Source organism: Peromyscus eremicus, chromosome 9 (assembly GCF_949786415.1).
Source record: "Peromyscus eremicus chromosome 9, PerEre_H2_v1, whole genome shotgun sequence".
NCBI classification, from domain to species: domain Eukaryota; kingdom Metazoa; phylum Chordata; class Mammalia; order Rodentia; family Cricetidae; genus Peromyscus; species Peromyscus eremicus.
Genome location: NC_081425.1, coordinates 20,196,136 through 20,332,400, shown reverse-complemented (window position 1 = coordinate 20,332,400; position 136,265 = coordinate 20,196,136). Strand labels below are relative to the sequence as shown.

At 39.3% G+C, this 136,265-nt stretch overlaps 1 protein-coding gene across 1 annotated transcript; it reads left to right on the top strand.

Moving 5' to 3' along the window:
- Nucleotides 1-34,768: 34,768 nt before the first annotated feature.
- On the top strand, nucleotides 34,769-133,687 carry Scel (sciellin). The gene is made up of 30 exons (XM_059274314.1): nucleotides 34,769-34,829; nucleotides 49,849-49,910; nucleotides 50,603-50,717; nucleotides 53,898-53,957; nucleotides 57,904-57,972; nucleotides 61,690-61,728; nucleotides 62,961-63,038; nucleotides 64,459-64,524; nucleotides 81,534-81,614; nucleotides 83,742-83,807; nucleotides 85,481-85,540; nucleotides 89,404-89,448; nucleotides 90,925-90,984; nucleotides 91,288-91,347; nucleotides 93,335-93,391; nucleotides 95,657-95,716; nucleotides 97,279-97,338; nucleotides 101,545-101,604; nucleotides 102,799-102,858; nucleotides 104,767-104,829; nucleotides 110,325-110,384; nucleotides 110,520-110,579; nucleotides 110,714-110,770; nucleotides 119,076-119,138; nucleotides 121,944-122,036; nucleotides 122,940-123,011; nucleotides 125,137-125,211; nucleotides 128,802-128,910; nucleotides 131,478-131,580; nucleotides 132,773-133,687. The coding sequence occupies exons 2-30, from the start codon at nucleotides 49,868-49,870 to the stop codon at nucleotides 132,787-132,789; spliced, it is 1,911 nt and encodes a 636-aa protein (XP_059130297.1). The 5' UTR covers nucleotides 34,769-34,829; nucleotides 49,849-49,867; the 3' UTR covers nucleotides 132,790-133,687.
- Nucleotides 133,688-136,265: the final 2,578 nt, after the last annotated feature.

The following is a 136,265-nucleotide window of genomic DNA, read 5'->3' as shown; positions in this document are numbered from 1 at the left end:
AGGAGACTTTTAATGACTGCCTCTATTTCCTTAGGGGGTTATAGGTCTATTTAAATTGTTTATCTGGTCTTGATGTAACTTTGGTATGTGATATTTATGCAGAAAACTGCTCATTCATTTCTTTTAGATTTTCCAATTTTGTGGAGTACAGGTTTTTGAAGTATAACCTAATGATTATTTGGATTTCATTATTAGCTGTTGTTATATTCCCCTTTTCAATTCTAATTTTGTTAATTTGGTATTCTCTCTCTGCCTTTTGGTTAGTTTGGTTAGCTTGTCTATCTTGTTGATTTTCTCAAAGAACCAACTCTTTGTTTCATTGATTCTTTGTATTGTTCTCTTTGTTTCTATTTTATTGATTTCAGCCCTCAGTTTGATTATTTCCTGTCATCTACTCCTCCTGGGTGAGTTTTCTTCTTTTTGCTCTAGAGCTTTCAGTTGTGCTGTTAAGTCACTAGTATAAGATTTCTCCAACTTCTTTATGTGGGCACTTGGAGTGCTATGAACTTTCCTCTCAGCACTGCTTTCATAGTGTCCCATAAGTTTGGGTATATTGTGCATTCATTTCCATTGAATTCTAGGAAGTCTTTAATTTATTTCTTTATTTAATTTATTCTTCCTTGACCCAGTGGTGATTCAGTTGAGCATTGTTCAGTTTCCATGAGTTTGTAGACTTTCTGTAATTTGTGTTGTTTGTTGAACTCTAAATTTAAGCCATGATGATCTGATAAGAAAACATTGGGTTATTTTAATTTTTTTGTATTTATTAAGATTTGCCCTGTGGCCGAGTATGTGGTCAGTTTTAGAGAAGGCTCCATGAGGTGCTGAGAAGGTGTATTCTTTTGTGTTTGGATGAAATGTTCTATAGATATCTATTAAGCCCATTTTGGTCATAACATCTGTTAGCTCTCTTATTTCTCTGTTAAGTTTCTGTCTGGCAGACCTGTCCATTGGTGAGAGTGGGGTGTTGAAGTCTGCCACTATTAGTATGTGGGGTTTGATGTGTGGTTTAAGCTTTAGTAATGTTTCTTTAACAAATGTGGGTGCCCTCGTATTTGGAGCATAAATATTCAGATTTCAGACTTCATCTTGATGGATTTTTTCCTGTGATGAATAGGAAATGTTCTTCTCTATCTCTTTTGATTAATTTTAGTTTGAAGTCTATTTTGTTAGATATTAGGATAGCTATACCAGCTTATTTCTTAGGTCCATTTGATTGGAAGTCTTTTCCCAACCCTTTACTCTGAGGTAGTGTCTGTCTTTGAAGTTGAGGTGTGTTTCTTGTATGCAGGAGAAGGATGGATCCTGTTTTTGTATCCATTCTGTTAGGCTGTGTCTCTTTATAGGTGAATTGAGTCCATTGATATTAAGAGATATTAATGACTAGTGGTTGTTAATTCCTGTTACTTTTTGGTTTTGTTATTGGTAGTGTGTGTGTGTGTGTGTGTGTGTGTTTTCTTTTTTTGGGATTTGCTGGTATGAGATTATCTATTGCCTGTGTTTTCCTGGGTGGAACTAACTTCTTTGGGTTGGAGTTTTCCTTTTATTACTTTCTGTAGGGCTCGATTTGTGGATGTTATTGTTTAAATACGGTTTTGTCATGAAATATCTTGTTTTCTCCATCTATGGTAATTGAAAGTTTTGCTGGGTATAGTAGTCTGGGCTGGCATTCGTGGTCCCTTGGTGTCTGCAAAACGTTTGTCTAGGACCTTCTGGCTTTCAGGTCTCCATTGAGAAGTTGGGTGTAATTCTGATAGGTCTGCCTTTATATGTTACTCACCTTTTTCCTTTGCAATTCTTAATATTCTTTTTTTATTCTATATGTTTAGTCTTTTGATTATTATGTGGCAAGGGGATTTTTTTATTTTTTGGTGTTCTGTAAGCTTCTTGTCTCTTCATAGGCATGTCCTTCTTTAGGTTCAAAAATTTTTCTTCTATGATTTTGTTGAATATATTTTCTGTGCCTTTGAGCTGGAATTCTCCTTCTTCTATCCCTATTACTCTCAGGTTTGGTCTTTTCATTGTGTCCCAGATTTCCTGGATGTTTTGTGTTAAGAATTTGTTGGATTTAACATTTTCTTTGACGAATGAACCTATTTCCTCTACCATATCTTTAAAATCTGAGATTCTCTCTTCCATCTCTTGTATTCTGTTGGTTATGTTTGCATCTTTAGTTCCTCTTTGTTTACTCAGATTTTCCATTTCCAGAATTCCCTCAGTTTCTGTTTCTTTATTGCCTTTATTTCAACTTTCAAATCTTGAACTGTTTCCTTCACCTTTTAAATTGTTTTTTTCTTGGCTTTCTTTAAGGGATTTTATTGATTTCTTCCAATTTTTTTGTTTTTCCTAAATTTCTTTTTTTGTTGTTTTTTCTTTTTTTGTTGTTGTTGTTTTTGTTTTTTGAGACAGGGTTTCTCTGTGTAGTTTTGGTGCCTGTCCTGGATCTCGCTCTGTAAACCAGTCTGGCCTCAAACTCACAGAGATCCGCCTGCCTCTGCCTCCGAAGTGCTGGGATTAAAGGCGCGTGCCACCACCACACAGCTTTCCTCAATTTCTTTAAGGGGATTTCTCATTTCCTCTTTAAGGGCCTCTATCATCTTCATAAAGTTATTTTTAAGGTCGTTTTCTTCTGTTTTATCTGCCTTGGGATGTTCAGGTCTTGCTGATGTAGAACTGCTAGGTTCTGGTGGTGCCATGTTGCTCTTTATGTTGTTGAATCTATCCTTACACTGCTGTTTACCCATCTGGGATCAGTACAGGCGTTGATTCTTGTGATGTCTTTGTTAGATGCGTCTTTTGTTCCTTTATTGACTTTGGGCCTGAATGGCCAAGGGTTCTGGTGATTGTCTGGTTGTCAGGTCTAATGTGGTTGTCTCAGCTGAGGTTTGTGGGGGTTTGGGTGTTTAGATCCAGCATATTGTCCAGTTCTTCTGGCTGCTGTGGGCTTTACTTGTGCCTATTTGTTCTGTTCTTCCAACTGGTGTAGGTTTTACCTGTGCCTGTTCTTCTAACTGGTGCAGGTGGCGTTTGTGACTATAGGGTCTGCTGATGTTCCTGGAGAGGGCTATTCATGGGGATGCTGCTCTTCTTCCAATTGGTGCAGCGGGTGCTTGTGCCTCTAGGGGCTGCTGATGTTGCCAGGCTGGTTGGCCAGGGGGAGGATGATGAGTTCGGTGGGTTTGGGTGGCAGAGTGGGTCTTAGAGGTTACAGAGTCTATTGGTGGCAGTGGTGGTGGAGTGGCCTGCCTACAGGACTTTTACCTGCTGGCTAGCTGCTGGGGCTGAGACAGGGAGGATTAACTCCTTTGTGAGGCAGAAAAATGTAGGCTAGGCTTGATGGATCAGTGTGAGGACAACTACAAATTAGGAACTTTACTTAATTTTTTTTAATGTTGACTGTTCTTAATCAAGCTCTTGTTTTGAAGTTCACTGAATAATATTATCAGTACCAAAATTTTCACCATCTGTAGGACAAGTACCATAACTTCTTTACCTAATTCAGGGCACCCCACTTTTTACATTCACTTTCTGACTTGGTGCCCTGTCTGTAAGGTCAAGAGGTTCCTTTTCCACCCACTGCTCATCCATTTTGCCATTCTGGGCTTCTGAACCCTGGCTCTTCCTGGATTGCTTGAACCACTGAGAGGCATTTCTCTTCAGAATGTACATTTTCTTATTCCACCCATTCTAGAAAGCTTCTAATGATATGGCTATGCCTTAACACCACCAAGTGATTCAGAGTACAAAGGAGAGGCTCTGTGTGACACGTTCTAAGCCTTAGCTGTATGATGTAAACAATAATCACATAAGTATGTATTAATAGTCACATACTCATTATCTACAGGCTGCATGAAGAAAGAGTTGGCCACAACTAGGAACTGTGCCTGCAAATTAGATTTGTGGAAGGTAGATGGATGCCTAAAATAAATTGATTCTCTAAAGGACCATACATGCATGCAGGTAAGGTAAATTATTCTCATGTAAATTAAATCAGAAATAGTGTAATTCTTGGTGATCTGGGCCATGTTCCAGACAAGGTAGGACTGCTTCCCATACCAAGCTAGAACTATATTGTTGGCTTAGAAGTATCTTATAGAGGAGATGCTCACATTTTTCTTTCTAAAATAGAATCCAAAATAAAACTTAGAAATTCTTTCTTTTCAGGATGATCACTGGAAGGAACCACGTGGTCAGAGTTCAGGCTCTCATTCAGACTGACTCCATTGCTAGGCTCTCATTCAGACTGACTCCATTGCTGTCAGCTGCTACCTTGGTTTCTTCATCTCCTAAACCCTTATTTTTTTTTTATCATCTTTAAACTAGGGTCAATTGTGGTACTCAACTGGGAAAAACAAAGAGCACAGTTCATTTAAATGCTTAGCATATATTCTGATACATTGTGTGCAACAAAACACCACCTTAAACACAGAAAGAAAATTTGAATGTAGCTTCAACTTCATTGCTGTGTTCAAAGTTGAGAAGGTGAATAATCACACATCAGATTAAAAATATAGAATGACTTTCCCTACTACCCAATGTGAAGTAAAAAAAAAAAAAACACAATAAAACTCGTATCCTCTGTGTTATAATGTACCTTGTTACTGTGATGTTTTCATTTCCATTCTGTATGATGAGACATTGAGGACAGATGCCAGGTTCAATGTGAGAGTCAAAAGGGAGGTGTGCTGGGAAAGTTGCATAATAGTGTTCCACCTAAATGCCATTCTAATCTCCAAAACCTCCTTTTACGTGTGCTGTGATACATATTACTCCTGGTACAGCTGGCTGCGCCATACCTGTTCCAATGTGGTGAAACCTGAAAACTTGGGTGTCAAACTTTCATTTGACCAAAAGATAGAAATCTAAACTGATAGGACAAAGAGGCAACAGGTAAAAATTGCAACTCACCAATCAGTGCACAGACTAGTAGATTGGTATCAACCTGTTAGAAATGCAGACGTGTGGGTCTCACCCCATTCTAGCTGAATCAGGAGATGATTAATGTCAAGACCCTCAGAGATGCACTGAGGTAAGGAATGTTTCACATCATGTGTTTCATTTTCATTTTAGAAATTCTTATGTTGGGGTGATGGACCTCATTGCTTCAACCAATTTAATAAAAATGGTATAGTGGGGAGCAGATGAAGTCCTGAGTGAATGTGTACTATTGACATTAGTACAGCCATGTCAAGGACACATGCCTCAGACCCCTGTGGATAGCAAGGCCTTCCTGTGGTTCTACAGATGTTGGCAGTGTATATTGATCACAGTTTCCTCCTCCTAGATCACTGCAATGAGACTGCTCCTCCACAGAGAGCGCCCTCTATCAGCTACATGTAACAGATGTTTCTGGGGTGCTGGGGAAGCTCACCTTCAGAACACAGTGCCTGCTCAGCCCCAACTTTTCTGTTGTGTTTGTCATTATTCATTTCCTGTTAGGTCAGTCTCAAAGGTGTGCAGTCACGGCATTGTACGTTTCCTAATTCTAGTTATTGATTGTAATCTTTGCCTGTGGCTCAGTGAGAACAAAGACCAGTCCATCACTCTTACCATAGCCAACCCAAGTCTTGCTCCCCACCTGTGACCAATACCCTGGAACTAGAAGAGTTAGCTACAGTCTTTGGGCTCAGAGACAGGGAGGCAAAGTTCCAGTTCTTCCAGTTGCCTCTCTGAAAAGTAAAATAAATTAGTTCAGTCATTTGTAGAACAGGGATAATATTAATAATATTTCCATATTTAATCTTCCAATGGCTCTTCTGACTTACATCACATGTGCTTCTCTGTGTGATCAGTTCATTTTCCAAAGTCCTTTGTGTGGCTAGCTTCAGGCAGCCTTTCACTGAGTCAGAATATTCAGAATAAACGCAACTCAGATTCTCTGGTTGATTTTATGCAGCCTTTATTGGAGATTTATTTTCAGACTGAGGATGCATTTTTCATTTTCTATTCATCAAGCTTGCTGTGCTCAGCTGTATCCTAGTTCAAGAGAGCAAGGAAAAGAAAGATGTTCCTCCATGGAACTGACATTGTAGAGACTATTCCACACACTGTAAATGTGTAGTATACAACAGACTTTACTTTCTGTTTAGGAAAAATATCTATAGGGCATGGGATTGCTGTATTCTACAATTCTTAGTTGAGTAAGACAATGTCAAAACTCAAAGATGGAAAGAAAAGGGCTAGAATCATTTTATTACTACTAATGTTGTAACTCTTATAGACCTTAGGAATTATGGGAACTGCTTCATTTTGAAACTTATAAATAAATAAAACACAGGTGTAACATTTTTCAGTCATTCTGCCACTCAAAGTTATTTTTTCAGAGTCCATTACTGAATGAAAAAATTTAGGAAATTAGTCATCAGTAAATTTGAGCCTGAATTTGTAAAACCTCCGATATTAAAATTTCAGAAAAGACTAAGAGCTAAGTTATACTCAAGTACTCTCATTATTCTTACAAATAAATAAAGGACTTACAGGGTCATTTGACATACAAAAATTTTGACTTTACAAAGACATCATAAGCAAGGCAACAACAATCACATTGTTTTTCCTAATTTGAAGCTGGTTCTTTAAAAACAACACATTGGGCATGGCGGTGTATATCTCTAATCCTATCACTCAGGAGACAGGTAAGTGGATCGCTGCGAGTTTGAGGCCTGGTTACATAGCAAGTTCCAGGACTGCCAGGGCTACACAGAGAAACGCTGTCTCAAAAAAAAAAAAAAAAAAAAACAAACAAACAAACAAAAACAACACATACATACATTTTATAGGTATGTCTTGAACTCAAATATGCCTCACCAAATCTGTCTAATAAATTGCTGAGATACAGTGGGTTTTTCTCTCCTAGTAAGAATGATCTTAGTTTGAAGATTAGTTGATAACGTTCATTATAGGTTCAAGTTCAGGTGTCACCATTATGGCCTTAAACTAATCCTAAAGTTTTCCACGTGTAAAACATGTTTCAACATAGTCACTAGCTTAGCAGAAGAACCCTCTCTCACCTGAAGTTTTGCTTCGTTTTATTTTCCTCAGCTCCTTTGAAGAGAAGAAATAGAAAACAGATGAAGTTTTAACCACTAGGAACTCCCAGAGAGCTTATTATTATAAATAACAAAACTCTTACATCACATTTCCTTGATGGGTGATGAGAATACACGGTCCACACTTCTTTCCATCAATTTCTGAAAACATGGGTGCACTGAAGGAAGAAAAAAGTCAGAAGGGGTTGTTCTTCTGTCCTTAATTATGGCTTCATGTAATTGGGAAAGCAATTTCCTAAACAGAACTTGAATAAGCCTTGAATAACAGGTTTGTGTAACCCAAGCCCTTCGCAACCCTGACTTGGGGCTTGGCTGTTTTTTTTCAGCTGCAGCAGAGTGATGCTTCTTCTGAGACTCATCTGTATGTTTGCTTTTGGAAAGTGAACTTGGTGTTTTGGGGAGTCAAATCCAAACTTTTTGGAACCATTTACATAGCAGAATACACGAGAACAAAAACAATAGTTTTCTTTTAAAAGCACCACAGGCCGATCTTTAATATTTTTCCTACTTTGCTTCCCTCTAGTGTCTCAAAGTGAAATGTGCATGGAAATTTTATACAGGGACATGCCCTGCTCAATGAATTTGTTCATCAGAAAGAAGTGGTGCAGAGTCCTCTTGTCCCTTTAAAGATTTGAATGCCCTCTGTCTCCCTAAACTACCAACAGCACCTCTTCCTGGAACTACTTGGATTTTTAAGGGTGTTTTCTATATAGAATGTCTGGTTCTATTTTTTTTTAATTTAAACTGAGTAATACTAGAGATCATAAAAAGTGTGCAGATTTCAAGCTCAACTTGTATTTTACAGGTGAATAATTAACTATAATGGAGTATTGACTTCATTATACTAACATTTCATAATACAACATTTTTAAAGGAAAGGAGAAATCTATCAACATTTAGATTTCATGTGTATTACACTCCACTCTTATCTTAGAGACAGCATCTTGCCTGTTTCTGTTAATGTTTTTACAACTGTTTTTGTTTGTTTGTTTGTTTTTAGTCTTGTAAAAAAAACCCAAAACAACATTCAAAGCTTGTTCCACAGCAGGAACTGTTACTGTGCAAGTATTGCTACTTGATTAATGGTCTAAATGAGACTCACTGTGCTTTGTGGTCACTGTGGGCTGAGGCTTTGGAACTGTGATTCAGAACCACTCAAAGTCCCCTTTGTTTGAAGGCAGGGAATACATCACCAAACACATTTCCAAGACTTGATATCTCACCTTTCAGGTTGGATGGCTCTCCCTAATGACAGATGCATTAATCAAAGAATCTAGGTGTGATCGCCAGTAAGTGACACTCTGTCTTTTTCTCAAACAAGAAGATGCACTGTGTCTTGAATTGTTTGTGCTCACAGCGATACTACAAGACAACACAGATGCCATATCTTTGCCTGCTCTCCATCAGGGAGTAACCTAGATGACAGCCAAAAAGCGTCATTCTGATTTTAGTCAGTCAATTCTCTAATGTTTTTATTTTTAGGGATTAAAGGTTATTTTCCTTGGAGAATTTCTTACATGTGTGAAATATATTATAAGCATATTCGCCCTTCACTATCTATCTGTAGACCTCTTATATCCTTTTGAGGTGTAAGGGAGAATTGTTAGGCTGTAATTGATAGTCCTGGTATTAAGAAGAGAAGAGGTTCTGGCCTGCAAAGACACATGCAGGCAGAATACTGTATACATAATACATACATGCATACATACATACATACATCCTTAAAAAAAAGAGAAGAGGTAAGGTAGAGATGAAGCAAGCCTGGGTGAGATGCTTTTTTTGGCATTGTTTTAGAGACACTTGGCAGTAATCTTCAAAAGAGGGTGTGTTTATCTTTCTTGGCAAGGTTTTTGTTTACTTGTCTCAGAGCCCCACCTTTTACTTGGGGTAGCATTTTCTTCAATATGCTAGGCAGCTGTGCTGAAACTTCCCAGAGCACCCAACTCTCCAGTAAGTTAGAAACAAATTAAGTTTGGTTGTTTGTTCCATCCAGTAGAAAAATAATATCCAGATGAACGTATTGCAATTCAGTGTTGCTTAATATACAGAGGCAAGCACTAAGAAATTTGACTGCTTCAAAGTTGTGATAATTCATTATCATATATACTTATAAAACTATAAGCCCCAAGGCTATTGGTTGCTCTACATAACTTGATGGTAAAGCCCTGTTGCTGAGGACAACACTTACTTGTCCTCAAACATGGAGAAGTCAAGCTGGTGCCCAACTAGAAACTTCATCCCTACTAACCACCATTCACAGTACTAGAAGGTACTTCATACACTACTGGAGGGGAAAGGTACTCATCAATGTCACCCATCTACAAACCCTGTGCTCTACAAGAGTGATCTGCTGCAAGATACACCAGTGCAATAGTGGCACAAGCATAGGTGTAACCAACCACCTTTCAACTGATTTTAAGGCCCACTCCATGAGATGCCACTCATACCTGATACTGCTAAAGTGGCCAAGAACTTGCGACTAGATAGGTCATGGGCCTAGGGAGAAAATTATTACTATTATTCTTCGAAAGAAACATAGCAATAAAATGACTCCTAATGTCACAGTGCTCGACTCATAGATCAGTTCATCATTCAAAATGCAGCAGATAGCTTCTTTTTTGCAAAGATGGAAACTATTATAGAGATCCACAATTGGACACTGTGCAGAGGGTCAGAAACTTTGGAGCACTCAGTTGTAAATGGGATGTCAGCATCAAACCCCTCCCCTCAAGGCTCAGTGATCCATGTGGAAGAGAAGGCAAAAAGATTGCAAGAACTAGAGGTGGTGGATGACTACAGGGTAACACTGTCTCCAAGACACAACTGGACTGATGCACATATGAACTCACAGAAAGTGTGGTACCATACATAGCACATTGCACAAGTTCACATCAGATAGGGTCCCAGCACTGAGAAGGGAATGTAGACATAAGGTCCCACCCCTAACCAAGAAGCTGTTTCCAATTGATACCTGCTGGCAAAGGGAAAAATCAGTTTTCTCCAATGAAGTGTGATTGGATATATCAACCATAATCCAGGGCAGGCCTCCATGTCCAGGAGTAGTTAGCCAACACAAAACATACTCCATGGTTTTTTTTTTTTTTCTGAGCTTTTAATTTCATTTTAGCATTTTTTGTCTTATTTGTTTTTTGGTTTTGGTTTGGCTTGGTTGTCTTTTTGGGAAAGAGAGAGAACATAAAATTGAGTGGGTAGGGAGGTGGGGATAATTTGGGAGGCGTTTGGGAAGAAGAAAATGTGATGAAATGTATTATATGAAAAAATTTTTAAATAAAATGTTTTTTAAAAAACCATAAAATAAGTTACTGTAGCTAGAGTTTTCCTGCCTGGCCCACAGTCAGGACAAATCTCTCTCACTTGCCAGTCCCACAGCCACTCAGACCCGACCAAGTAAACACAGAGACTTATATTGGTTACAAACTGTATGGCCGTGGCAGGCTTCTTGCTAACTGTTCTTACGTCTTAAATTAATCCATTTCTATAAATCTATACCTTGCCATGTGGCTCATGGCTTACTGGCATCTTCACATGCTGTTTCTCATCATGGCAGCTGGCAGTGTCTCTGACTCAGCCTTCCACTTCCCAGCTTTATTCTCCTCCTTGTTCCGCCTATACTTCCTCCTGCCTGACTACTGGCCAATCAGTGTTTTATTTACCAACCAATCAGAGCAACACATTTGCCATACAGAACATCCCACAGCAAATTACCAATGAACATTTTATTTTACTGGAAGTGTTATTCTACTTTTATTAGTCATTACTAGCAACTTTACCTTGTAATAAAAATCATAACTACTAAAGTTATTTGTATTTGAAGATCTAAATTTTAAGATAGAAATTTGTGAAGGGCTAATTGCTAGTGTAAAAACATAGTGGCCAGATGGATGGGTGATAGGGATAGATTGACATGAAGATCTCCTCGAGCAAGAACTCTCTGGGACCAAAGGCTTCATGAGGACAGGGATCTTTGATTCATGCACTCATGCCTCTGTCTACAAAGTACCTGACATATTGTTAAAATAAAACTGTAAGATTGTTTGTTACTTTTTTTCTTTCTGTGCGTGAATTTTCTTTTTCAGCTAATATTTTCACACAAAAAGAGTGTGATTTCTCTGCCTTTTGAAGAACAGTTGGGTCCTGCAGGCTAATACATGCTTGAAAGAGGAAACATTCTTCAGAACTCTGACATGCTTGGCTTCCTGTTCCCATTATCTTTCTCATAGTTCTCAGTGAAATTACTTATGAAACTATTCTCCTATTTAATGATTAAATGAGATCAGAAATGTATCTAATATTAAATGTTTTAGTATCCAAATAAAGGGATTCTCCATGTGCAGTGTTGAAAAGTGGGAAAGGCTCATTATGTTCTATTATTATTATCGTTATGAATACTATTACAGTGTGTTGGGAGGGTGCTCATGTGCTACCACACACATATGGGGCCAGATGACAATCTTGTGGAGTAGGTTCTTTCTTTTCCCGGGCGCCGGGGATTGAACTCAGGTCATCAGGCTTGGGTGGCAAATGCCTTTACCGTCCTTCTGGCACTAGATTTTATTGTTGCTAAAAATTTCAGTTGATTAATATTTTTCATATTCTATGACCTATAACCATCAATAAATTTCATCAGCCCCAAAATTAAAGTTGTATTTCATAACCAAATTAAGCTTTTGAGAAATAATTTCTCAAGGGCTTTCCATAACTGAAGGGTGTCTGTGCAGAGTGTTCACGGTACTTAACCTGGAACATGTCAGGTGGCTGCCTGTCAATGGATATGAATGGCACCCGATTTCATCTACCTTCATGAGTAATTACAGTGCCATTGGCCCAGAGCCAGCATTAGAGCTTCAAAAATGAGGAGAGATATTTCATATCCAAAACCTATGTGTTACAGTTACAATATTGTTATGGACACAGATAAAATGCAATGAGGTACTGTAACTAAAACAACTGCAAATACCACAACAATAGGTGTGTAGAAATTGATAATTCCAGACCCTATATTAATACTTCTCCTTTCCTGTCTGTGTTTGAATGGGGTTACTGGAAATTGGGCTTAGAGCCCTGAACATGCTAGGCAAGTGCTCTACCACTGAGCTATACACCATGCCCCCCCTTCCACTTTATATTTCAAGACAGGGTGTTGCTAAGTTATCCAGGCTGGATGTAAATTTGTCCTGTAGCTCAGGCAGGCTGTAAGTCTGTGATCCTGCCTGGTGACAGAGGAGACAAAATCCCCAGTTTCATTTTCCATCTTCTATTAAAGTTAGATGTGACCAACAGACTAAATTCTGGCTAACAAGAAGGAAGTGAAAAGTTTGGGGTTGGAAGCCTAGTGAAATCTTTTTAGCAAAGGAGACTTGCTGTCCTGAATGTGGATGTAATAGATGGTGTTCCAGAAGCAAGCTTGGAGGAATAGAATCCCAGAACTCTGGGCCTTTGAGGATGGAGTAGGTGCACAAAGGCGGCAGGACACAAAGACAGGAGCAGCCAGGACACTGATGGCTCACCAGAATCATGATTGACACTCCCTTGACTTGGATGTAGAAATCTGTTTCTGCCTTAAGTTTTTGATACGTCCACTCTGTTACTTCAGTCTAATGTGATTCCAGATGATGCCAAAGGTGCTTTTTGTTTTTGAAAGAAGGATGCTTGGGAAATTATCAAAGAGAGGAATGTCTTGAATGATTATTTTAAAACAGTGGTTCTTGCTAGGTGGTGCTGGCACACGCCTTTACTCCCAGTGCAGAGGCAGAGGCAGACGGATCTCTGTGAGTTTGAGGCTGGCCTGGTACAGAGCGATATCCACAGAAACCCTGTCTTGAAAACAAAACCAAAAAGAAGCAGTGGTTCTCAATCTTCCTAATGCTGCAACCCTTTAATACAGTTCCTTATGTTGTGGTGACCTCCAACCATAAAATTATTTAATTTCTACTTCATAACTGTAGTTTTGCGACTTTTATGAATCATAATGTAAATTTTTTTTAACATAGAGTTTTGCTAGAGGGGTCATGACCCACAGGTTGATAACCACTGTTTAAAGGAGTCCCAGGAGGAACTGCCCTAGTTATAGGAAATAAGGAACCCATGGAATTGTTTATTGCTACCACATGCTTCATTAAATACTATTTTTTATGATTTTTGGTTTTGAAATAATTTCATACTTAAAAATTGACACGAATAGTATTAAGAACACATCTTTACCCTTCCACTGGATCCAACTACTGCCACCATTTTACTCTATAATACTCATCTTTGACAGTTTGTTTTCCTTACCACGTAGCAACCATTATATGAATATGAAGCTGTGCACATCACAGTCATTTCCCCTGTATCACTTGTGCCCTAGACATTTCCTAAGAAAGAAATATTCTCTTTCATAATAAGAATTCGGTCTACAATTAAGTGACGGTAACACGGATGCACTGATGTTTCAGAGCTACTGTTCTTTGCAGTTCTCACCTCCTTACTTTGCTGCGCTTTCCCCTCCAATGTAGGACGCGGCCTGTGCTCAGATATTTCCATAACCTTCAATAATTATCTTCTGTTTCAATGACATTTTGAACATATCATTGTCCTCTTTTTTACTTAAATATTCCTCTTTGGTCTTCCGATTTCTCTTGGTTGGAGTCAAGTATACATTCTACACCAACCCCTTCTCCAGTGACAATGTGCCCTTCTCAAGGTATCCCATGTGGAGTCAGACAAAGGCCGTCTGCTTCTTACTGCTGGTCTTAATAAGGTAGTGAAAGTGTTGCTTAGTTTTCACCCTGTGTAACTGCTTTGTTTTTAACTTGAAATTAATTAGCAACATGTGTGGTAAGACCCTTTAAGTCTGTGCCAAGTTTCTGGTCTTTATCAAAATCTCTTTTTGGATTTAGATCCAATCTTCCTTTTGATACTATGATAGTGTAAAATGATTTTTCAATCTCTTTCACCCCTGACATTTACTTGCCAGCACTCACTCAGCTATTTACCTTAAGCAAGAGAGCTCCATCCCTCTCCTTCCCTCCCCTCTCCTTCCTTCCCTGTAACTAGAGTTTTCCTGCCAGGCCCACAGTCAGGACAAATCTCTCTCACCTGCCAGTCCCACAGCCGCTCAGACCCGACCAAGTAAACACAGAGACTTGTATTGCTTACAAACTGTATGACCGTGGCAGGCTTCTTGCTAACTGTTCTTACAGCTTAAATTAATCCATTTCCATTAATCTATACCTTGCCACATGGCTCCTAGCTTACCGGCATCTTCACATGCTGCTTGTCATGGCGCGGCTGGCAGTGTCTCTGACTCAGCCTTCCACTTCCCAGCTTTATTCTCCTCCTTGTCCCGCTTATACTTCCTGCCTGGCCACCGGCCAATCAGTGATTTATTTATTGACCAATCAGCAACACATTTGCCATACAGAACATCCCACAGCACCTCCCCTCCCCTCCCCTCCTCTTCCCTCCCCTCCCCTCCTCTCCCCTCCCCTCTCCTCTCCTCCCCTCCCCTCTCCTCTCCTCCCCTCCCCTCTCCTCCCCTCTCTTCCCCTCCCCTCCCCTCCCCTCCCCTCCCCACTTCCCTCTAGTTGCAATGCATTCCCTTTTTTAAGCCATGTTTGTGTGACCCTTCTTTCACAGCAAGGTTCTGGCTTTCAGCTATACAAACTCACTAATTCGCTGCTCGATCTTATAACATATCTGAATCGTTTCACCATCATGTCACTTGTATCACTACAATAAGTAAATCTATTTTACATGTGTAAATTGTAAAAATAACAAATTTATAATAAGTGAATCTATTTTAAAAGGCATTTTGGGAGCTGGAGGGATGGCTCAGTGATTAAGAGCACTTGCTACTCTTACCATAAGTTTGGATCTAGGCATCTCCATCAGACCATTGACAAATCTCTGTAACTCCAGCTCCAAGGGATCCAATAGCCTCTTTAGCCTCCATGGGTACCTACACACATATGTGTGCATATACATACACAGAAACACACACACACACACACACACACACACAACTAAAATACAATAAAAATAAATTACTTGTTTTTAGTTGTATACCCACCTCTCTCACTCCATAAATATCATTTTAAGAACAAAACAAGTTTCTAAGTTATCAGTGTGCACTCCTGTCTATTCCATTGGCCTGAAACTATAAACTTAACCTGAGAATGACTAGAAATGGTTTTCACTCCAAAACCCAGGCTTCTTATATTTGGAACATTAATATGGCTGAGTGGTGACTGATATGTGTGCATGTATGTTTACATGAGAGTGCACATGCAAGTGTGCATGTCTACATGTATGCATGCATATGTATAATAGCTATTGGTAAGTAAAAATAGTTGTTTAAAATTGACTTACTATTGTTTTTTAACACCCAGCAAAACAGTGAGTTCTAGCATATTGCTAAGTGTAAAAAGCCAGTCTGGGATGGCTACATGTTGAGTGATTCCAACTTTTGGGAAGAGGTAGAATTACAGGAACAGTAATTATAGGAATGGTAAGATAAATTTGTAGTTTCTAAGGCTTGGGAAAGGAGGCTTCGGGGATGAATAGGTGGAGCAGGATTCTCGGGGCAGTGAAGAATTCTGCATGGCCCTGCATGCCTGAAATGCATCTATAAGAAATGTATATGTAATAATCACCACAAAAGAGTAAAACTCGGGATTAAATCACACATTACCAGCAATTATAAAATCAAAAGATTATTTGGGAGAGAGAAATGAGAAGCTAATATCTGTTCATTTAATTTTTTCTGCCATGATACCAAGAAGCTACATAAAAATTCTCCGAGGGGTTTTTGTGTGTTCCAGGCTCTGTTGTGTTTTAGGTAAACCTGGAGATGGAGATAAAGGCGTGGTGCTCAGACATCCCGGCTGAGTATCTCAGGCTTGTTTTCCAAATGAACATGAAGAGCAGTGGGAGATTCTTTCCCCAGCTCAGACCCAGGCTTTTCAGGCTCACTCCCTGTGTCAGCTTGTTCGACTAGACCTGGAACACAAGCACTCTTTCCTAGTACCTCCCTCTCCGCACTCACCCACCATTTCACTATCTCCCTTTTCAACGCACTTTCCACTTCTCATCTCAACCCCCACTCTCCTTCAGAGTAGTGTCATCTCTTGCCTAAAATCATCTCTTGCTTCACCCTCCGAAACATTCTCACCAAGGTTGGATTTCTGTAACCAGGGTAGTCTTTTGTAAAGAAAAATAAAAGGCTTTAGGTGAAGCAAAACATAAACACACTAAAATGGTCATGCTTTAATTATGTAGTTCAATTCAAATTTATGTTTTTATACACTATAATCACTATTTAAATCACACAGATGTAATGAAGCCTCCGATAACCCAGAAACCTCCTGTGTGGTCCTGTTGCAACATCCTGGCTTTGGCCAATGGGAAGGGAAAGTGCCTGATAAATGTAGGAATCAGTGTCTCAATTTACCTTCTGTGGGAGGGAGGTCAATCACATTAACATATTATGCTAAAGAGGCCTGAGAAATGTCTCATGTAGCAAGGCAGCCATAGGCTCATTCACAATTCTGTTAACATAGAAGAAAGGGAAAATAAATTGTGATGGAAGCCTAGTAGCTTCTGCTACAATATTATCATCATCATATTTTCCTAACTCATAAAATTTTATTTCACAATATATTTAGCATTTTACATTTTTTCAATAAAGTTAATAATCACCCACTCCACGTCCTACATGCTTTTTCTTAGATGTATTTCTTGGAGTTTCATATTCTAAGCACTATCTTCGTTTAATTTTCTGTGTGGTCTATGTTACCGTTCAGACTCACTTCTTGGAATCCTGGCCAATAAGCAGATAATACCCTGGCCTGCCCAGTGTCCTGATGTCATCGTATGTAAAGCCCACTTTAAGAGAAAACTCTCCCTCCTCCCTGCTTTTTCTTTACTCCCACGAGCTGTGCACCCCTTTCTTTCTCCTTCCCTCCACTCTTTCTTCCCCTCCCCCAAAATAAACTTTCCATGTGGACATGTGTCTGCATGGTGTGAGTGGCTTTCCACCACTCCATGCCAAAGCCCCCCGAGTCTGTACAGCTGGCGTGTGTCCCTCACTCACCGGGGCACCTTGGCCCAACCAGCTGAGGCCTCCTGTGCACTGTATCATAACAGTCTATAGAGGGTAATGCAAATTGACTTAGTATGTTTCTTTTATGTATTTATTTATTCTTTTAAACTAACACCATTGCTTGGTATATTTGTGGGTGGTGCCTACATAATCTGTGTAACACAAAACACACAAAACTAGAGTTGTCAAAAGTAAATTGTAACCAGCGTGTTTTTTATGCTGGTGGGAACGTGCACTCAAGCGTGTTTTGGGTAGTAGTTCCTTTGTGCTTGTCTCTCAGCTGTGACGTCTAAGGTGTGATCCCCCTGCCATCTTGTCTGTTCCTCCCTGTCACCATCTGATAGACAGACTCTTCAGAGACAAGTTTCCTCTTCTGTCTTATGCAGGTCCCATGATGTGTAGCTGATGTTTACCTATGAGCCCTTCTCTCTCGAGCATCCTCAGGAGATAGAAATGATGATTAGAGGGTGAAGCTGAGAGGCTAGTCTTCAAAGGCTCTGCACTGGAGTGGGCTGGAGAGTGAGAAGGGCTGTAGACCATTGCTCACCACTATCTTTTGCTCCAGCACACAATCAGAAATGATCACAGTGTCCCTGTGCTAATGTCCCAAAGGTTTTCTATAACTGCTTTCTCCTCTATCTTTCTTGTTTTTCAGCTGGTCATTATGGCTTAGAGGAAGTGGCTGATTTATTTCATTTGCCTCTCCCCATGGATGGCCCACTCCATCTTCCTTGTTACAAACTCAAAATAACAACCATCAAAAAAAAATTCTTTCAGTGCTCCACCTGTTCCATTCTGGCTTCCAGGAGGGTCATGCATGGTTCACAAATGATTCACAGACCATGAGAGCTGACTCCCGTTGAGAGTCAACAAGGCCCAGGATGGTAGCACAACTTATTTCTGCAGGCTACATGATTCATTCACCCGGCATGGGACTCCTCTGTGATGTCAGCAGGGCAGTAGATTGCACAAATAAGCAGACCACATGTTATGACAGACAGGGAGTACCTTCAGCTTGAATCTAGTAGGAATAAAGGTAAAAGATGAGACTGGAACCAAGTTCTTCCTCCCAAGCCCTTGCTTTTTCCAGTGATTGCTATGGCCTGAAGAAGGACAGTGGTATTTCTGGTATTCCACAGAGTGAAGCCTGTGAGGAAAGAGGAAAGCAGGGTTATTCATGTAAAGTAGCCAGTGTTACATCCATGCCTTACCTGGGTTAGTCTAAAATCACTTGCCACTGTAATTTTTTTTTTTAAATCTTACAGGTATCAGTAGCAGGGGAAGTCTATAAAGATTTCAACATAAATATGGATTTCGGGTAAGTACAATTTAATAGTAATTTCCTTTCAAGAAACTCTAGATAATCCTGTGCCTCTGGCTGAGGAACTTGTTCTCTGTGCCACACCTCATGGGGAAGACTCTGCTGCCAAATTCCCTCACACAAATCCCCAAAGAATGCCCATGAGAGTGTGTTTGCTAGGCCCTGTCAAGTTAGTCTGTGGAGGGTGGGTCAGCACACAGGGCAGGCTGCATACCTTTCCGGGGAGACCCAGGAAACTGCCCTGCAAAGCAAAGGGCAAAAGAACTTGGGAACCTCAGGTGTTTACTGGAGTTAGGAATTTGCCTGAAGGTGTCTAGAGTACCAGTTTCTTTCTCTCTCTCTCTCTCTCTCTCTCTCTCTCTCTCTCTCTCTCTCTCTCTCCCTCCTCCCTCCCTCCCTCCCTCCCTCTCTCTCTCTCTCTCTCTCTCTCTCTCTCTCTCTCTCTCTCTCTCTCTCTCTCTCTGTAAATGGCAGTTGTTGGTCATTATTTTAAAATAAGTTCTTTTACCTTCAGAAAATGACCCCCTTGACCAGTCATCTGTCTTACTGATGTTTACTGTGATATCTTTAAATTATCCCATAATAATTTTACACATTTACAGGCATATGGAATGACATCTCAATGTGTCAACCATGTGTGATGATCAGATCAGGGTAATTGGTATAATTTATAACCTCAAATACTTACAATTTCTTTGTGTTGGGATCATTCAAAATCATCTCTACTATTTTGAAATATTGGTCTTGGTATTGAAACATTGTTAATTAAATGTGCCAACCACAGTTACCTCACTGTGCTATGGAATATTAGATGTTACTTTTCCTGTCTAACTTTGTCCCTGGGCCTGTTGACTTTCCTGTCTGACTCACCCTCTAACCCCCATCTTTCCCAGTCCCTGGTAACCAGAATTCTGCTCTTGGATTTTGAAGCTGACATTTTAGTTTTCACACTTGATTGAGAACATGGCAATATTGGTCTTTCTGTGCCTGACTTGCTTCACTTAACAAGACTGACCAGATTTTTAACATTTTGTGATGGGCCTCTACTCTTGACAAGTTACAGTTATGTGAAATGTGATGGTACTCCTTCCTTTTGCTCTCAGGGTACTCCAGGAGTGCCTGTAAAAGCTCACCATTTTCGAAGGTTCTGCTGAGAGGACAAAGGCAAAGGCATGTATCAAGCGCCTCTTTGGATTCCACAATCTTGTTTCATCACCATCAAGTATTGTATTTATTATGAATTGCCTCATCAAAGGGACTCTTCACAGTTTTTTAACTATTGGAAATCATGAGAATGGGGGCCAACCATAGCCTTTTAAGATTGTGGTCAGGGGTAGGATGCCTGACAATTTACAGTCATTCCCATGGGTCCAGGGAACTGTTTACACTGACTGGTTAAGAGAAAACTCACCAATCGAAGCAGCCTGTGTTGTGTGAAGGAAAGTGGGCAGTTGCAGATGAACCAACCTCGGTTCAGGATCCTGGTGCAAGGCACTGGGAGGGCCTGTTTGGTCACGGCACCAGTGCTATATATTTGGTGACATTATTTACCGGGTGCAAGAAAACACAAGTACTGAAAGGACCAAGCAGATGCCATAACAGACTGCTCAGTCTTCTCTCAGAGATCAGGCCTCAATTTCAGTTTCCTGAGACTTGAGCAAGCAATTTCTGGGAGGGCTATGAATACAAGACATAGTCCTTGCAGTAGCTCCCTTTCTGCACATACTCTGACTGCTCAAAGTTCAGCCAGATGTTTACTGTCTGGGACCCCTCACCAACTTAGAGTTATGTGCATGAGTCAAGGACAGAGCCTAGACCACTGAGCCAGCCCCGACAGTCAGTATGTGCTTGGCCAGCCAGCCCCCATGGCAGCTCAAGAGCAAAGCCTGGGACTTGTGCTGGACTGCCCCTCAAAGTGATAATTGTAACCACCAACCAGTAAATTCAAAGGTTACATACCCTCACCCAATTAAAAGAGAACAGAGATAAAAATAAGCCAATCAGAGTTGCACCCATGCAAAATCCCCCCAACCCCCCTGAAGGGCTTGTGGTTTTTGCCTTTAAAAAGCTAGCCTCACAAAGAAAGAGCAACTCCTCCCTGCCTCACTGTATTGAGTGTAGGAATGAGTTCCCTGTCTAGACTTGTATCTACAGAATAAACCTTGCTGTTGCATTCTGGACACCTATGGTCTTCGGTGGTCTCTTTGGGGTCATGATCTGGGCATAACAGTACAATGGAACCCACTATAAGAGTTTTTATTAGGGAACAGAAAGGGTGGAGGTGGGTAGACCTACCGATAAGAAAGAGAGAGGGGTGCGCGGGTAGAGCCTGCTTTTATAGGTCACCTCGAGCATGCATATATGGGCTTACGCGACTATGCCACGAATGTGCATAGATTACGTGATCACGCTTTGTGCAGATTACGTGACCACCCTGTGCACAGATTACATAGGATATAAGGCTCTGGAGCGATTAAGCATTTTGCTTGACTGCTGACAGTGCATACACAGTCGTGTGACTCCAGAAGTGGCTAGGAATAATAACATAGATTACACCCATTTCTGTAAGTAAATGGGTCAGTAGTGGTGGCCTACATTCACACACAGAATGTATGAAGAATAATAATTGATTCTATAACATGGACACAACAACTTAAAAACTCCCCCACCTCCCCGGGTCATGGCTTGCCATTGAGACTTTGATGGCTCTTTCTTTTAATGATGGAGTCTAGTTACAGTACTTATCAAAAGCTCACAAAGAAAACATTAACGGATGAAGAAGCATGCATTGAACGTCTCTTTATTCCTCTGTATGCACCTTCATCTAGTTGATGGTCAGGATTCTGGGAAAACAAGTCGAATGAAGTGGGTGGGTGTTCATGTAATCAATATTGGGGTGCTTCCTATAAGCAACAGACATGTGGCTGTGGATGGGAGGGAATTCAACCTATTTTTCTGGGGCCCTGCTTTGGCTCTCAGTAGCTTTGGACATGGTCTGAGCCATCAAACTTCACCAAGCATCCCACAGTAGAGAAGGAGCATGGAGTCCAGTGACTTCACTTAGCAGGCCCCGTGGTTGTGGTTCCAGGCATCTTCAGATTCATGCTGTTGCATAACAGAGATCAAACATGTACACTCCCCAGCCTTTCTCCGTAGGGTTGGCCATGGGTGTGTGAAGTCAAGACTCACTACCCGTTTCTGTGTTGCAGAATGATAGTTAGGCTGGATAGACAAGTCAGGTGATGTAGCTATGTCAGAGGGGGAGGGAGAGCCAAAGGCTGGTGAGAATTTGAGGACTGACTTTTCAACGCAGAGACTATGACTTGAACACTTCTCCCAGGCATTGTAGAGCACTGTGTGATAGGAAGCAGAACAGTGTGAGCAGCAGTAGAAATGTTGAGAGGCAGCAAGCTCCCCCCTTGGCCATTTGCCTGATGTGAAACTCTAGCTACATTTTAAGGTCTCTGAATCTCAGGGTTTTATTTCATTCCTGTGAGTTGAAAATGATGATAGTATTTTGCAGTGTTGATATGAGATGCCATGAATCTGTAATCTTAGCACCAGGGAGGATGAGGCAGGAGGACAGCCAATTTGAGGCCAGCATGGACTACATAGGGGAATACTGCCAAAGAAAAAAAAAAGAAAGGAAAATAGAAAGGAAGAAAGGAGGGAGGGAGGAAAGAAGGAAAGGAGGAAGGGTTAGAGGGAGTGGGAAGGAGGGAAAAGGGAGGGAGAGAGAAAGGGAGGGAGAGAGGGAAGGAGGGAGAAAAGGAGGGAGGAAGGGAGACAGGGAGGGAGGGAGGGAGGGGAGGAGTGAGTGTAGGAGGAAGGAGAATTAAGAGAGAAAAGAAAGTTGAGAGGGGTGAAATCAGATAAGGCATGAACGGCTAGAAGCTTGCTGACATAGTACCTGGTACAGATGTGACCCACAATTTTGAATGGACAGCGATATCACTTCCACACAAACTAAGTTAGTGAATCTTATTCTAGTCTCCCGGACCACTCAGAGGCTCATTATTATTGTTTATAAAGTGAAATATTTGCTCAATCCTATGCTCCTTTTCTGCTTTAACATTCCCCTCACACAAGAAGGGAGAGAAGCAGGAGACAGTCTTTCAACAGGACTGGTCTGCACAGATCAGCGCTTGGCCAAGTATCGGCAGCTCTGGCTGTGGCAGGGCGTTCGGCCGTACCCACTCTTCCATGTTGCCCGGGGCAGCTTCACAGTACAGTGGCAGAGCTGAGGTGTTTGCATTCGGCCAGCATAGCCCCAGACAAAAAAATTTTCCTGAAAAAGATTTCAGGTCTCTGGCTGAGTTGCACATGAAGAGGCAACACGTTTATTGTCTGGTGCTGTCACATGAACCCATGCCTCATCTATACTGGAAATCAAGTGTGTCACGTTTTATTTCTAATGTTAGATTTGAAGGCTTCTTAAGTTGTTGGGAGGAGTTTCCCCTGATGGGGAGGAAATATTCTGAAAGATTTTTTTAATAACATATTTTAAACTGATGAGCGTTTTAGAATCTCAAGTTGTTATATTGTTTATGTAATGCTTATATATAGATATGTGTACTGAGTCATGTTTTAGCCTGCCTTCACCTCCTCTATATCGGGTATTAGTAGTAGAACTGATAAAAGTTAAATTTTGTTTTTATGAAAGACACAGGAATGTAAACCTAAATAACCTTCCTGGATAAAATGATTATTAAGTAGACACAATGGGAGACAAAATGGACTCAAAGGTGAAAACATTAAAACGTATCAAAACTTTAAAAGAGTACAGGATACACAAAATAAAAAAGCAATTGGGACGGGGGAGATAGTCAGCAGATAACAACACTGATCACATGGTGGGTAGAATTAGATCTCTGGAATCCACATTAAACTCCGGATGTGATGGTTCATAACCACAATCCCAGCACTTCTCTGGTGAGTGGGGAGCCACAGACAGGAGGTGGCCTGGAACCTTGCTAGTGTGGAGCATAAGCCGTAGCAGTAGAAACCCCTCTGCCTCAGTAAGCTAGAAGGTGAGAACTCACAAAGTTGTCTCTGATTTCCATAGACACATGGAGGCAGGTGTGTGCCTGCACACACACATACACACACTCTCACATACACACACACATAACCACCCCCCACATACACACATATACACACACACATGCACACACACGTACACACATACACACACACACACACACATATACACTAACACTACAACTCTCACATTATTGAATCCAACTATTTTCAATAGCCTTTAGTTATAACTACTCCAGTAAGAATAGTTATACTCTTGGTTGGGAGAAATGGTGTAAAATTAAAATGATGACATGGTAAGCTTATGTAAAAACTTCTAAAAACCAACATTTTCTAGGGACACAATTAGAGAATTTAATTAATCACAGATTTGTTATGGTAAAGGATGACTCATTATTTTATAATAATACTTGGGAGATTTGAAAGTTTCAGAACTATCTGGAAGTACAAAACAAAATCAGGTTCATTCATTTGATTATATAAAGCACAGGGACCGGGGGACACTTTGAAGGTGGATTGTGAGGAGGATTGTGAACAAAGGAGCAAGCAGGCAGGAGAGGGGCGGGTGTGGGGAATGGAGGGCTCTCACTGAGTGTGGGAGGCAGGGAGCCAGGTCACAGTTTTGGGTCACTCAGGTGGTTTGAAAGAATGAGTGTGAAGTAAAGGAAAATTGCCACAGAAACACAGCATGAGAGAAGAGGACTATGCGAGCCACGTTTCCCTAGTCAGCCAAGTCTTGGGACTTCAGTTTCCTTCCTAGTGGCTTCTGGGCTTTTTCCTCATTTGTCCTAAGTAATACTAATGCATTCGAACAATAAACTATCTCTGAGACCTGGCTAGGGTGGGTTTGAGAAGGACTCAAGAAAAATAAACTCAGATCCACGTTCAAGTTGCTTACATCCTCATAGCAAAGACAGGTACAGAGAGCACTCTCAGTGTGTGTGTGTGTGTGTGTGTGTGTGTGTGTGTGTGTGTGTGTGTAAGAGAGAGAGAGATGGGGGTAGATATGTGTCATGAATGTGATAAGGATGTATAAATAGAAGTTTTATATATATATATATATATATAAATGGAAGTATGTACATGTATGTGCTTATGTAATATATGCAGTTTATCATGGTTTAGGTAGTATGTTTCTCCAAGATTCCCAAACTACATTTCCAGTCTCTTACATGGTTTTGAGTATAAAGTTTTAGATGTGACCATAATTACACCATCTACTTTAAGTTAAAGGTCATAATAATGTGTTCTATTTTGTATTGATTTACTCACTCAAATTATTATGTGCATTTTGAACTTTTATTTACTAAATGAGATGTTTAGCCCTTTAACTTATGAAAATTGATGAAGTTTTAGAGAGCTTGGAAATACATGAAAACATGATAGGTGCTGTAGGCTGAATAGTGGCCTCCTGAAAGATGTTCACATCTGAATTCCAGATCTGGTAAATGTGCTATTTTGATTGGCAGAAGAGAATTTGCAGATGTGATTAAATTAGTGAGAATGAGACAGGGCAGTCATTCTGGACTGTCATGATAGGCCCAATCTTTTTTTTTTTTTTTTTTTTTTTTTTTTTTGGAGACAAGGTTTCTCTGTGTAGCCCTGGCTGTCCTGGATCTCACGCTGTAGACCTGGCTGGCCTCAAACTCACAGAGATCTAACTGCCTGTGCCTCCCAAGTGCTGAAATTAAAGTCGTCCACCATCACTGCTGGATGATAGGCCCAATCTTATCACAAGCATCCTCATAAGAGGCAGACAAGAGGACCACTGTCGGTAGTAAGAGCTGTGATAACAGAGCTAGAGGGTGGAATGAGATCTGGAAGAGATGCTGACAAAGGGATGGAGATGATCTCCAGAAATGAGAAAAGGCAGAGGAAGAGTCCCCCACCCCCCCTTGGCGCTTTCAGAATAATCTAATCCTGCTAACATCTGAACATAATCCCACTGAAACTAAGTTTTAGACATTTGACCTCCAAAATTGTAAGAGAATGAAGTGTATTGCTATGAATTTGTGGTGATTCATTTATGAGCACAATGGGGAGTCAAAGCAATAGTAAATTATGAGAGGGGAGATAAAGCAGATTTCAAGAAGGCAATGCAACCACTGTTTGCAGTATTGGAATGCTGAAGAAGAGTGGTTCTCAGTACAGAGAAATGCCAAGCTGGTCAAGTAGAAGACAATTTGAAATACCAGTTGTCATCTAAAAGAAATTAACTATGCAGTATGTTAGCGAACGGTGCCCTCTACATGGACTTCTCTTATTGATTTTCTTGCAATCCTCTTTCAGTCAAAGGTCATTATTAGTCATTTGTAATGCTCTCAGTATGCCCCAGGGGCTGACTCTTGAGATGATCTCCATGCACCTTTGAAAATCTGAATTCAGTCATAGCATAAACAAGGGTATTGTCTAAAGAGTGTTCTTACATTCCTGATCTTCTCAGGCACTCTGAGAAGTATTTCTGTGTATTAAGAAATCGAGTGCAATAGTAGTAGTTCATTAAGAGCTAATTTTTAGATGACACCTATTCTGAGTACTTTTACCTTTTCTTCTTTTTATTTATTATTAATATTTTGAGATAGAGTCTCACTATGTAGCTTTGGCTAGCCTGGAACTCACTATGTTGAACAGGCTGGCTTTAAACTCATAGAGATCTGCTCACCTCTGCTTCCTGAGTACTAGGATTGAGTCCTGAGATTAAAGGCTTGTGCCATTATGCCCAGCCTAAGTGTTTTTTCTATGTTAACATAGTTGATACCCAGAATGATTCACATAAGGAAAGCAGTACTTTATTATTACTGTTTCACAGATGAGAACAAGAAGAGGCATTGACTACATAAGTTAATGTAAGTAGTCTTTGTCAGAGGCTGACACTGTTGGCTGATAACTACGTTGACTCCACTACTACGATCTCCTAATGTGGTATGTTATGCTGGGTTTATTACGTAAAATGGTTAAATTCTGTAGCAGAAGAATATAAGGAGTTCCCTTGGCATAGAGAGAAAGGGGCCAGGTTATGTGTTTACTGGCTGGTAAGGATGAATAGGGATCATAAGTTACACAATAAACATATTTCAGGTCACAAGAATGCTGTTAGAAAAGATATTAGAGACCTAAGGTCATAGGATGTGTTGGGACACCAGCAAGAATTTGATATGGCTAGAGCATAGGGTGCATGAGAAATAGCAGAGGCTGATTCTATGATAGAAGGAAAGGCCTTTTAAAAGGCAGAAGACCAGCTTTTATGCATTTCTCACTTTCCCTACTTCTATCTTCTATATTGGCTGAAATGTGGCTGGTCAAGTAAAAAACGAATATTAAGTCTTCCACAATGTAGGCTCCACCTCCTAAAAGCTCCCAATATAGGATCACCAGTTGGGACCAAGCATTTCAAACAGGAACCAGTGAGGGACATTTTAGAGAATACTTCGAACATTTCTATTCTAAATTGTCCTCTATTGCTAATTAGTGACTCGTGTGATGTCCTTGAACAAGACCCATGGGCCTCTAATGTTGGATGGTGGCTGACCCATAGACCCAAGTGGATCTCTCAGAGGAGTTAACGAAGGGACCAGCAACTCTGATGAACTGGTAGCAGGTAGAAAGAAGCAGGTAGAGTATCAGAGTCATGAGCATGGGACATTCATAGAGTTGTTTTTGGGCCCCCAGCATTCTTCTGGATAACTAGTGATGTGTTTTTTACAAAGTGACCAGAAAAACTGTTTTAAATTTTAATAGATATTTTTTGAGAATTTCAAACATGAGCACTGCATTTACATCACTCCTGCCCCTCCCTCCAACTCTTCAGTCCCCTTCCAAGTTCATATCTCATTTTGAATTAATATTGTTACATGAATATGCATGTGTATATACATATGTTCACATATGTACATATGCATATACACACATATATACATACACAACACACACACACACACACACACACACACACACACACACACACACACACACACACGTAAAACCTGCTGAGTCCATTCAGCTTCGCTCACGTCTGCATGTGAAATTTTACTTGTCATTCAAGAAGGCTAAGGAAACTATCTTTTTCTCTATAGTCTTGTGAATCCTCATATAAAATCCTCAGTGCTGAGCAGGTTCATTCAGACAGATCCAGAGTTAGCCTGAATGTTGTGCTAAGAAGAAAGGATTATGAAGAAAGGCAGAGGACAGAGGGATTATAAATAGAGGCAAAGAGTGTGCTATGTGTATGTGTGTGTGTGTGTATATATATATATATATATATATATATGAAAATGTCTATAAATTTCATGTATATATGAAAATGTCATAATCAAGTCCTTCCTTTTGAACAATAAATATGTGCTGATTAAACAATTTAAAAAGTGATGGTATTAGAGAGATGGGTCAGCAGTTAAGAGCACAGTTTCTCTTACAGAGGACCCTGGTCTGATTCCCAGCACCTACATGGTGATTCACAACCATCTGTAACTCCAGTTCCAGAGGATCTGATGCCTCTTTCTGATTTCTGTGGGCACCAGGCTTATTTGTGGTGCACAGATGTACATATAAGCAAAATACTCATAAAATAAAATGAATAAATATAATTTAAAAGTAAAAAAATAACAATTAAAAAATGTTTTTGAAAAGTGAAAGAATTAAGCCTAAACAGTGCTGATCTCAGACAGGGCAATAGATAGTATCTCTGTGTGTGTGTGTGTGTGTGTGTGTGTGTGTGTGTGTGTGTGTGTGTGTATGTCTGTGCCCATGTGTCTGTATATATGTTTACATGCATGTGTGTGTGCACGTGTGCATATGTGTGTGGAAGCCTAAGGCTGACATTAGGTCTCTTTCTCAAGTGTGTTTCACTTTAGTTTTCAAGACAGTATTGCTCATGGCATGAGAGCTCATTACTTCAGCTAGACTGGCTGGTCCAAGCTCTCTAGGGACCTACCTGTCTTCTTTGTCTACCCTCAGTGCTGGAGTTACACGTGCCTCTGCATCTGGGCTGTTCATAAGTGCTGGGGATCAGACTTCAGGTCCTCACACTTATATGACACAGACTTTACTGGTTAAGCCATCTCTCCAGCCCTGACAGTATTGCTTTGTATCCATGCACTGTGAGTTCCAAGATGGTTTGTAACAGTCACCAAGCATTGATGATGGATAAGAATGAGATTATTTTTATCTGGCAAAGTCCCAGAAGGCCTGCTTCTATAGTAGAATGTGCCTGCATGACCATCAGGCTACCAGGTATCCCAACTGAGATTCCAGGTGGGTCTTACGTGTATAAATCAGTAGTTCTTGACTTTATAGAGAAACTGGGTGCTGAGAAGAATCTCAGAGAAGGAAGACACTTGGGGCTCACATATGGTGGCTCTGCTGTTACTATAAGACAGCCTTTACCTATAATGCTCACCTTTACTATAATGTAATAGTCATATCTTTTTCTGTAGTAAACTGTCAGTTCTAAGTATTATCATGTTGGGCTTTGTGGGTCTTCTCTGCAAAGGTGCTATTAGTGTGATTCCAAGAACTGAGGTTTCCAGAGCTTGACTTTGATCCTTACAACCTGAAAGAGTCCTGAGTGAGTCATCGGAAGACGAATTGAAAATGGGAGTAGGCCAGGTAGCAGTTGATTGAAGTAGTTCTCTCAAGACTGGAAAGTCTGAAAGAGGTAGCAACAGTAGCCTAGAAGAAGGGAAGTTCAACCAAATAGAGATGTAGAATTAACAGTGTGGCTCAGTGACCGACTAATTGGATGTGGTTAGAGTATAAGGAGACTATGAGGAAGGAGGCAATGATGATGTGGATTTCAACATTGGACAATAAATATAGCTATGATAATTATTATTTGAGCAATATCTATAAAATACTAAGAAATATTTGTTTGAAGAAAGCAGTGAGGATCAGAGCTAATTTTATATTCTTCCAGGTAGAGATAGAAAAATCCAACAATAAAATCAGAACATAATTTTCAAAAAGATATAATATATATATATATATATATATATATATATATATATATATATTCAACTTCTGTTAGGAAAGAATACCCTTTGTTTGGTATCAATGAAATCACTTACTGTTTATGCTCATTATTCATTCATTCGCCCAGATAACACCAAGTGCTACTATGATCAAGAAGCACTACTGTGGTGTACATGGAGTCCTCTGACCTCAAGGGGCTTATCATGTAATTCCATTGGGTATTTGGCATTAGAGAAATTTGTGTAAAGTAGAAGAGTTTGATAAGAGTTGAGGACAACCATAAAGAAAAAAATAAATTATGAAATAATGATCACAGTTTAAAAATAAGACTGTAATTATATAAATACTTTGCTATTCCATGTTTTACAGTGGAAGGAAAAGTAGTTCATTCTTCTAGTCCCTATGCAGTTTTTTTCTTCACCCTGAAGTCAGGGTGGCTGAGGCATATTTATAGACTAGCACATGACTGTCTACAGAGGTCATGAGACTTGGTCATACACAGATATGCACAGACTGAAAAACTAGGATCTCAGGGACTGCCTTGGAAACATATTTGGAATTTCCATGCCCCTAACCATGGTCCATATGTATTAACCAAATAATTAATGTTTATAAAATTTTAACTAAAGAAGTTATAAGTCAAAATTAGTGTCACGTTGTGCCTGAAGTAACTATGTTCTGTCTAAACAAATACTGCAAGGTTCCTATGAACCTCGTCTAATGTTGATGTAACTGGGGTTTTGCTTTTAAAAATGCTGTACCCCTTGAGGGTGGCACCAAGAGACATTGAGGCATGAGCCTACTCTTGGTCACTGGCAAAAATGAAAGGACTCATATACTCTTAATTTGTTTAATAATATACTCTTAACTGGCTTAATCAACATGGTTGTCTGTATCTTTCTCATGTGAATTTATTACTGGTAGACACAGGAATAGAAGGGGGAAATTAAAACTTTGAAGTAGGGGTTTTCAACTTCAGTACCAAAGAAAGAGAGATTAGCTACAGATCTCCCTTATCCAATTATATCAGTTCCCCTTTCTGCCATTAACTGGACCAGCTCTGCCCTGGATCTCCCAAACCAGAGCTGTGTTCATCATAGAGAAGATATCTGTTACTTGTTTTGAGCTTGAAGAAGACACAGAAAGCAGCAGAAATTAAGGACTAAGTTTTCCTGGTTCCTGCTGATGTTGTCTCTACAACACAGGCTTAGAGTCTGTTCAAGGCAAAAACACCTTGATATGATCCATCCTGTTGGTAAAGAGATAATCATTACAAACCACTATATCAAGAAGAACATGGGCTCAAGGGGTAAATAATTTGCTCACAGTGAATACTGAGTCCACAGGAGATTAAACCCAGGCTCCAATGTGTTGGGTTTTTATTTTATTTTATTTTATTTTATTTTATTTTATTTTATTTTATTTTATTTTATTTTATTTTATTTTATTTTATTTTATTTTTGCTCTTTGGGGGCCCGCCACCCAGCTCCCAAATAAATACATAGACTTATTCTTACTTATGAATGCCCAGCCTTAGCTTGGTTGTTTCTAGCCATCTTTTCTTAAATTATCTCATCTACCTTTTGCCTCTGGGCTTTTACCTTTCTCTATTCTATACACTTCTCTTTCCTTCTTATTCCATGGCTGTCTGGCCCTTGGAGTCCTTCTCTCCTTCTCCTCCTTCTTCTTCTATTTATTCTCTCTGCTTGGCATCCCCACCTGTCCCTCTCCTGCCTAACTATTGGCCGTTCAGCTCCTTATTAGACTAATCAGGTGTTTTAGGCAGACACAGTAACACAGCTTCACAGAGTTAAACAAATGCAACATAAAAGAATGCAACACATCTTTGTATCATTAAACAATATTCCACAGCATGAACAAATGCAACACATCTTAAACTAACATTCCACAACATGCATGGGTCTGTGCTGTGCTCTCCCACTGGCCTATGTCAGGATGGCACATGAAGTGCATTAAGCAATACATCAGCTCTGGCAGTGCTGGCAGCAATCCATTAATTATGGCATCTATCTACTCCTAGGCAGGAGAAATTGACTCTGTAATTACCACCCTAATGATGTCTTTTGTGTTAACAGGCATATAACATTTATTTCGTTCACCTGGAAGAAAATTGAAGAGTCCTCTTTAAAAAAAAATCCCCAAAGTCCAGGAAAAATAGACTAGAGATCATGATTTGTCTTTATCAGTTTTGGAACATCTTTGAGATGAGGAGGTAACAGTAATTTAATAACAATTATTAAAATAATGTGTGAAGGCTTCTTAGAACAATGCTTAGCACATAGAAAGTACAATACATGTGCTTTCTCTTTCCAATATTATGTAGAATAAGTGCTCACCAGAGCTGGTACTTCCTTAGATATAATATAGAGACAAAACAACATGGCATTATGATGTCTGAAAGACATGGTCCAAGGTATACAGTAGACAGGGCTATGGTGCAATCTTGTTGAGTCCAGATTGCCTTATAAACTTCATTCCATTTCTCCAGGCAGCTACCACCAATCATTTGGCATAGCCACCTGACATAAAACCTTTGCCATTGCAGCTTCTGAGCTTACATTCAGAGCCCTCGGGAACTCACCGTGCAATGGGTCTGACCAAGCCCAGTTATTCTAAACATCTTCAAGGCTTTGCAGTTCAGGCTAGAGTGAAACTGAGGTCACGCCTACCAGCCTACCACCACACCCAGACACTTTCATGTTTGACCTCCTTACACTCCTTGGAATTCTCAAGTTTTAGATAGTCACACTGAAGAATGCCTCTTTAGTACGAAAAGGTCTCGGTTTTGCTCAGGTGTTTAGAATGAGTCCTCCTTTGAATCAGAGTTGAAAGACACTGGTTTTGCTTGGTAAACTGGTTGTCCTGCTGCACAAGGGAGATGAACCACTAATTACACAAAGAAGAAATAGTTTGTAAACTGAAATACGTCAACTGTATCTTGGACAGCTATTTTTATTTTAAACTTCAACATGAGGTAAAAATCCCATTTTTGTTTCTTATATTTTATGAGGGACAAAAGCATATATTTAAACATTCTATAATGTAAGTTACTACTTGTCCATACAAAGTAGTTTGGAACTGTTTATTCCCACAATTTTAACTAAGCTCTAATGCTGACTATAGCTTTATTTTATTTTAAAAAGCTTTTCTTTATTTTTGATATTCTCACATGTGTATACAATGAAATATGATCATACCTATCCCTACTGTTTCCCTTTAAGTCTCCTACCATGTCCTCTTCCAATTTTATGTATTTTCTCTTTCATTTTTTGATAACATACTAAGTTCAGCTAGTGCTGTTCATATGTGCATGGGTGTGGGACCATCTGCTGGAGCATGGGAAACCTCCTAGCTGCCCTTTCCTTAATAAACGATTCTCCCTCCCCAGTAAACTGTGATGCCAATAACTCCTCAGTATGGGGTGAGACCTGGAGACCATCTACCCCATCGATGAAGGGGATTTTGAAGGCTTGATCCTGCATTAGATCGGTCACATTTTGTTTTCCAATTTTTTCATGGGGGTTAGCAATATCCAACCTTACTCTAATCAATGTTTATCACTATGACAAAAATTTAAATTTTATTTTAAAAATAGTTTAGGGGGCCGAGGAGATGTCTCAGTTAGCAGAGAACCTGCAGTACAATTGTAAAGACCCGTGTTCCATTACCCAGCATCCATGTAAAACGTGGGTGTAGTGGGGGTGTCTATGACCTTAGTCCTGTGGTAGTAGAAGCAGAGACAGGTGAATCCTTCGAGATCTTTGGCAAGGAACCCTGTCATATAAAATAAGGGGGAGAGCAACTGAGAAAGACACCTGAGATCAACTTCTACCATATGACATGTGTATATGGATGCATGTACACCTGCATGCACATGTGCGAACAGCCTCCACCCTCACATATATATCTAAACGTGTACAAAATCACATATAAATATTTTATGTACATCACAAGTCACAGCTGTATGTGTCACTGTGAAAACTATCTTTGCTTTAGATTTTCAAATCCCTCAGCCTAGAATTAAGGAACGATCAGGAAGTGATCTCCTGCAATCAGGAAGTGATCAGCTGCAAGTCATCCTGCAGTTGCCTCGCCCTCCCACCTGGATGTTTCTACTTCCTGTTATTCTTGTCATAGGCACAGCCAAGCTGGACCGAGGTTTTTAGGAGTAGTCTTAAGGAGGCTAATTGTTGGTGTGCTGACGAAGTAAGATGACCCAGGAAACATAGGTGATCCAGTTCCCTCTAGCAGCGTTCCACAATGCTAAGCTTCCTCAAATCCTCCTCGCTGTTATGAAAGGTACATTTCAGTGTCTGTGAGAGCAACCAACCCCCATCCGGGATGCTCGTCTGTGTCTCATGCCCTCCACAGCAGAATCAGCTTTGATGTAGGAATCTATGCCCCCATCAGCTGTAAGAGAACTTTTAACCATTCTTATCACATTGAAAATTAATTAAAATTGTATTTTGTGTGTGTGTGTGTGTGTGTGTGTGTGTGTGTGTGTGTGTATGCTTGGATATGCATGTTAGAGTCCGCATGTGGTCAGAGGACAGCCCACAGGAATCCGTTTGCTCCCGTCACCGTGTGGGTCCTGAGGATCAAACTCAGGCCATCAGGCATGGCAGCAGGCACCTTTACCCACTGAGCCATCTTGCTGATTCTCCTTTAAATTTCGTTTTTTAAAAATATATTGTGAAATAATATAAGGAAGAAGATTCTTACATTTGGGGTGTGATATTCCTCTGATGTCTCTATAAAAAGTTCCTCGTGTGGAATTTTTATAATGGATTCCTTCTGCATTTTCTGGTCCCAGTGTTCCTGCAGATATTCCTTTCCCAAGTGAGCAGTGCACTCCTCGGACACATGTCTATGACCTCACATCCCAAGTAGTATGGGGAGGGAGGGAGGGATTCCTTCTACCACGAGTTTTTATTTTGATTTTTAAAAGCTTATTCACCAGTGGTGGGCTGGGACACCACCTTGCTAGTATTGCGTGTTGTGGGTACCAGTTAAAGGAGGGATAGCAAGAGCATTTGGGGCAGAGCACCAAAATTATATGAAGAACTCACCAACAGAGACAGTAGGCCTGTGAATGAGACTGTTTTTGTTGAGCTGGTATTTGTACAAGGCGACACCCTCTTTCACACCGCCTACCTCCTCCCTGCGTGACTCAGTGTTGAGAGAGAAGCCTGTAAGCTGTTCATTAACAGAGTCAAGTGGAGGTGGGAACTGCACCTAGGAAACTCCAGGTGCCCATTTGTTTCAGCCAGATCCACTTGGGGAATCACTGTGGGCCAGTTAGCCAAGAGTTTTGGGTTTCTGCACAAGAAAGGTAAGTTGAATTCTACTTGCAAAAATAAACACAGCTGCTTTGCTTTTTGTGCATAACTTTCTCTGCTTTCTCTCCAAACGATTCAGATCAGGGCTGTCTGCATTATCTTTGACTTGTTTCCAGCTAGATTTTGACAGCCTCTGATGAGTATTCTGTACGCCCATAGCTCTGCACTTCCAGTTTCCATGGCTTTTAACTTGGCTATAGTACACATCACCGCGTCACAGAAATGGAGAGCCCTTTGAATTTCCCGTGGGAGCTGGCAGTTTTCGAGCTCTACTTCACATAAAGATAATAAAGCTCTCAATCAGCACTCACTGGTCTGTTTTCTCCAGTGACTATAAAATTGGTTTATAAAAAGATCTTCCTGTTTTCACAGATGATGTTGCTAATGAAATTTTAAACTTTATTGATTTACAAATAGTGTCATTTTTTTTTTCTCAACTGTGACAAACACTGCAAACCCACTCAACCTCATTCTCTTCGGGTAGGAAAATCACCCTTGCTTATGTGAGAGAACTGTGGAATGGTGTGGAGGAAGGATGGGGTGACATGGTGACAGGGGTCTGTGTGCATGTGTGCATGTGTGCATGTGTGCATGTGTGTATGTTAGGTTCTGAATTAGCTTGAGAATGGATTAAAGAATGCAGAGGCAATTTTCAACCTCTCTGCCCATCTTACGCCTAAAAACCCAGCTGGCTTGTCTGCCTCCTCCCTTTTTTCCTTTTATCACTTCTGTTTATGATAGAGTAGTGGGAATAAAGCACAGCTCGTAGTAGCCGCCCCTTCCTCCTGCAAACCCAGCCGTTTAAGAACTAGAGGTTTCATTGCTTTCTTGACTGACTGAGCCACCAAAGTCTCAGTGGCTGAGACGCGTCAACGCTCAATTCTCAAAGGCTTACTGACGAATTTGATGACTTGTTTTTTTAACATGTGTAGGCAGTAGGAAGCCCAAGGATAGCATATATGGAGTGCAGTTTTGTTTTTCATGAAATTGAAAACTGGCTTTCACTTCTGTAGATGACACAGAGATGCCCTTTCTGACACTAGCCATGCTCTAGTAATTACAATATTGGAAAAGCTAAGCAGTTAAGAGTTTACCGAGACATTTTAATTCTAAATGTCAAGACATACAGAGAATGCACGGAAACAGGTCAGAACTTTATAGCAATTTAGGTCTATGTACATCTTAGCATCTCATTGGTATAAATTTTCAACTGGAAGGGAATTATGGGATCATCTAGTCCAGCCTTTGCATTTTCTTTTAAAAACGTATTTATTACTGTTATTATTATTAGTGTGTGTATGCATGTTTGTACATGTGTGATATGTGCATGAGTATGGCAGTGTGCATGCCATAGCATGCATCTGGGATCAGAGGACAATTTTCAGGAACCGTTTCTCTTCTTCCTCCATATTGTGGCAGCATCTCTCTTCTGTTTCTGCTGTGTGGTGTATTGCAGTCTAGCTGGCCCATGAGCTTGGAGGCAATCATCCTGTTGCTGAGTCTTAGTTCACTGCTGAGGTTACACACATGTGGTACCATGTTGGCCTTTTTACTTGGTTTTCAGGGATCAAATCAGGTCTCTAGGCACTGAGCCACCTCACTGGCGTTACCCTTTGAATTTTCTAGATGAAGACAACAAAGAATAAGTATTAGGCAACCTTCCAGGCCCGGAGCAGCAGAACCAGATTGTGAAGTCAGATCTCTGTCATTTGCCTTATTATTAGATTTTCTCAATGATTTTTATAAAAAGTAGTAATAAAATGAACTATGCTCTATCTTTATAAAAGGACTGCAAGTGATATGTAAACAAGTATGCCCAATGCTCTTGCAGTGTATGTGGTGTGATTTTGACATAGAAATACAGTTCTATTTTGTGGTGTTTGGACTTGGTCTTTTTATTTTTTTATACTTGTTGGGTTAAATACTAAGCACCAACAGTCCTTTGGCATGAAGTTGTCTGACAGACATGTGCAGGCCATAGTCTGGCCCTCACAGTCAACGTTCTCCTCACCTCCACTGCCTTTCCATGGGCTCTGTTTCCTGGGCTGTCTTCTCCGACTGTCAGAATTCTGATTGCTCTTCTTCAGAGAGTCCCATTCCTGGGAACTTCGTAAACAAAACAGAAGTGTGCTCTGAGTGACTGACTACATACTGTGGAATGAACTTCGTGTGGTCCCCCAGGCAGTTAACTCAAGAAAACATGATTTCAGATAGCATCTGGTATGGTGGATGCATTAACTCCAAGCATTCCTTAAGAGCAAGAAGATTAAACTCTTTAGTCCAGGAGTCTTAGAGAGAAATCTTAGTTGTTTCCTCCAGTTTTTCTACCGGCAGTATCCCTCTTCTCAGCCATTTGTAGATCCTTTTCTATTTTCTCATCTCAAGAACTTTGAAATCAATAATGGTTGTAGGTATTAGTTCCTATATACCTACCTGTAGCTGCCTAGTGCTCCCCGTTTGCCACAGTGCAAAGCTATTATGATTTCCAGATTTGGGCGAGGCTCTTCCTCAGGTATGTGCTTTGCAAATGGCAGCTTGATTTATTATGCTGGTTTTTTATGTCAGTTGCCAAATTCTTTAAAGATACGGATTGTCCTTTTATTGTGGTTGTTAATTGAAAGAGTGAATTTTATGTTAAAGGGCAATAGGCTCATATCTAGACAAGAAAACCAGTAGTTCTGACTGCTCATTGTAATTGCACACTCAAGAACTCTAAAAATCTAAATAGTTTATCCTTAGTCTCTAAACCCAAGGTTCTTGGCTCTAAAATGTTAGTAAATCTCCTTTATGTGGACATTCCCTTAGAAGACAATGAACTAGTTATTACGTTTGTTGCAGCACAGACATCCTGGGACACTGCAGCAGGCTTCCCAAAGGTACATAAGAATTACACGGTAGCAGAGTATGTCTGCACACAAAACTAACTTCACTTAAAAGATCTGTCCCATGAATCATTAAGGATGCTGTGTGTGAAAACTTAAAAGGCATCTGTACGCAAGAAATTCAAGGGGTTGTCCCCCAGATAGGCTTGACCTTGAATCAACCAGAAGTAGAAATGGTTCATGATAGGACTCAGATGACAGGTAACTTTTATGCGATTGAATGCTTGTTAATGGGTATTCAATCAGTGTCTCTGTAGGATGAAATGGACAGTTGTCCCAGGAATCAGGATGTCACGTGGGTGATATGTCAAATTATCCCGTAGCAAGGATCAGCAGAGTTTCATGTATTAAAACCAAGAACTATCAGAGAGTCAATTTTATGTTAGGGTGTTATAAAGATAGAAAACCAATAACATTCAGAGATCTGGATAGCAAAAGATTTCATTTGTGCTAAATTTTGGATTCCTTTTTTTATCATCAAGATTCCCACTGCTAAGCTTAGGTTCCTGGCCTGTGGGAGAAAGTAAACAGCCCATTCCTAACCATCTTAATAGACTAAGTCCAGGCCAGCTAAAAGTCTGCATTTCTTTCATTGGGTAAAACTCAACAGAGATGTTTACTGTGGTAAAGCCATTTGCAAATTAACCTAAGGGGCTTGTCAAAGTGGAAATATATAACTAAGATACTTAGAACTATCTATTTGTCTTCCCTTTCCTAATGTTTCAAGGTTTTGGGGTAATAATAGCTCTTTGAGGACGTCCTTCTCTTTACAGGTCTGTCATTATTGGGTCTCTCTTCTTCTTTTGAAAATAGTTTTACAGCAGTCGTCCTCTTCCTATTCTTAGGATTCTGCCTGTCACACTGATTTCCAAGGAACAAAGTACCTAGGGCTTCTTTATAAACCAAGGTGTATACCACTCAGGCCAATGCCATTTACACTGTTTTTCTAGATAGATTTGCTGTATTTCTACTTTCCATTCTGCAGATATTTGTCCTAGGCTAGTGTTCTCATTGCTTTCCAAAAAGCCATTTCCATGAATGCATTAGGAGTTCACTAACTAGGAAAAAGCTTCTGGAGTAGTTAACCTATCCAACTGCTACTCTCTGCGGATCCCATAATACTTGGTAAAATGAGTTATGAAAATCTGCTCCAATTCCTGCAGCTCTTGACCCACCACAAGGCTCTGCTGAAAAGGGACTGTTATTCTATTACCATTTCCTTTAGTCCAGTAACTTTCCACTCACTCCCCCGCTTTAGTTTGCTAAGTTTCTAATACAGGAACTTTGGTATTAGGTTGGTCTGAGTTTGAAGCTCCGCTGTGTAATTCACCAGCCCTGTAACCCCAGGCAAACTATTCATCCTGAGATAATGGTTTTTCAATGCCTGTCCTAGCTTTCTATAAAATGACTCTGATGTTACTTTAATCATAGCAATTGCATTAGCTGCCTTTTGTTGCTGTAATAGAGCACCATGGCCAAGGTAGCGTCAAGAAGATAGAGTTTACATTGGCTTATAGTTCCAGGGGATAAGAGTTCCTGATGGCATAGTGGAGGCATGGTGGAGGGAAGGAAGCTGAGAACTCATGTCTTCAATGGTAAGCACGAAGAGAGCAAACTGGAAGTAACAAGGCTTTTTAATCTCAATGCCCATCCCAGAAATGTACTTCCTCCTGAAAGGCTGAACCACCTAAACCTCTACAAATAGCCTGGTAACTGGGGAGCCTGCGGGCAACATTTTCATTCAAATGTCACATTCCACTCCCTGGCCCCCAGAGTGTCATGGCATTCCATGTAGTTATGGGATAAGGATAATCATTGTAAACTACTGACCTAAAAATGTGTGAGTCTTAAATGGGATGATGTGCATAAAACATAAACTTGTTACCCTATGACCAGGTTTTTTTTTTTTTTTTGGCTTGCTTTTTCAGTTTTCTTCCTTTCTCCTCTGCTTTGTTAATCTACTTTCAGCTCTACATTTTTTTCTTTTCTGTTTCACTTTCCATTCATTCCTCTTTGTATCTTTTCCCCCATCCAGTCTAATTTTTTGCTCTCATAATCCTAAGAGAAGCTAACAGAAAGAGACAAAGGCATTGTTACTTCAGCCAAGAGGCATTTTATCCTTGGGTAACGTTTTTTATGTCTATTTTGTTGAGAAGACCCAAAGATGAAAAAAGAAATTGCAGCTGAATTGGGAGGTGGCCTAGGGAATTCCAGAAGCTGAGGGAGTTGGGGATAGGCAAGGGGAACAGTTAATTGATGGACATGAAAGCTGCCCTAGGAAATGTCGTTATTAAAAATATAAAATACTGGGGATGTACCTCAGTGCTGGAGTGTTTGCCTAGCGTTCATGAAGCCCTGGACTCAATTCCCAGACAAACAATGGCAAACTATAACAACACGGACCACCAAAGCAAAATGAGGGTGGACAGAGTGCAGGTTTAAGAAGCAGGCGGCGTGGACGGTTTCTAAGGTATCTGAGAACCGAGACGTTTGATTGGTTTCTTGATTCAAAGCTTAAGAGTGTTTTCATATAAAACCTAAAGACAGATGTCTTTGGGCAGAGCTTGCAAACAGTGAATGCGAAGGACCACCTCCTGGTGTTGAGCCGCACACAGGAAATGAAAGACTGGTTGGTGGCTGACAGTTTTTATATTTGCTTTTCTTTTACTTTGTTTTGTTTTGTTTATTCTACTGTCCTTGAGAATTTTGGCTTCACGGTTAGAATCTCAGCTCAGGCATTCAGTGTTTTGAAGTGAAGGAAGATTTAAACTTGGATGTTGAACTTTGCATATACGGCTCTCTAAACTGTAGGTGGTTACAGGTACATGGCTACTGTGGCAAGAACGCTAGATTTAAATGAGAATTTCTAGTCCAGAACTCTGGTTGGCTGTAACACCCTGGACCCCTTCTCTGGGGTTTTGTCTCCTCAACTATAAACTGTAGTTAACAATACTGACATATCACAACATTCTTGCAAGAACTTTGGGAACAAAACCCAAACCAAAAGATGATTTTTGTAGTTCCAACTTGGAGCACCATTTTTCTATGAATTTCCACATTTAACATATAGTTGCTCTCCTGTAATCCCAAATTTTGGAACGAGAGGCAGCTTCTGGAGTCCAGCCTGGGCTTCATGGTAAGACTTTGCCTCACAAAAAACCAAAACAGAGAGCTCTGCACAGTTGCTGACTAGCCACTGTCCCACGTAGACTCAGGCAGCAGCTTTTTGAGGAGTTTCCTCTTTCTTCCAAGAAGCTATAAACTTTACTGCACTGAGACTGGAAGGTGGCACCTAAGAATAAGCCCATTAGCTGAACCGAGGCTACTAAGTGGCCTGAATTGATTGGATGTTGAGTGGTTTAAAATCCAGGTAATTCTAGTCCTTAAAAAGTAATTGCATCAAAGAATTCCACAAAAATACGATTTTGCTGCAGTTAATTTTGTTTATTTATTTATTTTTTGCAGTTAATTTTTAGCATTAAATTTGAGAGGCTTGTGATTAGCAGACCATTCATTCCCCAAACATCATTTTTAACAAGAATATTCTTCACAATGTATGTTGTGGATCCCTTTTTAATAACTGCTTAAGAAGTATCTGTACATTAAAAGATGTTATTTTCTATCTATCAGAATAGAAGAGTTTCACTGCTGTATAATGTCTGGGGAAGTGGAATTGGATGAGAGGGGCTTGCATTACAGATGCTTTGGAAGCCTCTAGAAATGGCTCGGGCCCACCGAATGGGCTGATCAAAGGAGAAGGCAGACAGATGATGGTCGGCCGAGGAAAGTTATTCAGGAAGGACACTAAAAGAAACAGAAAAAAGTCCACAGAGCAGACCTTGCCCGCCTTGAACCATTGAGCAGGCAATCATTATTTTAGTAATACTTAAATTCAACAAGAAAACAATTCATTTCTGCAATATCCGTCATTTTTATTTCAGAGGGAAAAACAGAATTCTTTTTTTTTTTTTTTTTTTTTTGGTTTTTCGAGACAGGGTTTCTCTGTGTAGCTTTGCGCCTTTCCTGGGACTCACTTGGTAGCCCAGGCTGGCCTCGAACTCACAGAGATCCGCCTGGCTCTGCCTCCCGAGTGCTGGGATTAAAGGCGTGAGCCACCACCGCCCGGCTAAATTTTTCTATTTTTTTTTTTTTTTTTTTTTTTTTGTCAGAGCTGAGGACCGAACCCAGGGCCTTGCGCTTGCTAGGCAAGCGCTCTACCACTGAGCTAAATCCCCAACCCAAAACAGAATTCTTAATGAACTATTATTACCTGAAAATAGCATACAATGCATCTTCCTTTATTATCTAGGTTGTATCAGTGGGCAACATTAGTTTTGGAAATGAATAGGAAGCATTGCTCAGCTGTCTGGCAGCAAGATGGCCCCAGGGAGGCAGTGTGTTATCAGGATTAGTGTTGCCACACTTGGTTTCAGTGTGGTGGGAGCTGAGACGTTCCAGGCTGAGCTGTCTGGAGATGTTGGGGTTGGCCTTCATTACTGTTGCTACCTGCAACCACCCTCCACTGTTGCCCATCTTTTGGTATACAGGAGTGATTCTCTGCATGCCTTCTATTGGCAATATCACAGAGCACTTTGAGTTGTACATAGAACCACTTACTGCATTACCGTCATCCACACTTAATTACAGCTCCATTTCACCACTTACTGTGATCTGTGCAGGTTACATCTTGGGCTCCTGTAATTAGAGATAATAGTACCCACCTGAGAAGACCAAATAAAGATCATGTGCTTGATCACAGGAATTGGCACATGGCCGCAACTCAACAAGTGGCCCCTTCTGCTAAAAGCCTTGATCACAGATATATGTGCTGTTCACTAATAAAAGAATCACGACTCTCTTTTGTTGACCTCTGTCAGATTTTAAACCTATTTGTTCTGTACATCTTAGAAACATGGAGGAAAAGTATCAGGCTTGAGTAATAAAATCAAAAAGCAACTTGATTTATAATAACAGGAGCTTTGTCATTCTTCCTGAAGGAAAAGTTTATTCTTCTAAAAGGAAAAGATAGACAATGGATGATCATTGTGGCAGCTTTGTGACCCTGTCAAGTCCAAGATGGCCACTCCTACCTTCAGAGAAGAGCAGCTAGAAGCAAAAAGGGACTTCTTCTTCAGCATCAATAGCCTGAACTATAAATGTGCCCTCTGTCACTTCAACAGAAGCTGAGAAGTGGGGTTTTATCTATAAGTAAGGGGCAAATAGAGAATGAGTACTAGAGAGGCCACCATTCTGTGTCATGAGTCTCTAAAAACATCCTGATGACCTGTGTCTGGGCTTTTCCTTTTCATCCTTTCCCAAGTGCCCAGGGTTCCTTTGATGGGCCCTGAAATGTAAGAAGGCTCACACAATTAAAAAATATGTAAGTGATATTTTTAATTAAAAAAATAAGAAGCCATGGTATCCGAAGAGTGTTTCTTTTTCTGTTTCATTCTATGCAAGGACTCTACCACTGAGCAGGATCCCCAGCCCTTTTTTGTGTTTTTTTTTCCTTAAAATTTAAGACAATAATCCCAGCACTTGGGAGGCAGAGGCAGGCGGATCTCTGTGAGTTCAAGGCTAGCCTGGTTTACAAAGCGAGTTCCAGGAAAGGTGCAAAGCTACACAGAGAAACCCTGTCTCAAAAGACCAAAAAAAAAAAAAAATTGAGACAAAAATCTCACTCACTTTCCCAGGCTGGCCTTGAACATACTCTGTGGTCCAAACAGGGTCCCCAGTAACTAGAATCACCGGCCTGATTGACATTCTGGTGGCATTCTAAATATGAATTTCAGAGTGATGATTCTTGACCTTTTTGACCATGAAAATTTGTTGAAAAAATTATGGGGTCCAATTATATGAGACCAATTATATATTCAGTCACTTACCAGCAGACAAAGCACATGATGGATATAGTAATTGGCACTCAACTAATAAAAATGTTTGGGTACACACAAAGATGTTTAGACACTGAGTACAGGCACATTTGTAAGCATACTTGGTACAGTAACCAGTGCTTCCATCTTCTATAACTGTATCCTCAGTTCATCAGTTTTGCCACCAGGGTCTGGGTACCATGCTAGGATGGGTAAGATCCTGATACTGTCACATTGTCAAACTTTTACAGAGTGCTACATACAAGACAAAACAAAACAAAACAACAGGAACTGCCTCTTCATTTTACATTTAGGACTAACTCCAACAAGACAGACTTAATATCTTCCTAGAAGGTGTGGCATTCTCATGCTTGGGTAGTGAGGTATTCTTCAGAAGGCTCGATTAAAGGAGATAGGCATCTGATCCAGCTTCCAGTCCTTTACCTCTTCCTCTTTTAATGACCGGGCTTGGATATAGTATAAACACCCAAGGGCTCCACCATAGAACCTCTGGGATGTGTCTAGGAGTAAGTAGTTAAGGGGACCTTGTTCTTGTTCTCTGGATATGCAGTTTCTGTCTTGTTGCATCTTCCAAGGTGTGCAGCTCTCTGGCTCCAAATACACGTAGGGATTGTTCTTTGAATTCTCCTTGTTCTCTCACACATGTCCTATTCAGTGTTTGTATCAACCCAGGCATCTGTTGCCTTTGTAGGCTCTGGTAAGAGAGGGGAGAGTTCAGACAATAATAATAGCTTAGATGATTTATAGTGATTTATAATTTGTAGAACACTATCTTAGTTTTCACAGTAACCTTTTAAGCCTGACCTAAGCCCCACTTTGCAGAGGCAGAGTAATGACTTGGTCCACGTGGCTAATGAGTGTCACAGCTGTGTCTCAGCCTGGGGCTAGATCACAGCTCATCCTTCTTTTTTGAGCTACCACGCAGCCTTAATGTGCTCCTTGCCCAGGAATACTTTACTTCAAGCTAGCTAGTAGTTAGAAAGATTGAAAGACATGGGTAGTCAACTAGATTATGAGAATTCGAGAAAATGTGAAAGTTCTGAGGCCTAACAAGAAGCCAAAGATGAGATACAATAGGGAGAGGAGGCATCACCATCAAAATGGGAGGGAAGTATAAAGTATAAAAGATCCAGTATAATCTATAAAGATGTACACACACACACACACACACACACACACACACACACACACACACACGTATAAAGATCCAGTAGGCATCATTAACTTTCCAATGACAATAAGGCAAATTACAAAATGCAGAAGATATTTGTTTCAAAAGCTAGTAGAAGTGGTATGGATAAAACATGGCAAACATAATATGAGAGTTATGTGTTTTAAATGAACACAAGTATGCCTTCTATACATTGAATTTTAAGTTCAATGATACAGGAATAGCTATTTACATTATTTGTTTTGTAAAACTATATATAGTCTATACTTACCATATATGTACTAAATATTCTATTTATCCAATATATTACTCTAAAAAGGGTATATATGATATGTTGTTATATAGCACACAAATTGAAATATCAGAAAACATAGCACCCAATAGTTAATGTTTATGCAACATGACAAAATGTTGCATTCTCTTATTGTCACACAGTCTGCTGTATCACCTTGTTAATTCACATGGACATAACCTTGAATGAGGTTGACATTTTCCTTTTGACTCCCATTCATGCTTTCCTATAAAAGAGGGTGACTCTTGTTTCCAAACCCAAAATAGAAATTGGCGTCTGGTCAGGAGTCAGAAATCATGAAGCAAGAATGTTTCTCGGTGGTTGGGTGGATATAAGGCCTGGTCAACCTGAAGTAATCCTGTGAAATAAAATCTTACTTCATTTTATTCTGGCAAAACCATGGGGGCAAAATCAGGCTGTCCCTCGAGCTCTCGTGTGTCTTGTGCCTGCTGACAGCTTTTAGTTTGGGGTTTTTTAGTTGGAAGCTTACTTACATACTGTAACATGTATCCAGTTGAAAGTATAAAATTCAATGTTTTCTTTTCAGTTCACCAGTTTGTAATCCATCACCCCTAATTCCAGAACATTGTTGCCCCCAAAGAAGCCTCATTTCCATTAGCAGCATTTTCCTTTTCCTTAGCTTCTAAAACGCACAAGTTAGTTTTTCCCAAGAGCCTTTATTGTTCACATTTCTTTAGTGTCTAGTTCTATTCATTTAGCCTGTTTCAAGTTTCATCCATGTTCCAGCATGAAACAGTACTTCAGTCCTGTGTATTCCTGAGCAATAGTCCATTGTGTGGATATGCCAAACTATGTATGTATTCACTCTTTGATGGGTATTTGGGTTAGTTCCACTGTTTTTTGCTACTACAAAAATGTTGCCAGGACTACTTATGTGCAGGTTTTTGTGTCGACATATGTTTTATGACCCAGATAATGTTCAAAAATACACAAAAAAGATTCTTCTGTGAAGGTTTGTCTGTAGCGATGATTCCTTGAAAGGCTGCCTTCGTTGCCCTGATGCATTGTGGGTAGAACTTGTTGGATTTGTGAGATGTCATGGGTCAGGCAGCCCCCCAAGGAGCACTATGTCCCTGTCACTCTATCTCCAGGGTACCCGTCTAGTCTTTGAGTGACTCATAATGAACATGATTGCTGGGTGCTCAGAAAAGAGTTGGCTTTGTTTGAGAAGTCCGCCTCCTGCCACTTAGCATCTTGGACAAGTGATACTCTTCCTGAACTTTACATATTTTATCTGCGTGTTGGCAATAATAATAGCCACCTCACAGAGTTTATTGGATGGTGAGAGATAATGTCCATGATATACATTATACTCTCAAAGCAGGGGCTCAACTAACATATGTTTATGATATTGGTAATTGCTCTGTGCAGTATGACAGTTGAATAAATTGAGGGCACAGATTAGGGGCAGTGTGGCACAAAGCTCTTTGGAAGACTTCACTACCTTGAAGAAGCTTGGTTATTTCTTTCATAAGCACTGTGTTGGTTTTTTTAGGGATGCCATAATAAAACACCACACAGAGATGTGTGAGATGAGCTAGACAGCAGAAATGTATTGTATTGGTGAAATTATTAAGGCCACTCCACGTAGTTAAAAGGGAGGTTTATTTAGTGGTGTAACTTACAAATGAAGGGATAGGTAGGTTACAGGGTCTGGGGAAGGTGTGTCACAGTCCGGCGGTGTTCTCTGGAGAACTCTGCTCGGTCTACCTCCACCATCCAGGGTCCAGGAACAGAGAGAGCAGGCGCATCCAGATCTCAGGTCTTCAGGGTCCTCTCTTGGCCCCGCCTTGTAGGTGTGACAGTTACCGATGCCTCAATGGGGGTTGGAACTTCCAGATCAAAGCTGGAATGGCTACCCACTACAGTATTGTCTAGCGATTTTGGAGGCTGTGTGTCCAAAATCAAAGTGTCAATGTATTCAGGTTCACTTGAGTTCTTTCTCCTTGGCTTGCAGGTGAATGGTCCTTGCTACCCCAAAGGCCTTATTTTAATTCCCCCCTCTTAAAAGTCACTGTCTCCAAATATCTGATGTAAGGTTAGAGTTCAACAAGTGAATTTGGGGGCAGGATTCAGTGTAGGAAATAGCTAGGCCGTGTCTGCATTATCCTACACTAGGAACAGAGGAGAAAGCCTAAGCCTTGCTCAGTGAAGCCCAGTTTCTCAGGAGAGGCAGCCTACTGAGCAGATAATTATATATTGTCTTTTCTCCACTTAGCCTGTTCCTGGTCTCACAATTGAACTTGCAATCTTTACAAATGTATTATCAAGTATACATTAAATATGTTGACTACCTCAGAATCAGGTCATTTAGCTGAGATGTTCCTTGTCTTTGTCAGCTAAGAAGGAAAAAGAAAAACTTATCAAATTCTATTTGGAAATAGGAAATGGGTAAGCCAGGAATCCCAAGAAGTAGGGCTAAAGTTGAGGCAAAATTAGTGAATAATTGAGATGTGTATTGTCTCATTTGTGTGTACGTGTGTGTGCGCGCGCGCGTGCATGTGTGTGCATGTGCCTGCCACACTTGTCACAGCACACATGTAGAAATCAGAGACAGTCCCTGGAAGTCAGTCTTTCTTCAACCATGTAGATCCTGAGGATTGAACTTGATCATCAGGCATGGTGGTAAGCACCTTTATCCTCTGAGCCATTTCAATAACCCTATGCTTGTTTTTAGGTTTCTCTTTACTCCATTTTCCTAACACATCTTGTCAACCTCCAAATGAGCCAGCCAGGGCCTGTCCCATACTCATCGAATATCCATTTGCCCATGTTCAAGGCTTGTCCTCTCCTTTCCTTATTCTCTCCCGCCCTTTCCTGTTTTTGCTCTGTTTCCCAAAGTGAAAAAATAAAGGCATGAAGTTAAGAATTATTGAGTTCCAATGGAGTTGGGCAGTGATCTGACATTGTACGTGTGTCCTTACTTGATTCCCACAACAGCTTGGCTTTGCCTTATTTGTAGATGAGGGACCTGAGCTGTGAGGTCCCAGGGTGACTCCAAGCTTAGGAAGGCAGTGAACATGGTTGTTGCTGTTAGTCTTTGTCTTGTTTCTGGCTCCCTAGAAGCAGTGCATGAGAGGAAAGTTGGGTGTCTGTGACTTATGGCAGGTATAGTTGCAGGAGCAGGAAGTGAGGGATAGGAAGGAAGAAGAAGTTGAGAAAGGATACACTTTGTGCCAACTGAGCTTCAGCGAGATCCCCTAGTAAACTCCCAAGTACACATTATCCTCACAGAATTGCCTCTGCCTTGAGACATGGGACTGGCATTTTCATCCTGAGTCAGTCATTCCCAGGTTACATGGATGTGTCCTTATGGTTATGACGATACCGATGGAAGTGCTTTTGACTTCAAAAGATGGAGGAAGAGGACTTTAGAATCTCCAGGTTAAGATACAGCTGATAGTACTGTACTAAGCAGCACTTATAGTTTAACAAGGTACTTTTTATGAACATTATTCATTTAATCATCATAATCGTAATAACCTTATGAAGTAAGTGACAAGTTTCATTATAGCCATTTGATGGGGAAAGTTAAGGGCTATGATTGTAGAACTTGAATGTGATAAATTGGACCTAGAATTTACTTCTTAGTTAAGACTGAATGGTCCTTCAAGTTCAGTATGCAAAAGACATGATTACTCATCTAGTGTGACTAGTTGTCCCCATTTGTCTGGGACTTTTCTGAATTTAGAGCTTTAAACCCCACTTTCAAGGTAACCTAGGACTGACTAGGCACAGTGCCTTAGGTCTACGATGCTTCTGAGATTTATGGAAGTGTTCTCATTTTAACTTCTCTTAATAAAGAAGAGGAGAAAATGCAACTGTAATAATGATGAACACAAACACTGCAGCCAGTCTTAATTGTCATGCTAACATAGTCATTCAGGATCTGTTTTCATTTATTTATTTCTTATGCGTGTCTGTGAATGCTTATGCACATGTGTGGAGACCAGAAGATAACTTACAGGGGTCAGTTCTCTCCTTTCACCCATTTGATTGCAGATTATGGGGACTGAATTCAGGTCATCAGGCTTGGTGGCAATTGCTTTTACCTGCTGACCATCAAATATAATTTTTTTTATGTACATGTAAATATAAGAAGGGACTATGAACTAGGGAACGGCATCAGTCACAGAAGAACTGAGGTTGGGGTCATATCAAGCCCTTCGAATCTTAATCATGGTGGCTGGTCATGGCTAGAGACCTTGGGGATTTCCCCTGGGATGGCTGTCTAAAATCTCCAGTGTTTGTCTAGATCTGGAATTTCTGTGCATCTTGCTGCTTCCCCTCCCGTGACACACCAGTTGCCTGGGTTTACTTTGATTTTCCTAGAAGGAATCGGTAAGCCCATCTTAAAGCCCTCTTCTCTTGAGCCATAAGACTAGCACCGAGTCTCTTTCTCTCTGTTTACCATGACCAAACACTGACTCACTGTGCTGGGGCCAGGCACAGTGCAGGAACTCAGTGCACATTTATTGATTGAATAAATGAATCAATTGAAAACTGAATTTAATTAATTGCTTACTTTATAGCCCTGGGAATGTGAAACACTCTGGGCCTCACTTTTCCATGTATAAAATAAATTCCTTGGAACAGATATACCCTCGAATTCTCAGAAGGCAGTTTATGTAACACTTTTATACTTGTAGGCCTTGCCTCTATTGTTGCAAACTATATCTTAGCAATTAAATTGCTCCTTGAAGGTTCTTAATAGCCTCACTATATTTTCTCTCATCCCCTTTTTTAATTTAGATCCTCACTAGAATCCAGCATGTCGAATTTTTCCTCGAGAAAAAAGTCTCCTACTGGAAATGGTAATACAGACAATGTTTACTAAAATATTATAAAAATAAGAAAAGCAACTCATAGATCATACATTTTTCCTATAGATATCTGTTGTTTACAATGGCCTTATTAGCTTTGCTTAAGTTAGGCATATTTTTTTTTTTTAAGTAAGAATGAGAGATTGGGAGGGGAAATGTGATGTAGATGTAGTACTCACATGGGAAATTCTTTAAAATATTAAAATACATTTTTTAAAATGCTGTAGTTTCCACTTAAGTTATTGTAATTTAAAAATTTTAACAATCAATATAAATGACTTTTGGAGGGCGATCTGTGCCCTGGTGCCTGTGAGATTCATGGGTTAGGTCATGTGTAATCAAATGCAGCACCAGAATTTACAGTGTGTTTCTAAGGCCCATTTCTATTGAGCAGAATGGCTGGCCACCAGACCCTGGCTAGGTTTGTCTCAGCTGATGATCCTACATCTCTGGGCCTCAGCTGGGGCCTCCTGAGCTGCCCTGGTGGTTTCAGTTGGCACCTGCGCAGGTTTACTTGTTATCTTTGGTGATGGGGTGTGGGATTTGTTCTTTCTTGCCGGGGCACCCTGTTACTAGACTTGCCAGTGCAGATGAGGCCAACAAGATGCTCCTCTCAAGACCTTCAGGTTAACACCCCACACTCAGCTTCGCTGTCCTACGGCTGTTCATGTTTCTCTCGATAGATATGAAGAGCACCCAGGGGGCCGCCCTGAGACAACAGGGTTTTCATGATGTGAACAGAAGAAGGGCTTTCTTACAGGATAACAGCTGGATAAAGAGGCGCCCTGAGGAGGAAAAGTAAGTGTGGAGATGGGAGGGTGGATGGGTGGATGAGAGGTATCTCTGTTTGAAAGATATGGGCCTCTAAAAAGCAGGCCTTTCCCACTAAAACACTTGGCTACATAGTCTAATTTGTGTAGGATTTGGAAAGCATAAATCAGCTGTACCACATTCTTAAGAAAACCTGCACCTTTAAAAACAAGCATTTACATACAAAAGAATGTGAGCTGGTTACAGAGAGCATGCTTGTCACCTCAAATGGGTGTCTGTGCTTCCTTTTAAACCAAAAAGAAAGCAAGACATCCCAGTTTCCCAAAAGGTGGCAGTTTATCCCCTCTATGATATATTGATCATACCAGGAACTTTTCCAATCTACAACTGTAGAATAATGACTAAAGCTTCTGCATGCATGAGTAAAATCAGTAAACTCCCAACCATTTCGGGCCCATCTGACTATCTACCTCTAGGTGGCTGGAAGAACGTGACCTTATTTAAGGGCAAACACTGACAAAGTTTCCCTGGCTTTGAGCATCACTTCTGCTAGCTATATATTTAAAGATCTGAAACTATAACCATAGGCTTCTAGTAATATTGTCAACATAGATTTATGTAGCAAATCTTTCTCTGTCCTGCCAGCCAGCTCCCAAATCTCTACATGGAGACTTCTTAGTAATTAAGAAAGCTCAGCTGATAGCTTAGGTTGGTTTCTAACTAGCTCTTATAACCTAAATTAACCCATTTCTATTAATTTATGTGCTGCCATGTGGCTCATGGCTTGTTACCTCATCTCCTACATGTCATGTCATATCTTCTCGTGACCCCACCTTTCTTCTTCTTAGCACTCTCTCTGTCCTGAAAGTCCTGCCTAGCTATTGGCCAGTTGGCTTTTTATTAAACCAATCAGAGTGACGTAAATTCACAGTGTACAAAAAGATTATTACACAACAGGTTTATGATAGATATTCATGTAACCCAGATCCATCTTTATCATTAATTAGCTATGAATTATAAATTATGCATAGCTATGGATACATTTTCTGATTTCTTTATGTGTTAAGCTTTGTGTTAGTGTCTGGTTCATGAAGTATCACTAAGTCTTATAAACATATAAGGTAGGTATTATAATCTCAGTTTATAGGAGATTTGCCCCAATGGCACACAGCTATTTTGTGGTTGTATTGATATTTTAACATGATCCATTGTCTTTCCATTATACCAGTGTTTTTTTAATCAGAGGCAATTTTACCTCGGGGGATATTTGACAATGTTGGGAGATATTTTTGGTCATAAAAGTGGGGTATACACCTAACACTTAGTGAGTAGAGATCCAAAGTATTGATAAACATCCTGAAGTGTGCAGGACAGACATCACAGCAGAAAGTTTTCAACACCCCATGTTGGCAGCCCTAACTGAGAAACTGCATTTTCGGATACTTACTCTAACTTTTACACACTATCCCGACATGCTTATTTGAGGAATGTGGCGCACGCCTTTAATCCCAGCACTCGGGAGGCAGAGGCAGGTGGATCTCTGTGAGTTCGAGGCCAGCCTGGGCTACAGAGTGAGTTCCAGGAAAGGCTCAAAGATACACAGAGAAACCCTGTCTCGAAAAACCAAAAAAAAAAAAAAAAAAAAAAGAGGAATGCACTTATAACTGGCACTAAGTAGTGAAAGCATCTGTTGTCTTCTGCTGTTGTACCTTGTTTATTGAAGGACTGACTGTGATGTGCAGAGATGCAATCACTCTTAGACTGAGCACTGTTGGAGCACAATCACTCCCTCCCACAAATCTGCACTTAGGGCTTCTGTAAGAGTACTCTTTTTTTTCTGTAGTGGCCATATGATAGCAAATGTACATAGTAAAATTTGACTTCCAGTTATTTATACAGATGGGTGAAGGTAGAGATGCCTACGATAAGTCGCAGTTGGTAACAATGTTGACTCTATGCCAAGCGAGCCTCCCTAATCAGGCCCAGGGAAGCCAGCTTGGATGGCACGGTAGCTGCTGAGTGAAGGGGAAGTTGGCTCCTCCGGTGCTTTTCTGGCTCCCACTGGCCCAGCTCTGGGCTGTGTGTTATCATTTGTTTTCAGGTAGGAATGTGCCTGGTGCCTGCTGTGCTTTCTTAAGTTTTGCAGAAGGATACTAGGGAAGAGGGAAGCTTTCTCCTGGTGGCCTTCTGAGGGCGTATGCTTTGCTAGATCATTGCAGTTTCTCTGCTCACCTTTCTTTTTAATTGTCTGCTGTAGTTTCTTTTATAGCTTTATTAAGCATTGTTCCAGAATGTTGAGTAATGTTAATGGAGCCCAACCAGAGAAAATGTGGTGTTTCAGGTTTGGGGGGTTGGCAGGAAGAAGTGCAGGTACTTGCCCTCTGCTGGGTTTCAAGGCCACTTCCTAATGCTGCCTGCACTTTCGTACCCACTCTACAAAGAGAGAATGACAAAGCTTTGGGAACTCATGTGTAAAATTCTACCACAGGGTTGACTATAAAGAGAATAGAGGATGGGAAGCAAAGATGTGGGTCCTAAACCGCCTTTGTCACTTGATAATCATGTGACTTTAGGAAGGCCACAGAATCCCTAAGGAATGACCTCATCTGTGGACTTGCTTAAACAGTGTCTCCCCTGCCTCATTTAATAGGGACTTTAAGGCACATGCATCTCATGGTTCAAAAAACAGGCTCCATCTCCTGAGAATGATTAATCTCTCTCTTTTGAGGCATTAGTACTTGTTTCCCTGTATTTTGCCCAGGTGAATGGTCAAATCCATGAAAATGTGCAGACATAATAGGCTTAATTAAACCTGAGGAATGTTTATAGAAAACTTTTGTCTTTTCTTCTTGTAGGAAAGAACTAATACACATAAAGTCAATGGTCTTATGTTCCCATACTCTGGTTTAAAAAAACAAAACCAAAAACCAAAAACCAATCACAACAAACAGGGCACTGACTCATTGTTGAATCATGTGGAACTCTCATGGGACAAATGGCCTTTTGTACTGTCTAGCTGGTTTCACTCCACTCTGCTCCTGCAAGTCGTGACAGGTTAATTTAGATTTATGGTTATGCTTTTAGGCATGGAGTAAAACAAATTAACCTTGCCTGAAGTTGTAAACTCCCTCCCTGTCTCTCTTATTTAGTGCTTAGCAAACATTATGGTAACTTTTGATGTAGCTTAATTTGGGTCTTTCTCTGCAGAGATGAAAATTATGGCAGAGTGGTGCTCAACCGGCATAACTCCCATGATGCCTTGGACAGGTGAGTGTCTCCAACAATTACATCACTTACAACAAAAGTGGAGGTTTTAGAGAGAGAACTTGTTCAAACCAGACAAGTACTTGTAGCTAGCCGTGGGCTTTCTTCAACACATACACATGCAAAGGAGAATCTGGAATATCATTAGGGCTTTCTTCCAGAAAACTGTCCTGTGTCAGCTCTGAGAACTATGGCTCAAAGGAGGCTCATAAATCATCTTATTCCACTCCACAGACAGGGAGAGAAAGGGCTCTCATAAGAACATGCCCAGAGAAGACTAAAATACAGAAGTAGCTCCAGAGCACATGTACTATGTGGGACAATACATTTTTTTTTCATGAAAACCATGGACTTATGGCAAAACGCTGACTTGTCTATGTTATTAAGGAAATTGACAAGTGCAAATCAATAGGAAAATTCAGATAAAATGAGGAATCACAATGATGTGAACAGTCTCAGATCCATCGAACAGATAATATTCTCATTGGTACATGCTTGTACTCACAGGCTTAGCAACAGCCACACCTGTTAGCAGAACCTAAATATTTATCACAGTCAAGTTTCACTTGGTGCAGTGGCTTGTATTTGTGTACCAGTAAGGAGTCTTTGGTAAGGGAGTGTGAATTAAAAATAAAATAACTACGCATACACCTGGAAATGTATCTACTTTTGATTCTTATATTCGTGAATTTTTCTTAACCATTTTAAACCTCTTCATAAATTTGATCTGTTCTAAAGGTGCCTAACTTATCACTTTGTGTTCCTAATGTCAGCTTTTAGCTCAACAGATTAACTGTTGGTTTTAATTCTTTTTAAAGTTAGTACAAAAGTAATAATTTTCATTGTGACATTTTATACATATATACCACATACTTGTTCTAAATTGTCCCTTGCCCCTCTTCCTGATTTGCTGTCCTTGAAAGTACTTTTAAACAATTCTATTTTATAGAATAAAATATTGGTCCATCAGTATGATAACCACCCCCCCACCCCCACCCCGGTTTTTTCAAGACAAGGTTTCTTTGTGTAGCTTTGCACCTTTCCTGGAACTCACTCTAGCCCAGGTTGGCCTTGAACTCACAGAGATCCACCTGCCTCTGCCTCCTGAGTGCTGGGATTAAAGGTGTGTGCCACCACCGCCCAGTGAAAACCGATTTTTCAATGGAGTTTTTTTTTTTTCTGAAGAAATTTTAGTTTGCTGTCCTATGGTCCAGGGATTCACCATCTGTGACTTCACCTTACTCTTCATCGTTTTGGAGATTGTCACCTAGTTTACAGTGGGTTCTCATTTTACCAGGCAAAGAGACACTGATTATTTGAATCCAACAACCAAGGAAAATTGTTCCATGCACTTAAATAGCATTTCTCTGGGACACTGGAGAACACACACTCCCATTTTAAACTGTGGCACTGAGGACTAAGTGCCGTCTTCTCAGCTTCCCGATAGTGCACCTTAGTGTAACAGGACCATGGTGCCATCTGTGCTAATTTTACATTTTAAATAATATTGGTTTCCTGAACTCATGCGTTGGTGGTCAGCATTTTGGCTAAAGCAGTACACCAAACTTTTATCACTAGTAACTGTAGCTGCAGAGTTTCTCCCTGAGTCCGCCAAGCCCCTGCAGTAAAATAATCACTCAGACGCTTATATTACTTATAAACTGTATGGCCATGGCTGGCTTCTTGCTATCTAGTTCTTCTATCTTAAACTAACCCATTTCTATTAATCTATACCTTGCCATGTGGCTCATGGCTTACCAGTACTTTACATCCTGCTCCTCATTGTGGCGGATGGCAGCGTCTCTCTCTGCCTCAGCCTTCCACTTCCCAGACTTCTCCTCTCTCTTTGTCCCTCCTATACTTCCTGCCTTGCTACTGGCCAATCAGTGTTTTATCTATCAATCAATCATCCACAGCACTTCCCCTTTTTCTTTTTTTCAAAAAGGAAGGTTTTAACTTTAGCATATAAAATTATATATAACAAAACAATTATCAAGGAAGAATTACAGTTACAATAGCTAGTCTATTTATAATATCTAGTCTATTTGTATTTGGCAAAATTAAAGAAGATATTCTATCTATCTTATATTTGTGAGTCTAAGGTTTCATACCTAACTTATTTTTTATCATAACTAAGGAAATTATAACTATCTAGTCTTCAACTACATCAAAGACCTCAGAAGGATGTAGTATTACCTGAAAAATGGGAGAAGGATGCAAGCAACTTTCAGGAGTCTTGTGAGAGTAGACAGAGACAGCTGGCAGCCTGTACAGTCACCTAATGTTCCTTTGTAAAGTTGGGGCATCTGTCTTCAGCCCACAGGCCTAGAGTCTCTCAGTCACTTTTCTCTGTGTCCTGTAGAATGTCCAGTTTCCTCTGCAAAGCAGGAACCTGAAGGACCATTTTGCCAAGCAAAGTTCAGTGGTCACCTTCCTATGGGTCCTGCATGTCCAGTCGATCAAGCAATAGTAAATAATGCTACAATTTCCCACAGAGTTTGCTCTCCGTAGGTCACAGGACTTCAAGAAGCATTGCTTTTGTGCTAAGACCCAGGAGGAAGAAAGCCAACCAAAATCTAAACTGATGGCATTTGTAAATGGGCTGGTTTTTGTTGCTGTTGTTAAAAAATTGTTTATGTTTTTGCTTTGTGCATTTGCTTGTTTGTTTTGAGATGTTGAGAAGAGAATCCGAACTTTTCACACAGTAGACAGCACTGCCATTTTGCTACAAAAAAGAGGGTCTTTTTATGGCTTCATGACTTCGCTTAGAAGCTGTCTTCAAAACTTGAGAAATGTAGTAGAGTTTTCTTTTCTTCATTTTTGCCTTCACAGTACTGTTCCATCAGTCCATTTGTAAATGTTCATGTCTGTTTGTAAACATTCATGTCTGTTTATCTTCCTGCACCTCATCAGGAAATCCTCTGGTTCTTACTTTTAAAAAGCAGTTTCCTCAATGTATAACTTCCTTGAATTTTGCCTGAACTCTTATTTTTTTATATAACATCAAGCACTTTTTGCCTTTGGATACATATCTGTAATTTGTCCCTCTAAGGTAAAGAAGATGCATTTTTAGTTAACAAAATGTGTTGTATATTACCTACTTCCAAATATTTGCAATTAAAAGAAATATACTACTCCAAGTTTAAAAATTAAACCAAGAAATGCAAACACAATAAATCACACCATAATTTCCCACAAAGCCTGCTCTTCATGGGTCACAGGACTTTGAGAAGCATTAAGCAGGATTTCTTCTATTTGATCGGTTCCATCTTCCTTGGTCATGTTTCTCAATGTTGAGCCTCCTCTCTTTATTTTCTTCTTTCTCCATTTTTCCTGTTTTTCTTTCTTCTCGTTCCTCTCCTGACCACCTCTATCATTGCTCTCCCTTCTACACATCTATCATTTCATCTTTCACGCTCTTCTTTCCCTTTCTCTCTGGATTTTCTGTTCCTTCTAAGCGCTTTCTGTCACAAGTGTTTGGGTTTTGTGCCTGTCCATGGTGCTGAATGTTAAATAAAGCATTTTGGGAGTTAGCCCCCTGAGAGGGCTTACACATCCAACGAAACTGGGCAAAGCGTACCTGATGATAAGATGTTCCAATTCTGTAGAAACCTGCAACACCAGAAGAGCACACCCTACTTATCAGACACTATTAGCATTAGTGTCAGATATCCTCAGCTTCAGTGTGAATATGTTACACTTCAGTGATTTATGAAAGCATGGAAAAATCATTGAAACCAGTGACGTATCATTTATTAGCCGTGGGAATTTAGTTTTCCCAAATTTATTTTATCTAAGTCAAAATTTGGAAGACTTCTGTATGTCAACTTTGTCTTTCTTTGCTAACATGTACCCTTCCTAGCTAAATAGGTCAACATTTTGTCGAATTCATGATAGGTTTTATGAGCTAATTTTGTAATTTTGTCCCTTGGTAACTATGTTGCTACAGGAAAATAACTGAGAGGAATGAACCAAAAGCCACGATTAGCCGGTACAGATCTGATGACACGCTGGACAGGTGAGGTGCTGTGAACCAGTTCAGTGTTGTAAACCCACTGTGTGTGAGCATCAGTGTTAGGATGCACGGAGGGGTTGGAGTGTTTGCCGAAGTGTTTTTGGAATGGTGCTATTTTATCTCAAGGAGGAGAAGCCTCTGAAGACCGAATTGTCTCCTCAACTCACAGAATCTTAGTCAGATGTATCATTTCACCAGAGGTCTAGGATTTAGAGAACAGAAGGTTAATTTGAAAGACTGTGATTTGAGTATGAGTTTTGAGCATGGGTAAGACAGGCCCTGCCTGGAATCTGTCAGGTAAATTTAAACTGTGGAGTATCAGTCCCTATTCTCTGGTCATGGGCTCTTCAACTGTGATGGTGGAGAAACAGCAGCTTCTGTGAAACTACTTGTAAATATATATATTGATGTTAGAAACGTGAATTGGGCTAAAGAAGTTTAAGTAATGTGTGGCATGAAAAATAAAGATCCTGAACCTAATTTAGAGAGTAATTTTAAGAGACTAGGTTAGGGAGCCCCCTAGTGTTCTGTTGTGGAAGTAAACTTTCCCCTTGGATTTTTTTTAAAACATTTCTTTGAAATAAATGTTGCCCTTCAACCTGTTTTGATGATATTCTCTCTCATTCCACATCCAGATCCACCATATCCCACACTCACTGTTTTACTTTTTATTGCTTTGATAAAGCTCCATGACCAAGGAAAATTACGAAAGAAAGCATTTAATTGGTTTCTGGTTTCAGAGGCTTAGAGTCCATGATGCTAAAGTAAAGGAACAATTGAGGGCTCACATTTTGGTTACAGCCATGAGGAAGAAGGGAGAGCACATTGGGAGTGGTTCTCATGTTTTGAAACCTCAAAGTCCACCTCTGGTGACACATCTCCTTTAACAAGGCCATACCTACTAATCCTTCCCAAACAGGTCCACCAACTAAGGACCAATTTTTCAAACATATGAGCCTATGAGGTCTGTTCTCATTCAAACCATCTCACTCACTCAACTTTATGTCCTGTTTTTTTTTCCCATCAAGACTAATTTGTGCTGATATGAGGTGTTCCACCAGAGTGTGGTCAACTTATTGGGGGACACAGTTTTAGAGAAAACTCTCTCTCTCTGTCTTCATGAAGCTAACAATTGCCAACAGCTCCATGGCTAGGTGTGGGACTTCCTGCCCAGCTCCCATCTTTAGATGCTGGGATTTGGTCTGGTGTGGGCTTGCACAGGTTTTGTGCATGCTATCGCAACTGCTGTGGGTGTATATGCACACCTGCCCTGCTGTGCCCAGAATGCATTATTCCCTTGTAGCCACCCACTGTTCCTTTATCTTACACTCTTTATGCCCCCTCTTCTGCAATGAGATCCCTTAGCTTTGGGAGGAGGGACTATGGTATATATACTACATTTGGAGCTGAACATTCTGCAGTTTCTTATTCTCTGCATGTTGGCCAGTTGCGGGTCTCTGTGCTAATCATCATCTACTACAGTTGTGAGTCACTGTATCAACCACTGCCTGATGAAAACAGAAGCTTCTCAGATGTAGTAATGCATGGTTGTAAAGATAAGGAGTTAATTTAATAATATGTTCATTTAACCAAATAATAACAGTAGGTTCTCGCCTAGGGCCTAACCTAAGTAGACTAATTTGTCAAGATGGAGTGCTTTTAGTCCATTCTTCCCTCTCCCCTAATCTAAATGGTTTAACACAATAGATCATTGCTTGACTCATGACAATGACTAGGCAGTGACTAGGGAGTGACTAGGCAGCCAAGTTCTTTTCATGTTTTAATGTTGCCATCTTCAACCCATGGGCATCAAAACTGTAGTGGAAGAGGAAGAAAGAGCATAAATTGTATGCAGGGAATTTTACAGAGGTCTGGATATGGTAACAACATTTCTGTCCACATTCTTTAATACCCAGTCAAGCGGTCCCAACTTAATGACCATTTAAGTTGGTAAATGTGGCTTCTGTGCGTTCAGAAGAAGGCAAACACAAAGGATTATCTATGCTACAGAATTTTTTAAAAGACTAATAAAGTATTTCATTGATGCCTTTTACCAATGCAGGAAGTATTGTCATTGAACTATAAAAATATGAAAAATAACAAATGGGTTAAGATCTCAATGAATCAGGAAGGTGAACAACAAATGTTACTATACACCTCAAATTCAAAGTGATTTCAAGATAGCTCATCAGCTCCCTTTTACTTTCAAATATTGTAAAATGTAACACAGAAAAGTTCTTTTTTCCAAAAAGTGATTAAATATAAAATTGTTGAAGCATGAAAACGATCTGGAAGATGTTTGATAAGCTAAATGTTTATACAAACTTCCGTTTTGTGTATGAGGGTCCGACAGAAATGCTGATGCTAGGACAGTTAAGGCCCAAAGCTTGGAAAACCAACTAACAAATAGATACCAGCACTCACTAACTTTGGAAAAGGCTAAAATATAATCCTTCCTAACTGTTAGTTATTTATTTTTACCTAACAACTCTCAATCATGCTTAATGCTTTCTGCAAATTTTTACCTTCTGTATATTAAAAAATATATAATTATTTCTTTGAAAATTTCTTTCATATATGCATATATTTTGATCATATTCACTGCCACGCCTCCCTCTAACTCCTCCTAGATCCACCTCTTATCCCCAATTTCTTTTTAAAAACTTTTATTTATTTTATTCTCATGGGTGCTTTGCTTGCATGTATATCTGTGTACCATGTGCATGTCTGGATGTTGGATGAGGTCAGAAGAGGGTGTGAGTTGCCGTGTTGGGTCCTAGGAATTGAACCTAGATCCTCTGGAAGAACTCTTTACTGCTGAACCATCTCTGTAGCCACCCCACCCCCGCCCCTGGTCTTTATTGTTTCTTTGTATACCCCGAGTCAGGTTTGTGCTGCCCATGTACTCATGGGTGTGACGTCATCTACTGGAGCACTGTCAACCTACCAGGAACTGCACTCTTTTTTTTTTTTTTTTTTTTTTCCAGACAGGGTTTCTCTGTGCTGTTTTGGTGACTGTCCTGGATCTCACTCTGTGGACCAGGCTGGCCTCGAACTCACAGAGATCCGCCTGGCTCTGCCTCTTGAGTGCTGGGATTAAGGACATGCACCACCACTGCCCCCCGGGGGAACTGCACTCTTAAAGAAAACTTTGACCTTTTGGAAGCCATTAACTTTTAATACCTCTTCTGTTGGTGGGTACTTGGATCCCCTATTTGTATGTTCTGGAATGTTGACTGGTTGATATGGTGCAAGCCTTGTGCAGACCATATTACCCTCTATATCTTTAGAACAATGTTTCTCAAGTAAAATCCTTTGATTTTGCTCATGGTAGAATAAAATGCTGCTTGGCTTACAAACCCAGAGGCTCCATTACTGTGGGTCCTTATTCTTACCTCATCTACTCCTCTGTTAAGGTGTTCTGGTGGTGAGATTATGAATTTTACATTTGACATTATCAAACCTAGAATCTTAAGACATTGACTTTAATAATCATGACTTTTCTGAAGAAAAAGAATACCTTAGGATTTAGTAAGGAGGTTTTAAAGACCATGAAAGCATCTCACCAAATTTATTCAAATAGTGATGCTTTTTCTCCCTCTCAAGTAACCTCTAGTTTTTCCTAGTAACTTTTAATTCTTGGACAAGCACAGACAAAGGAAGGATTAACTAGGTTTTCACAGTTGCTGAAACTGTGCCACCGTTTCTTTTTTCTTCCAGAACACTGTCCACGTTTAGGACACCAGAGGCAACCAAGACGTAAGTATTCTCCTAACTGATGTGTGTTTCCTTGTGTACATTTAAAAGCTATCAAGGCTTATAACCCTTGGGCCAAAGTGTCATTGGAACACACCTAGCCCTGTGGTGTTGGCAGAGTTAGTAGCCGAGGAGAAGAACCAATATAGGCTCCAAAGGATCAAGTGCTTTTCTGCCTAGACTTGTACTGAAAAAGCTTACCTACCATCACTCTAAAAATATTGTTTAAGTTTAGATCAATGCCTTTAGTCTTATTTTTAAACATGGACTCAGGGCTGGAGGGATGGCTCAATGGTTAAGAGCCCTGGCTAGTCTTTCAGAGGACCCAGTCTCCATTCCTAGCATCCATATGGCAGCTCACAACCCCCTGTAACTCCAGTTGTAGGGACTCTATCGCCCTCTTCTGGCCTCTTCTTGCACCACACATGCAAGTTGTGCGCAGAAATCATGCAGGCCAAACACCTATACACATAAAAACCCACGATGGACTGTGTTTCCCCCCATTTCTCAGGCAACCAACTCTTTCTCATTCCATACCTCACCTTCTTACCCAATACCCCCCACATAAATGTCTCTTCCCTCCGTGCAAATCCAGTGAATCATGAAACCAGAACATTATGAAATGTATTTTCCCTGGCATATTCTCCTAGTATTTATAAGCAACACAAATTAGATGAGCTTTAACATAATTACCTTTAAAAACTGTATTTATTGATAAAATACTTTTCATGCTGGATCCAAATCTTAATGTATAAAACAGGCCCTAGGTCATTGCCATTTTTTGAGGATCTGAATATATGTCAAAATGGAGAATAAATACCAAATAGAGATTACTAATGTGTGGTGTTCAATTTTTTTCTTAAGATCACATTTCTAATGCAAAAACCCAGCATAATTCTGTCAATCACAACAAATCAATGAAATTAAGAAAATACAAATCTATAGTATGTCACAACTGATTAGCCTAAGCGTCACACAATCAACACCAGGTGTTAACGGCTTTCTCAGCCAGTTACTTCATCCTTTAACCAGCTCTGTGAGAGCCTGATAGTGTACAGGACAGGTGAACTAAGGAAGAGTGCTTTTCTCTTACTGCTTTTCAGTCCTCAAGTGAAATGTTTTATTGTGGATAGGCAGTAGGTTGGGATATGAGTAGATTATAAGATGTTTCAGAGGCGGGAAGTAGTGGCGAAGAAGCTAGAGGAAGGTGTTGATCTGTTCTGCTCATTAAACAGGCCAGCTGTGAGCTCCTCTAATGCAAACACTACCACCATGGCGACCACACCTGCCACCACCCCTGGGAAGAAAAAGAGGTAAGATGGGTACCCTGTGTCTGCCTCTGGCTGAGCTATACTCCAAGCTCCTCTAGATGATGTTGGTGGTGAGCTTAGATGTGAAGAGCTGTGCTACTTCAAGTAACCTTCCATAGAGCTGCACTAAGGGTGTGGTTTAACTTGAAAAGTGAATAACCACACATTACCATGCACCCATAGCATCCTCCTTTGCTCTGTACAGTAGGCTAATTCTACTTGAAAGCAGAGTCAAGGCCCTTTCTGGGGACCTTGTTCTGTTTCCTTTGTTCTTTTAGACATATATGGTTTTATGTCACTCATAAAACTAAAAACAAAACCTACTACATGACCCAGTATATTCCTAAGTACTAACTCAAAGGACTCTAAGCCAAAACATCCCAGATAAGTGGGTGAATAGATGGAGGGTAGTGGGTGCAGAGAGAAATATTCTCAATGGACAATGCATACCTGTGTGAAAATACTTAGAACTTAATTTTTTTAAGCCAAAATAAACACAATCAAATACACCAGCATTTACTCCAGCACTACTCACAAGAACTGAACTGTGGAAACCAATCTAGGTATCCAGCAATGGAGGAATGGATGAAGAAAATGTAGTATATAACACAATAGGATTTTTCAGCATAAAGTTATGCCAAGGTTGAAGTCATGTCAATTGGAGATAACTTGCATTAAGCAAATCAAGCCATTTTACTTTGGGAATGTTGGCCAGCGCTCCGGGCCTCCTTAGCCTCGCCATCCCTTCCCTGGCCTATGTTACTGTTTCCATTTCTTTTATTTATTTATTTTTTTCATCTTAGACTTCTCAGTAGAGATCTTGGCTATAGCTACAATCTGAAATTATATCCTTGCACTATAAGGTCATTTTTCTGGCGGATGTTGAAGCCGAGGTTAGCCTTCTGTGGTGTTCCCTTCTGTTTTAATGTCCTTGTCAGAGTGTTCTATCTTACAGTTTAAACATTATGTTTTAACTAGAGAATAAAGTTGTTATTTCCACTGTGAACTGACCAGGAAGGTAGAAAAAGAGGAAGGCTAACGTGAGAAACACACACAAACCTGCAGTCCAGATTTAACAGTTATTATTCTTTCCCCATTTTTTACTTTTTCAGAAAATGTCCACATTGTTTGGTGTAAAAGGAAATAAAAAAACAAAAACAAAAACAAAAACAAAAACAAAAACAAAACAAAACAAAAAACCCAAAAAGCAGTTCGCTTAGTGGAGGTGGGGGTGGGGAGGGGAGGAACAGCATGAAGTATAGGATCCTTTCTTCTTATTCCGTTTACGAAATAGTGTTCATTTTATTTCCAAGGCTTCCTGTAAAATTACCTTGTTGCCTTTTGAGCTATCAACTGCCCTCCCACCCCCAAATGTGGGATGGGATTCAAATGCTATGGTATGACTGGTGTCATTTCTTAACAGACAGTCCTGGTTCCCACCACCCCCTCCTGGTCACAATGCCTCTCCAAGCACCGGAGCAAGCAGAAGGTAAGGGAAGGTGTCAGAGGTAATTGCTATGCCACTGATGGAAGAATACATTAGTCGTTGACAGCATATAATTGTGGATGCTTTTGAATAAGCTGACGGCAATTTTGTGAACTCTGAAGAAGACAGTGCCCAGTGGGAGTGGGGGTCAGGCTTCTCAGCACCCTTGATGACAAGCTGTGAGAATTGAGGTGCCTATACGAGTTGCAATGTTTTCTGCGACAAAGTGCTACAAATATAGTGGAACAAAGAGTGGACATTTATTGCCTCACCTTAGAGATCACAACGTGGGCAGGATTGGCTCCTCCTAGGGGCTGTGAGAGGATCCTGCTCTCCCCAGTAGCTGCCGGCTTCCTGGCAATCACTGACATTCCCCAGTCTGAACAGGCATGCTTTTGTGTGTGTCATTTCCATGCCAACCTTCATCTCCCTGTGCCATCTTTCCTGAGCATACAGCTGAGTCCAAATTTCCTTTTCTTTTAAGACCACTAGATCTATTAGATTAGAACACCATATTATTCCAGTATGACACCATACTAACTAACAATACCTCAAAAGACCCTGCTCCCAAATAATGCCACATTTTCAGGAGGAAGAAGTCAAGACTTCCATGTGGGAATTTTAGGGGACACAATTCAGCGTGTAACAGTGACAGAGGGAGAACTGAGCCAAATTTCAAGCAGGGGCTCCGTTGTGAGTCCATCTGCTTCCAGGCTGTGATGAGCCCAGTTGACCGGTGGAGATATGAGTGGCAAGTTCCCTGTGTCACAGGAAGTGACAAGTGAGGGTTTTCTATTTATTTATTGTTTTTCAGAAGACGCATAATTAAAATTATAGACTATTTGAGGGATCCCTTACACTACAGTGCCCATGCAGGGCATATCAACAATTCAGCAAGTATTCAGTAGATGAATCATCATGTCAAACATCATTGTGGATTATTGGGCTCTCTTAGTGAATAAAACATGCAGCCTGTGTTTGGGTTTTTAGAGAAGTGTCTTCTACATGTGTTGAATTCCGGTGGTGGATGTTGCCACTAACACAGGAGGGAGGAGGGGTCACTGGACCAGGTCAGCTTTGTATTCAGATATCCAACACTTTTCCATGTCAGAAGCCAAGAATATCTTCACCAAAATGTTTCCATATTTCAGTGGGATTTTTGTCCTGCTTACAATTGCGAAACTGTATGTGTAATGTAATACTGGGATATTTTCTAAATGTTCATCTGCCACACAGGCTTCCAGTGTCTCTTTTATTTCTAAATGATAGAAATATGTGGAAATACAATTTATTACAACCCAACTTTATAATATAATACATAGCATATATAATAATATATAAATGTATTTTAACATATAATGTAATTCAACTCTAATATAATTTAAGTGAGATCTGTAAAGATATAAATCAACTTTAGTTGGTCAAAGAAATTAAGTTACTTTCCACACCCAGCTCTACTTCTTTCTATATATTTATATATAGATATGGCATATCAATCAAGTTGTAGAACATATTGAATACTCATAATTTAGAATAACATCCACTTTATCTTAAAATGTTTTATTCTTAAGCATACATATCTGCGGGTGACTTCCAGTTATATGAACTGCCAAGTATATAAAGCATATTTAAAGCATCCTTTTTCCTCAGGGTATTACTAGATAATTGCTCTATAGATGATAGTATTTATGGAGCTACCCACATTTCCCTATGTTGTTTAGAATATTCCTGTACCCCCAAGTATCAGGAGAATCATTTAATTTTTCTTTAATAGGCAACAAATGGCATTTATGTTAGAAGTATTTATTAGATATTTCCAAAATAACTTTTTATTTTGATTCATTCTTCTTCCTTCTGGTATTAATATAAATTATCATTACAATGGACAAATGATTCTATAACTTTGTAAAAATGTGCAAGGGTTGGTCAGTAGTCAAGATCTCATACATTCAAAACATGTTGAGATTGTGGGTATAGGTTTGCTTGGAGCTGGCAGCCCTGGCTAAAAGCCCTAGCAATTCAACAACATGCTGAATGTGTTCAGTGTGGAAGATGAAATGAATAATAATGTTCCTTAGGAAAAAAAACCTAGTTCAGATACACAGCACTAGAATTAAGAAAATGAGGAGGTCATTAGGTTTCATTGATCAATGTAGCTCTCTGCTCCCATTTTAGAATCATGGGTTATTTACACACTGCCAAAACTGAGGGCTTCTCCCTGAGCTTTCAGGGCAGGAGGGGATAATGGCAGTGTATAAGGACTTGGGTGTAAAGAGCTTTTCCTTGGAGTAGGAGTGCAGTGTCTGCTTCTCATCTTTATATACCTATCCCAAGGTTGATTGGTAGACTTTGTAGTAAATACTGAAAAAAAATAGAAGCAATTATTAATGACAAAAAGGAGTGAATGCTATACAAACAGATCTCTGACCCCAGAGGAACCAAAGTAAATGAAAATGGGTCAACAGATAAAACTAGAGGACTATGATTTTTAACACCTTACGAGCATAACGCTACACTTATTTCTCTTTATCTCTGGCTAGTGCACTGGGACCCTCTCCTCTTTCTCCTCCTTCGCTTCTTCTTTCAAAGAACTTCCCCCCTGACTGCCTCCCTCACTATCTTCTGTTCATTGCACAGGTATGCTTTCCCTTTACATCTGTCACAGAAATGTTTTATATCTGAGACCTCCAGACTGCACCATTATTCCAAGAGACAGCCTCTCTCCAGTCTTTTTTCCTAGACTTTTCTGCAACTTTTCACATCATGGATCATTCCCTTCCTGTCACGTGCTAGCCAAGAAATCAAAATCAGTTGTGTTTGGGTTGAAAGCTTGTGTTTAATACAGCATAAACTGGAACAAAGGTTTCAACCTGTTTTATTAATGAAGGCCAAGGGAGGGTGAATGTCTATGAGTTTAAGGCCAGCCTGGTCTACATAGAGAGTTCCAGGCTAGCCAGGGTCACACAGTGAAATCCTGTCTCAAACAAAATAAACTACTCCCCCCAATCACATTTATAGCTAAACAAAAACTTACATGTCTCAAAAAAAGCATAGCAAAACAAAACAACAACCAACCAAAGAACAACAAAAACAAACCAAAGCCCCTCATATGTTCTGAGTTTTTCACAGCCTTGTAACTTAAATATTCCCATAGCTAAGTCTGAACTCTTTTCCTGAACTATATGCAAAATCCCCCAAACCAATGATGAACAAAATTATAAACAATAAAGCAAAAATGTTTTGTTAAGAAGAAAATGTGAATGTCACAAAGACCACCACTCTGAAATGCTTTAAGGAAATTTTAAGGCTCAACAATAGAATTGGGTAAAAGATTTAATTTTGTATGGCTTTACTCTTATTAATGAAAAGAAATCAAAGATTCTCACATTTGAAAATAAATTATGATAAATTAATTGTTTAAATAATGTAACTGTTACTCATGGCTTTGCATTAGTTTCAATAATTTCCAAACTAAAATTTCCAAGACTAAATAAAATAAAATGAAAATTTTTTAAGAAAATGATAATTTTCTGCTCCATGTACATTAGTCTTGAAATGAAGGGTTCAGATAAACAAAACAGAGGGCAACACTGAGAAGTTTGAAGGCTTTTCCCTTCATCTGGGATGGATGTTAAAGAGACAGATTTAATTCATCACAGTAGGATGCAGCATGTAAAGTTCGTTTAAACAAACCCCCCTCCCTCTTCCCACTGACTGCTGAGGTTGCTCTTGTGATCAGTGTACTACTTACTGGTTTGTAAATGTTTTGAAACACAAATAACCAGCACAGTGTTTTGAATTATCAAGATATGTCAGCAGGTTTATAGTCTCTGAAGTTTTATCTGATGCCATCAGCACAAATATTTTCCTTTCATTTTTATCAAGACTGAATAACAATTTTAACTTTATTAGTTGTTCCTTATGACATTCATCTGTCTGTTCTCCTGCCCCCAGGACCAAGTCCTTGCTTTCCTGTTTTCTCTTTATTCAAATCTTTCATCTTAAAAATATCATCTTTGACATTTTCTGGGCAGAGCCTTCAAATCCAATCAGTTGGCATTCTCTCTCTTTTTTACCCTGCCAATGATTTCCATCTGTATTTTGCTGGTTTCCTTTATCTTCAGCTCCTAGGAACAGGGTTCCCTAAGGTCAGGATGGCCTTGGTGACAACCCCATGCTAATCTAGCAGGTCCTGCAAGGACTTACCCTTTCATGCTACATAGCTAGACTGCTCCTTCATGACCGCACTAAGCCCCCCAACACCCTTTTCTAGATTGTCTTTTAAACCATTCTCCCTGGGTTACCTTTTCTTCTTCATGATCCTATGCCAAATCACTATGTGCTGATGTGTCTAACGCTCAAAGCCATCTTCTCCTCTCTCCTGATGGTGTGGTCTGACCTTCAGCAGCAGTGTCAATGACAGGGCTCCCAAAGCCACTTGCTCCTCCAGACTTCCCTTCTGATTTTCGCTGGATACTCACCTGCCTCCTTGACACTTTCACTTAAATGTCTCAAAATAATTGGAAACTCAGCATGTTCACGATATTTGTAATTTGCTAAAGCCTGATTTTTTTTTTACCTTAGTTAACATCATCAAATTTTCCAGCCATTTGGCACCTTGAAATACAGTCTAGTTTCTTTTTGTTGCTGTGATAAAATACTCTGAGAAAATTAACTCGGGGGAGAAGGAGATTTATCTCATCTTACAATTCCAGGTTACATTTCATCATTGTGGAGATGTCAATGCAGGAACTTTGAACAGCTTTTTATATCATGTCTACAGTAAAGAGCAGGGAGAAGTGAATGCAGACTTGTTTACTTGCTTGTTTGTTCTCATCCTGATTTCTCCACTTTTATACAGTTCAGGATTCCTTACCTAGGGAATGGCGCCTCCCACATTGGGCTGGGTCTTCCTTCATTGATTAACTTACTTAAGACAGTTTCCCCTCATTGAGATTTTCTGCTCAGCTGATTCTAACTTGTGTTGACAGTTAAAGTTAACTATCACAAAAGCCATCACAAAAGTTAAAGTATTTGTCCACCTTTTCCTACTTAACCACATGTACCCAGTGCATAAGCAATGCTGGCATCCTGTCTTCTACATGCTTTTTGAATCCGTGTGTCTCCTTGTATTCATATCATTTTGAATCATTTCTTTCTTGGATTAGGATAATAGAAACTCTCTTAATAGTCCTCTGTCTCTCAACCTTATATCTACCCTTCACCCCTCTATGTGGTTGACAAAGCTATATTTATTTTTAAAAAGTAGTAATCAAATCATCTCATCTTCCTAAGAAACAATTAAAATGATTTGTGTTATCTTAGAAAAATGAGCCAGGTCCTTAGCAGGGCTCCTGGCACTTGCTTGTCCTCCATTCATCCTGAATCCCCCTTGTTGTTTGGGCTCAGCTATTTAATCTGTTTTATCTTGCTTATTCTATTCTCTACATTCTAGCAACCCTCAGGATATCCAGCCTTTCTGTCTTGAATGTTATCTTCTCCCATATCTGAGACGCTGGAGTTCTCATGCTGTGTTTGGATCTGATTTCTCTTCACGATTTTTATTTCTGACTCATACCATCCTGTTCTTTTAGTTCCACATTAGGTAAGAAAGTTTCATTGGATTCTTGAAGTGCTACCTGCATAAGGTTTAAGTAGAGATATGAAGGGGAGGGATGGTGACATTCCAGTGAAGAAGGTCCGGCCAGACTATGTACCAAGAATCAGAAGTCTCCGTGAGTTCTGGCATCACCCCTTGTCAGGTGTTTCTCATTGAATGACATTTCCCACAGGCCCTCCCTGGAAGAGATCATCCTCATATCTAATAGGGGATTCATTGACCTTTGGAGGGGCATTCTGTGTATTCAGTCTTGGAGGAGGGCTCCGTGCTCCTTTTACAACAAAACTATTCTTTCAACTCATAATCCTACGAACATTTAGTGCCACTGATGCTGACAACTTCTATCATTGACTTCCATGTCTTCCTTTCTTCTCTTATCCCGTCTTTACTGTAGTGTTCAAGACTAGTGGTGGCCAAGGAAAAAGTCGTCACTAGGTGGCAGTAGCACACTGAGCTTAGTTTGGCTGGTGTTTTGACAGATTTGCTGAGACTCTCCAAAGGCAAACACATGCACATGGGACACACTCACAGGGGAAAAGTGGAAGGGTCCTCCTGCCAAAGGAAGGGTCATAGGGGGGAGCGTGTGTGTCCAGGTGATGCCATTTGGGAGTATGATGGAAAATTCATGTGCTAGAACCCTGAGGGGCCACAGCAGCTTGGAGTTCTTTGTGATAGCTGAAGGTGTAAACTACAGACATAACCAGTCTAGCAGCAATGCAAGATCCAGTGTGGGGTCACACAAAGAGCATCAGCATCCTATGGGGGATCTGATGTGCATGGTAAGCTTCTGTGGACCTGGGGGACCGATCCTTGTTGAAAAGGAGAGAAGTTACACAAGGAAGGACTTTCGAGCCCAAAGTGATTTAAGCACAGTGATTCAACCATTCAGTATCAGCTGAAATGATTGCCCACAGCTTGTACAGTAGGACCAAAGATGCTGCTACCATGCTTTGCTTTGAGCAAGTAGATTATGAGACACTAGAAGGCTGTTTCTGTGGAAATGATTCTCAAGCAATAATAAATACTTGGGGGTAGGTTGGGGTAGAGGAGGCACTCAGGTAAGGGGCCCTAAGAAACTAAGGGGTCCTAACTTAGGGATGACATATTTAGAATGAAGTTACTTGTGGAGAAAATATCAAATAAGGGAATGAGTGTGGGATGCTGTCCAAGGAATTTTTTTTCTGAAATCTGGACTCAGAAAAATTATTGTTATTAATACTCATTTGGCAACTAATAGTACATTACCTTAAATAACTACTATAGTATATTCATCAAATAAATGGGATCATCTTGTAATCCTTTGAACCATTAAGTAAATGATCTATAGTAATTTATCAATAACCACATATTTATCCATTGATTCTAATTCCTAACGTGTATAAAACAATGCATTTTCCTCAGCTTATTATCCCGTCTGTGTCTTTGAAGTTGGCTGGGCCTTATTCTCTGTGCTTGTTTTGATGACTGATTAAATACTTCTCTACTGCCCTCCATTTCTTCCATTGTCTGCCTCTTTGCAAAAAGTAGTAGTTGATCTCTGTCTACTTGTAAGAAAGTACTTGGATAGATGCCAGAGGTGCAGAGAGGTATTAGACCCAACCCCTACTTCAGGAGACTCAAAAGCTACCACGGATCACTAAACATGGAGGCTGATTCAAGTGGCCCTTGGGCATCTGACAAACACAAAGGTGGAGGAGCCTACAAAATATGGGGCGACACGTAAAAGCAGGCAATAGAAGAAGCGTTTGGGATACAGTAGACTCAAAGACGTAGTGCCGGAGCTGGCAGTTAAATAATGAGTAAGGTTAAGGTATAGTGAGGTTGCGGGGTGGGGCGGGGTGGGGGATAATAAAGGAGGCAGAGTCAGACTCTGATGGCAGAATGATATGCACACGTGTCATGTGAGTGCTGTGAGTACACTGTGTGCATGGAACTCTCTGTGGGGAGTTCTGGGTAGCCAACCTTCATCAGATATCTTTACATGGCTGCTGGCACAGGCTATCATAAGTATATGCATTCATACCTCGTGGTAAGCTCCAGTACCTTTTTGGAGTCTCCGCTTTCTGCTTACGAATCAGCACTGCGCTATTACGTCATTTGAGCTCTGACTTCATGCCAGTGTGGAAGCAGGTGTAGAAGAAAGCACACGCATCAATACAGGAAACCATTGGAAGGTCAGAGGCGCTGGCCGGTTCTCTCTCACTGCTTTTATTTAAAACAGTGTCAGAAGGTCTGACACGAAGCAATTGCCGGCAGTCACTAATTCATAGCTGTATACTTTTATTTGGCTCCTAACACCCATCTTCATCTTGGGATCCCTTTGAAGAGTGATAGTGTTTGCCAGGCTAGAGCCAATGAGAGAGCAGGTGACAGGCACCACGCAGAAGACATGGGGCATGGGTGTAACAGTGACGGAGAGAGCTGCCCTCTGTCTTCTGAACCACACATTCTATCTTCATGAATTCAAGTACTTTTATGTATTTCGGGGATTTCAAAGTTTAGTGGTTAGATGTCACAAAAGATTCATTTAAGAACCTTGTTGGCCAGGTGCTATGGCCCAATCCCAATATGGGAGGTGGATGCAGGAGGCTCACGAGTTCAAGGCCAGCCTAAGCCACACAGTGAGCCTGTGTCTGAAAGCAAAGCAAGCAATTTGTTGAGCCGTGTTAAAGTACTCACTTAACAGACAGTATAAATATTCATAAATGCTATCCAGAATGCTGAGTGAGGAAGAACAATGAAGCCATTGTCTCCATTTCCAGTACTAATAAAGCCAGTATGTTTTTGTCTGGAATCATTTTTAAATATAAGGAAGAAAATAAACATTGGATGACAATAAGACAGTGGATGCACACCTGGTAAAATGAGAAAACAACCGTTTCCTACACACCACCCTTGTTTCTCACCCTTATTTTGTTGCAACCTCTTCTTTCATGGTTTTGACTTCCAGTTAGGTGATTGGTAGAATTAGAGGAGAAAAAAAAAATCCCGATTGCAAAGCAAGTTGCCATAGCAACCTTGCACTGTAGTTATATTTTTCTGTCTGTAACTATAAATGGTAAAATGTAACCTTTCTAATTATGCTGCTGCATTTTTAACTCTATTGGTGCCAATTCCTCTACAGAGTTTGATGCCACACACACGCAAAAACAACAGATTTCGTTTTCATCTCAATAAAAATCTTTACATTAGTGAGAATCTCTTATAAGTATTAATATTGTCTGACACTCAGTAACATGCCAGAGTAGAGATATTTAAAAAAAATCATGCCCACATGCCCAGATTACATATTCTAAATATTCAAAATAATGAAGACATTAGCCTGGGTAAAGGTTTGTTATTTCTTTGAAGTGGCATTTGAGTACAACAAGAAAGCTAGTTCAGCATGAGCGAGTAAAGGCCTTGACCTTGAGCAAGGACTTGTGTTTTCTTCAGTTGTATAGGGGCGACTCAGGCAGTCCTGGGCCTTTCCACATCAGTTTTAAGCAACTCTTATGTTTCAACAACAAGTGAAAACCAATGCTTTGCCCAATACAGTTTCCCATGGCTCCTTTCTCCCTTCGAGTCCCTTTTGTTCTTCTGTCTGTCAAAGACCAGTTGATGATTCTGAAGTAGAGATGTTCCAGGTCCAAAGCAGAGATGAGGAAAAATCTGAGAGAGTCAAGATACCTAGATTTATCATTTACCAAAACATCACCATGTCCCAACCATAAAAGCCAGGTTAAACAAGAATGAAATGGCTTCACTATTTAGCAGCATTGCCTGAATCTCTATCAGAGACTAAGTATTTCACCTCAAAGTACAAACACCCTGGCACATCTAAACGGCTGTTTTTGGTCATTCAAGTTGTAAAGAGAGTTACTTAAATCAGGTTCCTTCCCTACCGATCATGGTAGAAGCAGAGCACAGTAAGGCAAGGGAGGGTTACCTTGTGTAGTAAGCAGAGAAAAGAGGCTTTGGAGTAAAAGTTGCAGGCAGGGAGCTCTGCATGTGGTGTCCTCTGGTTGATGGGGGATATTGATCACAGCGTCTTTCAAGGACATTGGGAATAGGAGGAGCATGTGAAGACAGTCATTTTTCTTAAGACGGTCATTTACTTGGGAAATGGGGGAATATACTCTTTTGTCTTCTAATCTCTTGGCTATTAAAAAAATCACACAATGATTCAGATGGTGTACAGTCTTTTGAATGTGTACAATGCATACACAATTTATTCATGTTCTTGTGTGCATCAGTAGTCCCTTCCTTTTTATCAAGAGTAGTGTTCTATTGTAGAGATGAACACTTCATTTACTCACTCACTGAAGGAAAAATGTCACATGGTTTGTGTGAGCACACATAACTGACTCTCTTAAGCAAATGCCAGTGAGTGGGGCTGCTAGGTCATGTGATAAGCATATGCTTAATTTTGTAAAGAGCTCACAGGGTTTGGTCAAAATGTCTGTCCCTTTTGCATGCACATCAGCAAAGGATGAGACTTCTCCCTGCTCCATTTCCTTAGGGTGATTTAATATTTTCAGTTAAAAAAAAAACCCTTTTAACCATTCTAATATATAGTTTATCTCAATACTGTTTGGATACCTGCTTTTCTAGGGGCCAGCTGTGCAGTGTGTCCTTTTGTATATTTGTTTATCAAATGTACAAACAAATTGTGAAGTATACAAAACTTCTTGTGAAGTATACATCCAAATGTTTTGCCTTTTGGGTGTTTCATTTGCTTAATGTTGAGTTTTGGGAGTTTTAAAAAATACATCTCTTATCACATACGTGATTTACAATTTTTTCAATGTGTTGCTGATATTTTCAATCTTTTAATCATGTATTTATTACAGCAAAAAAATGTTGAAATCTGACTTGTCAGGTTTTGCTAGTGAATTTTGTCTTTGGTATCATGTCTAGCAACCCTTTGTTTAACCAGTGGTCACGAAGAGTTTCTTCTAAATATCTTTTAATTTTATGCTTTATGTAGAGGCCTATAGTTGATCTATTTTGAGTGGGTACCACTTTAGAGCTGATGTGTTTTTCTGACTCACCTAATAATGGCTGGACGATTATTACTACTTCTTTGTAAAAACTGAAGACGAAAAGCTAGTATGACTGAACCAATATTTTATGTTGTGTCTATTGACCAACTCTATTAATATTATTTTCGGTTGCTAAAGCAAAAAAAAAAATCTGAAGTTCTGTTCTTATCAAGAAAGATTAGCTTATAGCTTTGGGAATGAAATCTTAGCTCATGTAGCTTCATATGCTCAGACCCTGAAGACTTCCTCACAAGAGTGTCTGAGAAAGGAGAGAGTATTGTGAGAGAGGGTACCAGACCGAGACATTGACTCATTCTTTTCTTACTAATTCACTCTTACAGGAACTCGAGTAGGATCCATACATTATGATTTGCTAGCCATTTTACCCTGGATCTCACCACCAGAAGGTTCTGCTCCTCTCATTGCCAAACCAGGAACCAATCTTTCTGAGAGAGCAGCCTTTGGGAGATAAACCACATCCATATCAGAGAACTGACTGTTGTGGACCTATGCTATGTTCTAGATCAATGCTAAAGTTAAATTTTATTAGCCACAACAGCATCTACATACATTTGAAAAAAGCCCAATATTCAAATGTCAAGTTACTTGATCTATCAAAAGAAGCCAGGGCCTTCAGGGATAGAGAATTCTGTGCAGTCACTGTCTTCTCAAATGGTCTTCCAGAGATCTAGAGCAGCCTGTCTCTTGTAGGTAAAGAAGCAGGGATTCAGGAAGAGCAGCATCCTTTTCCTACTCATAAAAAGTCAGCCTCAAAGCTAGTTCAGAGCAGAAATCCTGGACTCCTGACTGTGTTCAGGGTTTAGTAGTGACCCTATCCACTAGAAAGTCACAAAATGTTACAGTAACTGTCCTTTGAACATCACCTTATGCCTTATCAGATCTTTGCAAGGGTGGGCCATACTTTTTCTAGCCTTATACACTGGTGTCTATCCTAACACTAAACCACAGGTGGCTGTGGAGCAGGTTCTTGTTGAGCTGATAATGGTTGCTTCTCTGGATTCAAACTCTAGATCCTTCTGAGTTAGCCTCCCAAGGGCCGGGAGTGTGGGGATGTACCACCATGCCTGACTTAGCAGCCTTTGAAAAATAAATTTGCATTTAAACCTGATTAGACATAGTATGGTAAAGAGAAAAGAAGTATGTGACCGACATCAAAAGGACTGTACCAAAACCTTGACTGAGATACTGACGGGCAATGTGGTATAAGGAAAATCACACAACTTTCTAGCCCTCAGTGGAAAAAAAAAGCACCCATATGTAATTTTGTATGTTATAGCGCTAATAAAATTTTGTGTAGGAGAGCCTGCCAATGCTGATACACAGTCATTCCTAAAGAATTTTAAAACTGTCTTTCTAGAATTATATTTCAAATTTTGGACTTTAAAGGATGTAGACATTAGAGATTTTGATATTTGAGGATTTTAACATTTGGAATTGTGATTTGGGGGGACTGTGGCCTCACCCAACCTTCAGATTCTTAAATGGATACAGTGACTGTACTAACCATCTTCCTATTGTGATAAAACACCATGACCCAGGCAACTTATAGAAGCAAGAGGTTCCTTGAGGTTACGGTTCCAGAGGAATAGGAGTCCATGGGGTAGGGAAACACAGTGGCAAGTGGCAGTCATGGCGGCAGGAACAGCTGAGAGCTCGCTTCTTGGTCCAGCCCCACTCCCTTGCTAGTGTTGGGATGGAAATTCTGTTTGTGCAAAAGAAGAAAGAGGCACCGCGAGATGTGAGAGGGAAGTTCCCAGTTACATATGAGGGTTGGTTGTCTTTGGTGGAATCCAGGCTTGTGCTGCAGTAAGAGAAATGACCACCAACTCAGACTGGAACTCCTTGTTGAGTCCGGAGCCAAGCATGTTACCCCATAGCAACATGAGTCCTGGAGCAAGCATGTTACCCCAAAGCAACGTGAGGACCAAAAGTGGTCTTTGCAGGGGCTTGTGAAAAACAGCCAACATAAACAGCTCTTCCTATGGAGGATTTTATTTTTTAGCTCTGGTCTTTATGCTACAATCTGAAAGTTTTCATGTGTTTCTCTTGAAAATCTCCTTTTTATCCTTGAAACAACTCTACAATTACATCCACTGATGTGGTGGCATAGATCCTGTGAAAGCTCGCAGGGTGCCAGGAAGGACAGAGGAGAGAGTGGGGGCATCTAAGCTCAAAGATCACGTCTCAAAGAAGAATTCAATTAAGACCACTCCAATAAATGCCTTTTGTTTCCTCCTCTTCACAACACTCCAGGCCACAGCTTCCTGCCTGCCTTTCATTTTTAATCCCGCTGCTTGGCTCACATAATGTTCCTGGCACAGTGTGAATGACTTTTCTCATCCTCCCCTCACACCAGGCTTGGGTTCTGTCATCTGTGGCTGTCAATGCAACCATGCAAATGGAAGCTCCTCTGAGGTGAAGTGAAGCCTGCAGGGCATTGCCCTGCAACTGACCCAGCAGGGTGCAAACCTGCCACCCAGGGAACTAAGTATGTTCTGCTGCTCTTGGCTTTCGTGACCTCATATCCACCTTTCTTTCCCGAGTGCTACCCCAACCATCTCAGATCTATTTTTCTTTCCTCTGCCAACATCTCCCTCCCAGACTCACTCAACAAATATTTACTCACCTCTTTGAAGCTTCAGCCATTCTAAAACAGAAGAAATCTCATGTTCCCTTGATGTGGGTCTGGCATAAGCAAAGCTTGGCACAGACCTACTTCCCATTTTTATAACTGTCCTTTTTTTGTGTGTGTGTGGTTTCTACCCTCCTGCCTGTCTGCGTATCCAGTGCCCTGTGCAGTCCAAGTATTACTTGGATTGATTCTTCCCTCTCTTCCATCTGCTTCTAGAAGGAAAGCATTTGATCAGCAAATCCACACAGATGCAGTACTGGTTATCAGTTGATGTGTGTGCCTATCACAAGGATAGTTTCGGAGAAAAGATGATGGTATCATTATAAATAAAATAATCCCAGCTGTATATAGGACCCTAAGTCAAGATGGGGAGAGGACTTCCGTGCAAATTGTTCTAGTGACCCATGCCTACTGTTACGGAACTAAGAGTCAGGAAACCCTGTGCCCTGTGTTCCCCAGGAGCTTCAGAACAAGATCCATCATGGCCCCTAGGCATGTGTTCATTGACACTGTAAGAAATCCAGTCAGGTCATTTCCAGCCTCTTGGGCCACCACCACAGATTCTTAGATCCTTGAGGTCACCACACTTGATAGAATCCTGTATCAAATCCTTCCACTCTGGCTAGCATCCATCATCATCAAACTCCACTGCTCCTCAGCCTTACTCAATTGTTGCTTATCCTGTGGGTGTGTTGTATCTCCACTCTTCTTTGAGCAAGGGCTTTCCCCAGCGCCTACATATCACGGGGATCGAGGAAGGAAAAGGATCTGGTCTGGTCCTGCTTCTACACCGCTTTGATTTTAACTCCCCCCCTCTGTACACTCTACCTCTCCTTAGCAGCCATGTTGTCTGGGCTTTTCTTCTTTACTGGCTTCCTCCAAAGGCCTCTGAGTCACTCAGCTTCAGTCTTTGAAGATTTTGACATCAGACTCTTTGTTTTTCATAAACACCTCAAACCCCATTATACTATCTGATAATTTCCATATCTATGTTGAGGACACCACCTCTGGGATTTTACATTCTTGGCCTCCTTTCCAAAGATCTTCTTCACTCTACCTTAACTGCACAAAGGCCAGGCCCTTGTAAATGACCACAAAATGTTGCTTTCTGAGCTTTACTTTTACTGCTGTGTCGTATCTCTTTGGATCTCTCCTGCCCATCCCCAGTCTGGTAGTTCCTCAGCCTCACCTTAAACACCAGCTCATGGATTCCGCCATCTTTTCCACAGAAGCACATTCTCCAGATCCCATTTTTATTCCTATCATTGTAGACTGCACAATGTCTTGTTGCAATCCTCGGCTTTCACAGTCATCCCTGTCCTGTGTCACCACATTCTGCTGCACTCTCGGCTGAGCTGGAAACTTATTTACCTCTAGGCCATAGCTGGATATCACAAGAGAAAACTATGGTCAAGAGCTGTCTTTTAACTCATACTCTTCATATGTAACATACACAGGTTACATATGAAGGTGTTCAGGATCCCTTGAGAAGCAGTGGAACATGAGGAAGACTATGGTACCAAACTTCCTGGCTCTGTTTCCCCACTCTGTCACTCACAAGCTGTATAATTATGAGATATCGTTTTCACTGTTCCTGGCTCAGTCTTTTCATCTGTAAAATGGGAAGAAAAAAATAATATTTAGCTCTGGGATTGTAGTGAGGATTAATTGAGTTAATAAATAAGAAGTGCTTGTAAAAGTTCCTGATGTATAGTAATCTCTTAAAAAAGTATGTTGTTACCTGGGTCTACTTATTACTCTGCTTTCCTAGGGAAAGATTTCATGTTTATTTTCCCTCTCTTTCCAAATCCTTCTTGCTTTCCTCACCTTGAATCAATGGCTTTGATTTTCATTTTTTCCTTAGATGACAGAAATAAACAAAAAACAACTTTCTCTGCTCCAAATCAGCTGACGTATCTCAGTTGTTCTGGTTTTCTTTGTTCCTTTTCATACAATCTGTGTTTCTGTCAAAGACCAAACACAATCATAGACACACAGCACAGAAAAAACACACAGACACAGACAAACACACACAGACACACACACACACCACACAGACACACACACACACACACACACATGCATGCTTGCACACAGTCACAAGACCTTGGGCCTTGGACCTTACTGTAAAAACATCTACTTCAATTCTTCTTCCTGCTTTCACATTTTCTCCTAAGTCTACTCCTATAGTATGTCCAACTCCACCCCCAAACATGCAATGTTCTATCAGGACTGCTCCAATCGGGGTTCTCGATGGCCTGACCACGCTGCCAAAGTCATGCTACTTTCACAGTCCCTGTCTTTCTTGGTTTGTCAGTCAGACTGGGCAGGACTTTGCTCAGCTGGTTTCCAGGATACCACCTCCTCACTCTTATCTTCTTTTCTCTTGGCCACTTTTCCTTGGGCTCCTTTGCTGTAACTTCTCACATTTTTGGTCCCTAAATACCACGGGATGTGAGACAGAAATCCTTGGCTCCCAGTTTGTCCTTTGGTTATCTCAAACAGTTTCAAGTGTCCAATGCCATCTCTAAGCTGATGTGCCAGCTGTCCTCAGGGTATTTATCACTTCCTGCGTCTCTCAGCTTTAATTTTGCCTTGCACAGAGGCTTTCCAAGGGTATGCTAATAAAGTAAGAGTCCCTACCCCATCCCTTTATGTCTTTTCTCGACTCCCATTACTCTATGTCTTTACTCTGGCTTTTCCTTTTTGTACAATAGCACTTATTTGTATATTTAAAGCTTTCTGGAAACAAAAACCATTATTTCCTTCATAGAGCGTGTTGCACACAGAAAGCTCTCAAACGATGCTTGCTGACTAAAACCATGATCTCATTCAGCCTTAAAAATCCCCCAACAATCCTGTTAGAGAGCTTATTACAGATGAAGAAGCAGAATAAGCTCAGCCCATTGCCATGGAGCTGGCAATGCAGGTAGCCTTGTACTTGAGTGCACATCACCCAGCAGCTGCAAAGGACTAAGGGATCAGACCGTGGGTCACTTTTCGCTAGGTGCAGAGCTTAGCGTCAGGGCAACAGAGAAGCTGTAAAGTGGCAGTGATGGGAAGCTGGAGAGTGCCATGGCTTTGGAAAGGAGCTGATTTCATCTAAAGGAAAACATACTTGCCCCTTTCCAGTTCCCTTGTCACCCAATCAGTGTGGACTTCTTGGGTCTACTTTGGTGCCTCATTGAAAATTGACTAATGACATATTTCATGTTTTGCTATCATTGAAGTGTCATGTGTTGATAATAGTTAAGTCAAGAATTAGTTAAAATCTCCAAACCAAGCTTTCTTTGAGATCTATCACATAAGAAACCTTCTTACTGTTTCTATAGTAGCCTGTGAGTTGACATAATCCCTAAAGAAGCTTATACATTAATACCAGGGAACCATTTACTGTGCTCACGTGACAACTCAAAATGCCATGACTCACCAAATATACTAGCAAAATACTAGGCTAATTGAAGGGCATGCTATAGTTTCACCTGTAGTTACAGGTTTCCAAAAGTCTGATTTAATGGACTTTTAAAATATCCATATTTAAAATAGTTGACTTCTTGAGAGTTCATGCTCTGTGAATTCTGACCTTTCAGGTTCCCCATACATGGGGTCATGGGTTTAAGGGATATTTCCATGTATATTATAGATGCTGTGGGTTAATACATAAAAATGGATACTGTTTCCATGATGTAATGGACTGCTGTTTTCTCTTTCAAAGGGATCCAGCTGTTCACCCTCCAATACCTCCAAAACCCTGTTCTCCCATCGCTTCTCCTAAACAACTGAGACGGAATAACAGGTAAGGACTTGCCCTTCTGAGTGTCTTGCCAGGGTGTTGAAGGGAAGTGACAGTAAAGGGCTTGTGAATGGCTTTGTGCAAGGCATGGCCATGTTTTCTGTGTGCATTCACTAATGCAAGACTCACAGAACTTCTATCAGCACACATGTGTAATTACTTCTGCTTTAGAATAGTGCCAGCTATTACCTGTCTTAGGGAACCTTATCTTTGAAATAGCCGTTGGCCGGCAGAATTAGAAGTGTTTGTATGGAAGTTCCTTATATATTAGCACTTGATATAAATGAATGTATTTATTGGGCATATATCTCATGCCTATTAAATGAAACCATTTTAAATGACAATATGTGAATATATTTCATTTCTATTTTCTTGCAGTTAAGTTTCCCCTTAAGAGCTATATATTGTGATAAGGGATATTCTTACAGCTTTGTATTAATACTCAAGTCCTCAGTTATGCTTGAAATACCTTTTAGGCTACTACTTGATTTTTTTAAAACTAAAGAATTTTTGTTTTATATCAAAACTATCATGACTATTGAAGTATATTCCAAATAACTTATCTCCAAGTCAGGAAAAACATACTTTATTTTCTACTTTGAACCTTTGCCACTCTATAATTAATATTTAGAAACAAACTCAGATGCTTGACAGTCTTCCTATGTGTCCCTGTTACAGAATTTGATGATCTTGAACCATTTTTTTCAAGATGGATGTCCCATCTTTTCATTAGATTGTCAGGTTATATCTCAGCGTCTCAGTAGAGACTATGTTGATCTGCCCGAATGCCTGCTTCTACTTCTTTTGTAATTTGGGCCTCTTGAGGGGGATTTTTGATGCCATATAAGACACAATTATAGAACTATTATTCATAAGTCCCAATTATAGAAGCATTTTTTAAAAAAATAAGAGGGTGACCTGCTAGAAAGTGCTGACTAAAGAACACAGGTGAGTGGCACCGTGTGCTCATCCACAGGGGCTAATACTCTAGAGCTGAACTTCTGCCAGTAAAATCCCTCCAGATCACTAAAATTTTGTCCTTAGGATATTACTTTAATGAATCAGGAGAATAGTTTTTCACTGAGCTAATTAATGAAATGGATTCATTTTATAACTTTTCATTTCTGCAGTGATTATAATTATCTCATAAGAGCAAGGTCTCAGGTTTCCTGTCTTATCCGATTGGTTCTCTTAGTCTTACAGTATTAAGCAATTAAGTCATAATTAGAATAGATTTTCTTGAGGAACTGAACTAAGTTGTCCCTGTACCACCTAAATTCTAATCTAAAATCACGGACACTAGAGGGCTGTACGTGTTTATATTCAGAAAAGGCTTAATTCCATAGGAATTGGTCAAATCCACTTTTACTATTCTCATTTCTTTCTTCCAGTAATGATCCAAAAACTAAAATTGGGACAACATGCATGTTTTAAAAACCTTGATCACTTTAATCACAGCATGGTGATTTTAATGAACGAATATGAAAGGGAAGTAATTAACACATGTCCTCAGGAGAACAAAAAAATAGTTGAATATAGCTTCTTGAGAATAAGCAAGAATGTATAAGTAGGTCAGCCATGGTCTAAGGAAATGAGAGAAGTCTTATAAATTCTGACAACCTAGCATTGTACAATTTACTACTATCAGTTCAGTGTGGCCTTTCTTGGTGTGGGAGACGTACTTGAAAGATAGACTCACTTCTGTCTTACCCGAGAAAATACATTTCTTGGCAGTATTCACATGGGATAAGTCTTTAAGGAAAAATATTATTTTGGTGCCTAACAAAAAATGATTCTTGGTATTTAAAACATTACATAATTATCTAATGGAGATAAAGACAAAACACTTTGATGAATGGAAATATAATGAACAATGTCTAGATCAGACATGACTAAATGTACTTAGTGGTTTAAAACATATGAAAAGAAGTTGATATTGTGAAATTAGCACTTGGTGCTTTTTAGACTTTCAAAAAGGGGGATGGCTGAATTCTAGCCAATACAAAGAACTAAGGTAAAATTTTTGTCAATAGTATAATATTTATATTCCTAAACATAAATGTATTCTCATACATATAATTAGCATGAAAGAGTTTTCTTACCTAACAGGCATTATTTTTAAAAATCTAGGCAGATACATGCAGCTACAGCAGGTGAAAATGGAGAAGCCAATAGGCATGCTGAAAGAAATACAAGGTACAGAGATCTATGTCTACATGTGTGTAATTGTACCAATAATAAAGCATCCTTTGTTGGAGTACTTTAAAATAATAAATTAGATAAAAGCAGTTTTCTGGTCAACTTTAGCTATAATAACTAAACTGTTTTTGAGACAGGATTTCACTGTGTAGTACTAGCTGCCCCAGAACTTAATGTACACAAGGCCAGTCTCAATTTTGCAGAGATCCATCTGCCCCTGCCTCCAAAGTGCTGGTATTAAAGTGTGGCACTATGCCTGGCTAGGTAATACATGTTTTTATAGGTTCTTATTCTTTAAATTTGTCTTAAGATTTACATTGCAAATCCAAAATTGTCTGAACATAAGGACAGGATGAGATGAAACCCTTTGAAGGAAGGAGGCTTTGCTTATCTCTATATTTCCTGTACTTGCTTCAAGATATAGGACACTGTTGCTGCGTGGGCATAAATAAACAAGGAGAAATAGTTTTGCTTAGTTGAACTTGTACTACAAAGGCTTTCCATTGGTTCTGCCTATAGAAGTCATGCTCAGCCTGTCCTGCAACATCAGGACAGGTTCACCCATCATGTGGATTAATTTGGTAAGGAGACATTTTCCCACCACAGTCCTGATTCACACATGTTTTGCATATTGTACCTAGTTTAGCATTCATTCTGGATATGTTTTATTTGCATTTCTTCTTCTTTATTATTTAGGAAAAATAATGTCTTTGGGGAATACTTTTTTTTTTTTTGAAAGCCGGACACAGTGACACACAACTGTAACCCCAGCCCTTATGATTCAGGAACAAGAGGATTATTGCAAGTTTGAGGCCATTATGGTAAACACAGTGAGTTCTAGGACAGTCAGGGCTACATATGGAGTGCTGAATATGGGAGAAATAGTCTTCCATAAGGAAGAGCACACCTATTGGCTATCTGATACCAAACAGTCAGTCAGCCTTAAAATTGTACATACAAATAACATTATGCAGACTGAGTAGTTTGTGCTTATGTACAGTTAGTGGACAAGGAGTCTATGAATCTGAAAAGTGGACAGAGGGTATATGGGATAGTTTAGAGGAAGGAAGGGGGAGAAGGAAATGATGTCATTACATTATAATCTCAAAAAAATAAGAAAGGTTGGGGGGCTGGTGAGCCTTGTCTTCAACATATGAGCCATCTCTCCAGCCCAGAGCTTTTTTCTTTTAAAAAAACCAAACTGAAAAATTATAACATTGTAATTTTATAGTTTTATAGTTCCATCAGTACAATAAGTGAAAAAATGACTAAGATATTTTCTGAAGTAAAATTTCTTTTGTGTTATCCCCTTGACTCTCAGAAAAGTCCTGGTTTGAAGCACAGACCACATACACATATACCTCAGACTTGGAAAGAATCGGACTTCCCTGTACTTAGAATTTTTGTGAAACTCCCATCACCTCCACACAGTGCTGTGTATGTCACTGATGCCAGTGACATCTTAGTCCGCTGAAGGAAGTCAGGGGCAATGAAGGATGCTAGTGTCTGTGTGTACCATGAGTAGAGACAATGGGATCAACCTGTGATTCTGTTAAACTCATCACTCCTGGCTGCGGACTACCCTTCCCTCCATCAGAAACTCTAGGAAATTTAGTTCCAACAGTCTAGCTCCATCCTCCCTGACCTGCTTCTCTTTCTGCTCTGTGAAGGACTGAGGATCTCGATGACATCGTCAGTGTGGCTGCTTCACTACAGAAAACGGACAAGGGGTGAGGTCCCAAAGCTCCCACGCTGGTTTCTCCTCTTGTTTTTGTGGTCTAAAAGCAAGCCACTGCCCCACTGGAATTTCTAAATATGAGCCAATTCCCAGTGATGCTTATTGTACATAATTAAGAAGGGAAAAAGCTTTCAGTGTCTCTTTGTAAGTATCCATCATAGTGGGTGGTGCTGACATTTATGGATGCCCATCTTGACCATCCCTGCAGGCTTGACTTTCGAAAGTCATTTTTAGTTCTTCCATCCCTTTACCCTCTGTGAAGTACAGGTTTGTATGAACTAAATGTCTACAATGTCTTATGTACATATGTGTCCTTCTGCCAGTTCAAGCCCTCACTGTGTCCAGGGTAAGACACTAGCATGGCTATTCAAATTGACTTATACTCCTCTAGCCTCTCTTCCTTCCACCTCCGTTCCTGCCCCTGAATGCATGAATTTTTTCTGTAAATATCTGCCATGACTCCCCATTGCTCATGTAGTTATGTGGGACTATGTCTGCTGAACTGGATCGAGAATAATTCAGTTCCAGAACCGTTTCTGACTTCACCCACATGTTTATCCCATACTTCATACCAGCTTAGACCACTGTCTTTCTACAGTTCCAGACATGTTTGTTTCTGCCGTTCCTTCTACACGGTGCCCGATACCAGTCTCAACACCATCATGTCCATCTAGTCAAAGCTACTGTTTTCAAGGTCCAGCTCACACATCACATGCCCTGTGAAGTTTTCCTTGTGTGACTGACCCAGTGGAGTGCTACTCTTGTCTGTCTCGGTGATGAGAGAGCTGATGCTTCTACTGCACAGTGCTTGTTTGCTTTTTGATCTTTGTTATCTGCACAAACACGTCATCTTCTCTTCAATCTCACTGCCATCCCTTTCAACCTCATCTTCAGCGAAGATGCTTTGTCTTAGTCACCAGAGATCATTTACATGCTAACGTGCAGCTTTATCTAGAGGGGAAATATGTACACATCCTGGCTGCAAATATCTCATTGCTTTAATCCCAGACACGAGAAGTTTTTCCCTGTTTAATGTAATTAAGCAACAACAAGAATTTATTAGAGTGCATCTCACTAAAAGCCAAACCAAACCCCCCCCCCCACACACACACACATATAAACACAAAGGCTGGATGTGCTGGCACACACCTTCAATCTCAACATCTGGGAGGCTGAGGAAAAGTTGCAGACTGGACTACAGAGTGAGCCTGTCTCTCAACAAACACCGTTAAGTGACCAGAGGGGACAATGACTCTTGGTTTTCTGTGAGGTTAATAAGAGCTTTGTGTTAGATGGAAAATAGAAAGTTTCTGCATGTTTCATGTTCCAGTTTCATTTTTCTTTCATTTAAGAGACTATATTACTGATATTATTAATTTACTTCAAAGTTAGCTCTTCAGTACTGAGACTTAAACTGAGGCCTTATACAGGGTAGGAAAGTGATCTGTCACAGAGATTTCCTCAGGCTTTTTTTCAATTTCAAATCAAAGTCTCTTTAAGTTTCCCAGGCTTGCCTTGAACTCACTCTGTAGCCCAAGCAGGTCTTGAACTTGTGATCCTTTTGCCTCAACTTTCTGAGTTTCTAGGGTGACAGGTCTGACACAGCCATACCTGGGTTAATATTTTGTTTTCATTAACAATGGAACGAGTTTGAAGTTGGAGGTTGGGGAAAAGATAAGTGACTGATGGGGAAGACCAGGAACAGCATGACATGAGTCACTCCACACAGTGAGAGCATCAGCTTGGCTTCCCTGTCCCCGATCCCCAGCCACAGGCACAGATCTCATAGAGACATACAGTAATCATAGCGAGAGAATGCGAAGTTCGCATGGACCAGGGAAACGCACTACGAGGGAGGCTCTCCGAGGGAACAGAAAGAGCTCCATTATCCCAGCTGCTCTTTGTGGGACAGAGAGCTAGTGCTATCTGATGAAGGGCATTTAATTTGTTGCAAAGACAATGGTGAAACTTAATATCGAAGGCTTTTTATCAATTTACAGTCATTTTGAAAGCTCGGGTTCTTCATTCAGAATGCTGTCTCCATGGCATTTAATTTACCACAGAGTGTCTTCTCATGATTTATGCTAATTTTCCTGTGATAAACACCAGAGACCTTGAATCCTGAAAAATCTCATCATTGTGGCTCATGCCAGTCACAAAGGTCTGGGGCTAAAATTTACAGGATTCTTGCAGTTGCTCCTTCCCATGGGATAGAAACAAATTTTCAGCTAGCCTCTACTTATCAGGTAGCATTTCAAGCAAGAAACAATAACAGAACACCATGTTTGGACACTAGGCAGTTTGTTTCCCATGAGGGTAGAATATTACTCCTTTCCCTTTACTGTCAGGGGTAGTACCTGTTTTTCAAACATTTCAGTATTTGTTCTCAACTTTTGGTCTTATCATTAAATGTACAAAGCTTCTTTAAATGGATTATCAACATATTGGTGATGAATTGAACACAGGGAAGAAGGTCTCTAAGAGGACTGTCCTGGACAGTTCTCCTGGAAATAGTGGTTTACTTAGTGTTTGCACCACACAGAACAGAGGCATCCACTCTGTTTGTGAAGCTGAGACAGTATCTTGCTGTCTACAAATTCAGTTGAAAGGTAAATATAGCAAGCATGAATTTTGTGAAAAATACTGACAAGGCCTTATTTATTATAATGGCTAAGATTAGGTGAGAATTTATGGCTTTCTAGGCATTATGCTCAGAACTGTATGCTAACTTATTTGATTCTTTTTAAAGATGAACATGATTAGTATTGTTATTTTACCGGTGGGGAAATTGTATCAACATGAGCTGAAGCAATTTGTCAGGGTCAACAATGAATCATGGTGTCATTTACATGGTAGTGTAGATGTCTTTAGCTTAGAAGCTTGAAGGTCTAAATATTGTTCTCCTGATCAACACTAGAGATTACTCAAAAAGCAAGAAGAATGTTGAGGAAGCTGGAGACGTGTGACTCCAGAGCAGCAAAGAGAGAGAGCCAAGATGTGTGAATGGAAACACTAAATAAGGAAGGCAAGAGGAATGGGGATGACAGTAGATGGAAGAAGGAAAGAAAATCCATGGAGAAGGCATAGTGTGAGGAGCACACAGGAAGAAGTAATAAAGAACACTCTTGGGGAGCACCCTAGCCCAGCTTCCTACTTGGGCAAGAGAGCTAAGCCCTCGGTTTAAGGGAAATTCTCCAACCCAGAAGCTTAACTTAAATAGCTCACGCCCCAAAAGGCTGTCAGAAAGGGGCTTTGCAGGTCTCAAAACTGGAAACAAGCTTACAAGTTTAGTTGACCTAAAATGAACTCGTAGTAGAGTTTAAGAAATGAACCAGTGTCTTTTGAGTCCTTACTTTCTGAGCAGCTACATCGTTTAAGAATAGAATCTATAATTAGCCAGTGTTCCTGTACTTGTCGATTCAGTTAAAATTGAGTATTAAACATCTACCTAAAGGTAATGTATTAAAGACTGACTGGATGCATTGTAAAATACAGTCCTGAATTTGAAGTAGTGTATACTGGAAGGGACATTAACACACAACAGAAGCACAATTGCTATTGCTATAATGCATACCACAGCAAAGTTGACAAAGCAGATACAAAACCCTACATGCTGCAAGACTTCCAAACACAGGGGAGACTTCAGCTAATGGCCAGGAAAGGCTTCTTTGGCAGCATAGCATTTGAGGAACACCTTGAAGGATAAATAGTTTCACAGATAATTAACTCACATTCTATTTCTGAGTACTCAGGGTTATTTTAAGGTGAATCTGCCCTTTGACTCTGGGAAGGTTTTTTTTTTGTTTGTTTGTTTTGTATTTAACTAATATTAGATTTTGTTTTCTCTTCCCAAAGTGAAGAACTGGACAATCTCATCAGAATGAACAAAAGCTTGAACAGGTGAGGTTTAAAAAAGTCTGTTTTTCATGTTATTGTTGAATTGAACATTGTGACTTCTTGTATCATCTTTTCAGAATCAAAAACAATGCTCAGTTTTAGAGTAGGAGGATCAACATATCTGAATAGTCAATAATACCTCACAAATCTTGGATGAAAAGCTTGGAGAAATAAAGTTATTAAAGTACTAATATTTAAGTATCTTTGATTTTCATATTCCATAAAATTTAAGGTAGTTTTATGTTTATGCATATACCACAGTTCTTGGTATTTTAATACATCAATATATACACAGTCTAACTTGATTGATGAATATTTTGAGTTGAACCACTAATATCTCTGTTATTATTACCTCCCAGTCTTGAATCACTTGGAGTTGTGAAACAAAATATTCTAGGAGAGACAAATGAAGGACAGAGATAGAAAGGGTCAGCAGATACCAAAGGGAAGAAAGAAATATAGAAACATCCACTTGTTTCATTGACCTAACGCTATGAAATATGATTTTCATATGCTGGTTTGAAAATAGTGATCTGTGGGATGAGTACCAAAAAGTCACCTAGATGTGCTGCTCTTCACTCCCCTGTCTTTACAGACAGGAGGTTTTAGATCAGGAGCTGTGGAGGCAGGTGTGAATGAGTGGATGTGGCTGACCCCTGAGGCATAGGTAGTGGAGGAACCAGAGCCAGAGGAAGGGAAAATGTCTTGTCAACAGCATCTCAGCACCGATTGAGGAAGCCACATGGGGATTTGGGGGCAGTGTTGCAGGACATTTTCAGGATATCCTGAAACATCAGTCTCACATCATGGATAGCTCTATAAATACTGGCTTATGTTAGAATGAATATACATGTATATGCAATTAATGGAAAAGTGACAGAGACCATGAATCTGAAAGGGGGTGTGCATTGGAAGGGTGGCAGAGAGGAAAGGGAAAATGATGTCATTATATTTTAATTTCAAAAATAAAAAGAAAGAAAACAGGGGCTGGAGAATGGCTCAGCAGTTAAGAGTACTTGAGGCTCTTTCAAAGGACCTGGGTTCAGTCCCCAGCACCCACATAGTGGCTCATAGCCATCTGGGACTCTGGTTCTGGGGGATCTGATACCCTCTTCTGACCTCTACAAGAATCAAGGGTTGTGCATGGTGCCCAGACATGCTGTCAGGCAGAATACCCATATACATACAATTTTTTTAGAAAAGAATAAAAGATAAATAAAAAGGAAACATTTCATGGCCCTGAACAGCATTTCTACAGACCTGTCATGGCCTGCATATCCCTAGTTTATCTCTTTGGTTGCACTTCCTGTCAGTCTTTCTGTAATTTAAATTTGGAGTTTGTGAAAACACCTGTGTGGAACAAAGCAGTTTCCCAAACCAAAGCTCATCTTTCCCAGCCAGCTTCTATTTTACATGTAAACTGGTATAAGCTTTTGGTATCATTATTACTGATGAGATTTTTAATCAATGTATTTAAAGAAATCAAGGTCTTGATGGCCTCTTCCGAGCAAACCTGAAGGGACAGCAGATAGACAAAAGGTAAGTGTGTCTGTTCTCCCTAGATGTCCTGTGTCTCAGACTGCTTACCTTGTTCCTTCAGACGGTGGAGGTGGAGGGAAGGGAGCTGCATCCTCTGGCAGACAAACATACTAACAGATGGGTTAGCTCTCTCAGCATTGTACATTTAGTTCAGACAGAATTGCCCGGAAGGATCTCTGCTCTTCCATTCAATGAGAGTAAATGAGCAATTCATAGGAAATGTTTATTATATCTGACCTTTCAAAATACCCCACCATTTCACTTCAACATGTGGTTTTTATTGCAATTCGTTTTTGTTTCCAGAGCCCAGAGTCTTGAAAGTCTCATCTATATGAACACCCAGATGGACAGAGATGGCAAAGGGTAAGAGCCATCAAGTCAGGCCACTTTGGGTAACCCTTTGACTGCCTTCTGTTGTCAGCAGGAGGCCGCCTTCTCTGGCCAGGATCAGGCGGTCTGGTGGCACAGACTCTGGGTAAGGGTCAGAGAAGGCCGGGTGCCTCAATAGTGGTTCCACCGCCATCATGGATCTCAGTGACCTAGTCAAGTGCCTTAGTTTCTGGGGACTTGTTTCCTCATCTCATAAGGAGAAAAGCGTGACCCAGATGATCTCTACACTGCCTTTCATATTAAAAATGAAAGAAACCCGGCCAGTTACTGTAGGAAGCTTATAGCTAAGAATATTGATCACAAGGTGTTTTGGTTCTGGGAATGGATCCACTTGACTCTGAAGTCCTTAGAATATAGAAGGCACTTCTTAGATGGGATCTTGGTCACACCTCATATATTTATCTTTTCATACGTATTTATAAATATCTTAATGTTGAAAGACACTGAAAAATTCTGTAGTGGGTTAATTGGTGATTAAAAACTAAGCTAGTTGCTTTTGGGAGATGAATTTATAATTTTAGACTCATAATGACAAACTATAAAATTGGCTTTTCATTACTGAGAATATTTTTCACATTGAAAGAAATCAAATTTCTGAGCAGTCAAGAATGACGAAGGTTAAGGGTTTATGAGACTTCCTCCACTCTCCCGAGACTGGCCACTAACTCTGTATTTGGTTAGACATTAAACTTGCATTTCTAAGATGACAATTATTTCTGTTGTCACATTTATTTTTCAAAACCATTTATCTGTGCCAGTGTGTGCATGGAATGATACCCAAGTTGTCCAAGTCAGTCTATCAGATACACAATCGGCTTTCTGATCCAGAACACACAGCAAAGTCTCTATGATAGGAAAGGCTCTTCAGAACAGTCACACAGGCATGTTGACACATGGTAGGTGACATCCTCCAAATGGAGAATGCAGGTGGAGAGCAGGCAGTAGTTTTGCACTGTCAGTTTGTGTTTTAGAGGAGAAAATGACATTTCAGATATTTTAGAACAAGAAGCTTAGAGAGCGCCAAAAGAATGGCAGAAAACAGGAGGAGCAGAGTGAGCCTTGTCAGTCATGGGATGGGCTCAAGGGGGAGGGACACGAACGTGTAATATGAGACAGCTTGGTAAGGAGTAAGTGACCTTGCAGGTATGGGAAGGAGAAAGTCCTCATTTCTTGTCCTTATTCCCTTCTCCATCTTACAGTGAAAGAACTTAATACGTCGATAATTTTATCACAATGAAATCCATTAGAGATGAAAATGTCAACATGCAGCACTTGGTCAGTTGTGTAGTGCTAGGGGATTAGCCTTCACTTCTTTATTTCTCTAAAAGAAGGTCTTGTCGTGTAGCCCCAGTTAATCTCAAACACACAATCCTTCTGTCTCAGGCTTTCGGGTGCCTGGATTACAGGTATGGACAACCAGTAGCCTCTAATAATTCTTAGATTTTAGTATATTAAAGTTTCATTCTATGTGATCAGTTTGCATAACGTATTAAAGTCAGTGCAGTTATTTCTACTCTTCAAGGTGATGTTAGACCTTTTTAGGACACTCTGGAAAGTTTTATGGAAATAATTTCTCCAAGTCTTCAAACTATGTCCATTTAAAGTGTTGATCAATTAATTGATTTCTACTTAGCATGAATAAATTTTTGTGCTTAAATAGGACAGAACTCCATGCATATGTTAAACTTAGCCTCCTTCTAATCTACCTCCCAAAAGAAAAGGCTGAGGCTTGGTGGTAAAGTTTGCTTTCAAATTGACTCAGTTGTAACTGAGTCATGGTTGATATCTTGAGGTTGAGGTGTCTCTCGAACATTTTATGCCACTTTAATTAGGTATTTCTGAGAATTTCCAGCTCTAGGCTCTGATTGCCTCTTATTCCTGCTGTGAGAAATCTGCAGCAGTCCTAAGAGATTCTGAACATGCCACTGAGTTTCTCTCTCACACACTTTCTTTCCTCAAGAAATCAAGCCTTTGGAAGTCTTAAGAAAATCAATCAAAAGACAGACAAAGAGAAGGGGTAAGTAAAGCGCCTTCATTGGTGGGAGTCTTTCTTTTGGTTAGCCTTTTACTCCTTGTCAAACTGGGAGTGTTATACTTATGTTCTTTAGGTTCTGATGAACTCTTTAGGTTCATCAGAAATAGTAGGTCAAAGGAATACAAGCCATACCATTTCTAAAGAGTGGCCATGCAAATTCTCTACCAAATCTCTCATTCTACATTTTCCTGAATAGTAAAAACACATATACATTTTTAATGTGAATCAAGAAATGTAAAGGAAAAATTGCAAAATGAGAGACATGATGTAGACTGGTTTAAATCAAGTACCACTGTGGAAATTAATAAAGATAAGAAGCTAGAAAATGGGGTAGGGAGATAGATGGTGCAGTCAGTAAAATAGCTGCTGTGGACATAAATTCAGATCTCCAGCACTCATGTGAAGCCCTAGTAAATGAGGAACATCAGAAACCCTAGCACTTAGGGAGCAGGAGACAGTAGGATGCCTGGAACTTGCTGAGCAACCAGTCTAACTGAATCTGTGACCTCCAGCTCCAGTGAGAGATGCAAGGTAGAAAGCAATAGAGTAAGAAACTTGATGTTTACCTCTGGGATTCACATGCACACAACCATACACTTGTACACATATACCCACATGCACACATGTCATACACATGAATACAAATACACATATCACATATACAAACACACCAAGTTAAGCCAAGGATAATTAAAGCAAAGGTCTTTCTGGTCAGTTGTTTCTAGAAACATCCCATCTGAGACTACAATCAGGCACATTCTCATTTACACAGTTAGGGTTATTATTGATGAGATGAAACACCATGGCCAAAGCAACGTGGGGAGGAAAGGGTTTATTTAGCTTACACATCCACAGCACTGTTCACCATCAAAGGAAGTCAGGACAGGAACTCAAACAGGTCAGGAACTTTGAAGCAGGAGGTGATGCAGAGGCCGTGGAAGGATGTTGCTTACTGGCTTGCTCGGCCTGCTTTCTTATAGAACCCAGGACCACAAGCTCAGGGGTGGCACCACCCCCAGTGGACTGGGCTCTCCCCCATCTATCGCTAATTAAGAAAATGCTCTACAGGCTTGTGTACAACCCCATCTAATGGAGGCATTTTCTCATGGAGGTTCGCTCCTCTCAGGTGACTTTAGCTTGTGCCAAGCTGACATAAAACTAGCCAGCACAACGGTTTTCAGAGAATATTGCATGTAATCTGGCATAAGTTTTTCAATTGCACATTCATATGATATATTCTGATCACTGTTTCCTCTCCCCCATTTTTGCCAGTTTCTACCCACCTCCTTACCCAATTCAACACCTTATTTCTTTAGAAAAACAAAATAGTCAAAAAAAATGAACCAGAAAACCACAACAACAAAAAAGCACAGGAAGACACACACACACACACACACACACACACACACACAAACACACACACACACACTACCTATAAAAACACAAAATTAAAAACCATAATATACAAAAGACCAGTAAGATAAAAAAAAATGCCCAATATATGATAAGCAAATTCTAAAACACTATTGAGTTCATTTTCTGTTGGTCATCTGCTGCTAGGCATGGCACCCACTTAAGTGAGGTTTATTTACTCAGTGACCCTCCATTGGAGAAAACTTTTCCTTTGCAATCAGTTGTCTATTAGGGATAACTTCTTGGATAGAGGTGGAAGAGAGCTGTCCACTCCTCTCTCTCAGTGATGGTGCCCCATCTAGCTTGACCCTGTGCAAGTCCCTGTGTACTTGGCCACAGTCTATGTGAGGTCATATACATGTCAGCGTTCCCGTGTGGCAGACACTGTTTCCTTGGTGCTGACACAGGCTTTGATGACTTTTCCCCCAACCCAATGAAGTCAAGACCTCAGTCAAGTTACCAAAATGAATGCCATAGCAGATAAAAGCATCAGAAGGTGAGAACTGCTTGGCTGTCTGAGTCTCAGGCTTCTCTTGGCTTAACTGGTAACCTTTCAGTGGTGTGGAGGGAATCACAGCTTCTTTCTTTTGTGTCTTAGTTCTGCAGCACTGTTCTTCACTTTGAAGAGTGTATTATTACATTTATATATAGCATGACAAAATCTTGGAGATTCATTTTACTATATAATGTGATCAATTTTATACTAAAATATATTTGCTATCTGCATAATAATTTTCACCAAAGGTTGAGTTAATCACAAAAAACATAGAATGGTGATATGTATCTAATTCTATGGAAATGTCATGAAACTAATCCAAACATTCTTTTCATAAGAGGTAGAGATCTTGATAATGTTATGAAGATCAACCCCAAAGGACATGAAAATACCTCTGGGTAAGTCTCACTAATGTCTCTGACTCTGATTTCTACATAATAATCAGAAGGCAAATGACTTTTTAGATTCATAACCATAATTTAAAGTATGGAATTAGCCAATAAAGATGAGAGATGTGGCCATTCATTCTTGTCTTCCATAAATATATTTATTTTAAAATGATTGTTTCAATATTTAATACTGAGTTACTTTTCTCTTTGATTTGGGGCATTATTTCTTTTTAAGTATTGATGAGAGAGTAGAATTCTTTATTTAAAGAATGCAGCCTTTGCCGGGCGGTGGTGGCGCACGCCTTTAATCCCAGCACTCGGGAGGCAGAGCCAGGTGGATCTCTGTGAGTTCGAGGCCAGCCTGGTCTACCAAGTGAGTCCCAGGAAAGGCGCAAAGCTACACAGAGAAACCCTGTCTCGAAAAACCAAAAAAAAAAAAAAAAAAAAAAAAAAAAAAAAAAAAGAATGCAGCCTTCACATAATTCCAAAGCACATTTCCAGATTGACACAGATATCTAAGCCAGGTTTGACTAAGACTCCCACAAGTCACTTCCTCTAAGGATGGTGATTTCAGCTATAGCCCAGGACGAGGCTGGGCCAGTACCTAAATGGGAGTAAGGACTCACAGCTGCACCACCTGTTCAGAGCTATGAACAGGTATTTGGTACCCAATCCCTACTTAAACTATCCCCCGCTGTCTACTTGGAGCATAGCTTATGCTCCTCTTGATTTTTAATGGGGCAGCACGTAGATCCAGTAAGAAGAGAGTCATTATGTTTCCTATTGTGTAATGAGTTTTGTTTTTTTCTAAATCTTGCTCTTTGTTACTCTTAATAATTGACTCTGAAGCTGGGTGGTGGTGGTGCATGCCTTTGATCCCAGCACTCGGAAGGCAGAGTCAGGCGAATCATTGTGAGTTCGAGGCCAGCCTGGTCTACAGAATGAGATCCAAGACAGGCACCAAAACTACACAGAGACACCTTGTCTCAAAAAAAAATCAATAATAATAATAATAATAGTAATTGACTCTGAGGCAAAAGATATTTAAAAGGTTTTGATATGAGCATGATTGATAGGTTTATATGAGGGCATGCTTTCTTAGTATTTCAATTTTGTTAAATCATTACATTGTTATCATTATTTTCTTATTATTAAAGAAACAAACAAAAAAGAGATTGTATCGATTTGTTGAATAGTAGTTTGTATTCAGTCTGGTGCCATTGAATAACTTAATCTAATTTACCTTGCTTCACTGTGGCCCATTAGAAGTGATCTAACTATAGATGGATCTGAAGGCCAGGTTGACTTTGTTCAGGAAGAAGTTTCACATGTACTTGTATTCTGAGAACAGAACAGACAGTACTTACGTGTGTGTGTTGTTAGAAAATTAATAACCTGAAATGGCCTCCAGCTCAGACATAAGACATCTGTCCTTTTCATTTAGAACTTTAAATGTTCACACTGGTGTAGAGAACTTTTACATTTATCACTTCTTAATATCTGAGCTATTATTCATTTGATTAGTGTTTTATTTTAATGACATTCATTAGAACTAATTTCCTTTTCCAAAGAAAACAAGACGTCGATGGATTGATTAAAGTGAATTCTGAAGCAAATAAAAATATGAAGAGGTAACGTGTCTAGAGCTTCCCTTTGCCAGGCAGTTACGCATTAGAACGCTAGTGTTCATGTTTGGAATGCTGAATTGAACTTCAAGACCAAACAGCTCATTTATTTTCTCAAACACATTTTATTAAGCAGTTTGATAGGAGTGATGCACACAGTCATTTGCATTTTGTTCTTTGGTGACACTTGTTATCTGGTAGTTTTAAGAAATTACAAGACAGTTTTGAATAAGCTTCTGAGTTATGTTATTTAACTGTGTATTAGTGTATATGTGTATGTATAAATAGTGTATGAAGTGTACATGTGAGAATTATATCTATGAAAGTGTGTGAGTGAGTATATTTGTAGAGGTATACATAAGAGCACATGTGTATGTAAGAGTAGAGTATATATAAATGCTTGTGTGTGTGTGTCTGTGTGTGTGTGTGTGTCTGCGTGTGTGTCTGTGTGTGTGTGTGTGTGTACAGGACAAAGTGCATGTGCATATAAACTGTATTTTGGAACTGAACTTGCTGCCATGTAGCTGAAAATAGTGCATTAAATAATTCCATGAACTCATTTCCGCTTAGTTAACTCAGTATATGATATTATTTGTTGACTCTGACATGTGTCACCAATGCCCCAGAGGCTATGCTGGCAGAGCAAAGGCTCAGCTAGCTTAAAACTGTTGCACATACTGCCAAGCTGCCCTGCTTTTGGCTGTGTGGCACAGTCAGAGGCACAATCACCCAGGGAATTCAGCAAAACAACTAAATCTTGCATCCTCACTGAGAAAACACATTGGTCTCTTGACTGGTTAAGGAAGATAACTGAAGTGTTGATGTGAACAGGGAATCCGAAAGCCCTGGTTCAAATTCAGCTTCTGACTAACCATGTCACTGACTCTGTTTACTCAGTGTCTTAAGTTAATTTTCCATTGCTGTGATAAAGACCATGGCCAAAGCAACTTGGGGAGGAAATGGTTTATTTTACCTTACAGTTTTATATCACAGCCCATCTCTAAGGGAAGCCCGGTCAGGAGCAAACAGGGCAGGAATCTTGAGACAGGAACTGGTGCAGAGGCCGTGAAGAAGTGCTGCTCACTGGCTTGCTCTTTTGGCTTTCTCAGTGTGCTTTCTTATACCATCCGGGACCATCCCACCCAGGGGTGGCATCACTTGCCTAAGTGGTAGGTGCACCCACATCAAATATCAATCAAGAAAATGCAGCAAAGTTTTGATGAAAGGCAAATCTGGTAGAGGCATTTCCTCAATTGGAGTTCTCGCTTCCAAAATGACTCTAGCATGTGTCAAGCTGACACAAAACTACCCAGCACACTTATCTACTGAAGAGGAATCACCGTTCTCTTGTGCTTAGCACATGCTAGATACAAAAAGTGAATCAGAAGTCACTGTTAGAAAAACATTCTGATTAATTACATTTTCACAATGGTCTAGACGGTCTATATATTTAGTTCATCTTGATATCTTAAATTATTTACCTATTTAATCTATTTAATATTTATTAAAACACTTCAAACTGTGGCCTATTATTTCTTGTATATTGAAATGGGTGTGTACATGACTAGGTATGCACTTATGTATGTTTTGAATGCTTGCTCGCATGTGTGCATTCTTATATAAGCACATGTGTATGCTTATGTGTGGAGATATGTGCCTGTGTATGTATGCAGGTGGACATGTGCCTGAATGTGTGCACGTATGTATTTTGTATGAGTGAATTATGGCATATATAAAAATAGTGGTTGCGTGTTCATGTGTGTATGTATACATGACTGTATGTGCACATGTATGTATGTATGTATGTGTGTAGACACATGTGAAATATATGTTCATATTTTTATGTGTGTGCTTTCTATGATCTTTTAAGGATACTACTTTTAATTTATTTTTTACATAATGAGACTCTGTAGATATTTTAAATATATAATTGAAAGCTCTGTCAGGAACAAGCATGAGAATCTGAGTTCGATTTTCAGCATCCTTGGAAAAGTCAGACTTTGCAGCACGGTCCTGTAATTCCAGTCCTTGGAAGGCAGAGTTAGGAGGACCCCTGGACATAGCTGCCCAGTTAGCCTTACCAAATTAGTGAGCTCTACATTCAGTAAGAAGCCCTTTTTTCAAAAAAAAAAAAAATAACATGGAAAGTGATACAGGAAAACACAAGATATCAACTTCTGGCATACACACACACACACACACACACACACACACACACAGAGCAAGCTTCCTTCTTTATTAAAAAGCTTTCCATCTCAGGTGGAATAAAATTCTAATGCTTAGAGACAACCTTTTACTTTCTCAATGAAGTCCGATCAAATAAATCTTTTGTATTTCAGGTTCATTCTTGCCTTAGGACGTTTACATGTGCTGTTCCCATTTTCTGGAATACTGTCACCATATTGTCCTCCTTTCAAACAGGTCATTTGTGACTACTGAATGTGATTAAATCACACCCCCCACTTGTCCTCATTACTACAAACACCAAATATTTTTTAAAGTACAGCATGGATTGTTAGCTGAAAATTGTGCCATTCACTTAGATGTTTGTCTATGTTCTGCTTTTCCCCAGTTTGGAATGGAAACCTCATGTAGACTAATTCTATGTCTGTTTTGATCACATCTATCCCACCACTTGGCAGAGCCTAGACCATTGGTCTGTGCTATTTATGGACTGTAAGCACATATAAATACTGATGATATATACACTATGAGGCAATGATTCACATAGTTAAACTTCAAATAGTATATCATTATAATAATTAGAGTACCACATTAATTTTTTTATTGACTTCATGTCATAAGAATTTAAATAACATTTATAGGGCTCATTTAATGTTTAAAGAGAATGAAGTCTACATAATATAATGGAAGCAAACTCCTCAATCAGCACTCTCAAAGAAAAGACTTGTGGTGCTTGCTGATCTGTTACTGATTTGAACACTACAATCTTCGAATTGTAACCTGGGATTTTTTTCCCTAGGACCATGTGATTCAAATCCCATAGGCTTCATTTAGGTGAAAAACAACAAAGGCTAATCTGGAATACAGCAGTTGTTTCTGTGGGGTTAATTGTTTCATTATTGTCATAATGAAAGTCCACATATTTTCTCTGTTGTCTTTAGTCTGAGTATCACATCTTGGGACATCTGGATCAAGCAAAAAAGCTTGGGTCAACATCTGGTTGCTTCTAAATACTGTATCTTTGATGTTGTGTAAATGAAACCTCAGAGACATCTTCGTGGGGTCATCAAGTGTGGAGAGAGAGTGGTAAAGCTCACTTCTGAGGAGGCTCTTTTCCCCATGTGGCATCCTCTATAGATCAGAGCAGTGTTTGCTGGTGAGATGTATGTGAACAGCACATGCATATGCAATAAGAGAAGCATCATTCCAGGAAGATCAGAAGCAGGCGAGTAGCTCAGGCCAACAGTGAAGCGCTCAAGTGTTCTTCAGCAACTGTGGAGGTCATAGTTCAGCCAATATGGCTTACAGTTTGGTAGATTTCAGGAGTCTATAGACTTTAGTTTTCTTATTGTTTATTCCTAAAACAATAAATTACAATGTGTCATTCTAATGAGTTATGAATACCAGAAGTAGATACCAAATTGTATATAGTGCATTTTAAACAAATTATACTTATATACTTATACTTAAAGTATACTTATCTTAATGCACTTTTGTAATAGAAAATGCACCAAAATATCAACAAAATGTAGATTTTAAAAAGTTTGTTTTATATGTGTTGGAGGTTGCTGCCAAGAGAGAATGCTTTCTGGAATGTTCTGTGAGAGAAGTATATGGTCTAATTAAAAAAAATATTTCGTATACTTGGAAGTGGTTAACAGGGTACCATTAGATGCAGAGCTCTAGTGAAATTTTGCTAATAGCCAAATGTCTGCAGATTAAAATATCGTCTCACCAAGTCATTCATATATATATATATATATATATATATATATATATATATACATATATATGTGTGTGTGTGTGTATGTGTGTGTGTGTGTGTGTATGTGTGTGTGTGTGTGTGTACATATATACATACATACATACATACATACATAAAATCTCCCTCCATCCCTGCACTATCACCTTTAACTCTTTGGCATGATCTCAGTGAGTGCTTATATTATTTCTGAGGCTTAATAGTTTCTTTCATTCTACTAGTTGAAAATCTACTATTAACCACTCTGTTTTTTTAATGTTTTAAAGGGGCCAGAGCCTTGACAATCTGATCAAAGTCACCCCAGAAGTAAACAGGAGTAACCAGGGGTGAGAGAATTATGTCTTATCTCTCTTCTTCCTGTATCAATATGTAGCACTTACAAAAGGACCCAGAAAGTCCAAAGTTCTTTGCTTACTAGATGGGGTTCTGAGCAAGTCCCATGGACATTGAGCAGCGGCTGGCCAGTCATAGCATGAGGATCACAGGCTTATTCTCTCATTGGCAGCAGAAAGCAAGAAGGATCAAGTGGCATGATGGTTATAAGGTCGCTTTAAAACAAAAGTGATGAAAATGAAAATTATTATCAAAACACAATTTAGTTGTGGCTACAGGGTTAGCATGGCTGTTTCTGGGTAAACCATTGTTTTGTTCCAAAATAAGCCAATGAAAAATAATCTCAACCATGCCCTAATGTTAGAGTTTCTTTTGAGAGTAAGTGGGAAACGAAGCCAGTATATCACCGATTTGTTTGAAGGTTGAAACTTTACTCCTGTAAGCTGAAGATTTAGACCAGTATTGATTTATATCAAAACTTAATAGTAAAATTAATTTTGAGGACACATGGATTCATAGGATTCAAAGCAAAATGGCCAGTTGATTTATTTCCATTTTTATTGAGTGGGTTTTTGGTTTGTCTGTGTAAAGTTACAAAGGTCTTAATAATTTCATCAAGGTGAATTGAACAATAGGAAAAAGTTTTCAAGGGTGAGATTTAATACGCTCCTCCTTTTGGTTTTATGCTGATCAGTGTTTATAAGTGTATGAAATCATCAGTTAAGTTGGCTGATCCCGATTGAAGTGCCGACCCTGACCACCTTATATCTGAGACATTAGAGACTTTAGTCAGATAATTTCCAGTACAGTGAAGGTAGTTTTGATCTTTTAGTTCAAGTTGTTTATCAATAAATACAGAAAACACTGTTATTGGTTGGCCTCTTTTAGCAGAGAATGGCACAGAATAAGGGTGAGCATGGTAGACTAGCGCCCACAGACATGAGTCTAGGTGTCATCTCAGACCAGTCAGGACTCGTCAGTTTGTTTGGGCTTTGGCTTTTTCTTTAGCTGGAGCTCTCTGTTCACTGGATACTTTCAGAACCGATTCCATTACTAAGTTTCAACAAAACAGCTGGTGTCAGGGTTTTAGTAAATATTTTATCATAAAGCATTTATCAGTTTTAACAAATAATTTCAACCATTTTTATGTACTTTCATTAATAAGGTTTCTTCTTCTGTATTTTTAGGGGTCAGAGTCTTGACAATTTCATCAAAGCTGTGCCCACAACCAACAGAGCTAACCACGGGTAAGGTTTATGAAACTTTTCTCTCTCCTTTTTTTCCATCTCACTTTTAAAAATCAGAGAAATCCTTTATACTGTCCTAGAGCTGTCCCTTAGAGGGGATGCAGAAACAGAACAGGGGTGTCACCAACCCATAGGCTGGTGATGAAACCCCTACCCAGGCTTCTCCAGCTATGGACTGTGGTGGGAGACAGGAAGTCCTTGAAACACAGAGGTGGACTCATTCCGTTGTAGCGTTTGTGTTCCGTGCTTGGTGCCTAAGGTGGATTGGAATTCCCGTGGGATAAGGCAGCATCCTGAGAGGATTTCTTAAAACAAAGCAGCTGAAATAGAAATCTGCAGATGGCGAAAGTTTCTCCTCTCTTCTTCATCCATTTATTTCCTTCCTTCTTTTTGTGTAAAACCCAATCAACTCTAAAGTTAGGAAGCCATTTGTGTGTGTGTGTGTGTGTGTGTGTGTGTGTGTGTGTGTGTGTGTGTGTGTGTGTATGCGTATTTGTCCTCTTGTGTATGTGGATCTATGTATGGGGGCTGATTCATAGATTGTATGTATGTAGAGGTCAAAGGTGAACACAGTGTGCCTTCCCCAGCTGCTTTCACCTTGTGTATAATAAAGTTTATTTAAGAAGAGGATTCAAGTCATGCTGGAGTTTTAAATCACTAAATATGAATTTGATTTGATGTTAAGGTTGAGAAGTATAAAATAAAATTGTTTTATTTAGTATAGTATAGTATAGTATAGTATAGTATAGTATAGTATAAAAGTATAGTATAAAATTGTTCTTAGTTGACCTTGTCAGATATCACAATGTATTACTTTCAGGAACCAAGATCTGGACACTCTGATCAAGGTGAACCCCTTAGCAAACAAACAAAAAGAATCCTCCAATTTATGTAGAAGGAGTAGGATTATTTGGTTAAAGACATTTCAAAAGAGGGAATAAAAAAAGAGAACATGATTTGTTGATCTTTAAAATACTAGACAGGGTTTTCTTTTATTATTGCTTCCATTTATTTCACTGTAACATTGTTTAAGATGATAATACTGATGCTAATTCTGTATAATTACTACTTGAGAAATTTCTTGTGGCACAATAATCACATAAGTAGGCTAATACTGCAAATTATTAGTTAATAAGTTATTTGTATAAAATGAATAAACTGAAGAATATCAGTTTGCTGCCCTCATAATCACAAGGATTAATATTTAAATGACTTGTGAGAAAACTAGCAATATAACAGGTTTATAGTTAATTAGAATATTTTTGCATGGCATTGAACTCACTTCTGTTCTTGAGAAATTGAGACCATTTATATATTGGAGAAATCATTGACAAGAGCATGGTAGAGAAACTCCAAGCTATCATTCATAAAGCTGTTGTGAGGGTAACGCTGGTATGGAACACATGGATGGAAGGAGCTACTGCCTCCTGGGGACATGATGGGGAGGAAGGCTGTTCAGGGAAGGAGCACAGAGTTCACCTGCAGCTGTCCTGAGTGCCAGCTGAACAATGGCCAGATGGAGTGAGAGGGCCCGATGCACTAGTTCAGGGTTCGAATTCGCTTTGCCTTTAGCATTTCTTGGGGCTTTGGCCACAGGAAGTGTCTCAGTCCTTATGAAACTCTTCATAAGGGTTGGTACTAGCCACCCCTGTACTCTCAGAGCTCAAGGTTAAAGTAGGAGAAGTTAGAGTTCAAGACCAGCCTGCGGCTCTCCAAACAGAGTAAGGAGACCCTGTCCGAAAATAAAACAAAATCCAAAAGTAATTAATGATCTGAAATAGACAGTTTGTAACATGTTACGTTTATTCTATGTTCCCATTGTTCATGCACCTACGCATGCACACACACCTACACACACACACACACACTTCTTACTGACTTTGACCCTTTCTTCTATTTTTTTTTAAGCTATCAACATGGTCTTGATGAACTTATTAATACAAGCCCCAAAGCTGTCAAAACTACTTCTGGGTAAGGAAAATATTTTTTGTTTTCTTTTATTCTTAACTAAACATAATATGAATATAAATACCATAATCATTTTATGGGAAATTTGAACAAAATTCTTGAAATATTATACTATTTTTATATGTATCTGGAAACTTACATGTTAATTCAAGTATTTAGACATAGCAAAACACAGGCAGCTGAACACTGTACATAGTGGGGCCTTCTCCTAGTCTTAAGTAAAGTTATAGATGGGACCAAACAGGAAGGGGGGGTGAGGACACAGCTGGGCCGGGAGCTGGTTCATTCTGTTTAGTTTGTAAAGCATTAATGTTAAGCTTATGTCTCTGAAGTTAAAATTGATTAATGATAGCTGTGTCATAAACCAAGATGCCTCATTTAATACATAATAGTGCATTTACCTGTTTGTAGAAGAGTATTTTCTGGGGGACAGTAGAAAATTTATGAGGCTTATTGTTCTTTACAGGGCTTGTGCTTGCAAAAGTGATATGAACTTCAATTTAATAATTCTTTGAGTGGTTTCTCTAAGATAATTAAATTCACTTTTTATCTTTTATATATATATATATATATATGCACATATATGTGCTTTTTGTATAAAGTCTTAGGAATGTTTTCATAATTTCCATTTTTAAGTGTTGATGACACCTTAAAAATCATAAAACCTTATGGACGGGATGGAGGAAACTTGGAAAACTTTATCCCAGTTGATGGGAACAATTTTGAAAACCAATTCCAGCTGAATCTGTTTAGTAGAAGAGGGAATCAGGACTCAGAGAGGTTAAGCGATTTGTCCAGGGTCACAGAGAAAATTATGGGAAGACGGATGGTAGTTGTCTGATTGCTGAGGCAGTAACTAATCACTGCGCACCTACTGGGTTCACAGCTATCACTAGGTGTCATTTGCTTGCATGTTAGGTCTAATTACAGGCCGTGGACACCGAAAAGAGAATTCGGTCGTCATACTCAATCTTATTAACAGCAGGCAATTAGCATAGATTAAAGCTAATTATGTAGCAGGGCAGAGAGATGTTACGCTAAGACAATAATAGGTTGTCAGTTTAATATATTACATTTAGGAGCCCCCGTGTACTGCTGGCTGAATATAGAACGTATTGTCAGTGAGTTGCATTTAAAAAGAAAAATGAAATGAAAGGCTGTTGTAATAAACATTACACGCAGTAACATTTGTAATCCTGGGGTTGATGTTAGAGAGGACAGAGCTGTAGGCAGTGTCTGGTCCAAGCTCCTCATTTACACATGTCAACACCATGGCTTGAGCACACACACACACACACACACACACACACACACACACACACACACACTTCTGTCTTCTATGGGGTCCTGTGGTTTCCAGCTGAATTCTGTTCTTTACTTCACAGTACACAGACTTCAATCTTCAAATAAATAAAGCTTCATTAAGTGTCTCAGAAAATGCAGAAGGCTTCAAGGATAGGATTGGGGCTTCTGTTGTGGGACAGCTAGGAAGTGCCCCTTAGTGGTCTGACAGGGTCACTTGAAGGATCACATATGGATGACATGAGCACAGGTGTGCAGATGACTACAACACACTCTAGAGTCTTAACCTGCTAGGAAGTAATACCTAAGTATCTGGTGCATCCTCTAACCCATCGGTAACACAAAATCAAACCAGAGCTTGTGTAAGAAAGATGTTGTATTTTTCCTGGATAAAATTTAAACATTGAATTCCCATGTTCATAGGATCCAGGGCCTGGAAATAGTGTTTCCAGTTCCTGTTTCCAGTTTATTGAGATAAGATGCATCTGTCACTCATTGAGGGGATTCAGGACCATTGCTTACACCCTTGCTGTGGTGACACACTGTGTTGCCTTTTTTTAAAGGAGTGGCAGCACATTGCATGTGTTTATGTCTGCTGGCTTTTGTTTCTCAAACTTTGAGTATGCCCCTTATTAATGGTTTTTATAGTTAATTCAATGAGTAGCAATCACAATAATGAATCAAAAAGAAAATATTAAAGTTCTGATGTTGTCAGGACATTGTTTGATGTAAACCCTGCCCTGTGTGTGTGTGTGTGTGTGTGTGTGTGTGTGTGTGTGTGTGTGTGTGTGTGTTTACTGGGCTTTATATAATACTGGTTCCAATATCTCTGTTTTAGACTTTTAGATGAACAATCTTATTTTATGCTCAGTAGAACATTTAGAGCGGGAAGCTTTGACATTTGTTTTTGCATTTTGTCTTTATTCTAAATTAAGCCTATGGAAAATATATGCAGTCACACCAAAAACCACTGTGATTGATTGTAAATGTAAACAAGCTGTGACTTTTAAAAGCATCTTTCCTTCTACAAGGTTTTATTCCTTGTTATTCCTTTTCCTTTTAATATATTAACTTCATTTTAAATGCTTACATATGTGTCATCATTTAGTTTTTAACAGCCCTTCCAGGCTGTTGTCTCATTTAATTTCCATGGCACCTATTTTATAACAAAATGTTTCCAAATGATTTATTCTGAGAAATTATGTTTTTAGTTGTGCTCATTTGCCAATCATTCTTCCTATTATATTTATAGATTTTTTTAAAATTGAAAATATTATTCTTGAGGATAACTCAACACAGTAAAAATTTAGGTTGAGATTTTCCATCTATCAGGGAGATCTGAGAACTCTGAGAAGATACCTCCAAGTGCTGGAAGCCATGATGGACACACATTCTGTGGAAAGGCTGGGGCGGGGATGCTGCCTTTGCTCAGACTTTGCTGGTGACTCCCTGCTAAACGGCTTCCTCTATGTTTAACCCTGTAGAAATCCTCTTGATTAGTAAAATATGTCCTTACATTTATCAATGCAAAAGAGAGTGTTGAAGGGAAGGGGACCCAGGCAAGCTGCTGTCCCAGATGGTACTGGGAGAAGATACTGTCATTCTTGCAATCTTTTGCCATAGCATATGATGTGTCCTTCTATGAGTTTATATTTATAAAATGTTAAAGAATAAATAATCCTATTAAAGTAGACAAATGAGCTGAATAGGCACTTCTTAAAAAGTGTGAATGCCCAGTAACATAACAGAAAGATACCTGATATCACTAGTAATAAGTGAAGTGCAAATTCAGACTATTTTTTGCATTCTATTGTAGTCAAAATGGCCATTATGAAAAATAAAATAAATTTAAAAAAAAACAGACCCAAGCTATAAACAAACAAACAAACAAAACCCCCAAATACTGATGAACATAAGGGGGCAAAAGTAACCCTTATATGCTATTTGTGGGAATGGAAATTATTACAGAAATCATTATGGTGTTTCCTCAAAAAACTAAAATCAGACCTACCATATGACCCAGCTATACCACTCTTGGACATATATAGAGAAAATTGTCAGCCTTCAAAAAAGACATTTTAATGCAATGCAGGGGAGTTTGTATCTTGAAGAATTCAAGGTTTAAAAAAACAGCCAAAACAAGAAATAAGAGAGTGTGGCAGGTTTGTAATAAACCTTACCAGGTAAGGAAAACATAGTAGTCATTTCCAAAGTACTAGTTTCCTTAAGCGAAGGACCCTACTGTTCAGAAAGCTTATGCATATTCCCATGGAAGAGCATTTTGAGGGCAGGCACATTGCCAAGCATGCTCAGTAGATCATGAGCATTGTTGAGCAACCTTGGTTTCAGGTCATAGAGCTCAAGAAAGACAGATGGTGGATAGAGATTCTGGGCACACTTAGCTTATTTCCCCAAAAGTTTTAGCCAAGGTCAAAGGAAAAGATAATTAGAAGGTATGTTAATGTAGACACTGGTCCCTAAGGCTTCCTACCTCACTTAGCTTCTAACAGTACCTGCACACTTGTGTTTATCATACTGTTTGCAGCAGCTAAGCTATACAATCAGCCTAGCTGCATGTCAACAAATGAATGGGTAAAGAAAACAGATTAGTACATATGCATATCCATGTATCTATGTGAGAATTATTCAGCCATGAAGAAGAAGAAAATTATATAATTTACAGGAAAATGGCTGGAACTAGAAGGCATCATGTTAAGTAAAACATCACAAATGAATAAAGACAAGTCATGTGCTTCCTCTCTTATATAGAAACAAAACTTCCCAAAACAAAACAACAAGGCACTCACAGCAGAAACGGGCTGTTAGGGCAAGGAAAGGGAACTGGGGGAGGAAGGGAGACCCAGAAGGTTCAGAGCAGGTAGAAGAAAGGGTGATGTGATCAGAGCATGGTAAAAGCAGGTATGGAGAAGCCAGAATGACATTCACTGCTTTACATGATCAGTGTATGCAATGATTGTAATTTAAAAGGCTAAATGAACAATCACTGGTCATTAATATCCCTTAATATCAATGGACTAAATTCACCTATAAAAAGACATAGGCTTACAGAATGGATACGAAAGCAGGACCCATCTTTCTGCTGCATACAAGAAACACATCTCAAATTCAAAGATAGATACTACCTAAGAATAAAAGGCTGGGAAAAGACTTTCCAATCAAACGATCTTAAGAAACAAGCGAGTGTAGCCATCCTGATATCCAGCAAAATAGACTTCAAACTAAAATCAATCAAAAGAGATCAAGAAGGGCATTACATAATCATCACAGGAAAGATCCACCAAGATGAAGTCTCAATTCTGAACATTTATGCCCCAAACACAAGGGCACCCACATATGTAAAAGAAACATTACTAAAGCTTAAACCACATATAAAACCCCACACATTAATAGTGGGAGACCTCAACACCCCACTTTCACCACTGGATAGATCTCCCAAATCGAAACTTAACAGAGAAATAAAGGACTTAATTGATGTCATGACTCAAATGGACTTAATCGATATCTACAGAACATTCCATCCTAACAAAAAAGAAGGATACTTTAAATGCCCACTCCTTAGACCTCAAGACTGGAGTTATACCAAGAAGCTTGATGGCATGAGTCGGGGGGGATGCTATTTTGTAGTTGAGAAAGTAAAAAAGAAGCAAAGCAAAACAAAACAAAACAAGGGATCTTCAAGAGGATAGTGGACAGTTTATAGAGTATGCACCTAATTTAACAATGAACAACTGAGTTCAGCTCAGTTCTTCAGTCAGTATAGTCATGATTTTGATAGCTTGCTGGAAAGCAGTTTGCTAGGTTTATGTTCAGGACATCCCAGCTTTTGAGCTCCTGTTTTTGATATTGATATGATTTTTAAAATGGCAAAGGCTTGAGAATCAGTCTGTGTCTTCATAATGTTGAAACACTGAAAAATGTTAATCCTTAGATACTCCTTGTGGAATACTGAAGATGCACGCCCTGGCAGATTGCTCTGGAAATAAGTGTGAGGACTCATCAAGTTCTCCTGAGCATAATTCTTGTACCCTGTGTTGGGTGGGAAAGATACCATTGCTGTTCTCCACTACAATGATGTATCCCATAATAGAATCCTTGCCTCCCGTAAAGGCCATTTACGAATGCCCTAAACACTAATATCTCTAACCCTTAATGCTTTTGTCTTTTTCCCCTTGAAGACACCAAGATCTTGATAAGTTCATCAAAGTAAATCCTGATGTTCTTGCAAACAACCAAAGGTAATAAAACTTATTTTTTATTGAGTTTGTGTCAGGAAGAATATTATGTTTTATTATTCCAAAAAGAGTTAAAGCATTGTCCTCACTAAATAACTTTATCATTAACCAGTTTTCTATCTATTATTCCACTGAAAGAAACCATGATCTGGATGGCATCATCAGGGGGAATCCTACAGTGATCAGACACGATCAAAGGTAATAAAACTAAAGCTGCTAATTCATGTTTTCAGCTGTTTTCCTTGTATGAAATAGATTTTTACTATTGCTGTGTTGATCTAGCATAACTAAACTGCCATTACTAATCCACCTCCTTTCACTATTTTAAACAGCCAAGACTTGGACAATCTTATTAAAGTGAAGCCTTCTGCTCTCAGAAACACAAATCGGTAGGTAACCTTACCTGACTGGTTTTGATGTATTCCCAAGGTCCTGGGGTAGGAATTTTCTTTCTTTCTTTCTTTCTTTCTTTCTTTTTTAATAAGGCTTCTAATTTTCTTTAGTTTTCAAAGAACCCATTTGTGACCTGTGTGTCTCTTGTCAACAGGAGATATATTGTACTCTTCTTGCATCAATTGCTTGGTTTTGGAGTGATTTCTAGGTTTCTTATGTACCAAGACAACCCAATGTTTGTCCCCTAAAGGAAAAGGAATTTTGAAATGAAAAATGAATAAAACTAAATAAGAGGTCAAAATATTTTAAGGAAGTTCAACCAACTTGGAAAGGATACTTAAGTTCTTCAAAATCCCAGATCCTCAGCTTGTCTGGTCCTACAGAGTATTATAACACATTTTAACCTTGGGCTTACACCTTGAGTTTAAAGCTATTCTCTTATTTGCTATTTTAAAATTAAAGTAGAATTATGTCCTTCCCCCTTCTCCCTCCCCTTTCCTTCTCCATCTCCTTCAAGACACCCTTGCTACAACCTCTCTTATGTCCCTCAACTCTCAAACTGACAGTCTCGTTTTCTTTATTATTGTTATGTGCACATGTGTACATGTATGTACAAATACAGAAATACAACCTTCAAGAGTCTACTTTTGTTGTTTATGTTTATATAGTTTCAGGGATGACCACTTTGGATAAACAGTAAGGCAGCTCATTCCTGGGAGAGGCTAATCTCCCTCTCCCATAAGTCACTAGTTTTCTATACTTTTGGTCTAAGGGTGTGATCCTGTGAAATTTCTCCCTCTCACATGAGTACATGTTAATATTGTCAGTGTTCTGGTCTTGTTTAGGCAGCTATTTCTAGGACAGACTATTTTATAGCAGACTTCCTGATAGTCTGGCTCTTAAAAATCTTTCTGTAGTTTCTTCTATGATGTTCCATAACCCATAGATACAGGAGCTGTGATGCAGATGTGTCTGTGGGGGCTGGGCTCTCCACAATCTGTTGATCTCTGCATTGTGTCTAGTTGTGTTTTTTTTTTTTTTTTTTGTAACGGTCTCCATTTGCTATAAAGAGAAACATCTTTGATGGGGAGGTCACTACATTTTATCTATGGATAAGAGTAAGATTTAAAATGTAGTAAGGAAGTGGGAGGGTCTAGCAAAGCGATGATAATAGATTGTTTTCTAAAGTCCACAATCACACTAGCCCCAGGAAGATATCTAGGTTTCTAGTAACAGGAATGATTTCCCTCCTGTTGAGTGGGCCTTAAGTCAAATTATTTGGGTGGATTTTTTTGTCATGATCAGCAGTTTGGGGAGATTTCCAGTCATGTTGCTAACAGGTCTAATAACCATGTTATGCAATAACTAATAGGGGAAATTTGTAGCAACACACATTTTATCAGTGAATTAAAGTTCACATTGTTCTACTTACTTGAAATTTTATCATCATAATTACATAACTGAGAATCATGGCCTAATATTCTGAAATGAAGGCAACAAATTATTTACAAAAAGTACTATGAACCTATGAGGAGAGAAAGGACGATGTAGTCTTACCTTGTGTCCTACATCAATACCTTATTTTGTTCTTGTGTGTTTTTATCACTGGGGTGTTGAGTCTTAAAAGCAGGGCATCCTGAAAGTAATTAAAAATCAATGGCTACTCAGAGGGTACTTACTGAGCCCCTGGGCAGTCAGACTAAAAATTGCATATGATTTATGATCACTATACCCCGTGGGATAGATATTTCTATGCCTTATTTTATAGAAGAAACTATAGCTCAAAGATACCAAACTGTCCTTCAAAGGAAGAAAATATACAGTATATATAAACTCAGATTCTTCTGACATTATGACCTTGAGGAGACCAGCAAAGATATGTGGTTAAGTGATCCTAGGCTCTCTAACAAGATCTATTTACTCCAGAGAATTAGAATTGAATAGCATAATTTCTTTCTTTTTTTTTTTTTTTTTTTTTTGGTTTTTCGAGACAGGGTTTCTCTGTGTAGCTTTGCGCCTTTCCTGGAACTCACTTGGTAGCCCAGGCTGGCCTCGAACTCACAGAGATCCGCCTGGCTCTGCCTCCCGAGTGCTGGGATTAAAGGCGTGCGCCACCACCGCCCGGCTGAATAGCATAATTTCTTCACAGTGGTAGTTATGGGGGTGGATTGTCCTTGTCATCACTAGCAGTTTTTGGAGATTACCAGTCATGTTGGTAACGGGTCTAATAGCCATGCTATGCAGTAACTAATAGGGGAACGTGCCAACTCCTGCCTCTTGCCTATCACCATCGAATGTGTTATATTGGCAATGGCAGTTCTTATAAGAGTCTTGCCTCTGGTTTTACTGCAAGAGGCAAACTTTATAAAAAGTAGTTTGTATGCTAGCAACTCCTTTTCCAGAAATCCACAGAAAGAGGAAATTTTTCCTTAAGCAAATACATTACTATTAAAATGATTTAAAAAATCTGGCATCATAGTGTTCTATGATGACAGCTCAGTCAGCTAAGCTAACCTGTCTGACTATTTTCCAGTAGTGTAGTGGATTTGATGATAAATGGCCAAGAATCATCACACAACAGACAGACAGAAAAGACTGAACTGTCTTAGAAGAGTGAATTTATGGATTGATTCAACCACCTGAATCTACCATGTAACCATGCTGCCCTCTTGATTTCAGCATAGGCAAAGAAAGGGGAGTTTTTAAGCTTGTACTAGTGGGATGAACCATCACAAAGCCTTCTTATATCTGTGCAAAGCGACACACGCACTGATCATTTAGTAGCAAAGCAGCAGTGAATCCGATCTTTTGTGTGTCTTCGCTGACACTTTCAGCAGCTGCATATTTAATTCTCGGTTAGAGACTGAATAGACTTCACTCATCCATCAGAAATATATACAAGCACTCTGAGATCCCAGGAACACGGCAACCAGAACAAATGCAGATGTGCTCAGAATTTCCATTTACTCAGTGAGAAGTAGCATGGCTTTTAGTAGTAATGTGAACCAACACTAAAGATAGACCCCATTATCTGTAGTCAATAAGCTGATGTTAGATTAATTATTAATGTTCTAAACTTCTGCTTCCAAATAGGTACTGAAGAATACTGCAAAAATTAACATTAGTGACATTAAATATTTTCTAGTAAAAAAAGGCATTTACATAGAGCAAAAAATAATTTCTAGTTATTGGTAGTTATAGTTCCATTTGTCAACATTTTTCCTGTTTGTTAACATATACCTTCTAAGATTTTAGTACTGTAACATGAGGTCAGTTTCTTCCTATCTCCCCGCTGTGTGTCTCTCATATTTCTGCTCAAAACATAAACATGGGGTGAGTTACTCTACTGCTTCATTTGAATCCAGCAGTCATCACTATAGATGCTTCTCATCACAATCTCTGGAAGTGGTTCTGCATTTTCCATAGTGCTGCTGTAGTGATGGTTACTTTCCAGCCTTCTAACCACTCCTGCTGCTAGTCATGACTTCTAACTTTCAATCTGTCCACAGGGATGAACAGTGATCTTCCTAAAACAGGAATCTGATGACGTTACTTTCCAAATATAATCCTTCACTGTCTTCCTATTACCATTGGGTCACAGCCATGCTCCTTAACCATGCTCCAAAGACCACCATGATGTTTTCTCTGTGATTCCCCCGAGTCCGGTTACTCTTCTCTCACAAGCAAACCCATTTCCCATCCCCATCCTCTCTGACCTGTACTTTTGGTTCGCCTCTCATTACATTGCTGGAGAAGCTACTGTGTATCCTTTGAGTACCAGCCTGGTGTTTCTCATTCAGACTCAGGAAAGCCCCTTTCAACTTCCATATGTACAGCATTCCATGTATGAATTTTGAGTGAATTATTGTCTAATAATCTCTTTCTATCTATAAGGTCTTTATAGGTATGAATGGAATTACCTTGTTTCTTTCTTTATATAGTGCAGAAGCATAATGACACAATGCCTGATAGATATTAAATTTTTAATAAATATAATGTGAATTAAAGACTAAATATCAGAATAATCAATATTTTATGATAGTCTACCTAGGTAAAATCTATTGTATTCCATCTCCAACATTCTAAGCCCCTACCACTGAAACTAAATAAAATAAATCTATTTTATATGATTGATTTCTTTACTTGAGTCAATAACTGTTTCCTGTTTATGACAATCTCAAGGAATCACAGTGACTCAGGAACACTAAAATTATTAGTTATGTGTTATATTTTAAATATTTAAATTATACTCAGATCTATTAATTTCTTGAATATAAAATCTTTAGGAATATAAAATGCTTATTGAATAGAACTATAAAAGTATGTAAATATCCCATTTTGCTATGTCAATGAGCCAAGGGATTATGTGAGTTATTTCACTAAATGCAATATTCCTTTCAAGGAGATTCATTTTAAGTTAAAAATCTAATGCCTCATATGAATTCCTGACATAAAAGAAAAAATAGTTAATTTTTGTATGAAAACTCTTTAATTTTGTAAATGTGTTGGACACTTTACAGAAGCAGATTAAGTTAGCAGTGTAGAGAGAAACATATTGTACCCTATTAATAAACTCCTCCTACACGCGCACAAGAGAGGAAGAGTAGTTAGAACTGAGTTAATAACTTTCTCACATGGGAACACATCCTAGGAAAAGCTAATGAGAAAGAATCCCCATGTTTCTCCTTGATTTGGCCCATAAGGTGATATTTTGTTTGTGTTCTGACAAATAAAGCTTGCCTGGCGATCAGAGGGTGGAGCAAGCCACTAGGTAACTATAAAGGCCAGGCAGTAGGGCACATGCCTTTAATCCCAGCACTTGGGAGGAGGAAGCAGGAAGATCAGGAGTTCAAAGCCACCCTGGGCTACACGAGATTAAATCAGTCTCCAAGAGAAACAGAGCCTGGTGGTAGCGGTGGTGCACACCTTTGACCCCAGCACTAGGGAGATGGAGTCAGGAATATAAGACAAGTGGACACAGGATCTCACCCCATTTGGTCTGAGGATTCATAGAGGTAAGAAGTTTCTAGTGGCTGCTGCTCTGCTTCTCTGATTTCCAGGCAAGCTTTATTTGTCAGAACACAAAGTATCATAAAACACACAACTATGGAGAATGCATTATATTATTACAAGATGGAGAATTCTTATAATGAAAAATATGTATGTGACTTTATTTCTTAAATAGCTCATAGTCTGCCCAAAATGTATTTAAATCTTCATTTTAAAGGAATTCTTAGACCTATGGATATAGCTTAGCAAAGGTCTTGTCTAGAATGTACAAGGTCCTGGGCTTGATTCCTACCACCAAAATGAAAACAAAAGACACAGAAAGACTTTTGAATCAAGCATTTGCTCAACCTTGCAACATTTGGCTTGGACTTCTATTAAAAAAAAAAATCTATTTTCCACACTTTGACTCACAGTTTTTCATCTTTTGCCACAGTGTAAAAGATGCCATGAAATACATGTGATCTTAATTAAAGAGTGTTTATTTTTGCATCCTTTAACTTGGGTAGTCTAAAGTTCTTTTACTGGATCTACACATCTAGCTAATGCTATCCATCAGTGTGCATACCCCAAGCAAATGCATATTGTGTGATTTTCATAATTAAGTTTGCATTAAATATTGGTATAGATTATTCAAATTAAAAACCTTATAGCTTACACAATCAAACTTGATGTGTGCTGTTATCTAATAAAATATGAAAATCTTATGAAACCTAATAATATCGTTTCTTTGGTGACTCACCCTACTTTGGGAGTATCTTCTTTGAATGCACACATAGGCTCAGTTTTTGAGTTTCCTGTTGCAGTTGTTGAATCTGCAAGAATCTGGGTTCTTCTGCTTCCTCAGGTGGAGCTATTCTTTTTCCTTCTCTCCAAAACTACAGCCCAAAGAGCAAGCATGAAGTTTGTAGGCAAGGAAATACTCAATATCTGTAGCAGTGACAAGGGAACTGTTCTTGAGAAACTCAATACAGACTTTTTAGGAATACCCTAAAAAAAAAAACCTCATAAACTAAGTCACCTAAACACATGAAGAATGCTCTCTCATAGTTCTGGAAGTGAGAAACCTGAGGTCAAGTCATGGCAGGGTTGATTTCCTCTTGAACTCAAGGGGGAACTCTCTTCCAGACTTTTCTCCTTAACTTGTATCTTCACATATTTATGTAACACATACTTTACTCAAGTCTGTATTAGACCTTACTTCCAAGCTGTAAAAAGCCACAGCCTCCTTAATGTAGCACCTGATTACTTCAATGTTATCACAGTGGAAAGAGAATAACTTCCTGGCACAGGATGCTGATTTCCCAACATTCACATATCTTGTGATCTTTCACCATCTATCACTGCCAGTCCTAATGAATACTGGGATAGTCCATGTCTCAAGCTTTCAACCAGTGAAGGATGCTAAGATAATATGGTAGGTAGCCTCTGATATCACAATGATGGCTTTTGCAATAATTAGTGAAAAACCATCATTTAGGCAAATTCAAAGCCTTCTATCTGCATTATAAATTTGCAGGATTGACCTTATACAACTTTTTCTGATAATGTGGAGGAATTCAGTTTTGAATTTTGTGTCATCATTCAGATTACAACATCAATTAATATTCCTGAAATATGGTACATTTTACATAATTTCACTGGAATATTTAAACTTACATTAAATATATTTAAACTAATTTCTACATTTTTAAAGCACGCAAATATTTTTTAAGTATGAAGTTTAAGAAGCTAAAGTGTGCTGGCTAATTTGCATAGTTTATCAATTATTAATGACTTGGATATTATTAAATCTCTCTCCACATAAACATGAGGGTACTTTATTGTATTTTGCTTCCATAACAATGTTAATTTTGTGAGTGAGAATCTACATGCTGATTCTTTGTAGAGTAACCCTATTTGAATCCAACATTTTGGAGAGCAAGAAGGGAGAATTTTAGGAACTGGAGTTAATTCCAACGTTGTAAAATTTTGGACTGAAATGAAAATGAAAAGGCCGCTCAGGACTGTGGAATCAATAACTCACTTTGACATTAACACAGTCTATTAACTATTTACCACTAACTCACTGCTACGTTACTGCATTCTATTAACTATTACTCTTCTTTTACTTGGTTTACTCACAGCTTAATCATTTTGCCATTTTGTATTTTTCTCACCCAAACCATGTTGTACTGGATATTAGGAGCCTCATTTAAAAAATGAAGCCTAAGGAAGTATGTACTGAAGGAATTAGGGGAAGAAATGGGCCTCACTGTTATTCCGAAGTGGTGCTCCTCCTCAGGAGGCTTCGCAACAGAGGCTTTTCCAAACTCATGAAAACAGCAAACAGGGTCTTTTAACATTAGGGTATTATGCAAATGACTAATCTATGATAACATGTCGGAGGACCCTGTAAATCATGGAAGGTGTAAAATCATGGAAACAGCCTAATCTTATCATCACATTTATCCTCTACCTTGTGAATTTCTTATTCAGTTGTTGGTCTGAGGTTTTATATTTCTATAACCCAACGGTGTGAATGAAGTCTCCAGCTAAAAACATCCAAGCATTGGTTTTTTGGGAGGAGAGTAGCGTGAGTTCAGTTCTTCATTCTTCTGTAAGTTAGTTCACAGTCTTTGGGAGATTCACTCAGTGTTTCCAAGCTCCAGATGCCAGAACTGTGAGATTTGAATGAGGTAATCCATGTGAACCTGAGATCAATGCTTCAGGACACAAACCTAGCACCCATTCAGTCTGAGCTAGACACTTTTTAGACTGGGTTTCCCAAGCTTTCCAAAAGCAATTTCTCTGTCACTTATAAAATCCACACCCCTTTAAATGGTGCTAGACTCAAACCCAGGACCTTCTGCATACTAGGCAAGCCTGCTATCCACCCTTCATGGCTAGTCCAGCCATACTTGCATATTTACCTACAAACCAATAGATTAAATAGTTCAATATCCAATTTCTAGTCTCCTAGGCACTTCTAAACCAAAAATGACTATGTCTAAGATGATGTACTGATTTTTATTGTAATATTTTTTATTTCCTACAATTGTGTTACAACTAAACCACACATACACATTATGTTTTTGGTTTTTTTTTTTTAATTTATTTATTTTTGTTTGTTTGTTTGTTTTTGGTTTTTTGAGACAGGGTTTCTCTGTGTAGCTTTGCACCTTTCCTGGAACTCACTTGGTAGCCCAAGCTGGCCTCGAACTCACAGAGATCCACCTGGCTCTGCCTCCCAAGTGCTGGGATTAAAGGCGTGTGCCACCACCGCCCAGCTAAATTTATTTTTATTTCCTTTAGAGACCAGGGCCTAAAAAATTTGGCTGAAGTAGATTCTCACGTATCTGAAAATAAGAATGGAAGGTAAGATTGATTGCAACTGGCTTTATTTCTTAGGAATTCCTTTTGTACCTGAGTGATAATTTAGAAAATTTTCTGGGGGAGTTGAATTGAATTGTGGCATTTAAATGTAAGTACTATCCAAATCAGAAAAGTTATAGCACCATATGCTTAATATCTAACACAGAAAAAACTAACAATGTTCTAATTGTGTTAGAATTTCTCATTCCTGTTGCTCCATCCTGTTACTTGGTATAAAAGGTGTCATGAAAATTCAAAGCCCTTTACTTGGTTTGTAAGCATTTATTTTTACTCACTGTTGCTTGGTAGGTTTTCAGTAGGGAAAGAAGTACCCTGCAGCTCTCTTCCTTGGATGTCTCATGTTCACACACACACACACACACACACACACACACACGCACGCACGCGCACACACACATTTCTCATAGCAACAAAGCAAACTCTTATTTGAAATTTCTTTGCACAACAGAGTATAAGGGCTTTCACACTATTGATGCCTCTTAATACTTTGTTTGAAATTAAAAGGAATATTAACGATAGAAGCTATACCTCATTGTTACACACAACTTTGGGAGGAACTGATAACTTCTCCATGTGTAACAATGCTTCTACACATGTTTAAAGGACTCTAAAAATACTCATTTCCTTTTTTTAACCTTCCCAAGATGCCTCTGCTTTTTTTTTAAAGCTTCTGTGATTATGTAAGAAATAATATTGTGGGTGTTTTCTGCAAAGAGTAGAATGGCTATGGAAAGAGGAGCTGGCTGTCTTTCCCCATACTGTCTGCAAAATGCTTTTGAATCTGATAGAGTTTATGTTGCTCTGGTTCTCCAGATCATCTGTGCCTTTTTGTTGTGACCCCAGTAAAGTCTACGACTGAATGAGAGAAAAAGAAGTGTTCAGAAGGATCTGCGGCTCGTAGAGACGCATCCACAGCCTAGGACTGACGCTTAACCCATTTCAGGCAAACATTACTTGGAAGTGATCAATGCCATATACACTCTGAGTGTTTAAATGCTGTTAAGGAACTTTCCACTTAAGTTGATTTAAAAGCAGCTCCCTTTTCTATTCATGAAACAAGAAAAAAATTGGTGAGGAAACAATATATTGAAAACTGGGGCTTTGGTGTATGCATTTTAAGGAACACAATTCAGTAGAGAACAGCAGTGTTTACAGATTATTGCCCACTTCTGTTTGTGTATTTTATAAACAGGTGATGTTTTGAATTAACACCACTAAAGACAACATAAATTCATTTCAACAACCCCCATAGCCTTCTTCTTGGGTAGCTATGCATTGCTTAAGTTAAATTTTATAGTGTGTATTATGTGATTTGAATATAATTAATATTTATTTAGTGAGGCTGGAGTTTGAAACTGAGGTCTTATGAATTCTAGGAAAGCACTAAATTTGAATATTTTTCAACAATTCAGAACCAAGTTTATTGTTCCTGGAATGACAAAGCCTAATAATCCCAAGAGAAAACTTTCTATGACAGTAGTGATCCTACATTTTTACTACTTTCTATAACTTGAAAACATCTCCTTTAAAGCAAGATTTTTAAAGGTAAATAAACACAAAGTAACTTATTATGGATGAATATATAATATGTTAATTACATCACAACTACCCACAAACATTTATTGACATAGAAATGTGTATACACGTTTATAATCACATGAATGTAATAACTTTAAATTTATGATGGTAGGGCCTGATGCATTTAAAATCAACACATCAGCAACACATCAAAACTTTGTAAAGTTTCTTTTAACACAAGAGAGAGAAAGGTTATCCTAACTTCAATTCACAACTTCATACTTGGAAATGTTAGTGTATGTTTAGCAAAGACTAAAATTTTTTATAGTTTAAAAACTAAAATAGTTTCAGGTACCTTCTTCTAATATTTTCATTTATTTTATTAATTTTATTTTTGTATGTCAGAGATGAACAAGTAACACATTTTCTTCCTTAAAAGTTATATAGGACAAGATTGGAGAGAAGGCTCAGTAGTTAATAGCATGTACTGCTCTTGCAGAGGACCAGAGTTCAGTTCCCAGCACCCGTGTTGGATAGCTCACAAATGTCTATTATTCCAACTCCAGAGGATTGCTGTCTCTGGCTTCTGTGGGCACCAGCACTGAAGTGCACAAACCCACCCACAGACAGCCTGTTTGACAATAAGGCTTAATGAAAATCTGAGCTTTCCTGTGGGCTTGCATGGCTTTGCTCTCAAAGCTTACCAACACAGAAGAGGAAAAAATGCTACAACTTTCACTATTTTTTCACTGAGAATTTCCTCTGTTGCAGGGAAGAAACTGAATGTGTTTATGCTCTGTTAAACACGATGACATTTTTAGATCAGCAGAAATCTAGGTCAGACTTCTGTAGTCTTCAAAGTATTACCTTTCATTAAAGCAAAGCAGGAACTGAAGTGTCTCAGAGCAACCTCTGTTTCATTCATTAAGTTGATGAATTCTTAGATGTATGGTACAAAGGAAGCTTTCTAAAGGACACCACTATTATGAAAATGATTGAGGAACCAATTTCCATCCTTGATGAAAATACATTCTAACGTAGCATTAGATATTATGCCTGTGTTTGTGGATTATTCTTGAAGGTAAGACATTGATTTCTGTGGAGCCAGTGGAACCAGTAAAGCAGGCTGCTATTCTTTACTGTATGTCTCTGTGCAGAAACTAGGTAGATGTAAAGAAATACTGTCTACTGAGTAAAATCTTAATAGATCAAAAGTATTTGTAAGTGACCTTGATTTTGAGTGTCAAACACATATGTTTCCTCTTGCAGGCTAGATGGCCAAATCAATGGATTCACCAACACTCTACTCAAGGAGTCCACGAGAACCTCTGTCTATTCTTATGAGGCCAGAAACAGCCTCAGGTACTAAAGACAATTACAAAACCAAACACAGAACTATCCCTGTGTTTATTTGTTTACATGCAAGCTAATCATTTTTTAAAGTGTGGAACTTTCTATTGTTGAGTCAGCAACTCAGTTATTGCTGGGATGCACATAGAAAAATAAAGAATGTGGTTGTTGCTTTAAAGTCTACAATTATATAAAACATGATTGTGACATTGACGTTGACATTCTTCTTCTAAGGATTCATCGATTTTCTTTTGTGTGTATATATGTATACCCGAGTCTATGTATGTGACCACACATGTGCTGGTACCATAGAGTCCAGAAAGTATCAGATCCCTGGAACTTGAATTACAGATGAATGGGAACCACCCAGTGTGGGTGCTGGGATCCAAACATGGGTTCCCTAAGACAACAAGTGCTCTTCCTTACTGAGCCATCTCTCCATCCTTTGTACTCACATTCTTGAACTAGATCTGTCTGAATATGTCATTAAATCTGAGGTTTGACTAGTCAATTAAAGTCCACTTTTAACTTAAGTTATGGGGGAAATTTATGGCTTAGAAATGAACAGGGCATCAGGAGAAAAGACACTAAAATACAGTACATGGATAGTTGGAATGATCTTCATGCTCTAAGACAAATGTACTGAATCATTAGTTTTCACAGTAGTAGAAATACTGAATGAATACTAATACTGAATACTAATACTGAAGTAGAACAAGACAGTGGATGTTAAGAATTGAATGGGAAGGGGTGGCAAAATTCTGCAGGAGTTTGTCAACATTTGAATATTTTCATTTGAACAGAATAGATGTAAACTAATATATATTACCTTTTGTATTGAATTGGAAAAATGGTTTTGTTTTTACTGTCCTCACAAGTTACATTTCAATATGAAACTAAATGTTTTTATTGTAGCTCCAGTACTGGAACCAGGAATGCTGTCCCTAAGGACACTGTTATCTATACAAGGACCTATGTGGAGAATAGGTAACAGAAAAGTGCTTCAGATATTTCACTTTTTTATAGCTGTGAAATGATCTATGCCATGTAAGAGGTTCTACCATTTCAGGGTGTGCTTTTTTTCATAGAGAAGATAGTTTAAGAATATTGTAAGTTCTACACATATAATATTTATGTTGTTTCCAATACTAAGCAGTTGATAAATGACTTATAGTCATTGTATATACTCAAAAGTATTTCAAATCACTAATGAATAAGTAATAGGATTCATAATCAAATGTTATTACATAACTATGTGTGACTATTTGGTTATAACAACCTTTTAATTTGAATCACCTTAATTCAAAGACTCTATGTACTATTTACTTCCCGTCTAACACAGGTCAACATATCATAGCCTAAATTGCAGAGCATCTATGGATGCTCTATGGAACCATCTGCATGAAATGATGGATATTGACAAAAATGTCAGCTGAGGCTATGGATCACAACATATTTAGTTTTCAAGGAGTATAAAAAGTGAGAACTGGCCTAATTATAGGGTAATATAATGGCAAAGCACACAAATGCAGACGTATGTGACATGTGTGAGTTTACTTCAAAGAAGCCCATGACAGCCGTTCAGGGGAATCTTTTGTGTGCATGGGACCTCCCAGAGCACCTCAATGCCTCTTTGGGTCAAACCCATGTGTAACTTAAGCATACAGCTTCCAAAGCAATTTTTTCTTAATTCAAATCTCACTCTATTGTGGCTCCATGACAGTAATTCCTATTATCTTTTTTTTTTTTTTTTTTTTTTTTTTTTTTTTTTTTTGGTTTTTCGAGACAGGGTTTCTCTGTGTAGCTTTGCGCCTTTCCTGGAACTCACTTGGTAGTCCAGGCTGGCCTCGAACTCACAGAGATCCGCCTGGCTCTGCCTCCCGAGTGCTGGGATTAAAGGCGTGCGCCACCACCGCCCGGCTCCTATTATCTTTTAATTAAACTAAAAGAGAAAACATTTAAGGAAAAATTAAAATAATAAATAGTTATTGAATCTGAAAGAAATTGGCACATATGTAAATAGCGTGAGGATGATGTACAGTAAAGACAAGACACAAAATATTGGCAAATAGGGTAAAAGGAATAGGCATTTATTCTACACTTACATGGTACTCTGTGTGCACACATGGGTAGCCCTGTGGGACAGCAGCACATCGATATATTTTGCTTCCTAAAGAAATGTCTCATTGCAACTAAGGCCAACAATTCTGGTATCAGTTTTTAAGAAACAGTAAATCTCTAGTATTAGGCATAGTCTACTAAACACTACTTTCTGGGTTTTGTTTTTTTTACCTATTGAATAGTTGATTAAAAATATTAACTTGACTTATACAAGTACAGAAACTAAACCATATTTGAATTATTTAGCCATGTTGGCTCTGGTTTGCTTTTGTAAACTACTGTGTATATGTTATTGGAATAGCTGTGTATGTGTGTTCAGACAGAAATTTTCAACTGTAGTTTGGGGGCCAGCTTCAACAGCATCACTGCGGACTTGTTACAAGTGAAAATCACTTGGCCCCATCTCAGACCTGAAGAATCAAAAACTCTGCCGTGCGGGTCCCAGCTGTCGTCGTTTTAACAAATTCAACGTGCTTTTGATGCAAATGCAGATTTGAGAGGTGTAACTGTAACAGATAATACTGCATTGTGTCAGACCAATAAGATGTAGGGTAGAATATTCTGAAAGGACGGATTTGCTACTGTTTGTTTGTTACCCTAACGTGACAGTGGTGTCCCTCAAGTATCTCCGACTTTCTGAAAGTCTATACTGACAGATGGCACAGTATAGTATGAAAGTCTCCAGAGTTGGGTTCAGGATTGAGTCATTGTTTGTCATTTACAAACCCGATAGCCTTGGCAAAGGTGTGTGTGTGTGTGTGTGTGTGTGTGTGTGTGTGTGTGTGTGTTATGCGTTGACTTGCTGGGGCTTAGTATCATTATTTCTACAGATTAAAAAAATGAAAGATGTAAGGATATCATCTGTGTTTGCAATATTATAAATAATAATATAATAACAATGTGTGAAGGGATGCATGTTTCCTTACCTATGTGGGGGCAATATGAGGGAAAATGTCCCGATTCTCACATGCCCTTATATGTTCATTTTTAGTAAATCACCAAAGGATGGATATCAGGAAAATATCTCAGGAAAATATATACAAACTGTTTACTCAACTTCAGATAGGTGAGTATGCTTATATTTCTGTTACAGACATAAAGTGTATATATGCACTTACATACACACAAACACGCACACTTTCATGTGCATGTACATATATGTATATTTCTCTTTGTCCTTTGTCTGGAAATGGTTTTGATTGGTAGACAGGTAGGAAACTGTTAGGAATATACACAAAGAGACCACAGCACAGTTCTTCATTCAGGAACCGGCTTCTTAGCCGCTGCTGGCTTTTATGTCTGTTACTCTAGAAGACCTTTCCACACCTTCCAAACTTCTCTGGCCTTCTTCCTGCTGGTGATTCCCAAGAGTCTCCTGCCTGCAGTGTTATAAGTACCTAGGTTTTATTGCTTCACTAGACTGCCCTCAACCCTTCCTTCTTGTGGTTTTCCAAAGGTAGCTACATGGATGTCCTGGTCCAACACATGGACTCATCTCAGTTCCTAGAAGGGTTAGGATGAGTACACATTTAATGCTGGATGGAGAACTGGCCCTATCCCAGGCTTTTTCTTCTGGTGATTCTCCTTACTGTTTCACATTCCACGGGGGCCTCTAGGTGATATTCAGAGGAGAGTGACTTGCAGATCTCCAGGAATGCAAGTGAAAATCATTAGCATCTCAACTTAACTTCTAGAAACAGGCTGGTACGCAAGAGCCCACTTTTCCTCTGTTAGGGTTTCTCCCACAGGGGCTGGAAATGTGGCTGCCTGGAGTAAGGACGGAGCTTGTTTTCAGGTGTGGCTTCTGCTTCTCATGCAGCACTTAGCACCTAGCAGGCACACAGTAGGTGACACTTGAAAACGCAAACTGACATTCCACTTGCTAAGGGAAATAAATGGAGCAGCCATTTCTCTGATGGGATTTCACGGCCGTGGTCTCCCCAGTGCAAGAAGCATCTCATTGGAAGAGGCCATTTCTTCTTTCCCTGTGTTTCTGGATCTTTATCAGTGCTGATAGAGTGAGACGATGATATAGAGGCACTATTTTCTGCTTGTGATGTGCTTGCCGTCTTAAATGGGAAGCCTTGTTATACACACCCGTGTGTGTGTGTGTGTGTGTGTGTGTGTGTGTGTGTGTGTATACATACATATATACATATGTGAAGTATGGACAATTCATAGGGAAATATTTGCCAGGCATGTGTATGCAAGTAGTCGTAGAATAAATTAGAAGTTGCAAATATTTATAAATAAACCACTATGTAATTTGCACATATATATGAATTGTTGTGTAATTTACATATATGTAAATCTTTACATATATATATGTATATAGTGATTAGGATGGTACAATTAGCATGACTGGAAGTATAAAATCAAACAAGGTTTATCTACTCTTAATGCCTTTCCTCTCACTTTCTCTTCCTCTCAATTCCCCTTTCTCTGCTTGTTCTCTTGGTGGTGGAAGGGTGGTGCCTGGGCATGACTAGCTCATTTCAGCTCTGGAGGTTAGAAGGTCTCACAGGCAGGCGAAGGACTCTGGATCACACTGCTCCATTCAGAGCTCCTCCCTGGCTGCATGAGCAGCAGTTCACCTGTTGTTCTGTGTCCCTGTTTTCTTTTCTATAAAGTGACACAAATGATAACAATCCCGACTTCTCAGGATGAACCACGTTTTTAAAGTAAAGCACATGGGAGAATGCACTGGACACATCATATGCTATATGAGTATTGTACTGTACACATACTGCATAAATGTACAGTCAACACATCATATACTATATGAGTATTGTACTATACACATATTGCATACATATGCGGTCGACTCATCATATACTATATGAGTATTGCACTGTACACGTATTGCATACATGTACAGTCAACTCACCATATACTATATGAGTATTGCACTGTACACGTATTGCATACATGTACAGTCGACTCATCATATACTATATGAGTATTGCACTGTACACGTATTGCATACATGTGCAGTCGACTCATCATATACTATATGAGTATTGCACTATACACGTATTGCATACATGTGCAGTCGACTTATCATATACTATATGAGTATTGCACTGTACATGTATTGCATACATGTGCAGTCGACTTATCATATACTATATGAGTATTGCACTATACACGTATTGCATACATGTGCAGTCGACTCATCATATACTGTATGAGTATTGTACTATACACGTATTGCATACATGTGCAGTCGACTCATCATATACTATATGAGTATTGCACTGTACACGTATTGCATACATGTGCAGTCAACTCACCTTATACTATATGAGTATTGCACTGTACACGTATTGCATACATGTGCAGTTGACTCATCATATACTATATGAGTATTGTACTATACACGTATTGCATACATGTACAGTCAACTCATCATATACTATATGAATATTGCACTATACACGTATTGCATACATGTACAGTCAACTCATATACTATATGAGTATTGCACTGTACACGTATTGCATACATGTGTAGTCGACTCATCATATACTGTATGAGTATTGTACTATACACGTATTGCATACATGTGCAGTCGACTTATCATATACTATATGAGTATTGTACTATACACGTATTGCATACATGTACAGTCGACTCATCATATACTATATGAGTATTGCACTGTACATGTATTGCATACATGTGCAGTCGACTCATCATATACTGTATGAGTATTGTACTATACCCGTATTGCATACATGTGCAGTCAGAGTCATTGGGCCACTTCTCTTGGTAGCATAATAGAGTTAGGATACAGGGATGCAGATCATGACAAGATTAATTTATGTATGCACTATACAAGTATTGGCTATTTTTATTTCATTATCTCATCATATATGCTACTCTGGAAACTTTGGACCTACATGCTAATAATGCCTCAAAACCAGTAAAGTCTGCCAGGAGCTGTTTAAGACAATTTTGAGACCTTTCAAAAGGAAAAGAACCTTTTCTTAAGGTTCTGGCATGATTTAAATTTTTTACTGTGTTGATCATATCTATAGTTCATTTGTTGTTGAATATTAAGTTTCTAAAATAAGTAAGAAAAACTACTTTTTCTCTCATATAATTTTTGGCAGGGTCATACCTTCCTTTAGAGAATAAATTAATTTTGTCGTGATCTACATCCCTGTATCCTGCTTCTCACCATGGTACCAAGAGCACTGTTCAGATGACTCTGACTCTGTAGATTCATCATTTATGAGTTCATAAACACATTCCTGAATGGATTTCTATTTGGGGCCTATTGGATGAAAATTTACACTAATCGGATGCACAATTTCCTTACGCAGTGTATAAGTAAATTAGTTTAAATGTTCCTTAAGCTTTGAGGAATGCTTTTGTTGTAGTTCAACTGGGAAACTGAGCATCCTTTTCTGCCCAGATATGCTCTTGATTGCTGGCAAATTAATAACCTGAGACTTTTCCCTTGTGCTGTTTCCTTGACATCGTTATAGAATTAATCCTGTCATGAGAATAAGTAAACAGCATGTTTTGGATGTTTGTGTGATCCCTGAAGCTCCATCAGGATCAGTATGTTCCCACATGATTTTGCAGAGAATATGCCTGTCCCCACACGATGGCAATTTTAAATGGTTTTTAATTCTTATGTCACTACAGGTCTGTCATTGAAAGAGATATGTGCACTTACTGCCGCAAGCCCTTGGGGGTAGAGACTAAAATGATTTTAGATGAACTACAAATCTGCTGCCATTCCACTTGCTTTAAGGTAAACATGCGCTTGTTTCATGCTACTAAGTGTAAGGTTGCACAATGACAAGGAAAAATGCATTTATTTATTGAGATTCTTGGAATGAAGTTAAAACTTTAAACACTCTATAATCCACATCAATAACATGCTACTTAAGTATTTCTTCATGTTCTGCAGTTCTACCCTCAAAGGTCTAAAATTACTACCTTGGCTTTAGGCTTAGAATTCGTTCCCCACACATCCCTTAGCCAGGAACCTTAAGTCTCTGGAAAAGGTGAATGCTTGTTCATTCTTAAGTTTCTGTAACATTTTAATAAACAGTGTATTGCAGCAAATACGTAACCAACTCCATCGTGGAAAATGGACTGTTGAGAATAAAGCTAGCAGCTCTCTTGTCAGGTGCTCAGGACTCAGGCCTCACAGTGGTTTAACCTCAGTCTGCTTTGAGACTATGGTTAACTGTGGCTTCACAAGTAACAGAAATGTTCAGTAGCAAGTGCATCCAAGTTCGGTTTTAGTCAGCTCTTTCTTCTCACCTTTGCAGTGATGTTGTGTCAGTCACAAACCTCACAGTGTCATTGCATGAGCACCGCACTGGGTATCTGAAGACCTCCATTCCAACTCTGCCCCTCAGTATGGTGTCCATGCATGCGGCTTTGGGCAATCACTTACATGACAACGGCCTTGGTTTCCTTACCTGTAAAATAGATCATTGAGCAGGTTGTGGTTCTCAATGCCGGTTATGAGTTATAGTCACAGAGACTGATTAAGGAAAAAAATCTTAGCATACTCAGAAAATTTAAGATTTCAGAGATTATTTTTAGACACCAGTAGCTTTAAAAGCTCCTTCGATTTGTCTAATATGCATCCAATTTGAAAATCACTTGCCTAAGTATGGATCCTTTCTAGTAATGGACCAATGATGACCCATCTAGTGGTGGACCAATGATGACCCATCTAGTGATGGACCAATGATGACCCATCTAGTGGTGGACCAATGATGACCCATCTAGTGATGGACCAATGATGACCCATCTAGTGGTGGACCAATGATGACCCATCTAGTGATGGACCAATGATGACCCATCTAGTGGTGGACCAATGATGACCCATCTAGTGATGGACCAATGATGATCCATCTAGTGATGGACCAATGATGGCCCCTCTAGTGATGGAACTGTGATGACCCATCTAGTGATGGACCAATGATGACCCATCTAGTGATGGAACTGTGATGACCCATCTAGTGATGGACCAATGATGACCCATCTAGTGATGGAACTGTGATGACCCATCTAGTGATGGAACTGTGATGACCCATCTAGTGATGGACCAATGATGACCCATCTAGTGATGGAACTGTGATGACCCATCTAGTGACAGATCTATGATGGATTCTGTGGTTGATGAAAATTTACTTTAGCCAAATAGATGTACTACTTTGTCCATTGATTGCTTGTCCACCAATTACCTAGCAATCAGAAATATTTGTTTTGGAAACAAAGCTGGTAAGATGACTGAGCGTGTATACTAACCTGCAGCCAGTCTAGTTACCTGACTTTGATTTTTAGAACCCTCATTCTATAAGGAAAAAACTAATTCTCACAAGTTCTCCTCTGACCTCTCCTCCTGAGTCTCATGGCACACATGCATCAAGTAAATAAATAAATATAAAAAACAAACTAAGCCATAGCCCAATATAGCATTATAAAAATGTAATCTGAAAATGAAAACAAGTATTCGATTATAACATGAAAGTATTTCTAGTTTCAAGATATACTCTCTTAAATAAAAGCATATATCTTCAAAATTTAAAATTAGTATGCATAAAATCTTCTAAAATAAGAAATTCTGGTGATTGCTCTTAGTAAATAGGAATAACTTTCGTTTATTATGCTTTAAGTGATTCATTTCCATTTTAAGCATTAGAGACTATGACAGAAGAAAAATGTTCCTCATACTCATAGAAAAAGACAAATTGTTCTACAGCCATGGTAACAGAGAACCACTTAAACTAGTTTAAATGTTTAATAAATGGATCAAAGGCAATTTGCTCTAGTGAATTCATCTTGAAAGCCAACCAGCAACTCATATTTGGAAGTTGGCCAATGAGCAGCAGACAGGTCTGAAAAAAACGGAGGCAAACCCCACCCCATCCCTGTGTGATCAGCAACTTGTTTGGTTCAACAGGCTGTGCCCGGATTGCACAGCTCTCCTTTGTGCAAGCGAATGACAAATACAAATCTGTGTTTTTGTTTGAGACGTTAGATGGTTATCCTGTCCTTGGCATAGCCAATTTGTGAACAATTCTGTCTGCTCCATTGTGAGTTGTGCAGAAAACGTCAGTGGTAAAGATTCTCTGGACTTCACCTGCACTTGGAAGGATGCTGTGGAGATTTATTTGAAAAATTTGGCATGTGATGATAGCCAAGCACACTCAGTTTCCCTGTGACATCTCTTCAGGGCTGTCTGTGACTTTCTCAGGAGGGTGGTCTTAGAAGAACCGAAAGGTTTTTCTATTCCCACTCCCTTGAGGATGCATTCTCAGTCTATAATATAAACACCATATATATCGTTTTCTCTAGTGTGAAATATGCAAGAAGCCTTTGGAAAATCTGCAAGCAGGTGATAGTATCTGGATTTATAGACAGACCATACATTGTGAGCCTTGCTACTCTAAAGTGATGGGTAAGTGCCATATTCTGTGAGCAGCAACTATTCTCACTAACTCTGGTGACTATTTAGTGTTGATAAATATGAAATATTCCAGTAAAATTCAATACTTTATGAAATGCAGCTAATGAAAAAGGAAGTGGCAGATAGTTAAACCGTGACAGCATTTTGTTTAATGATATAAATCAGTCAATACTTACACTATTTTTTTTATCAGTCAGGATGCAGTATAAGCAAAGAGGCCATTTATTTTAGAAAATTTTCCAGTTTGTGAAGCAGAAATAATTTTTTGCTGATTAAATGACTGTTTAAGTTGAATCATTTCTGTGGATGTCCATTTGGACTTGGACTTGGAAGTACATTTAAATATAGTCTGGTAATACAACGAATGCCTTTTAATGTTACTTTTACCTGAAATAGTTAATTTTATATAATTCTATGTTAAATATAGCATGTAAGCTTTGTGGGTTTTTAACAATGCAAGACCAAATGTTACTATAATTTGGACTCTTAATTAGCATCAGTAAAGAGAAAGCAAGATGTTATGGGCGTGCATTTTTAACTAAGCACGAGAAATTTAAGTACTGATCTAAAACACATGCAGAATATGTCTGGAAAAATAAGGTCCTGTAAGATTTAATTGATTGTTACAAGGAAGTACATTCAATTTATTTTTAGATTCAATAGTAAGTAGAACAAGAGAAACAAACTGCTATTGAGGGGAAGGTCCATAGTTGACCATAGTCACAATGTTTAAAGGGCCTTTGTTCCTGCTGACTTTGGTATAGTGAATGAGACTATTAGGGATTCGTATATGGGGATCAAAAGTACAGAAGTTAATGACAAATGGGTGAGCTGAATGAGCTACTGGGTGGCTACATCTGGAAAAGTGTCCAGAGACCCATGTTCCATCAGGCTTCAGCATCAGTTGTAAGATTAAGCCTGATTATATCTGTACTCCGCAATCTGCCTCCCCCAGATTGTTTCCCACTCGTAGCTGTGGCTCTCACTCGTTTCTTAAATATACACACCCAGTGTGTGGCACTTCATGTTTGACCAAAGCCAGAGTGAAGAACTCAGGACCAGAAGGAATGAGAGAATGCTTCATCCAGAAGGAGCCCCTGGTAGAATGGCTGTTTTTCACATTTTAATGGTGGTTTTATTTTCATATTGATTAACGTATCTAACTTTGTTTTTAAATTTTCAGCAAAGTGGATTCAGTAACACTGATATATGGAAATGAAGAAGAAAAGCCTTCATTAAGGAATTCAAAGCTACATTTTAAGAATATATGCTCTAGAAAAGATTCTCATTGAAGATTATCTCTTGTATCAAAATAACAATTTTGTTATTTTGCACAAATAATCTAATTACTTTGAATAAGGTCACATATATGAAAAGAACCATCTGGTATCTGGCAAGATTTAGTGATAAACATTCACATAGTTCTAGTTACCAAAGTCAATGGCAATGAGCACTGTCAGCCCTGAACAGGCCATCCCTGTTCTATATTTGGATGCCCATCTTGATTTTCATTATAACCAAGTTTCCCATCTTCTCGCCTATATTCCCCTAATAATTTGTATTAGAGCATTGTTGACACACCCTGACAAATAGGCATAGGAGCAAGATAAACTTCTTTTTTTCTGTAAAAAAATGCACGTAGAAATTTTGTTATAAAGTTTTTCAGCAAGATCAATGTAGCAAGTTGTTTGGACCTTAGAAAATCACTTAAAGTTTCCCGACTTCTGTGACGTTTTCTGTGGCATCACAGGCATTAGACAAAATGATTTCCAAGGTCCCTTTTTGTTTTCCCAGTTGTCTGATTCTAAAAGAAATTTAAGTTTGCTGTTTAGAAATATGTTTGTATATTTGTTAACAGTATTGGGACACATAAATAATTTCACCTAACTGTCTTGCTTCAGTTTATCACAGGCATATCTTTTATAGACTATTCTTAAAACTGAAATTAATAGCTTTATGGGTGATAGGTAAAATCATATGATGTATAATTTGTTAAACTTTCTTTGCATGCATTTCAAAATCTGGGTGTACAAATTATCTGAGAAGTAATAGCTATGGATTACAAACATGTTACATGTGTTCATGTTACAGTTTATGTTTACAGATGACTGACAACAATAAAATGAGTTTCCATAATGTCTGACTATCATTCACTAAAATTGATTTCTGGCAATTACAGTGATCACAAGTTATATATAGTTCATACTATGAGAGTTAACTTATTTTTATTTATTTTATGTATATGAGTACTCTGTCTGAAGATATGCCTTTATGCCAGAAGAGAGCATCAGATCCCACTATAGATGATTGTGAGCCACTACGTAGCTGCTGGAAATTGAACTCAGGACCTCCAGAAGAGCAGCCAGTGCTCTTAATCTCTGAACCAGCTCTCCAGCCTGAGAGTTAACTTTTTTTGGGGGGGGGAGGGGTTTTGAGATAGGGTTTCTCTGTGTAGTTTTGGTGCCTGTCCTGGATCTCGCTCTGTAGCTCAGGCTGGCCTCAAACTCACAGAGATCCACCTGGCTCTGCCTCCGAAGTGCTGGGATCAAAGGCATGCACCACCACTGCCTGGCTGAGTTAACTTATCTTTAACTGCTTAAAATATATCTTTTATTTTGAAAAGAATTCTTTTGTTTTAGAGTTGGAAATTCAATAATCACACAAGAAATCATTATTATTGCTAACATAGAAAAATTGAACAGATAAAGTATTTTATGGGCACATAGCAACTGTTTCTTGAAGGAAGAGTGACTGGGCTGTGCTGGCACATAGGATTCTAGGGCACTGGCAGGAAGTTGTGAGAAAACAAACTAGGGAAACTGAGAGATGACTGCATGATTTGCAAATAGTGATAAATTCAAAAACTCATTCTTCTGTGTGATAATTTTATGCATCGGTTCTGCTTAGACACTGGTCCACAAAGTGTTAAACACAAAGTGCTTATCAAAATTCAGCAATGTGTAATTGTCCTATGGGGAAGGAGCCAGAAAAAACAATTAATAATAATTTGATATTCATTAATTCATGCTTGATGAGAAGCAGTGGTAATTGAGCCATATGTTTTATTGTTCCTTTATTACATGCTATCAGAGTGGATCAAAAGAAATAATTTTCTTAGAGTTGAAATAGACTGCAGAAAGCAAGGATTAAATTGCCCCCGTCTGTTTTATAAAGTACATTAACATCTCAATGCCTTTATAGTAATTAAAAATCATCTGAATATCATTTACAAATATAAAAATCTGAAGAGAACACATTTCTCACTTTTCCATAGCAGGTTTATGGACACTTTCTTGTACAACAATGTGTTAGACCAAGCCAAAAACTGTTGGAAAACAGAATATACACATATCAGAGAGACAAAGGTTTCTGCTTCATTAAGACTACTTCATTATGTCTGAGGATTTTCTCTCTATTGAAATGACAAATCTTTTTAACAGTCTGGAAGATTCCATTATTTTTGCCATCAATTAACCATGATATGATTGGCATACTACTCCTGAATAAGATTACCAAATCACCAATACCAGGTCCTGAATTTTGATATAAATTTTTAAAATGTCTCCATAAGAGAAATAATTGTTCTATCAAGATAGCTTCCTTTGTGTGTGCATGTGTTATGTGTGTGCAACTACATATGTGTGTCCATATGTGTGGAGGTCAGAGGTGGTTGACTTTGGATATCATGATCCAGTGATCTCCCTCCACTTTTCTGAGTCATTATCTCTCCTTGAGCCTGGAGCTCACTGATTCTTCTTAGCTATCCAGCCTCCTTCAGATGCTCCCGTCTCTGCTTTCCCAGCATTGGTGTTACAGGCATAAACCACCATGCCTAGGGTTTACGTGAAGTGCTGGGCATCAGACTTGGAGTCTCATTCCTGTGTAGCAAACCCTGTCATCATTCATTCATTCTATCACCAAACATCGCATGCTGACAAAGCCCTCTCCTCAAACCCACAACAGTATCCTTTTATAAAAGCAAAATAAAAGAAGTACCGTTATTTCAGAAACAGAATTTGTTAAAGGAGCGTGTACTTTTAAAGGAAGGTCAAGAAAGAGGAACTGACTCAAGAATGAATATATCCTTAATTATGTGACTGCAGTTGCTCAGCTAATTGATTCTGAGTGACAAGATGGTCCAGCTCCCACTGCTGGTGACTTGCTGATTTGTTTACTATGGTGGAAAGTTGTGAGCATTTAGAACAATGTCCTGTCCAGCTGGATTCAGAGCTCTATCAAAACAAGTGATTTATCTACATCATGACAAGCTAATAACGAGACTGACTTGTTGTCAGTTGCCAGTGGAATTATTTTGGTACCATGTAAATACATTGGTTTGTAGAGTTCTATCTATTTCATAGTAGTCAGCAGTTTCCCCAGAGGTACTTGTAAATATCCTCCTTAAATTGAGCTGGCTACTTTCTCCCTGTCTTGACGGCTTCCTGTTTCACATGTGGCTTTGGAACATTGGCTCTCTAATGTACCAAGAGCTCAACCATTGTGGAGATTTCAAGTCTGCTTCTGTTCCTCACCTTACTTGCTTAAGATCTGTCTTGTTACATACCTATGGATCACTGAGTGTTTTGTTTGTACTTAGAATTTTATTCGAATTATTCACAACACAAAAGTTGGGCACCAGCTAGGGTGGTGTCATGGTTATGCAATGTCAGCACATG

Bases quoted from the DNA above. Each gene is read 5' to 3' on its own strand.
- Scel (XM_059274314.1), top strand. From the start codon at position 49,868: ATGTCGAATTTTTCCTCGAGAAAAAAGTCTCCTACTGGAAATG. The intron at 53,958-57,903 runs GTGAGTGTCTCC...ATGTTGCTACAG, and splicing joins TCCCATGATGCCTTGGACAG to GAAAATAACTGAGAGGAATG. The intron at 89,449-90,924 runs GTGAGGTTTAAA...ATGTATTTAAAG, and splicing joins ATGAACAAAAGCTTGAACAG to AAATCAAGGTCTTGATGGCC.